Raw genomic sequence first — 144179 nt, 5'->3', positions numbered from 1 at the left:
ACCCTCTTTCTCTCATCCCTCTCTCTCTCTCACCCCTCTCTCTCACCCCTCTCTCTCAACACTCTCTCTCACCACTCTCTCTCCCACTCTCTCTATCAAACCCCCCGACACCCCTCTCTCCATCTCTCTCATCCCACGCTCTCTCACCCCTCTCTCTCACCCCCCTCTCTCACCACTATCTCTCACCATCCCCTCTCTCTCTCAACCCTCTCTCTCTCAACCCGTCGCATTCTCTCACCCCCTCTCTCTCCGCTCGCTTTCTCTCTCACCCCCCTCTTTCTCTCTCACCCCCCTCTTTCTCTCACCCCGCTCTCTCTTTTCCCGCTCTCTCCCCCCCTCTCTCACCATCCCTCTCCAACCCCTGTCTCTCAAACTGCTTTCTCTCTCATCCCACTCTCTCCCCTCTCTCTTAACTTCTCTCTTGACCCCGCTCTCTCTCATCACCCTTTCTCTCTCATTCCCTCTCTCTGTCTCACACCCAGTCACCCTCTCTCCCTGTCTCCCACTCTCTTTCTCTCGCTTACCCCTCTGTCCCTCACAACTCTCTTTCTCTTTTATCTTCTCTCTCTCACCCCCCCTCTCTCACACCCTCTCTCTCTCAGCCCCCTTTCTCTCCCACCCTTCTCTCACTCACACACCTCTCTCTCTCTCACCCTCTCTCTCTCTCGGGCTCTCTCTTTCTCTCAGCCACTCACTCTCTTGCCCCTCTCTCTCTCTCTGACACCTCTCTCTCTCTCTCTCTCACCCATTCTCCCATCCCCTCTCTCAGGCTCTCTCTCTCACTCCCCTCTCTCTCACACCCTCTCTATCTCACACACTCTCACTCTCACACCCACCTCTTTCTCTCACCCCTCCCACTCTCAGCCCCGTTCGCTCTCACCCACACTCTCTCTGACAACTCTCTCTCTCACCCCTTCTCTCTCTCACACACACACACCCCTCTCTCACACACCTCTCTGTCTAACCCTCTCTCTCTCTCACTCACCCCCTCTCTCTCACCCCCTCTCTCTCACCCCCTCTCTCTCAGACACTCTCTCTCAGAGCCTTTCTCTCTCACCCCCCACTCTCTCTGACCCCTCTCTCTCTTATCCCGCTCTCTCTGCCCTCGAGTTCACCCTCTCTTTCACAGCCCTCTTTTTCTCTCAGCCCCCCTCTCTCTCAGCCCCCTCTATCTCACCCCACAGCTCTCACGCACTCTCTCTCTCCCCCACACATCCCACTCTCTCACCCCATCTCATACCACCCTCTCTCACGCCCCCCTCTCACGTCCCCACTGTCTCACATCCCCTCTGTCTCACCCCTCTCTCTCTCACCCCTTGAACACTCTCACCCCTCTAAATCTCTCTTCCCCTTTCCCCTCTCCCAACTCTCCCCCTCTCTTTCTCCCTCTCTCTTTCCCCCTCTCTCACCCTCTCTCTCACCCCCCTCTCTCTCCCCCCTCAGCCCCTCTCTCTCACCCCCTCTCTCAGCCCCCTCTCTCTTACACAAACCATCACTCCCTCACCCCTCTCTCTCTCAGCCCCCTTTCTCTCTCAGCCCCCTCTCGATCTCACCCTGCTCTCTCATCTCTCCCCCTCTCTCACACTCTATCTCACTCACCCTCTCACCCTCTCACTCTCTCTCTCCCACCCCCCTTTCTCTCTCAGCTGCTCTCTCTCACCCCGCTCTATCTTTCATCCCCTCTCTCTCTGCACCCTCTCCCGCACGCCCTTTCGCTCACACCCCTTTCTATCTCACCCACACTCTCTCTCACCACCTCTCTCTCACCCCTCTCTCTCTCCCCCTCTCCCTCTCACCCCCTCTCTGTCTTACCCCTCTCTCTCTCACCCCTCTCTCTCTCCCCCTCTCCCTCTCACCCCCTCTCTGTCTTACCCCTCTCTCTCACACACCCCCTCTCTCTCACCAGCCTCTCTCTCACCCCGCTCTATCTGTCATTCCCTCTCTCTCACCCCCGTCTCTCACCACTCTAACTCTCTCATCCCCTCCCTCTGACACCTCTCCGCCCTCTCCCCAATCCCCCCTCTCCCCCTCTCTCTCCCCTCTCTCATTCCCCTCACTTACCCCCGCTCTCTCTCTCACCTCCTTCTCTCAGACTCCCTCTCACACCCTCTCTCTCTCATCCCCTCTCTCTCACCCCCTCTCTCTCAGCCTTTCTGTTCTCAACCCCTTCCTCTCTTACCCGTCTCTCTCTCTCACACCTCTCTCTCTCTTGTCCCTCTCCTCAAACCATCTCTCCCATCCCCGCTCTCTTATCCCCCGCACCCCTCTCTCCATCTCTCTCATCCCTCTCTCTCTCTCACCCCTCTCTCTCTTACCCCACTCTCTCACCCCCTCTGGCTCATACCCTATTTCTCACCCCCTCTCTCACCCTCTCTCTCTCTCAACCTGTCTCTCTCTCGCTCTCTCACCCCCTGTCTCTTTCTCACCCGCGCTCACTTCCACCCCGATCTCTCTCACACCCCCTCTTACCCTTACCCCTCTCTCCCTCAACCCTCTCTCCCTCACCCCCTCTTTCTCAACCCTCTCTCTCTCTTATCCCTCTCTCTCACACACAACTCTCTCTCCCATCCTCTCTCACACCTTCTCTCGCGCCGTCTTTCCCTCACGCCTCTCTCAGCCCCCTCTCTCTCTCACCCCACCTCACACACATCTCTCACCCTCTCTCTCTCACCCCTTCTCTCTCACCCCCTCTCTCTCTGGCCCTCTCTTTCTCTCAGCTCCTCTCTCACACACCTCTCTCTCTCACACACCTCTCTCACTCACCCTCTCTTTCTCTCCCCCCTACTCTCTCACACCCTCTCTCTCAGGCCTTCTCTTTCTCTCAGCTCCTCTCTCTCGCCCCTCTCTCTTTTACCTGTTTCCCTCATCAGCTATCTTTCACCCTCTCTCTCACCCATTCTTTCGATCACACACCCTCTCTGTCACCTCTCTCTCTCAGCCCCTTCCTCTCTCACCCATCTATCTCTGTCTACCCCTCTCTCTTACCAATCTCTCTCTCAACACCCCACTCACACACCTCTCTCACTCACCCTCTCTGTCTCACCCCTTCTCTCGCACCCCGTCTCTCTCAGACCTTCTCTTTTTCTCAGCAGCTCACTCACCCCTCTCTCTCGCACACACCTCTCTCACAATCCCCCATCACCCACCCCCCTCTCTCACCCCTCTCTCTCTTACCCCCCTCTCTTCCGCTATCATTCACCCCCTCTCTCTCCCCCACTCTCTCTCTCTCTCAGCCCCTTCCTTTCTCACCCCTCTCTCTCTTTCTCATCCCTCTCTCTTACCCGTCTCTGTCTCTCTCTCACCCTCTCTCTCTCACCCCTCTCTCTCACTCCCTCTCAATATCCCCTCTATCTCATTCCCTCACTCTCACACCCTCTCTCTCTCCCTCTCTCTCTCAACCCCTCTCTCTCTCGCCCCCTCTCTCACGCCTCACTCTTACCCCTCTTTCTCTCTTACCCTCACTCTCAGACAACTCTCTCTCTCACCCTTTCTCTCTCACCCCTGTCTCTCTCACACCCCTCTCTCTCACCCCTCTCTCTCACCACTCTCTCTCTTAACCCTCTCTCTGTCTCAACCCCCGTCTCTCTCACACTCCTCTCTCTCTGTCACCCTCTGTCTCTCTCACCCCGCCCTCTCACACCCTCTCTCTCTACCTCACCCCCCTTTCTCACCCTCTTTCGCTCGTCCTGCTGTCCCTCAATCCCTCTCTCTCTCTCAAACTAGCACTCTCTCTCCCTCTCTCATCCCCTCTCTATCACGCCATTTCTCTCTCACATCCTCTCTCTCCCTCACCTCTCTCTCACCACTGTCTTTCTCAACCCTCTCTCTCTCACACACCCGCTCTCTCTCACCCCCACTCTCTCTCTCACCCTCTTTTTACCTCACTCCCCCTTTCTCGCCCTCTCTCTTGCCCCGCTGTCCTTCTTCCCCTCTCTCTCTCTCAAACCCGTACTCTCTCTCTCCCTCTCTCAGCCCCCTCTCTCTCACTACCCACCCCTCTCTCTGTCTCTCTTACCACACTCTCTCGCCCCCCTCCTCCCTCTCTACCCATCTCTCCCCACCTCCCCTTCTCTCCCTTTCTCTCCCCCTCTTCACCTCTCCCTCTCTCACTCACTCTCACCCCTCTCTCCACCCTGTATCTCCCCCTCTACACCACTCTGTCTCACCCACTCTCTCTCTCACCCCTCTCTCTCACCCCCTCTCTCCGATCTTCTGTCTCACACCCCTTTCTCTCTCACACCCCTCTCTCTCTCAACCCACTCTCTCTCCCCTCTAATTCACCCTCTCGCTCACAGCCCCCTTTCTCTCTCTGCCCCCCCTCTCTCAGCCCCCTCTCTCTCACCCCACCTCTCTCACCCACCCTCTCTCTCCCACACACATCCCACTCCCTCACACCCTCTCACACCACCCTCCCTCATGCCCCCCTCACTTCCCCACTCTCTCACATCCCCCTGTCTCACCCCCTCTCTCTCTCTCACCCCTCTAACACTCTCACCCCTCTAACACTCTCACCCCTATAACTCTCTCACACTCCCCCCTCTCTCTCCCCTCCCCAGTCTCTCTGTCCCCCAACTCTCCCCCTCTCCCCCTCTCTCTTTCCCCTTCTCTCTCACCCTCTCTCTCTCTGACCCCCTCTCTATCTTCCTCTCAGCCCCATCTCCCTCATCCCCGTCTTTCTCAGCCCCCTCTCTCTCACACACACCCTCACTCTCTCACCCCTCTCTCTCACCCCCTCTCTCTCAGCCCCTCTCTCTAAGCCTCCTTTCACTCTCATCACTTCTCTCTCAGTCCCCTTTCTCTCTCAGTCCCCTCTCGATCTCACCCGGCTCTGTCTCATCACTCTCTTCTCTCACACCCTCTCTTTCTCACCCTCTCACCTTCTCACTTTGTCTCTCCCACCCCCCTTTCTCTCTCAGCCCCTCTCTCTCTCACCCCGCTCTATCTTTCATCCCCTGTCTCTCTGCCCCCCTCTCTCACGCCCTTTCGCTCTCACCCCCTTTCTCTCTGACCCACTGTCTCTCTCACTCCTCTGTCTCTAACCGCATCTCTCTCCCACTCCCTCTCTCACCCCCTCTCTCTTTCACTCCGCTCTGTCTCTTATTCCTTCTCTCTCCCCCTCTCCCCCACGCTCTCTCATCTCTCTCTCTCACCCCTCTCTCTCTTACCCCTCTCTCACCCCCTCTGCCTCATCCCCTCTCTTTCACACCTTCTCTCACCCTCTCGCTCTCTTTCAGCCTGTTCTCTCTCAGCCCCCTGTCTCATAACCCCCCACACCCTCTCTCACCCCAACTCTCTCACAACCCCCTCTCTCACCCCCCTCACTCTCACCGCTCTCACTCAATGCCTTCTCTCTAAACACTCTCTGACTCTCACCACCCTCTCTCACACACCCCTCACCACACCCTCTCTCACCCGCTCTGTCTCACACCTCTCTCTCACACACCCCTCTCTCATACACCACCCCCTCTCCCCTCACACCCCCTCTCACCCTCTCTCTCACACCCGCTCTCTCACTCAACCCCTCTCTCACACACCCCACTCTCTCAACTCCTCCCTCTCACTCTCCTGCACCCCTCTCCCCATCTCTCTCACCCCTCTCTCTATCTCCCCCTCTCTCCCCGACATTCCCCCTCTCTCTCCCACTCTCTCTCATCCCATTTTCTCTCTCAACCCCTCTCTCTCTTACCCCTCTCTCTCACCCCCTCTCTCTCTTACCCCTCTCTCTCACCCCCTCTGTCTCATCCCTTCTCTCTCACCCCTCTCTCACCCTCTTGCTCTCTTTCAGCCTGTCTCTCTCTCAGCCCCTTCTCATAATCCCCCACACCCCCTCTCTCAATCCCCCTCACTCTCACCGCCCTCACTCAATGCCTTCTCGCTAAACACTCTCTGTCTCTCACCACCCTCTCTCACACACCCATCACCACACCCTCTCTCACCCGTTCTGTCTCACACCTCTCTCTCACACACCCCTCTCTCACGCACCCCTCTCTCATACACCCCCCTCTCTCCCCCTCACACCCCTCTCCCTCTCACCCTCTCTCTCACACCCGCGCTCTCACTCACCCCCTCTCTCTCACACCCCACTCTCTCAACTCTCCCCTCTCACTCTCCCGCACCCCTCTCCCCATCTCTCTCACCCCTCTCTCTATCTCCCCCTCTCCCCCACTTTCCCCCACTCTCCCCAACTCTGTCTCATCCCATTTTCTCTCTCACCCCCTCTCTCTCTCTTACCCCTCTCTCTCACCCCCTCTGTCTCATCCCTTCTCTCTCACCCCCTCTCTCACCCTCTCTCTCAGCCTGTCTCTCTCTCTCACCCCCGTCTCCCTCACGCGTCTCTCTCCCTCACCACTCTCTCTCACTCACGCCTCTCTCTCACCACCCTCTCTCTCTCACTTCCGTCTCTCTGACTCACGCCTCTCTCTCACAACCCCTCTCTCTCTCACTCCCCACTCACGCACCCCCCGCACCCCTCTCTCTCCATCTCTCTCACCCTCTCTCTCTATCTCCCCATCTCCTCCTCTCTCCTCTCTCTATCCCCTCTCTCTGCCTCTCTCCCCCTCTCTCCCCCATTCTCTCATCCCTCTTTCTCTCTCTCCCCTCTCTCTCTTACCCCTCTCTCTCACCCTCTCTCTCTCAGCCTCTCTCTCTCTCTCTCAGCCCCCGTCTCTCACCACCCCAACACCCTCTCTCTCACCCCTCTCTCTCTAATACACCCATTCTCTCACCCCCCACTCTCACACACCAACTCTCTCACAACCCCTCTCTCTCATCCCCTCTCTCTCTAACACACCCTCGCTCTCACCCCCTCTCTCATACCCAACTCTCTCACCCCCTCTCACTCTCAACCCCACTCTGACCCCCCCTCTCTCAAACACCCCTCTCATCCCCGTCTCACACACCCCACTCTCTCACCCCGTCTGTCTCAACCCCTCTCTCTCTCGCCCCCTCACTAACTTTCCCACACCCTCACTCTCACCCCCCCCCCCCCCGCACCCCTCTCTCCATCTCTCTCACCCCCTGTCTCTCTCATCCCTCTCTCTCTCACCCCTCTCTCTCTCAGGCCCTCTCGTTCTCTCAGCCCCTCTCTCTATCGCCCCCCTCTCTCTCTGACACCTCTCTCTCACCCATTCTCTCTTCCCCTCTCTCAGGCTTTCTCTCTCTCACCCCTCTCCCTCTTATCCCCTCTCTATCTCCCACCCTCTCTCTCTCACCCCCCTCTCTCTTACCCGTCTCTCTCAGCCCCACTCTCTCTCACCCACACACTCTCTGACACCTGTCTCTCACCCATTCTCTCTCATCCCTTCTCTCAGACCCTCTCTCTCTCACACACCTCTCTCTCCAACGCGCTCTCTTTCCCCTTTATCTCTCAGCCGCTTTCTCTCACCACATCTCTCTCTCATCCCACTCTACTTGTCATCCCCTCTCTCTCCAGTCTCTCTCCCCCTCTCACTCTCACCCCATCTCTCACCCCCTTTCTCATTCCCCTCTCTCACTCCCCTCTCTGTCTCACACGCGCTCTCACACCCACTCTCTCTCAACACCCCTCTCTCTCTCACCACCCTCTCTCTCAACCCTCTCTCTCTCTCCCACCCCACTCTCTCTCACCACCATCTCTCTCTCACCCCTCTCTCTCTCACCGCCACTCTCTCTCACCCCACTCTTTCTCAACCCCCACCCCTCTCTCCATTTCTCTCATTCATCTCTTTCTCACCCTCCCTCTTCCCACTTCTCTACCCACTCTACCCCATCACCCCCTCGCTCTCACCCCTCTGTTCTCACCACCTCCCTCTCTCATCACATCCCTCTCTCACCACATCCCTCTCTCACCACATCCCACTCTCACCACCTCCCTCTCTCACTCCTCCTCTCTCCCCTCCCCTCTCTCATTCCCCTTCTCTCTCTGACCTCTAAATCACGCACCCCCTCTCTCTGACACCTCTCTGCCCTCTCTCCACTCCCCCTCTCTCTCCGCCCTCTCTCAACACCCTCTCTTACCCCTGCTCTCTCACCCCCTTCTCTCTACCCCTCTCTCCCCTTTCCCATCCTCTTTCTCCCCCTCAGTCTCCCCCTCTCCCGCCTCTCTTTCCCCCTCTCTCTTTCCCCGTATATCTCTCACTCCTCTCTCACTCACCCCCTCTCTCACTCACCCCCTCTCACTCTCTCAGCCCTCTCTCTCACAATCCCCTCTCTCTCTCTCCTCTCTCTTTCTCTCTCAGCCCCGTCTCTCTCTCTCTCTCACGCCCCTCTCTCACATCCCTGTCACTCTCAACCTCTATCTCTCTCAACCCCCTTTCTGTCACACCCCCTCTCCCTCAGCCCGCTTTCACTCTCAGCCCCCTCTCGATCTCACCCTGCTCTCTCATCTCTCCCCTCTCTCACGCCCTCTCTCTCTCAACACCTCACCTTCTCACGCTCTCTCTCTCCCACAACCCCTTTCTCTTTCACCCTCTCTCTCTCCCTCTCTCTCTCATCCTCCTTTCTCCCTCACACTGTCCCTCTCTCTCTCCCTCACCTCCTCTCGCTCTCACCCCGCTCTGTCTGTCATCCCCTTTCTCTCATCTCCTCTCTCACTCTTTTTCTCTCTCACACACCCCTCTCTCACACCTCCTCTCTCTCAACCCCCCTCTCACCCCCAAACACCTCTCTCTCACACCCCATCTCTCACATCACCCCTCACACTCCCTCTCCCACCCCCCCTCAACCCCCTCACGCCCCTCTCTCACAGCCCATCACTCCCACACTCTCACCTCTCTCACCTCTCTCACCCTTCCCTCGCTCACCCCCATTCTCTCACTCTCCTCTACCACCCCCTCTCTCACAAACCCTCTCCCCCTCTCTGTCACCCCTCTCTATCTCTCACTCACACACTCTCTCATCCCTCTCTCTCATTCTCCTATTCCTCTCTCTCCACTCTAACTCTCTCACCCTTTCTCCCCCTCCCCAAATCTTTCTCTCTCTCACCCCTCCCTCTCTCACTCCTCTGTCTCTCACCACCCCTCTCTCTTACCCTGCTCCATCTCCTCTCTCTTTCATCCCCTCTCTCTTACCCTCTCTCTCTCACCACTCTCTCACCCCCACAGTCTCATACCCCCCTCTCTCACCCCTCTCTCTCACACCGTCTCACTCACCCCCTCTCTCTCACACCTCCTCTCTCTCACACCCACTCTCTCTCTCACCCCTCTCTCTCATATCACCTCTCTCTCTCACCCACCCTCTCACCTCGATCCCTCTCTCTTGCCTCACCCTCTCTCACACCCTCTCTCTCTCACCCCCTCTCTCTCACCCTCTCTCTCAGCCAGTCTCTCTCTCACCACTGTTTCTTTCTCACCCGCTCTGTCTTCCAACCCGCTCACTCTCACACACACCCTCTCCCTCAACCATCTCTCCCTCACCCCTCAATTCTCTCTCTCTCATCCCTCTCTCTCACCTCCTCTCTCTCTCACCCCCTCTCTTACCCTCTCTCTCTCTCAGCCTGTCTCTCTCACCCCCTTTATCTTTCTCACCCGCGCTCTCCCTCACCCCTCTCTCTCACACCTCTCTCTCAACCTCTCTCTCTCACCACTTCTCTCTAACCCTCTCTTTCTCAGCCCCTCTCTCTCTCCCCAGTCTGTCCCACCCTGATCTCTCACACTGTTCCTCTCTCTCTCAACCCTCTCTGTCTCACCCCATCTTTCTCTTAGCCCTCTCTGTTGCCCTCTCTCACCCTCTCTCTTACCCCGTCTCTCTCACCTCCTCTCTCTCACCCCTCTCTCTCTCTCACCCCCTCTCTCGATCACCCTCTCTCTTTCTTACATCTCACTCTCACACCCCCTCTCTCACTCACCCTCTCACTCACACACACACCCTTCTTGTCACCCCGCTCTCTCACCCCCACTCTCTCTCTCACCCTCGCTCTCTCTCACCCTCTCTCTACCTCACTCCCCCTTTCTCACCCTCACTCTCGCCCTGCTGTCCCTCATCCCCCCTTTCTCTCTCAACACCGCACTCTCTATCCCTCTCTGAGCCCCCTCTCTCTCACTCCCCTCCCCTCTCTCTGTCTCTCTCACCACACTCTCAGTCCCCCTCCTCCCTCTCTCCCCCTCTCTCCCCACCTCCCCTTCTCTCCCCTTCTCTCCCCCTCGCCCCTCTCCCTCTCGCACTCTTTCTCATCCCTCTCTCCACCTTGTATCTCCCCCTCTACACCCCTCTGTCTCATCCACTCTCTCTCACCCCTCTCACCCCCTCTCTCTCCAACCCTCTGTCTCACACCCCTTTCTCTCTCATCCCGCTCTCTCTCCCCTCTCACTCACCCTCTCTCTCTCACAGCCCCCTTTCTCTCTCTGTCCCCCTCTCTCTCAGCCCCTCTCTCTCGCCCCACCTCTCTCACCCACCCTCTCTCTCCCACACACATCCCACTCCCTCACAACCTCTCACACCACCCTCCCTCATGCCCCCCTCACTTCCCCACTCTCTCACATATCCCCTGTCTCACCCCCTCTCTCTCACCCCTCTAACACTCTCACCCCTCTAACTCTCTCTCTCTCCCCCTCTCTACCCCTCCCCATTCTCTATGTCCCCCAACTCTCCCCCTCTCCCCCTCTCTCTTTCCCCTTCTCTCTCACCCTCTCTCTCTCTGACCCCGTCTCTCTCTCCCTCTCAGCCCCATCTCTCTCATCCCCGTCTTTCTCAGCCCCCTCTCTCACACACCCCCTCACTCTCTCACCCCTCTCTCTCACCCCCTCTCTCTCAGCCCCTCTCTCTCTAAGCCCCCTTTCTCTCTCAACACTTCTCTCTCAGCCCCCTTTCTCTCTCAGCCCCCTCTCGACCTCATCCTGCTCTGTCTCATCACTCTCTTCTCTCACACCCTCTCTTTCTCACCCTCTCACCTTCTCACTCAGTCTCTCCCACCCCCTCTCTCTCCCACTCCCTCTCTGACCCCCTCTCTCTTTCACTCCGTTCTGTCTCTTATCCCTTCTCTCACACACCCCTCTCTCATACACCTGCCTCTCCCCCTCACACCCCCCTCCCTCTCACCCTCTCTCTCACACCCGCTCTCTCACTCTCCCCCTCTATCTCACACCGCACTCTCTCAACTCCTCCTCTCTCACTCTCCCGCACCCCTCTCCCCATCTCTCTCCCCCTCTCTCTATCTCCCCCTCTCTCCCCGACATTCCCCCTCTCTCCCTCACTCTCTCTCATCCCATTTCTCTCTCACCCCCTTTCTCTCTTACCCCTCTCTCTCACCCCCTCTGTCTCATCCCTTCTCTCTCACCCCCCTCTCACCCTCTTGCTCTCTTTCAGCCTGTCTCTCTCTCAGCCCCCTGTCTCATAACCCCCACACCCTCTCTCTCACCCCAACTCTTTCACAACCCCCTCTCTCACCCCCCTCACTCTCACCGCCCTCACTCAATGCCTTCTCTCTAAACACTCTCTGATTCTCACCACCCTCTCTCACCCCCCCCACCACACCCTCTCTCACCAACTCTGTCTCACACCTCTCTCTCACACTCCCCTCTCTCATGCACCCCTCTCTCATACACCCCCCTCTCTCCCCCCTCACCTCCCCTCCCTCTCACCCTCTCTCTCACACCCCACTCTCTCAACTCCCCCTCTCTCACTCTCCCGCACCCCTCTCCCCATCTCTCTCACCCCTCTCTCTATCTCTCCCTCTCTCCCCACTTTCCCCCACTCTCCCCCACTCTCTCTCATCCCATTTTCTCTCTCACCCCCCTCTCTCTCTTACCCCTCTCTCTCACCCCCTCTGTCTCATCCCTTCTCTCTCACGCGCTCTCTCACCCTCTCTCTCAGCCTGTCTCTCCCTCCCTCCGTCTCTCTCACGCGTCTCTCTTCCTCACCCCTCTCTCTCACTCACGCCCCTCTCTCACCCCCTCTCTCTCACTTCCCTCTTTCTCACACACCCCTCTCTCTCTCACTCCTCGCTCTCTCACCACCTCTCTCTGTCTCACCCCCTTTCTCTCTCACAACCCCTCTCTCTCACTCCCCACTCACGCACCCCCCGCACCCCTCTCTCTCCATCGCTCTCACCCTCTCTCGCTATCTCCCCCTCTCCTCCTCTCTCCTCCCTCTCTCCCCCTCTCTTCCCCTCTCTCCCACTCTCTCCCCACTCTCTCATCCCTCTTTCTCTCTCACCCCTCTCTCACCCTCTCTCTCTCAGCCTCTCTCTCTCTCAGCCCCAATCTCTCACCACCCCAACACCCCCTCTCTCACCCCTCTCTCTAACACACCCTCGCTCTCACCCCCTCTCTCACACCCAACTCTCTCACCCCTCTCACTCTCAACCCCACTCTGACCCCCTCTCTCTCAAACCCCCCTCTCATCCACCTCTCACACACCCCACTCTCTCACCACGTCTGTCTCACCCCCTCTCTCTCTCGCCCCCTCTCTAATTTTACCACACCCTCTCTCTCACCCCCCGCACCCCTCTCTCCATCTCTCTCACCCCCTCTCTCTCTCATCCCTCTCTCTCTCACCTCTCTCTCTCAGGCCCTCTCTTTCTCTCAGCCCCTCTCTCTCGCCCCCCTCTCTCGCTGACACCTCTCTCTCTCACCCATTCTCTCATCCCCTCTCTCAGGCTCTCTCTCTCTCATATCACCTCTCTCTCTCACCCACCCTCTCACCTCGATCCCTCTCTCTTGCCTCACCCTCTCTCACACCCTCTCTCTCTCACCCCCTCTCTCTCACACCATGTCTCTCTCACACACCCCACTCTCTCCCACCCCCCTCTCTATTACCCATCTCTCTGCGCCCCATTCTCTCTCACCCACACACTCTCTGACACCTCTCTCCCACCCAATCACTCTCATCCCTTCTCTCAGACCCCCTCTCTCTCACCCCTCTCTCGCTCTCTCACACCCCTCTCTCTCTCACACACCTCTCTCTCCTACCCTCTCTCTCTTACCCCTTTATCTCTCAGCCGCTTTCTCTCACCCCATCTCTCTCTCATCCCACTCTACCTGTCATCCCCTCTCTCTCCCGTCTCTCTCCCCCTCTCACTCTCGCCCCATCTCTCACCCCCTTTCTCATTCCCCTCACTCACTCCCCTCTCTGTCTCACACGCGCTCTCACACCCACTCTCTCTCAGCACCCATCTCTCTCTTACCACACTCTCTCTCACCCCTCTCTCTCTCCCACCCCCACTCTCTCTCACCACTCTCTCTCACTCCACCCTCTCTCACTCTCCGCACCCTTCTCTCCATCTCTCTCACCCTCTCCCTCTATCTTTCCCCACTCTCTCCTCCCTCTCTCTACCCTCCTCTCTCCACCCTCTCTCTCATTCCTCTCTCTCTCTCTCACCCGTCTCTCTCTCACTGCTCTTCACTCTCACCCCTCTCTCCCCCATCTGTCACCTCTCTCCCCCCTTTCTCCCCCTCTCTCTCACCCTCTCTCACCACCCCTGTCTCTCATCCCCTCTCTCTCTCACCGCCTCTCTCTCACCCATCTCTCTCACCACCTCTCTCTCACCCTTCTCTCTCTCACCGCCTCTCTCTCACCCATCTCTCTCTCACCCCTCTCTCTCTCACCCCCTCTCTCTCAGCCCCCTTGCTCTCTCACCCTCATCTCCCTCTCACCCCGCTCTCTCTCATCCCGCTTTCTCTGTCATCCCGCTTTCTCTCCCCTCCCTCTCTCTCACCCTCTCTCTCTCGCCCCGTTCTCTAATCCCCTCTCTCTGTCACCCCGCTCTCTCTCATCCCGCTCTCTCCCTTCTCTCGCTCTAACCCTCTCCCCTCGCTCTCTCTCTCATCCCCTGCTCTCACCCTGCTCTCCCTCATCTCTCTCTCTCTCAACCCCACACTCTCCATCCCTCTCTCACCCCCACTCTCTCTCACCCCGCTCTCTCTCAACCCCCACCCCTCTCTCCATTTCTCTCATTCATCTCTTTCTCACCCTCCCTCTTCCCACCTCTCTCAACACTCTACCCCATCACCCCCTCGCTCTCACCCCTCTGTTCTCACCACCTCCCTCTCTCATCACATCCCTCTCTCACCACATCCCACTCTCACCACCTCCCTCTCTCAGTTCTCCTCTCTCCCCTCCCCTCTCTCATTCCCCTTCTCTCTCTGACCTCTAGATCACACACCCCCTCTCTCTGACACCTCTCTGCCCTCTCTCCACTCCCCCTCTCTCTCCGCCCTCTCTCAACACCCTCTCTTACCCCTGCTATCTCACCCCCTTCTCTCTCCCCCTCTCTCCCCTTTCCCATCCTCTCTCTACCCCTCAGTCTCCCCCTCTCACCTCTCTCTTTCCCCCTCTCTCTTCCCCCTCTCTCTTCCCCGTATATCTGTCACCCCTCTCTCACTCACCCCCCTCACTCTCTCAGCCCTCTCTCTCTCAATCCCCTCTCTCTCACCCCTCTCTCTTTCTCTCCCAGCCCCGTCTCTCTCTCTCTCACGCCCCTCTCTCACATCCCTGTCTCTCTCAACCTCTATCTCTCTCAACCCCCTTTCTCTCACACCCCCTCTCCCTCAGCCCGCTTTCTCTCTCTCAGCCCCCTCTCGATCTCACCCTGCTCTCTCGTCTCTCCCCAATCTCATGCCCTCTCTCTCTCAACACCTCACCTTCTCACGCTCTCTCTCTCCCACAACCCCTTTCTCTTTCACCCCCCCTCTCTCACCCTCTCTCTCTCACCCCTCTCTCACCCCCACAGTCTCATACCCCCCACCTCCTCTTTCTCACACCCACTCTCTCTTTCAACCCTCTCTCTCATATCACCTCTCTTTCTCTCACCCTCCCTCTCACCTCTATCTCTCTCTCTTGCCTCACCCTCTCTCACACCCTCTCTCTCTCACCCCCTCTCTCTCACCCTCTCTCTCTCAGCCAGTCTCTGTCTCACCACTGTCTCTTTCTCACCCGCTCTCTCTTCCAACCCGCTCATTCTCACACCCCCCTATCCCTCAACCCTCTCACTCTCACCCCTCAATTCTCTCTCTCACCCCTCTCTCTCACCCCCTCTCTCTCTCACCCCCTCCCTCACTCTCTCTCTCTCTCTCGGCCTGTCTCTCTCACCCCCTTTATCTTTCTCACCCGCGCTCTCCCTCACCCCTCTCTCTCACACCTCTCTCTCAACCTCTCTATCTCACCACCTGTCTCTCACCACTACTCTCTAACCCTCTCGTTCTCAGCCCCTCTCTTTCACCCCAGTCTGTCCCACCCTGATCTCTCTCACTGTTCCTCTCTCTCTCAACGCTCTCTGTCTCACCCCCTCTTTCTCTTTCCCCTCTCTCTCGCACACCTCTCTCTCACCCTCTCTCTTACCCCATCTCTCTCACCTGCTCTCTCTCACCCCTCTCTCTCACCCTCTCTCGATCACCCTCTCTCTCTCTTACATCTCTCTCTCACACCCCCTCTCCCACTCACCCTCTCTTACACACACAGACCCTTCTTGTCACCCCTCTCTCTCAGCCCCCTTTCTCTCTCACGACCCCTTACCCCACTCTCTGTCATCTCTCCCCTCTCTCTCACACCCTTATCACTCTCACCCTCTCTATCACTGTCACCACCCTCTCGAAGCTCTCTCTCTCACCCTCTCTCTCTCACCCCTTCTCTCTCAGAGCCTCTCTCACCCCCTCTCTCTCCGTCCCGCTCTTTCTCTCAGCCCCTCTTTCTCTCATTCCTCTCTCTCTTTGAAACCTCTCTCGCACACCCCCTCACTCTCACACCTCTCTCTCACCCCCTCTCTCTACCCTCTCTCTCACACCCCTCTCTCACCCCTCACCACTCTCCCCCTCTCTCCCGCCCTCTTCCTGTCTCTCCCCCCTCTCTACCCCCTCTCTGTTTCACCCCCTCTCTCTCGCTCACCCTCTCTCTCACCCCTCTCACCCCCCTCTATCCCCTCTCTGTCTCATCCCCTCTCTCTCTCACCATCCCTCTCTCCCACTCCCTCTCTCAATGTCACCCCTCTCTGTCTCTCACCCCCTCTCTCTCTCACTCTCTCTCGCTCTCCTCCCCTCTCTCTCAGCCCCTCTCTCTGTCATCCCCGCTCTCTCTCACCGCCTCTCTCTCTCACCCCACTCTCTCTCAACCCGTCTCTCTCAGACCCCCTCTCTCTCACCCCCCGTACTCACTCACCTCCTCTCTCTCATTCCACACTCTCTCCCTCCTATCTCTCTCACCCTGTCTCTCAGCCCCCTTTCTCTCTCAGCCCCCTCTATTTCACCCCCCACCCACCCTCTCTCACACCGCTCTCTCACCCCTTTCTCTCTCCCACCCCCTTTTCTCTCAGCACCCTTTCTCTCTCAGCCCACTCTCGATCTCACCCTGCTCTCTCTCTCTCATCTCCCCTCTCTCTCTTACCTTCTCTCTCTATCACCCTATCACCCTCTCTCTCTTCCTCCCCTTTCTCTCTCACCACCTCTCTCTCACCTTGCTCTATCTCTCATTATCTCTCTCTCTCCCCCCTCTCTCTCTAACCCCCTTTCTCTCTCTAACCCCCCTCTCTCAACCCCTCTCTCAACCCCTCTCTCTCACCCCGCTCTATCTCTCATCCCCTCTTCCTCTCACCTCTCTCTCTCCCACATTTCTCACCCTTCTCTCTCACTCCCTTTCTCTCACACCTCTCTCTCACCCCACAAGCCCCTCTCTCCCGCCCCCATCTCTCACATCACCCCTCGCACCCCTTCTCTCAGACCCCCTCTCCCCCCACATCCCTCTCTCACACGCCCAATTGACCCCACTCTCTCACCCCCTCACCCCTCTCTCACCCCCACTCTCCTACCACTTCTCTCTCATACCCCTCTCCCTCGCTCAATACTCTAACTCTCTCACCCTATGTCCCCACATCTCTCTCGCCCCCTCTTTCCCCCCACTCTCTCCCCCTCTCCCCTCTCTCTCAGCCTCTCTCTCAGCCCCTCTGTTTCGCACAACCTCCTTCTCTCAACACCTCCCTCTCTCACATCCTCCCTCTCTCACCTCCCCTCTCGCTCTCACGTCCCCTCTCTCTCATCCCTCTCACTCTCCATCATCCCTCTCACTCTCTCACCCCTCTCTCTCACACTGACCTCTAACTCTCTTACTCCCCCTCTCTGATTCCTCTCTTCCGTCGCCCAACTCCCCCCTCTCATCCCCCTCTCTTTCCCCGCTCTCCCTCACCCCCCTTTCTTACCCTCCTCTCTCACCACCTCTCTGTCAACCCTCTCTCTCATCCCCTCTTTCCCCCCTCTCTCTCACTCCCTCTCTCTCACCCCACCTCATTCACCCATGTCTCTCTCAGCGCCTCTCACAACCCCTCTTTCTCAGCCCCCTTTCTCTCTCAACCCCTCTCTTTCTCACCCTCCCTCTCTCTCTCAAACCCTGTCTCTCACCACGCTGTCTTTCACCCCATCCCTCTCTCAACCTCTCCCTCTCTCACTTCCTCCCTCTGTCACCCCTCCTGTCTCACTTCCTCTCTCACACCCTCTCTCACCCCCTTTCTCTCACCCCTCTATCTCTATTTCGCCTGTGTCTCACACGCTCTCTCTCACCCTCTCACTGTCTCTCTCTCTCACACCCCTCTGTCTCAGTCCCCTTTCTCTCGCACAACCCTCTCTCTCTCACCCCGCTCTCTCTCTCATCTCTCCCCTCTCGGTCTCAACCTCTCTCTCTGACACTCTCTCTCTCACCCCTCACTCTCTCTCGCTCTCACACCACCCTCACTCTCTCACCCCCCTCTCTCTCACCCCCTTTCTCTCAACCCTCTTTCCCTCACCCCTCTCTGTCACCCTCTCTCTCACGCCTCAGTCTCTCACCCCTTCCTCTCTCACCCGCTCCCTCTCTCACCTCCTCCTTCTCTCACCCCGTCCATCTCTCACCTCCCCTCTCTCTCATCCCCTCTCTTCCACCCTCCTCTCTCTCACCCCTCTTTCTCTCACACCCCCTCTCTGTCACCCTTCTCTCTCTCTCAGCCCCCCTCTCTCAACCCCTCTGTCTCTTAGCCGCCATTCTCTCACCCCCTCTCTCTCTCATCCTCTCAGTGTCTCTCTCTTTCACACCCATCTCTCTCACCACGCTCTCTGTCTCTCATCTCTCCCCTCTCTATCTCACCCACCCTCTCTCTCTCGCATTCTCTCCCTTTCACAAACACCCTTACTCTCTCTCTCTCAACCCCCTCTCTCTCAATCCTCTCTCTCTCTCAGTCCCCTTTCTCTCCCCCTCTCACTCACCCCTCTCTCTCTCAACCCTCTCTCTCTCACCCCTCTGTCTCTCACCACCTCCTCTCTCACCCTCTCCCTCTCCCATCTCCTCCCTCACTCACCACTCCTCTCTCACCTCCCCTCTCTCACCCCTCTAACTCTCTCATCCCTCTACCTCTCTCACCCCTCTCTGAAACCTCTCTGCCCTCTCCCCACTCCCCCACCTCTCCCTTCTCTCATCCCTTTCTCTCTCACACCCTCTCTCTCACCCCTTCTCTCTCTCACCCCTTCTCTCTCTCATCCTCTCTCTTTCACCATCTCTCTCTCACAATCTTCCTCTCTCACCCCGTCACTCTCTCTCTCACCCCCCGCCCTTTCACCCTTCTCTCTCTCTCCCCTCTTACACCCTCTCTCTCTTAAACCCCCCTCTCTCTCAACCCCCACTCCCTCAACCCCCTCTCTCTCAGTCCTCTCTCTCTAAACCCCCTGTCTTTCTCACCCCTCTCACACACACCTCTCTTTCTCACACACCACTCTCTCTCACTCCCCTCTCTCTCACACCCCTCCCTCTCACACCCCTCTCTCTCACCAGCTTTCTCTCACCACTTCTCTCTCTCACCGCACCTATCTCTCACCCCCACTCTCCTTCCCCCTCACACCCCTCTCTCGCACCTCTCTCTCTCACTCCCTCTGTCACTACGCACTCTCCCTCACCCCTCTCTATTGCTCTCACACACACCTCTCTCTCAACCCCCCACACATCCATCTCCCTCTCTAACCACTCTAACTCTCTCACCCTCTCTCCCCACTTCTCACCCGCTCTCTCCCTCCCACTCTCCCCCACTCTCTCTACCCCTCACCCCTCTCTCTCACAACTCACTCTCTCACCCCTCTATCTCTCACCACATCCTTCTCTCACCACATCCTTCTCTAACTTCCTCCCTCTCTCACCCCTCCTCTCTCAGCTCCTCTCTCTCACCCATCTCTCTCTCACCCCTCTCACTCTACCCCATCCCTCTAACTCTATCACCCCTCTCTCTCTGACCTCTAACTCTCTCACCCCCTCTCTCTGACACCTCTCCACCCTCTCCCCACTCCCCCTCTCTCCCCCTCTCTCCCCATCTCAATACCCTCATTTACCCCCGCTCTCCCTCAACCCCCTTCTCTCATCCTCCTGTCTCACCCCTCTCTCTCACTCCCTGTCTCTCTCATCCCCTCTCTTTCACCTCCTCTCTCTCACCCCTCTCTCTCACACGCCCGCTCTTGCACCCTCTCTCTCTCAGAACCTCTCTCTCAACCTCTCTCTCTCAGCCTGCTTTCTCTCTCACACACCCCCTCTCTTTCACGTCTCTCTCTCTTTCAGCCACTTTCTCTCCACCCTCGCTCTCAGCCATCTTTCTCTCTCACCCCTCTCTCACACGCCCGCTCTTTCACCCTCTCTCTCTCAGAAACTCTCTCTCAACCTCTCTCTTTCAGCCTGCTTTCTCTCTCACACACCCCCTCTCTTTCACCCCTCTCTCTCTTTCAGCCTCTCTCTCTCCACCCTCGCTCTCAGCCATCTTTCTCTCTCACCTTCTCTCTCTCACAAACCCTATCTCTCACCCCTCTGTCTCTCACCCCCTGCTTCTATCAGCCTCTCCCTCTCCCACCTCCTCCCTCTCTCAGCCCTCATCTCTCACCCCCCTCTCTCTCTCACCCCCTCGCTCTCACCCCTCTGTTTCTCACACCCTCTCTCTGTCACCCCTCTCTCTCTCTGCCCCTCTCTCTCTCACCCCTTCTCTCTCACCCCACTCTCTGTCTCTCATCTCTCCCCTCTCTCTCACCCGCCTTCACTCTCTCTCACTCTCTCTCACACGCACACCCTCACACTCTCTCTCTCTCACACCCCTCTCTCTCACCCCCGTTTCTCTCATCCCCTCTCTTTCACCTCCTCTCTCTCACCCCTCTCTCTCACACGCCCGCTCTTTCATCCTCTCTCTCTCAGAACCTCTCTCTCAACCTCTCTCTCTCAGTCTGCTTTCTCTCTCTCACGCCATCTCTTTCACCCCTCTCTCTCTTTCAGCCTCTCTCTCTCTACCCTCGCTCTCAGCCATCTTTCTCTCTCACCCTCTCTCTCACAAACCCTATCTCTTAGCCCTCTGTCTCCCACCCCCTGCCTCTATCAGCCTCTCCCTCTCCCACCTCCTCCCTCCCTCAGCCCTCATCTCTTACCTCCCCTCTCTCTCACCCTCTCTCTCTCACCCCCTCGCTCTCACCCCTCTGTTTCTCAATCCCTCTCTCTCTCACCCATCTGTCTCTCACAACCTCTCTCTGTCACCCTTTCTCTGTCAGCCCCTCTCTCTCAGCCCCTCTCTCTCACCCCTCTCTCTCACCCCTCTGTCTCTCAATCCCCCTCTCTCTCACCCATCTGTCTCTCACAACCTCTCTCTGTCACCCTCTCTCTCAGGCCCCATCTCTCAACCCCTCTGTCTCTCAGTCCCCTTTCTCTCTCAACCCCTCTGTCTCACCCCACTTTCTGTCTCTCATCTCTCCCCTCTCTCTCACCCGCCATCACTCTCACATACTCTCTCTCACACACGCGCACCCTCACTCTCTCTCTATCTCACACCCCTCTCTCTCACCCCCTGTATCTCACCTCCCTTTCTCTCACTTCCCTCGCCGTCCCTCTCCACTTTCTCACACACTCTGTCTCTCTCACTCTCTCACTATCTCTCTCTCAGCCTACTTTCTCTCAGTAACCTTTCTCTCTCACACCCCCCTCACCCCGCTCTCTCATCTCTCCCCTCTCTCTCACTCCCTCTCTCACCCCCTTCTCTCTCAATCCTCTCTCTCAGCCCCCCTCTCTCACCTCACTCTCCCACCCCTCTCTCTCACCCCTCTCTCTCACCCCTCTCTCACCACCTCCCTCTCTCACCCCTGCTCTCTCACATCCCCTCTCTCTCTCACCCCTCTAACTCTCTCATTCCTCTACTTCTCTCACCCCTCTCTCTAACACCTCTCTGCCCTCTCCCCACTCCCCCATACCTCTCCCATTCTCAACCCCCCTCTCACTCCCTCTCTCTCTCACCCCTCTCGCTCTCATTCCTTCTCTTTCAACTCCTCTCTCTCACCCTCTCTCTCATACCCCTTCTCTGCCACCCCTCTCTCTCTCCCTCTCTCTCTGCTGCTCTCTCAACCCCTTTCTCTTAGCCCCCTTTCTCTCTCACCCCCCTCTCTCACACCCCTCTCTCTCTCTTTCAGCCTCTCTCACAGCCCCCTTTCTCTCTCACCCCCTCTCTCTCACCCCACTCTGTCTCTCACCACTCTCTGTCCATCCTCTGTCACCCCTCTCCCCCTGCTCTCTACCCACTCTCTGACTCACCTTCTCTCTCTCTCTCACCCCTCTCTCTCACCACCCCTCTATCTCTCAACCCCTCTCTCTCACCCTCTCTCTCGCCCCTCCCTCTCACCCTCTCTCTCTCTCTCACACCCCCCTCTCTCTCAGGCCCCTCTCCCGCACAACCCTCTCTCTCCCCCTCTCTCAACCCCTCTCTCTCACTCTTCTCTCTCTCACCCCTCTCTCTCATTCCCTTCCCTCTCTTACCACTCTAATTCTCTCACCCTGTCTCCCCAATTCTCTCTCCCCCTCTCTTCCCCCTCTCTACCCCCTCATCTCTCTCTCTCTCTCACCCCACTCTCTCTCTCACCCCTCTCTCTCTCTCACCCCTTGTCTCTCACCACCTCCCTCTCTCACCTCATCCCTCTCTCACCTCCACCCTCTCTCAACTCCACTCTCTCTCACCTCCCCTCTCTCACCTCTCCCTCTCTCTCAACCCTCTAACTCTCCCTCATCCCTCTAACTTTCTCAACTTCTCTCTCTCTGACCTCTAACGCTCTCACGCCCTCGCTCTGACACCTCTCTGCCCTGTCCCCACTCCCCAAACTCTCTCCCCCTCTCTCCCCCTCTCTCACCTCCCTTTCACCCCTCTCTCTCTCACACACACCCTCTCTGTCACCCTCTCTCTCTCTCAGACCCTCTCTCTTAACCCCTCTCTCAGCCCCTTCTCTCTCATCCCTCTCTCTCATCTCTCCCCCTCTCTCTCACCCTCCCTCTCTCTCACTCCCTTTCTCTCTCACCTGCTCTCTCTTTCATCTCTCCCTTCTCTCTCACACCCTCTCTCACACTCTCTCGCATCCCCTCACTTTTTCTTCCTCAACCCCTTCACCCTCACCCCCTCTCACTCTCACCCCCATTTTCTCAACCCTTTCTCTCTATATCCCCTCTCTCTCTCACACACACATACCAGCTCTCTTTCTCACCCCTCTCTCTCACACCAGTCTCTCTCTCACCCCCTCTCTCTCAGCCCCTCTCTATCAGCCCTCCTTCTTTCTCAGCCCCTCTCTCTCAGCCCCCTTTCTCTCTCAGCCCCTCTCTCAGCCCCTTTTCTCTGTCACTTCCCTCTCTCTCAGCCCCCTTTCTCTCTCAGCACCCTCTCGATTATACCCTCTCACTGTCTCTCTCTCATCCCCTCTGTCTCATACCCGCTCCTTCTCACTCCACCATCCCCTCTCTCACCTCTCTCTCTCACCCCGCTCTTTCTCATCTCTTCCCTCTCTCATCCCCTCTCTCTCACCGCCTCTCTCTCACCCCCCTCTCTCTCAGCCCCTTTCTCTCTCACCCACCCCCACCCCGCTCTCTCTCATCTCTCCCCTCTCTCACACACCCTCTCTCTCTCACTCTCGCTCGCCCCATCACTCTCTCCCTCATACCCACCCTCTCTCTCCCCCCTCTCTCATACACTCTCTCTCACCCACCTCTCTCACACCCTCCTCTGTCTCACCCCCGCGCTCTCTCAGCCCCTCTCTCTCTCACCCCACTCTATCTCTCATCCCCTCCCTCTCCTCACTCTCTCATTTTCTCTCATCCCCCCTCACACGGCTGTCTCATCCCCAAACCCCCTGCTCTTAACCCCTCTCAACCCCTTCACGCCCCTCGCTCACCAAACCTCACCCCTCCCTCTCTCAACCCAATCTCCCACACCCCTCTCTCAGCCCCATCTCTCTCACCCCCATCTGTCACACCCCCTGTCTCTCACCACTCTCTCTCTCTCCCCTCTCTCTCTCACCCCTCTATCACCCCTCTCTCCCTCTCTCTAATCACTCTCCGTCTCACTCCCTCTCTCTCGCGCACCACCTCTCTCTCTCACCCCCTCAGACCCTCTCTCTCTGAGCCCCCTTTCTCTCTCAGCCCCCCCTCTCTCAGCCCTCTCTCTCTCCCCCCTCCCACATCCCACTCTCTCACTCCCTCTCACACCACCCTCTCTCACGCCCCCCTCTCTCACCTCCCCACTCTCTCACCTCCCCTCTCTCTTACCCCTTCTCTGTCTCTCTACTCTAACTCTGTCTCCCATATCAACCTCTTTCCCCCACTCTCTACCCCCTCTCTCCACTTTCTCTTCCCCCTCTGACTTCCCCCTCTCTTTCTCCAATCTCTCTCACGCCCTCTCTCTCACCCTCTCTCTCATCCCGCGCTCTCTCAGCCCCCTCTCTCTCAGCACCTTCTGTCTCTCTCCCTAATCTCTCTCTCACCCCCCTCTCTCTCACCCCTCTCTCTCTCACCCACCATCTCTCTCACCCCCCTCTCACATCCCTCTCTCTCCCTCACACCCTCTCTCTCACACTCCACACTCTCTGAACCCCTCTCTCTCAGCCCTGTTTCTCTCTCAACCCCCTCTCGCTCAGTCCCCTTTCTCTCTCACTCCCCTCTCTCTCAGCCCTCATTCTCTCTCAGTACCCTTTCGATCTCACCCTGCTCTCTCTCATCTCTCCCCTCCCTCACACTCTCTCTCTTTCTCACCCTCTCCTCCTCTGACTCTCTCTCTCCCCACCCCTATTTCTCTCACACCCCAACTCTCTCACCTCCCCTCTCTCTTACCCCTCTCTGTCTCACTACTCTAACTCTTTCTCCCCTCTAAATCTATTTCCCCCACTCTCTACCCCCTCTCTCCCCTTCTCTCTCCACCCTTTCTCTCCCCACTCTCTCCACCGTCTCTCACCCCATCTCTCTTTCCCCTCTCTCTTCCCCCTCTCACACCCCCTTTCTCTCACCCTCTCTCACCACATACTGTCTCTCACCACTCTCTCTCCCCTCTTTCATTCCTCTCTCCCCCCGCTCTCTCCCCACACTCTGTCTCGCCCCTTCTCTCCCACTCCCTCTCTCTCTCACCGCCCCTCTCTCACACACTCTGTCTCATCCCTTCTCTCCCTTTCACCCCCTCACTCACACAACCCCTCTCTCTCACCCCCACTCTCTCTCACACACTCTCTCTCAGCCCCTCTCTCTCACACCGTCCCTCTCTCTCAAACCCTCTCTCTCACCCTTTCTCTCTTCCCCCACACTATTAGCCCCTCTGTTTTCACGCCTCTCTCTCACCCCCTCTCTCTCCCACCTCTCTCTCAGCCCTCTCTTTCTCTCTTTCACATTCCCCTCCCTCTCACACTACTCTGACACACCCTCGCTCTCTCACCCCCTCCATCTCTCCCACCCTCTCTATTTCTCTTTCTCATCCCCTCTCTCTCTTTCTCTCTGCCTCTCCCTCACACCCTCTCTCTCACACACCCCACTCTCTCTGAAAACCTCTCTCTCAGCCCTGTTTCTCTCTCAGCCCCCTCTCTCTCAGCCCCTTCTGTCTCTCACCCCAATCTCTCTCTCACCCCCTCTATCTCACCCCTCTCTCTCTCACCCACCGTCTCTCTCTCAGCCCCCTCTCACATCCCCCTCTCTCCCTCACCCCCTCTCTCACCCCCACTCTCTCTCAGCCCCGTTTCTCTCTCAGCCCCCCCTCTCTCAGCCCCGTTTCTCTCTCACTCCCCTCTCTCAGTACGCTTTCGATCTCACCCTGCTCTCTCTCATCTCTCCCCTCCCTCACACTCTCTCTCTTTCTCACCCTCTCATCCTCTGACTCTCTCTCTCTCCCCCACCCCTATTTCTCTCTCACCCCAACTCTCTCACCTCCCCTCTCTCTTACCCTCTCTGTGTCACTACTCTAACTCTTTCTCCCCTCTAAATCTCTTTCTCCCACTCTCTACCCCCTCTCTCCCCTTCTCTCTCCACCGTTTCTCTCCCCCTCTCTCTTCCCCCTCGCTCACCCCCTCTCTCTCACCCCCCTCACCACACACTGTCTCTCACCACTCTCTCTCCCCTCTCTCACTCCTCTCTCCCCACTCTCTCTCCCCGCTCTCTCCCCACACTCTGTCTCGCCACTTCTCTCTCACTCCCTCTCTCTCTCACCACCCCTCTCTCACACACTCTATCTCATCCCTTTTCTCCCTTTCACCCCCTCACTAACACACCCCCTCTCTCTCACCCCCACTCTCTCTCACACACTCTCTCTCAGCCCCTCTCTTTCACACCCCGTCTCTCTCAACCCCTCTCTCTCACCCTCTCTCTCTCAACCCACCCTCTCTGCCCCTCTCACCCTCTTTTAACGCCTCTCTCTCACCCTCTCTCTCTCACACCCCTCTCTCTCACCCCCCTCTCTCAACCCTTCCATCTCACACCCACTCTCTCTGCCCCTCTCTCTCATCCCCTCACTCTCACACCACCCTCTCTCACCTATCTCTCTCACCCCCTCTCTCACCCCTCTCTCTCTCAAAACCTCTCTCTCACTCACGCCACTCTCTCACTCCCTCTCTCAGCCCCTCTCTCCCTCTTTCAACGGTTCTCTCACACCCCTCTCTCTCATCCCCTCTCTCTCACACACTCTCTCTCTCACACCCCCTTTCTCTCAGCCCGCGCTCTCTCAGGCCCCTCTCTCAGCCCCTTCTGTCTCTTTCCCCACTCTCTCTCACCCCTCTCTCTCACATCCCCCTCTCTCTCTCACCACCTCTCTCCCTGAACCCCCCTCTCACACCCACTCTCTCTAAGCCTCTCTCTCTCAGCCCCGTTTCTCTCTCAACCCCCTCTCAAGCAGCCCCTTCTCTCTCAGGACCCTCTCGATCTCACCCTGCTCTCTCATCTCTCCCCTCCCTCACACTCTCTCTTTCTCAACCTCTCATCCTCCCATTCTCTCTTCCTCCCCCACCCCTATTTATCTCTCACCCCCTCTCTCTCCCACCCCTCTCTCTCTCAGCCCTCTCTCTCTCCCACCCCAATCTCTTTCACATCCCCCTCTCTCTCACACTACTCTCACACACCCTCGCTCTCTCACCCCCTCCATCTCTCCCACCCTCTCTATTTCTCTTTCTCATCCCCTCTCTCTCTCTTTCTCACTCCCTCTCTCTCACCCTCTCTCATCTCTCAAACCCCTCAACCCTCTCTCTCCCACCCCCTTCTCTCTTTACCCCATCTCTCTCTCACCCCTCTCCCTCAATCCCCCCTCTCTAAAACACCCTCTCTCACCCCTCGCTCTCACCCCTCTCTCTCACCCTCTCTCTCTCACTACCTCACTCGCTCACTCCCTCTTTCACTCACCACCCACCTCTCAAACCCGTCTCTCTCATAAACTCACTCTCTCACACCCTCAATCTCTCACCCTCCTGTCTCTCACCCTCCTCACTCTCACCCTCTCTCTCTCACTCTATCTCTCGCTCACTGACTTTCTCTCTCACACCCCCTCTCTCTTACCAACCTCTCTCTTAACACCCCTCACTCTCTCATCCCCTCTCTTTGTCACACCCTCTCTCTCTCCCAATCCAATCTCTTTCTCATCCCCCCTCTCTCACAGTCTCACACACCCTCGCTCTCTCACCCTCTCCCTCTCTCCCACCATGTCTGTGTCTCTTTCTCATCCGCGCTCTCCTTCTCACTTCCCCGTCTCACCCTCTCTCTCATCTCTCACCCCCACTCTCTCCCACACCTTCTCTGTCTCTCACTCCCACCTCCCTCTCACCTCCTTCTCACCTAGCTCTCTCTCTCACCCACCTCTCTCTCCCACCCCACTCTCTCTCTCTTCACCTCTCTCTCTCACCCCCTCTCTCTCACCCCCTCTCTCTCCCACCCCTCTCTCTCTCAACCCCTCTCTCACACCCTCTCCCTCTCTCATCACCCTCTCTCTCTCAACCCTGCTCTCTCACCCCTCTCTCACCCCTCTCTTTCTCACCCTCTCTCTCTCATTCCTTCTCTCTCACTTCCTCTCTCTCGCACCCCGCTCTGTCTCACTCCCCCTCTCTCTCATCCCTCTCTCTCTGTCACACCCTCTCTCTCCCACCATCTCTCTGTCACTTTCTCATCTCCCCTCTCTTTCTCACTCCCTCTCTCACCCTCTCTCTCACCTCTCATCCCCCTCTTTGCACCCTCTCTCTATCAACCCTCTCTCTCTCTCTCCCCTCTCTCTCCCAACCCTCTCTCTCTCAACCCCTTTCTCTCACACCCTATCTCTCTCATCCCCCTCTCAAAACCCTCACTCTCTCATCCCCTCACTCTCTCACACACTCAGTCTCTCACCCCCCTTTCTCACAACCTCCTGTCTCTCACCCTCTCTCTCTCACCCACTCTCTCACTCCTTCTCTCTCTCACTCCCCTCTCTCTCTTGCCACCCCCGCTCTCAATGCCCCTTATTCTATTATCCCCTCTCCCTCTCACACCCATCTCTCTGTCACACCCTCTCTCTCTCCCACGCCAATCTCTTTCACATCCCCTCTCTCTCTCACACACACACACTTTCACACACTCTCGTTCTCTCACCCTCGCCCTCTTCCCACCATCTCTGTGTCTTTTTCTCATCCCCTCTCTCTCCTTCTCACTTCCCCTCTCTCACCCTCTCTCTCATCTCTCACCCCCACTCTCTCCCACCCCTTCTCTGTCTCTCACTTCAACTTCCCTCTAACCTCTCTCACCTCGCTCTCTCTCTCTCACCCGCCTCTCTCTCTCCCACCCCGCACTCTTTTCACCCCCTCTCTCTCACACCTCCCTCTCACCCTCTCTCTGACCCACCCCTCGCACTCTCAACCCCTCTCTCACAACCACTCCCTCTCTCATCACCCTCTCTTTCTCAACCCCTCTCTCTCACCCCCTCTCTCACCCTCTCTCACTCTCATTCCCTCTCTCTCACGCCCTCTCTCTCTCACCCCCCTCTCACCACCCCCTCTCTCAACCCCCCTCACTCGCTCATCCCCTCAATCTCTCACACCCCCTTTCTATCTCAACACCTCTCACCCTTTCTCTCAACCCCTCTCTCTCACCCTCTCTTTCTCAACCCCTCTCTCTCACTCCTTCTCTCTCTTACCATCCCCTCTCTCAACCTCCCTCATATTCTCAACCCCTCTCTCTCACCCTCTCTCTCTCAACCCCTCTCTCTTACCCCTCTCTCATACCCCTCTCTCTCTTATCCCTCTCTCTCACCCTCTCTCTCATTCCCTCTCTCTCTCACTTCCTCTCTCTCTCCCCCCTCTCTCTCACTCCCTCTCTCTCTCATCCCCCACTCACCACCCCCTCTCTCAACCCCCCTCATTCGCTTATCCCCTCATTCTCTCACTCCCTCTCTCTTTCACCCCCTTCTCTCTCTTACCATCCCCTCTCTCAACTTCCGTCACTCTCTCATCCTCTCTCTCTCACCACCCTCTCTCTCTCACCCCTCTCTCTCACCCCCGCTCTCTCACCCCCTCTCTTTCACACCACCGTTTCTCTAACTCCTCTCTCTCACCCCCTCTCTCTCACACCTCTCTCTCTCACACCCCCTCTCTCTCTCAGCCCCTCTCTCCCTCTTTCAAACGCCTCTCTCTCACCCTTCTCTCTCATCCCCCCTCTCTCTCTCACACAAACTCTCTCTATCTCACTCCACTTTCAGCCCGCTCTCTCTTGGCCCCCACTCTCTCAGCCCATTCTGTCTCTCTCCCCACTCTTCTCACCCCTTTCTCTCACCCCTCTCTCTCACCCTCTCTCTCATTCCCTCGCTCTCTCACTTCCTAACTATCTCACCCCCTCTCTTTCATGCCCTCTCTCACTCATCACTCCCCTCACCACCCACCTCTCAAATCCCTCTCTCTCTTAGCCTCACTCTCTCACACACTCAATCTCTCACCCTCCTCTCTCTCACCCACGTCTCTCACTCTCACACCCCACATCCCCCTCTCTCTCTCACCCCCTCTCTCCCTCACCCCCTCTCTCTCACCCCCACTATTTCTGAACCCCTCTCTCAGCCCCGTTTCTCTGTCAGTCCCCTCTCTCTCAGCCCCTTCTCTCTCACTCCCCTCTCTCTCAGCCCCCTTTCTCTCTCAGCACACTCTCTATCTCACCCTGCTCTCTCTCATCTCTCCCCTCCCTCAGACTCTTTCTTTCTCACCTTCTCATCCTCTCATTCTCTCTCTCCCCCACCCCTATTTCTCTCTCACCCCCTCTCTCTCCCACTCCCTCTCTCTCAGCCCTCTCTCTCTCCCACCCCAATCTCTTTCGCATCCCCCTCTCTTTCACACTATTCTCACACACCCTCGCTCTCTCACAGCCTCCATCCCTCCCACCCTCTCTCTTTTTCTTTCTCATCCCCTCTCTCTCTTTCTCACTCCCTTCTCTCTCACCCTCTCTCTCATCTCTCACACCCCTCACCCCGTCTCTCTCCCAATGCCTTCTCTCTTCACCCCATCTCTCTCCCACCTCTCTCTCTCTCTCTCAATCCCTCTCTTTTACACACCTCTCTCTCTCACCCCCTCTCTATTTTACCCGCTCTCTCACTCCCTCTCTCTCAGCCCCTCTCTCTCACTCGCTCTCTCACTCACCACCCTTCTCACCACCCCACTCACAAACCCTCTCTCTTATAACCTCACTCTCTCACACCCTCAATCTCTCACCCTCCTCTCTCTCATCCACCATCTCTCTCACCCCTCCACATCCCCCTTTCTCTCACTCCCTCTCTCTCTAACCCCTCTCTCTGACTCCCACTCTTTCTGAGCCCCTCTCTCTCACCCCCTCCATCTCCCCCACCCTCTCTCTTTCTCTTTCTCATTCCCTCTCTCTCTTTCTCACTCCCTCTCTCTCACCCTCTCTCTCTCTCTCATCTCTCACACCCCTCACCACCTCTTCTCCCACCCCCTTCTCTCTTCACCCCATCTCTCCCTCACCCCTCACTCTCTCACCCCCCCTCTCTCTCAACCCCTCTCTCTCCCCCCTCTCACATCCCCTCTCCCGCAACCCCTCACCCCCTCACTTTCTCACCCCCTCACCCCTCTCCATCTCTCACATCCTTCGTCTCTTGCCCCTCGCTCTCTCTCTCTCTCTGACCCTACCCCTCACTCCTCCCACTCACCCGTCTCTCACCCACTCTCACACTTTCTCCTTCTCACTCCACTCTCTCTTACCCCCTCTCCACTTTCTCTCTCACCCCCAACCCCCCCTCTCTCTCATCACGATCTCTTTTTCACTCCCTCTCTCTCTTTCTCACGCCCTCTCTCTCACCCCTCTCTCTATCATCATTATCCCTCAACCCTTCTCTCTCACAGACCCTCTCTCTCACTCCCATCTCACCCCACTCTCTCTCACCAATCTGTCTCTCTCTCTCTATCTCTGTCCCACCCCCTCTTTCTCATACCCATTCTCTCATGCCCCTTCTCTTTCACACACCACGTCTCTCTAACACCCATTCTCTCTCACACACATCCTCTCTCACAACCCCTCTATCTCTCCCCCTCTCTCCCCTCTCTGTCCCGCTCTGTCCCCTCTCTCTCTCCCCCTCTCTCCCCCTCTCTTTTCCCTCTCTCTCTGCGCAGTCTCTCTCTCTCCCCACTCCCCCTCTCTCTCCCCCCTCTCTCCCCCTCTCTTTGGCCCCTCACTCTGCGCACTCTCTCTGCCATCTCTCTTGCCCTGTCACGCAATCCCTCCCTCTCCATCCCCCTCTCTCACGCCCCCATCGCCCCTCTCTCTCACTCGGTCTCTCTGCCTCTCTGTCTCTGCCTCTCTATCTCTCTGTCTCCCTGTGTCTCTTGTTCTCTTAGCCTTTCCCTCCCTCTCTCGCTGCCTCTGTCTCTCTTGTGCCCCCCGTCTCTCTCTCTTATCCTTCTGTCTCTCTCTTGCCCCCTCTATCTCTCTCAAACTGTCTGTCTCTCTGTCACTCTCAGGTCTCCCTCTCTGTCTCGCTGCCTCTGTCTCTCTCGTGTGAACTTATCCCTCTCTCTCATTCTTCTGTCTCTCACTCGCCTCCTCTCTCTTCTCTCTCCCGATCTCTTGCTACCCCTCTCTCCCCCCGCCCCCCCCTCTCTCTCTCACACCCTGTCTTTCTCACTCTTTCTCTCGGTCTCTCTTTCTCAAACTCTCACCCTCCCTCGCGCTCTCATGCTCTCTCTCTATTTCACTCCCTCTCTCCCTCTCTCTTGCCTCCCTCTCTCTCATCTCACTGTCTCTCTCGCTCTCTCTCTCACTGATGCTCTGTCTGTCTCTCTCCATCTCTCACCTCTTCTCTCTCATTCTTGCTCTATGTCTCTCTCTGTCTGTGTGTTGCTCTCTCTCACCGTCTCTCTTTCTCAGTCCTCCCCTCTCACCTTCTCTCTCTCGCACCCCTCTCTCTCATCCCTCTGTCTCTCACTTGCCCCGATCTCTCGCTCTGCCCTCCTCTCTCTCGCCCTCCCTATCTCTCTGCCTCTCGCTCACTCTCCCTCGGCCGCTTATGCTCTCTCTGTCCCTCTCTTTATCCCCCAGCACTTTCTATCCCTCTCTCTCCCCGTGTCTCTCCCCTTTCTCTTTCTGTCACACCACTCTCGCCCCTCTCTTGCTCTCTCTAGCTCGGTCTCTCCCTCTCTCCCTCACCCTCTCTCCCACACACATCTCACTCTTTCCCACACTTGCTCTCATCTCACTCTTGCTCTCTCATTCTCACTTGCACCTCTCTTTGCACCTCTCTCCCTCTCTCTCTCTTTCTCTCTCTTTCACCCCGTCTCGCCCCACTCTCGCTCACTCTCGCCCACTCTCTCTCTATCACCCCCGCTCTCTCCTCTCTCGCTCTGTCTCGCTCCTCTCTTTCCCATTTGCTTCGCTCTCTCTCTCCCTTCTCTCTCGCCCTCCCCTCTCATTCTCCCTCCCTTCCCTCTCCCTCTCCTCTCACTCTCCCTTCCCTCTCTCGCCATCCCCTCTCTTGCCCTCCCCTCTCTCGCCCTGTTCTCTCTCGCCCTCCCCTCTCTCCCTCCCGTCTCTCACCCTCCTGTCTCTCGCCCTCTCCTCTCACTCTCCCTCCCCTCTCAATCTCCCTTCCCTCTCTCGGCCTCCCCTCTCTCTCTCTCTCTCTCTCTCACCGCCCCTCTCTCTACGTCTCTCTCTCTCGCCCTCTGTCTTCTCCCCTCTCTACCCCCTCTCTCTACCCCTTCTCTCCTCACCGTCTCTCTAACCCCCTCTTTCTACGCCCCTCTCTCTACACCCTTTCCCCTCCCATCTCTCACGCCCTCCTCTCCCCTCCACTCTCCCTCTCCTCTCTCCTTCTCCTCTCTCCCCCTCCTCGCTCCTCCCTCCACTCTCCCTTCCACTCTCTTGCTTCCTCTCCCCCCCCTCTCCTATCGATTCTCTCCCTTCCTCTCTCTTCCCTTCTCTCTCTCCCCTACTCCATCTCCCCTCCTCTCTCCCATCCTCTCTCTCTCGCCTATCCTCTCTCTCCCACCTTCTCTTTTCCCTCACTCTCTATCTGCTCTCTCTTCCCCCCTCTCTCCGCGCTCTCTGTTCCCCTTCTCTCGGTCCCCCCTCTCGCCCCCGTCTCTCACCCCTCTCTCTCATTGTCTCCTCCCCTGTCGTTCTTTCTCTCCCTCTCACTCTATCTCCCTCTCCTCCTTCTCTCACTCTCGATCCCCCTCCCTCGGTGTCTCTCTCCCTCCCCACCTCCCATCGTTTCTCTTTGCCTGCATCTCTATCCCGCCCTCCCCCCCTCTCTCTGACACACTCTGTCCCCTGATTCTTCCCTCTCCCTCTGAACCAGAGTCTGGGGAGTTCGTGGTGGTGCGGCTGCGTGTGGGGGTTGGGGGTGGGATGTGGGAGGTGGGAGGAGGGAAAATTGGGTCGAAACAGAATTGTGGGAGGGAGACAGAGTCGGCAGGAGAGACAAGGGGAAGGGGGACAGGGAGGTGTGAAGGCATGTGGAGAAACCGGGCTTGGGGGTGTGTGTGAGAGAGAGGGGGAAGAGGAAGAGTGAAAGGGAGAGGTGATGAGAACGAGAGAGTGTGCTGAAAGAGCGAGAGAGTGGGAGAGAATTGAGGAGGAAAAGTGGGGGAGAGGAAATGGGAGGCCAGATTGGAGTGGGGGGTCAGAGGGATTTAAACCCAGCTCCTGAGCTCAGGGCGCTGCCCTCCCCTTCCCTGAGGACCAGGACTTGGGGCTGAGTCTGTCTCTCTCCAGCTCAGTTTCTCCAACACAAAGACACACAACAACATCGGTCACTCTGCTGCTCGGCACGCTTTAATCAACATTTTTGTTGTTTACAAATGGAAGTGATGGATACAGTCAGTGGGATTGTGCCTTTTCTCACTGGCCCCTGAGTTGTGAGAAACATTGAAATGTTTCCCTGTAACCCCCCTGTGGGATAAGGATGGACAAACCAGCTCTACCCTCAGTCTGTTACCATAGCGACAGGCTGCTCCATCGCTGAAACACTGAACTGAAATGAGAAAATCCCGGATGGATAGATTAATGAGGGAATTTGATGGATGGATGGATTTGGGTGAAGGGATATTTCGGCACATTCTTCAGCTGCTGCCTGAACTTAGTCTGGGTCACGGCATAAATCGCGGTATTTGTGCAGCAACTGAGGACCTGCAGCATGAAGCCCAATTCCCCCACAAAGGGATCAAGATATACAGACCCAGACCCAATATGAGACAACCTGTTCCATAGAGAATAAAGCATTAACGTTGACCATAACATGATGAAATTGGCCGAGATCACAAACAGTAAAATGATGGATTTTTTTCGGTTTCTCATTTCAGTGTCAGACTGAGCGTCCCCATTGGTGTGAGCGCGGAGTCTCCTCCGGGCTCTGCTGGTCACTAAAATGTGTCTGACGGTGAGAACATTGAGCAGCAGAATCAGAAGAAATGGGACACACGGGGTTAGAATGTGATGGAGGAACTCGATTGTACCCCAGACACTGGAGGTTCGAACAGAGTCTGTTACATAACAAAACCAGGGATTGTTCCCCAGCCAATACCAAGCCGTGAGCATAAAATACCAGGAAATGTTCTTTAAACAGCTCAGCACAGTCACTGCTCCCAGAACCACAGCCGCCGTTTTCTCACTGCAATATTTACTTTTCAGCTTCTGGCAACAAATGGCCACAAACCGATCAAAGGTGAAAGTGACGGTGAACCAGACAGAGCAGTCAGTGGCTGCATAAAGCAGGACGGCGTGGATATTACACACGGGAATGGAGTCCATCAGGAAATAAAACTGTTCCAGATAAACAATGGGAATGTGTCTCAGAATCAGGTCGAGGATAATGACCAGGAGATCCGCCGCTGCCATGGCCCCCAGGTAACGTCTGACACATGGAGACAATCCACAATCTTTATAAAGCAGGACATAGATGGTCACTACGTTAACTGTGAGGAAGGAAAACAAACCCATTATCCGTCAGCCTGGAGGCAAAGGGACCCGTTTGATTGGGGGCCCAGTTAGATTTCCAAATGTGTCCCTGCATTCAGGGACTTGTTAAAATAATTGGAGCTGGAATAACAAATGGGAAGGTCTGAATTACTGACTAAAATGTGACATAAACCACAAGAAACCCTCCCTCCCCAAACACACAGAGACACATCCATAAGGACAGATAGTTTTAGAACATTCCCACACACTCGATCACTCGAGAGCAGACACAGGTCAGTCCTTCCCAGTTCCTAATACGGAGGGTGGAAATGTTGCTGTCCTGAAGGACTCTCTCCCAGTTTCCTGAAGACAAACGGAGTTTGGGAATTCCTGTATTTTGGTCTAAATTGTGGATGATTCTGTGTCGTGAAGAAATGTAAACGCAGGGAAAACGTATTCACCCCTTTAACTGACTGAGTGGCCTTCGGAGCAGTGTCCCCTTCTCCCTGGAACGGGATCTCTTCCCTCGGGATATTATCGTTTGTTCAATTCACTGACGTCCGGCCGTTCACAAACAATGTCAGGGACAGAACGTTCCGGGGAATGACATTATAGAATGTTGGGGACAGAACCTTTCAAGGAACATCACTTATACGATGTTGGGGACATAAAGTTCAGGGGAACACCTTGACCTGTCCATCACCTTTTCCCCCATCCACCCCACCCTCCTCTCTGACCTATCGCTTCTCCCCCACCTCCATCTTCTGATCACATTCCCAGCTTCCTTCCCCCCAGCCAAAGCCCCAGTCCCCTCCCATTTATCTCTCAGCTCCCCGGTCCACAAGTCTCATTCCTGATTAAAAGATTATGCCTGAAACGTTCATTCCCCTGCTCCACGGACGCTGCCGGACCTGCTGTGCTTTTCCAGCACCACACTCCCGTCAGGAAACAGTGCAACATCGTCATACTCACGGGACCAGGCCTGATGGTTCATGTTTCATGAAGCCCCATCACCATCTTTGGGTAATCCTGTCCCACCGCCAGGATAGACACACCAGTGATGGGGACTCCCTGGGATACAGTCAGGGAAGGAGTTACCCTGCAATTCCCCAACATTAATTCCAGAACACTGGAAATCTCATGGTAACAGATCATGGTCAAGGAAATCGCCTGAGGATGGATATCTCCTGCCCCCCACCCCTCCTCTCGGTGATAACTCAGTTCCCCTCGATGTTAGAAACAAATCAGAGGAAGCACTGAGGGTGACAAGGACACAGCTGAAACTTTATTGCTGGAACAGCACAGCAGGTCAGGCAGCATCTAGGGAACAGAAGATTCGACGTTTCGGGCACATGCACTTCTTCAGGAATGACAAGGACACAGAACGTCCTCTGGGTGTGGGACTTCAATGTTCATCACCAAGAGTGTATCCACAGGCCCACCACTGACTGAGCATTGAGGGGCCTCACATACACAGCAGTCAGACTGGGGGAAGTGATAGGGGAACCAACAAGAGGGAAACATTCTCACCAAACCCCTTGTCCCAGATGGATCTGTCCCTGACAGTATCTGTCGGAGCCGCCAGCACACAGTCCTGGTGGACGGAAAGTCTCAGCTCATATTGAAGACCCTGCCCACTGTGTGATGTAGCACTCCCTCCTGTGAAGTAGGGACATACTTCTAAAGGACCAAGCACATGGAAACTAGCCATCCATGAGACACTGTGGGCTCGCAGCAGCTGCAGCATCAATCGCCTTTCCTCCATCATAAAGTCAGAAGTGGCCTATTCACTGATGGTTCCAAAATGTTGTGCATTAATCCCAACTTCACCTGTACTGAAGCAGGTTATTCAGCCCATCAAGAGTTTTATTCAAGACAACATCCACCTGGTCCGGGACCTAATCCATTTCTGTCGACGGGCTGGTCTGCCGAGCGCCTTCCTGCTCTCGACCAGGAGAAGGTGTTCAACAGGGTCGATCACGAATACCTGCTCGGGACTCTGCGGGCATTTGGGTTCGGGATGCTGTTCCTCGCCCCGATCCAACTTTTGCATACCACTGCAGAGTGTCTGGTTAAAGTTAACGGTTCCCTGTCGGCGCCCCTTCACTTCGGGAGAGGAGTACATCAAGGCTGCCACCGTCCAGCCAGCTGTATTCCCTGTGCGTGGAGCCTTTCCTGCGCCTCTTGTGGGGTAGGTTGTAGGGGCTGGTTCTGCATGGTGTGGGCAGTGGTTTGGTCCTCTCGGCTTACGCCGCCGATGTGCTCTTCTCTTTCATCGACCCGGCTGACCTGGGGAGGATGCGCGTGTGCCAGGTCATGTACTCGGCAGCGTCTTCCACCAGGATAAACTGGGCCAAATGTTCCAGACCACTGGTCGATCCGTGGCAGGTGGACTCTGCCGGAGGAGTTGCGGGGGTTCAGCTGGAGTACCACCCATCTCCTCTACCTGGGGGTCTACCTCAGCCCGGCTGAGGAATCCTGGCCGGCCAACTGGCAGGAGCTGGAGGCCAAAGTCTCGGCTCGCCTAGGCCGCTGGACAGGACTGCTCTGAGTGCTATCTTACAGGAGACGATTGCTGGTCATAAACCAGCTGGTGGCCGCCATGCTGTGGTACCGGCTGGTCACTTTGGTCCCTCCTCCTGGCTTTGTCGCTGCCTTCCGGAGAACGTTGGTCGACTTCTTCTGGAACAAAAAATGCACTGGGTCACCGCGCAGGTTCTGAGTCTCCCTATTGAGGAGGGCGGTCAGTCGCTGGTGTGCGTCTGCACCCAGGTCACGACGTTCTGCCTTCAGACCTTGCAGCAATACATTTACGTCGAGCCTCCTTCTCGGTGGGGCGTACTGGCTACGTATTTTTTCCGCCAGGTGTGTAACCTCAACTACGACACGCAGCTCCTGTTTGTTGACTGTGACGGTTTGGAGGTTGCCCTCAAGACCATGCCTGTCTTCTACCAGGACCTGATCACTGTCTGGAACATGGTCGAATCGCGTCGCCGCTACCCTCCGGCTGGAGAAGCAGCTGTCGTCAGGGAGCCGTTGCTCAGGAATCCGCACCTCCGTACTCGCGGGTTCGAGTGGCTGTCGGAGGGGAGGGCCGCGGCGGCGAGGGTGACCAGGGTCGGGGATGTGCTGGGTGCCGGGGGCCTGGGCTGGACGCTGCCGCAGGACGTAGCGATCAGGGCAGCGGTAGACGTCCAGTACGTGGCCACCGCCATCCGACGCCTTAAAACGGCGGTGCTCGGACCCGACGTAGTGCACCAGTTGGAGGACGCTCAGGTGTGCGGTGGGATCCCGTCCGCGCTCACCCCAGCCCAGACGGAATTTCACATTGGCCCTAGGGTCCCGTACTTCCCGCGGGAGCCTGTGCCCCACAACCTGAGCTGCCTCTGGAATATTAATTTTGTCCCTTTTAAGGACGTAAAAAGGCGGGTCCTGTATCGACTGCTGCTGCACACCGTCCATCTCTTCTCTCTCATCCACCGTCCGCTCGCGCCTTGGCGTGCCCATTTGCGACTGGGCGGTGGGGATCACCAATGGAGGGCTCTCTAGGCGGGAGTCCTCCCCTTTCTCTCGGGGAGCTGTCGTGGATGGTCCCCCGCAACCGCAGATTGCGTTGGTTCATAGACTCCCAGCCCAACTGCTTGTTCTGTGGCGCTGTGGAGTCCGTGGACCATGTATATATTGGGTGTGGGCGTTTGCACTCCATTTTTGATTTTCTGAAAAACCTGCTCCTCTGCTTTTGGCTGCACTTCAGTCCCACGCTCCTGATCTTCGGGCACCCGGTACGGAGGAGGGAGAACAGGTCTGAAGACCTCCTCATGGGTCTGCTCCTGGGCCTGGTTGAACTGGCCATAAACAGGACCAGGCAGCGGGCCGTGGAGGGGGTTCTTAGGGACTACTGCCTGCCCCTATTCTGCTATGTTAGAGCCCGTGTGTCCTTGGAGAAGGAGTACGCGGTGTACACCAACATCCTGGAGTTGTTCACGGAGAGGTGGGCGCCGCAGGGAGTGGAGTGCATTATTTCCCCCTCCAACTCTATTTTGATTTAATCCCTGCCCTCCCCTTCACTGTTTGATCATACAGCATTGCCCTTTGATGTGAAGCGCACTGCTTGTCACTGGCCACTCGCGTGTTTCCTTTCTTCCTGGTGGTGGAAATTTGAATAAAGATTCATGCACTTTGCGTCTCTCACTGTGTCTCACACCTGTACACACACAACATGGATGCTGGGGAAAAATAAGCACTAAAAATAAACTGAAGTGTCAGACATCATGTTCACTAAAAAAAAAACAAGAGATTTAAACAGGAACAGAATGAGGCCATTCGGCCATTAGATGCTGTTACTCAGCTATTGGAGCAGATCTTTTAATCTTTGCAACCTGTTACACAGGAAATGCAGGGAAGATACAGCCTTTCAAAGCTGCTACATAGGAATACGGGGAGGGAGGGGGGATACTGAGCCAGGAGCAAGAATGAATTAGGGAGAAATCAGTCTCTATCAGTTTAACTCAAATTATTGACTGCAGTGACCAGTTCTGGGACCTCAACTATTTGCAAATTACATCAATGGTTTCCAGAAATGGAACAAACATGTTCTACCTAAATTTTAACTGACAGTAAGATTGAGATAAACTGAAGTTCTCAAGGGGAGGTAGAGACTCTGTAAATGGATAAGTAACAGACAACAACTTGGTAGATCGAATATAATGTGGGTAACTGTGAACCTGTGATCTTTTTTCAGGAAGAATAACAGGCTGTGTATTACATAGATGGAGAGGGATTACAGGACTTAGTGATACCATGTGTACTGGAGGGTTCACTCTGATCTGTCCAGACTTGGGAAGTGTGGCCCCATCACTCTGATGGTCTGCTCTCTGATGTTCTCAGTGGCCCCATTACTCTCAGTACATACCGGGTATTTTGATGTGGTTGGTTGGTGGTGGGACTTGGTGAGGGGGAGGATGTTTTGAGCCCTGTACAACTGGGACAGCCTTTATCTAAAAGGCTATCATTCCTTTCTGCGTGGAGACGCGAGGACAATGGGAATGGCTGCCTGCTTCTGAATGAAGAGGCTTTGCCTGCTCCCAGGACAGCGGGTATTCAACAACATGATGAACTGTACCTGGGCACACTGTAACGTTAAGGGGGTGAGAGACGGAGAGTCCAATCACAGGAATGGAAACTAAAGGTATTACCAGATCAGCTGAAATGGTTAGATATTCCACACTCTCAATCCACCTCACAGAACCAACCCAGACACCATAAACCCAGAGGAGATGTCTGTTCACCGTGGAACACTGTGCAGACCAGGACAGTGTACTGCTCAGTGCAAGCCAGCAATCTGTCCAGATTCATCCATTGCACTGGTCAGTACAATCCAGCAATCTGTCCAGAGTGAAACACTGCACAGACCATGTCAGAGCATTTACCTTTAAACCATCTGTCGAGTATGGGAAGCTGGGATAGAGACAAAAAAACCCCTTCTGATGCTGGAATCCAAAGTAGACAGGCAGGAGGCTGGAAGAACACAGCAAGCCAGGCAGCATCAGGAGGTGGAGAAATCGACGTTTTGGGAGTAACACTCTGAAGGTGTCCTGAAGAAGGTTTACACGGGAAATGTCAAATTCCACACCTCCCAATGCTGCCTGGCTTGCTGTGTTCATCCAGCCTCCTGCCTGTTAAGTGTGAGAAGCAGTGGAGACCACACCCATGAATTGATCGATAAACCCGGATTAAACATCTGTTCATCACCAGGAGCTGCGCAGTGATCACTAATTTGTAACCTGGAGCAGTTACCCTCCAAGCATGTAGGACTGTGTACCCCAACCCAGTGCATTGATCTGTAAACCAGGAGCAGTTACCCTCCCAGCATGTAGGACACTGTACTGCACCCCAGCGCATTGATCTGTAAACCAGGAGCAGTTACCCTCCCAGCATCTAGGACTCTGTACTCCACCCCAGTGTATTGATCTGTAACGCAGGAGCAGTTACCTCCCCAGTGCATTGATCTGTAACCCAGGAGCAGTTACCCTCCCAGCATGTAGGACTGTGTACACGACCCCAGTGCATTGCTCAGTAGCATTGTGTTAGATCCCTGCCCAGCGTGGGGAAACTTGCAGCCCATGCTGGAAGTGACAGGATGTGCAGCTCCCACCCATTTCCAGCTCCATCTCTCCATTGTGTCCTGACAAGGGGATGCTGTGGGTGTGAACAAGACTGCCACAGAGATACAGAGATGGAGGGGGAATCAAGTTAAACAATAACAAATGGGAGGGCTGTGGGAAATAGACACAGAGGGGGAGACAGAGAGACAGTGTTATGGAAGGATGTGCTCCCAGGTTTCAGAATGCAGAAATGAAAACATTTTAACAGCATCGTGTAACGTAAGTGTTTCCAAGAATGGTAGGTGAACAGGATATTGGTGGGAGTTCAGATGATGCGGAGTTTTGGATGAGTATTTGTCCTGCAGCTTTGTATCTGGGTGTAGGGTCAGCAGAGTCTTTGACTCATTGAGCTAAATATAGCAATAATTTGTCTCAGTGCCATTTCCATTGAGTGTGACAGAGGGATCATCCACACGGGGCCGAGCTACTTTCCTCGTGCTATCCTATCGAACTCACCTCATTAACTACCCACCACATCCCATGGTGTCCCTCTCATTCAATACCAGCCCAACACTCCCACCCATCATGGCTGGAGGTACTCACCATCGCCTGGTTGCCCCTGGATATTCCATGACCACTGACACTGGGGCCATCTTTAAAAGGCCAAGGGGCATACAGTTGAGCTTTCTCAGTCCGGAGCTGCCCTGCAGTTTACCCCGAGGATGGCAGATAAGGTGTAATTACACCGCGGTTTGTCGACAGGGGCACGGAGAGCCTGGTGATTGCTCTAGTACAGAAGGGGACCGTTCTCTTCCCAGAGGGGGCCACACCATCAGACCCACCGAGCATGATCTGAGCTCACCACCCAGCTCAGTGCAGTAACTGTGGTCTGAGGAAATGTCCAGCAATTCAGGATAAGCATCAATAACCTTCCCCAGTCTGTCAGAATAAGGGTCACCGTATTCTCTCTGCTCCCTCACACTCTGTATATCTGTTATAGCACTGACCCCCGAACAAGGCTCATGCTCCACCGGTCTCACTGCTGCATGCAGCACCTTCTCTCTCTCTCTGTCTCTGTCTGTCTCTCCTTCTCTCTCTCTCTCCCCCTCCACTTTACCCACCCCCCCACCCACCACATTAATAACACTGCATGGATACAACACTGTGGACTGACTCCCTCCGGACACCTCACCATTACCACGTCCCCTACCTATACCAGCTAAAAGCAGGGCCACCCACTCCCACCCTCACTCCCTCCCCTTCTACCATTCCAGGATAAACAGCCTGGAATAGGACAGAAAGGGCCAAGCCCGGTGGTGAAGTCCCCGATGTCCGTTCCCTCACCCCCGCCCCCCGCCATGTTGGGAGAACCCCGGTACGAGCCGGAGAGGACCAGGACGCCTCGTGTGGAGATTCTGAAACATCCATGTCCCACCGACCGAGTAAGGAGCAATGTTCAATGAAGGGTGATTCTAACTTTAAACACACGGGCAGCTCCGTTGCCCCCCGACACAAATTAGAAACGTGGCCCTGATGCCATCTCCCTTTTGTGTCGAGCTGGTAGAAATGGAATCCCCACGGTCTCGGTGGGCAGGAGGGTGGGCTCACAACACATCGTCACCACCACCTCCCAGGAAGGGAGCACCACGATTCCCTCCTACACCTCCCCCTGTAAACAGCTCAGATACTGAAACTAATCTGTGACAGTAACTGCTCCCCACCCCCTTGTCCCGACATCTTCAATAATCTGTGCTCATATACACGCAGTGGCCTCTGTACCTGCAGCCCCTTTTTAATGCAACAGCCTGCTTTAGACTCTCTTTATTTATCTTTCGTACCAATCTGCATCACCTCACATTGCTCTGCATTGATCCCCATCTGCTATATACCTGGACACGACACCAATGTGTGATTTTACTGTTAAAGTTCCACACTGCCCTCCATAGATTTTACAATTCGTCCAGGTTCGATGCCATCTACAAACATTGAGATTGTCCTAGCGTCACAGTCCCCATGAAACATCTGAAATCCTGCCGCACTCACGAGTGTGAGGAAGTGAAATATTGCTCCATGGACGGTGTCGAATAATGACATGCTGTCAACGGAGCAACAAAAATCCAGACGGTTTGAAAGAAATATTAACAAACCACAGAGCAAGAGAGATCTGGATAGGTTCCACTTATCTATATTAATCAGGGTATGATGTGATGAAGTTGAAAGCGTGTACTGTACCTTTAGGAGGAGGTGAATGCTGTTCTGAACTGAGAGCTTACAAGCACTTGAGATATGAGAGAATGGCAGACCCAGAAACACATATTGCAAGAGAACTGGAGTTGGGTAACAAGCAGTTAAGAGATTGGGGGTCTCAGAGTTTTGAATAGTTGATGCAAAATGTTCACTTTCAGAGGTAAAAAAATAAATTGATGTTTTTTATTTAAACTGTGGAATTTGGGAGTTCTCTGCCATTCATATTTGACCAGTTTACAAGATGAATTGAACGTTTCTTTATGTTTAATTGAAATTACCAGATGAGCTTCAATTCCTAACAATTCTTGTCAGTGTATCTGTGTGTCTCTGTGTGGGGCAGGTCTGGCAGTCTCTGTGGTGTTTAAAGTGATGCAATGCCACCCTCTGCTGGCCTCCACACGCTACTGCACAGGCATTGGCAGAGGGTGAAAACCAACAGGGATTCATTCAGAGACGGGGAGGGAGAGGGCAGCTGCTCCCAGCACCATGCAAACTGATGTCTTATCCTTATACTGATCTAAATGTCCTTAAAACATTGTAAACTGTCACTGCTTTCACCGCTTCCTCTGGAAGTTCATTCCACACACAAGCCAGACTCTGTCTGAAATAATTACCTCTCATGACATTTGTGAATCATTTTTCCTCGCATCTTAAAATATCCCTCAGTTTTGAATTCCCAACTCTAGGGAAAAGACATCAACCCTTCTGCTTATCTGTACCCTCACGACTTTGTAAATTTCTGTGAAGTTACCCCTTAATCTCATACTCTCCAGTAAAAAAAGTCCCAGCCTATCCAGCCTCTCCTTTTCGCTCACTCCCTCCATTCCCAACAACATCCAGGTTAATCTCTTCTGAACCCTCTCCAGTTTAATAATATCAAGGTCAGTAATATCAAAGTGAATAGTCAAGGTGTTTTCTAAGGATACGGGAAGTCCAAAACTAGAGGACATGGGCTTAATGTGAGAGGGGAAACATTTAAAAGTGACCTAAGGGGCATCTTTTTCACCCAGAGGGTGGTGCGCCTATGGAATGATCGGGCAGGATGACCAGACTGGACACACAAATCCAGAAGGGGTCTCACCAATGTCCTGTACAAACACAACATGACGTCCCAATTCTGATACTCAAAGGTCTGACCGATGAAGGCAAGTGTGTTCAACACTTTCTTAACCACACGATCAAAATGAGGTGCAAATTTTAAAGAATTATACCTGACGGCCTAGGTCTCTGTCCGACAACACTGCCAAAGGCCCTACTTTTAACTGTATAGGTCCTCCTCTTGTTTGATTTACCAAACCCAATACATCGCAGTAATCCAAACTAAACTCCATCTGCCACCCCTCAGCTCAGTGTGTGATATTACTGCAATCTCACCCTCCCCCTTCAATGTTAAAATGCCCATCCCTCTCCAGGATGCCTGCACACTCCGGCCTTGAGTTTCACAAAGACCCTGAGCTTGGGTAGCCTTGTGTGGTTCGTGGGAGGAGGTACAGATTGCAGATACAGTCAGTGAGGAGGAGAGGCTGGACAGTAATCACCGGCCTGGCATCATTTCATGGCTTTAGGAAGTGGGCAGTCGCACGTTAGAAGTGGGTAATACCGCTCAGTGCTTTGGGGCTAGAAAGTAAGCTCTTCTCCGTCTCTGGTGTTCAGTAATAAATATCCATTTGAGACCCTTCATTGGGCAGAGTGTGTCTGCAGGATTTCTTTCCCTAATATTGCAGACAACAGATAATAGCAATTAAAGCCGTTCATAGTTAATTTCGATGGCACAGAATGTACACTCAATATCCTACAGTTGAGACAAATATCTTGCATTTGTTTAACAATACAAAGTGTTTTTATTTGTAATTGAGTAATGATAACCTGATTATAATGAATCGGAGAAAGTGAGGATGGCAGATGCTAGAGATCAGAGCTGAAAAATGTGTTTCTGGAAAATCGCAGCAGGTCAGGCAGCATCCAAGGAGCAGGAAAATCGACGTTTCGAGCATAAGCTCTTCTTCAGGAATGAGGCTGGTGTGCCAAGCAGGCTAATATAAAAGGTAGGGAGGAGGGACTTGGGGGAGGGGCATTGGGAATGTGATAGGTGGAAGGAGGTGAGGGTGACCGTGATAGGCCGGACACTGGCCTACCGCAGCTACACTGGCATCACCCCCCACCTTTTCCTCCGCTACATCAATGACTGTATCAGCGCTATCTCGTGCTCCCACGAGGCGGTTGAACATTTCATCCACTTTACTAACACCTTCCACCCCGACCTCAAATTCACCTGGACCGTTTCAGAATCCTCCCTCCCCTTCCGAGACCTCTCCATTTCTATCTTGGGCGACCGACTCAACACAGACATTTTCTATAAACCGACTGACTCCCACAGCTGCCTAGATTACACTTCCTCCCACCTTGCCCCCTGTAAAAACGCCATTTCCAATTCCTTCGCCTGGACTGCAACTGCTCCCAGGAGGGTCAATTACAATACCGAACAACCCAGATGGTGTCCTTCTTCAAAGACAGCAACTTCCCCTCAGACGTGGTCGATGATGCCCTCCACCACATCTCCTCCACTTCCCGCTCCTCCGCCCTTGAGCCCCGCCCCACCAATCACCACAAGGACAGAACCCCATTGGTCCTCACCTATCACCCCACCAACCTCCGGATACATCGTATCATCCTTCGTCATTTCCGCCACCTCCAAACAGACCTCACCACCAGGGATATCTTTCCCTCCCCTCCACTATCAGTGTTCCAGAAAAACCACTCCTTCCACCACTTCCTCGTCAGGTCCACAACCTCCACCAACCCAACCTCCACTCCTGGCAGCTTCCCCTGCAACCGAAAGAAATGCAAAACTTCGCCCACACCTCCCCCCTCACTTCCCTCCAAGGCCTCAAGGGATCCTTCGATATCTGCCACAAATTCACCTGCACCTCCAAACACATCATTTACTGCATCCGCTGCACCTGATGTGGTCTCCTCAACATTGGGGAGACAGGCCGCCTACTTGTGGAACATTTCAGAGAACACCTCTGGGACACCCGCACCAACCAACCCAACCACCCCATTGCTCAACACTTTAACTCCCCCTCCCACTCCGCCAAGGACATGCAGGTCCTTGGCCTCCTCCATCGCCAGACCATGGCAACAAGACGCCTGGAGGAAGAGCGCCTCATCTTCTGCCTAGGAACCCTCCAACCACAAGGGATGAATGTGGATTTCTCCAGCTTCCTCATTTCCCCTTCACCCACCTTATCTCAGTCCCAACCCTCAGATTCAGCACTACCTTCTTGACCTGCAATGTTCTTCCCGACCTCTCGACCCCCACCCCCTCTTCGGCCTATCACCGTCACCCTCACCTCCTTCCACGTATCACATTCCCAGCGCCCCTCCCGCAAGTCCCTCCTCCCTACCTTTTATCTTAGCCTCCTTGGCACACCAGCCTCATTCCTGAAGAAGGGCTTATGCCTGAAACATCGATTGTCCTGCTCCTTGGATGCTGTCTGACCTGCAGTGCTTTTCCAGCAACACATTTTTCAGCTCTGATTATAATAAACCCACACTGAGCTGAAAGCGGGCACTAAAATATGTCCCAAAATCTGGGTATGGTAGTGTAGTGCGTAGTGTCCCTGTCTCTCAGTCAGTGCTCTGAATTTGATTCCAATTCCTGAACTTGTGTGGTAGTCTTCCTTGCTCTGGACTAGAAGGCCTGGATTCAAGTCCTGCCTGTTTCAGAGATATGTCACAGCATGTCAGAACAGGTTGATGAGCAAACACACAGGAGAATACTGTTACAGCTTTATGGGTATTGCTGAGTGGTGCTAGTGTCCGTCCAGGCACAAAGGTCTCGGTGTGAAGCTCACAGATGTGTCTCCTGTACATCTGAACAAACTAATTAAAATGGATTTCGAATTGTGACCTGATGGAGAAGGAAGAGGTGTCAGTATTGTATTTCAGAATTTAGGCCCAGGATGACTGAGAGTACAGCTATTCATGTTGATTAAAGTCACATTTTGCAGCAGTAAACGTTTATAAAATCAGAATGGTCATGGATAGGGTGAGTAGTCAGGGTTTTCCCCCAGGTTAAGCGTGCCAAGAACTATAGAGTATTGGTGGAAAGTGAGAGAGGAAAAGTTTTGATGAGGCCTAAAGGGGCACCATTTCACACAGAGGGTGGTGCGTATATGGAATGAGCTGCCAGAGGAAGTCCTAACCACCGTGCTACCCTTTGGGTGATCACTGACCAGAATTCATTGGAATCTCCTCACTGCCTAAAGCAAAGGGAATTAAGCCAAATCCAACTGTCCCAGGATGGAATCCCATTGCTCGCAGTTGTGTACAATATCTTCAGATACAGAATAGCGTTTTGGACAATCTCACAATTTTCCCTTTTTCATGAGTTCCAATAATATCTGGACAGAGTTCTTTCAAGTTAAAAGTGTGTGTGTGTGTGTGTGTGTGTGTGTGTGTGTGTGTGTGTGTGTGTGTGTGTGTGTGTGTGTGTGTGTGTGTGTGTGTGTGTGTGTGTGTGTGTGTGTGTGTGTGTGTGTGTGTGTCAGTGTTTTTAGAAAGGGAAATATTGATTATATTCTTGCAATACCCAAACAGTTTGCCATTCATCTTTCCACCATAGTTTGAGTAACATTGCTCTGGATCATAAACGTGCTATTTGAGCAGCTTAAATAAACTAGTCTGACTTGTTCTGAAAACTGATCCTGACCCAGTCTGAGACAGATATCATCGGCCATCTCACCAACCTGGTTACTTTTAACATTTGTTGGGAGCAGTGGGACTAGGAAAGGAAACAGTGACCCAAAAAGCCGGGGAATTATACACCGGTGAGCCTGATGTCGGTGGTGGGTAAGTTGTTGGAGGGGATTCTGAGGGATAGCATTTACATACATTTGAGAAGGCAAGGGCTGATCGGAGTAGACAACGTGGCTTTCTGCATGGGAAATCATGGGTCATTAATTCGGTTGAGTTTTTTGAAAAGCTGACAAAGAAGATTGGTGAAGACAGTTTGGTTGACATTGTCTATATGGACTTCAGCAAGGTGTTCATTTAAAGAACAAAGAGCAAAGAAAATTTACAGCCCATGAACAGGCCCTTCGCCCTCCAAGCCTGAGCCGATCCAAATGTACTGTCTAAATCTGTCGGTCAATTCCTAAGCATCTGTATTCCTCTGCCCCCCACCTACTCATGCATCTGTCCAGACGCATCTTAAATGAATCTACCGTGCCTGCCTCTACCACCTCTGCTACCAACGCCCACCAAACGCCCACCACCCTCTGTGTGAAGTACTTACCGCGTGTATCCACCTTAAACATTCCACCTCTCACCTTGAAAGCACGATCCCTCATTACTGAATCCTTCACCCTGGGAAAAGTCCCCTCTCTATCCACCCTGTCTCAACACATCATGATTTTGTAAACCTCAATCAAGTCCCCCCTCAATCTCCTTTTTTCCAGTGAAAATAAACCTAACCTACTCAGCCCCACTTCACAGCAAGTATTTCATTCTGATTGGTAGACAAATGGGTAAGTTTCAGTCACATGGGATACAGGGGAAGCTAGTCACAATTGGCTTGAAGGAAGAAGTATATTTTTCAGACTGGAGGCTTGTGAGCAGCAGTGTGCTGTAAGAATCAGTACTGAGTTCACTGCATTTCATCATTTATGTAAAGGATTTAGATGCGAATATTGGGGCCATAGTTAGTAAGGTTACAGATGATACCAGAAAGGTGGTGTAGTCGATTATCTCAGAGTACAACGAGACCACAATTAGATGGGACAAAGGGGCAAGGAGTGAGAGATGAAGTTTAATTTAGATAAATACAAGGCTTTGCATTTTGTGAACGCAAACCAGGGCAGGAATTATACACTTGATGGTAAGGTCCTGGGGCGTGTTGTCAAACAAAGGCTGCAGGTACATTGTTCCTTGAAAGTGGAGTCGAGGTAGACAGAGTGGGACAGAACACATTTGGCACATTTCCCTTAATCAATCGGAACATTGAGTACAGGGGTTGTTGTGGCATGTTACATCTGCACAGGATGTTGGTGAGACGACTTTAAGAATACTGCGTACAACTCGGTTTTCTGCAGAAATGATTTAGACACAGATGTTCCAGGACTGGAAGTTTGAGCTTTAGGGAGAGGTTTCCCCCTGGAGTGTCAGAAATTGAGGGGTGACATTATAGAGGTTTATAAAATCATCAGGGGCATTGATATTCTGAACAACCACGTTCTGCTCCCCAGGATAGGGGAGTCCAGAAAAAGAGGGCATAGGTTGAAGGGGAGAGGGCGAATGATTTAGAAGGGACCTTAAGGTAAATGTTTCACACAGAGAATGGTGTGTGTACGGAAAGTGCTGTCAGATGAAGTGCTGAAGGCGGTTACAATCGCACATTTAAAAAGTGTCTGAAAGAGGAGGGATATTGGCCAAGTGCTGGCAATGGGACTGGATCAGATTTGATATCTGAGCGGAGTGAACAGATTGGACTAACGGGTCTGTTTCCGTTCTGCATGACTCTCGGATTCTATAAAAAAGGATGACGAATGATTCTGAAAGGACTTTTCAAGTGGGAATTCTCTTCACTGGAAGTTTATCATGCCTCTATGCTAACATTGATTGAAAGCTGCATGAGGTAAATATTTGACAGAGAAGTGAGTCATGCATAATGGTATATCGACAGGAAAGTGGGGCTGAGACCACAACCTGATCAGTCACAATCTTAGTGCCTGGTGGAGAAGGCTCAAAGTATGTAATGACCCACTTCTGCTCCTCAGTCCCATGCTTCTGTGTTCCATTCAGCCCCTCAAACATGCTAGACAGGAGCAGTTGGAGGCTACTTACTGCTATAAACTGGTGCACAGAAACAGAGGAGTCTATTCAGCCCTTCATAACTGTCCCACACGCTTTGAGGTGATTTGGGAAATGTAATTGGAAAACCCAGGCACGGGTATAAACGAGGACGCTCATCTCTCTTTACAGACCTTCCCCTATCTGCAACATGTGCTTCATTTGTTGGCCATGTTGTAGACCTAAATTCACTGTGAATACAGCCCCTATACCTCACCCAGAGATAGCTCACAGAATCCTCTGGTCTCCCTGACTGCAATATTCAATAACAGAGCATTCATGAAAATAACACCCACTAACTTTTCAATAACAGAATGTGAGCACATCTGAAACAGGGGCAGGTCGTTCACTCCCCAAACCTGCTTTGCCTTTCACAAAAATCATGGCTGATCTGCTCTCGGTCTGAAATCCTCTTTAATAAGCAATTCGTCCATAGCCCTCACCTCTCTGACAGATCAATATCCATCTACCTCCTCTTCAAATAATTTCAGTCATCTCCCTCCCAGAACACTCTTGAGAAGAGAAATCCTGACATTCAATCCCATCTGTTTGAAGAAAACACTTGATGCTCCTATATCATGGTTAATTGATGTGAACAAAAGAGGTTGACACAAGGGTTCAGGTAAAATGACTGGCCCCAATATCAAGGCTGTGGTTGACTTCTGTTGACACCAAGGAGCTTAACAAAACTGGACATAATGGGAATCACAGTAAACTGTCCAGTGTTTGGAGTCAAACATGGCACAAAGGAAGATGTTCATCATCTCAGTCCTGGATCACCTCTGTGCGAGATCCTCATGGTAGCTTCCCCTTCACAAACATCTTCAGCTGTTTCATCAATATCTCCCCGCCCCCACCCTCCCCACCATAAGATCAGAAGTGGAGATGGTCACTGGAGATTCCACAATGTACAGAACATTTTGTCCCCCGTCAGCTCCTGAACTGATCTGTGTCCATGTGCAGCAAGACACGGACACCACTCAGGCTTGTGCTGTTAAAGTGTCTGTAACATTCATGTAACAGCACTGCCTGACACTGCACATTGCCACAGTAAAACAAGAGTTCATTCAGCACCTCACGCTGCTTTCACAGGAATATGAGGAAGCCATTCAACCCATTGACACTATTGGAGAAGAAAAGGACAGCCCATTCAGTGCCTCTAGCCTATTACTCAGGAAGAGAAGAGTACAGTGTGATGGACCACACCAGAGCCCTTCGAAAAAAATTGAAGGCGATAGCCTAGACTCTAATATTTTCTTATTTTACAGGGAATGTAAAGTGTCTGTTTAAGATGAAATGTGACAGCATCAAGAGAAATTTCAGAGAGGGTAGCAGTCAGGAGATATGCACTCAAGCTTCCAACTCTGTGGAGACGCCAATAGTTTCTGATGTTACTGAGAAACCAAAACCCAGAGATCCTAATCTGTGAGAGCTGGCCACACCCATTCAGCCTGCATTAAAATAAACACAAGGCCTCCGTAGCTGTTACTCAAGCGGTCTTAACTAACCAGCTTGGTAACGATCGTTCAATCTCTCTCTTAAAAGAAACCAGGACAAAATAACCTCTTAAAGCTACAGCATCATCACACTTGTCAGTACAATGAGCTGTCAAACAGGAACCAGGGGTAACCAGTCAGGCCCTTGGCCCTGTCCAATCGGACGAGGAAGAAGCCAATCAGCCCCTTGAGTCACTTATACAGGAACAGTAGGAGGCCATTCCCAACTCAATGCACTTACACGGGGGTGCAGAATGTGGTAATTGATGCTGATTCCTGATGAATGCGTTATTCCCAAAACGTCAATTCTCCTGCTTCTCGGATGCTGCCTGACCTGCTGTGCTTTTCCAGCAATCGACGCTCTACTCTGGTCACCAGCATCGGCAGACTTATGTGTCTCCAGATTGATGCTCCAACATGATGAACAAGTGGAGCAGAGGATGCACAGACAGACTGCTCCACGTTGTTCCTCCTGGCTCCGTTACTCATAATACACACGTGGGACTTTACCATGGTGAGGAGGGAAGCCATATGTCCTGTGTGAAGTCTCAAGAAGGCACCTTCCATCTCCGACAAGCCAGCTTGGTGTTCTCTATGTAGGGTGAAAGCTAGTGGGAATGGCTACCTGTTTCAGAATGAAGGTATTGTGGCTGCTGTTGGGGATTGTGAAAACATGGCGTTCAGTACAGGGGCACACACCAACTGCACAATAACATGGCGAGAGTTAGTAAAGGCATATAAATTATTCGGAAAGCCATGTTAGACTGAAGAATGGACTCTCTAAGTTCAAATAATGGCGATCTTGCTCATGTTCATCTTGTCACATGCTTGTCCTGTGCAGTGTATCCTGTATGCCTTACTCTGTCCAAGTCTATTTCCACCCTATGATCTGCCTGGCCATGCTTACTGTGACCTGCCCCCACTGCTCATAAATAAAGTGTTCCCCTGTACTGAGATACACGTGGCAATAAATCAAACCAATCAATCCTGGGCAAAGTATGGAATTTCTCACCCTATCAATATGTCTTGTGGATATCAGTGTTCGCTGCCACTCCTCGTGTTTCTGCGTCACCATTTCTGCGTCTCTCACAGCTCTACACGTTAAACACTTCGTTTCTTCACTCTATCCTCATGTTGCCATCACCCGTGTCTGTGGTCAGGAGATCATTCCTTACAAAGGAGATCAAATCTGTACAGAGTGCTCCAAATACTCTCTCAGCAAGGCTCTACAACAGCAGGAAGATGGCTTTACTTATGCACTCGAATCATCTTACAATGAAGGAAAGCACACAATTGACTGCACCAATTACTTACACAGGGATTGATTCGGAGCAGTCAGCATAGACTTGTGAGTAGGAGATAATGCTTCCCAAATTTGTTAGAGTTCTTTGATGAAGAGACCAGGAAGGTTGCTAAAGACAGAGCGGTAGACATAGTCTCTGTAGATTTCAGTGAGGCCTTTGATAAGGTCCCACACGGCAGGCTGCTCTGGAAGTCTCCATCACGTGGAATGCTGGGGGAACTGGCCAATTGGATACACAGTTGGTTTTATGGTAGAAAGCAGAGGGTTTAGTGGAAGGATGCTTGTCAGACTGGAGGCTGGGTCCATTGTTGTTTGTTATCTATGAATTGGTTGAGAATGTACAAGTTATGATTAGTAAGCTTGCAGATGACACTAAAGTTAATGGGAGCATGGTCAGTGAGCAAGTTTATCAGAAATTGCAGCAGGACCTTAATCAGGTGGGGAAGTGGGCCGAGAAATGGCAAATCGAATTTAATATAGATGCGTGATGTCTTATATTTTGGGAACTCAAAGCAAGGTAGGAGTTTCATGGTGAATGGGAGGATCTTCAAGGGTGTAGTGGGCAGAGAGACCTTGGAGTTCAGCTGCACGGTTCTCTGAGAGTGAAGTCACAGGTAGACAGGGCAGTGAAGAAAGCTTTTGGCACATTGGCCTTCATCACGTGGGACATTGTGGATAGAAGTTGGGAATTTATGTTGCAGTTACACAGGACTTTGGTAAGGCCGCATTTGGAGTATTGCGTTCAGTTTTGTCACGTTGTTATAGGGAGGATGCTATTAAACTGGAAAGAGTGCAGAAGAAATTTTCAAGGACGTTGCCAGGACCCAATGGTCTGAGTTATAGGGAGAGTTTGGACAAGCTCGGACCTTTTCTTTAGCATGTAGGAGACTGAGGGAGTCTTTATAGAGCTGAATAAGATCACAGTGGTAGGGTTAATGCTCTCAGTCTTTTTCCAAGGTTTAGAGAATCGAGAACGAGAGACGATCAGTTTAAGGTTAAAGGGGAAGGATTAAAATGGAATCTGAGGGACCACTTATTTACATAAATGGCTGGTGTACGGATGAGATGCCAGCAGATGTGGTTGGGGGGTACATTAACAACATTTCAAACGCATTTGGATAAATATGTGAATAGGAATGGACTGGAAGGATATGGGCCAACTGCAGGGAATTGGGGTTAGCGTGAATGGACATTTACAAGGTGGAGTCGAACCCTTCTTTTAATTAAAAACAAACATCCAGAAAAGCTCGCCTCACCTTGTAATCTGTTAAAATATGCGTGACACAGATCTCCTACATTTCACGATTTATACAAAAATTAACAAGTTAGTTTCTTAACTTTAATAGTGAACACTAAACAACAACTATTCACAAATACAAACTACTTACTATCTGACTCCGACTCTGTAAAAAATATTCTGTTCCAACAGCCCACATATTAAACATTACAATCTCAAGACCACACCGTCTCTATCTTCCCCGCTGTGTTCACTCTTCCAGCTGCTGATCTCCCTGGGTCATTTTTTATTGCAAGTAGGTTTGACATGCACATGTATCTTTGAAAGAGAGTGTTTGAGATGGCCAGTTAGCACTCGTGCTCTATAGCAGTTACTCTGTTGTTGGATGGCAGTGGCTCTCCCTCTAGTGTTCAAATGCTCGGTTTATATACTCTCCATGATACAACAATTCTCATAATTTGATTGCTTTCCAGGTGTCTAAACAATAATATTCAAATTCCGTTGGCTTCTGGTATCCTGACCATTATTTAAGCGCTTTGGTTGTATTTGAATTGTTGTCAAAACAGCAACCAAAACTCAGGTATCCATTTCACAGCTAACTGTGACATATGGAACAATCTGACATTTAGCTGGCATCTGTGCTGTACTTTCTATTCAACAAAATCCGTTCTGTCTTAAAGTGAGCTGACATGCTTTCTGCTTCATAAGACCTCCCTCCTTTAGAAAAACAAACATCAGAATGAAAAGATGGCTTCGTTTCTTTTCTTCTAATTCTTAATCCCATTATTATGAAATACAAAAGTATTAATCTCAGTTATATCATTCATATTAATCTCACACACCTATATAAACTGGAATAAGTCAAATCTTATCTAAACTTTTTCCTTTAAATCCACGATAACACATCTGCTGTCACATTTTAGGACCCAAGTTTGGACAATTTGTAAGTTTAAAGTCGGTGTGATAAGACTCCAATGAAATGCTCTCATATTCTGATCTTTAAATATTCCAAAAAACGCGAGAGGTTTGTCGTTGTCCACAACCATCTCCGACAATTTATTTGTCACATAAACATTAAAATATTGTCAGGTCAGTGCGAAACGTAATCATCCTTTTCCAATAATGGAGAATGTTGTATTTTTCTTTCTGGTGGATATTGCGTTTTTTCGACAAGTAGCCAATTAGCCATTCAATTCCATCATCATCTTACTGTATCAATACAACTACAACCCCTAGATCCCTAGAAGCAAATAGAATTTTGAAAGGGTTTCAAAATAATTGGTATAGCTAAAACTGATGCGGTGATTAATCCTGCTTTAAAATTCTCAAATGGCTCCTGGCATTGTTCTGTCCACCACAATTCTGTTTCCTTCTTTACTAAGTCCATCAGTGGTGTCAATACGTTGCTGAAGTTTGGAACAAACTTCCGATAGAATCCACTCAGTTCCAAAAATCCTCTTTCTTCGAGGATGGTCTTGGAAATTCCTCAAAGCTCTTTGTCTTTGTGTTCCATGGGGTCAACCTTCCATGTCCAATGTAATGTCCCACGAACGTCACCTCTGCCTTCGCGAATTCTGTTTTCTTTAAGTTTATTACAAAGTTTGCTTCTTGGAGCAAACTCCTTTTGTTTGGAGAAAGTGGGAGGATTGGAAAGAAAAGTTGTTCAGGGTGAGGACCAGTTCGGTCAGTCGAAGGAGGGTGTCGGTGGAAGGGTACTGGGTGGTACGGCGGGAAAGGAAGAAGCGGAGTGCTTTGAGTCCTTCGTGATGGGGGATGGAGGTGTACAGGGACTGGATGTCCATGGTGAAGATGAGGCGTTGGGGACCGGGGAAGCGGAAATCCTGGAGGAGGTGGAGGGCGTGGGTGGTGTCACGAACGTAGGTGGGGAGTTCTTGGACTAATGGGGACAGGACCGTGTCGAGGTATGCCGAGATGAGTTCGGTTGGGCAGGAGCTGGCTGAGACGATGGGTCGTCCGGGGCAGTCAGGTTTGTGGATTTTGGGCAGGAGGTAGAAACGGGCGGTGCGGGGTTGTGGGACTATGAGGTTGGAGGCGGTGGATGGGAGGTCCCCTGAGGTGATGAGGTTATGGATGGTCTGGGAGATGATGGTTTAGTGGTGGGGGTGGGGTCATGGTCAAGGGGACGGTAGGAGGAGGTATCTGCGAGCTGGAGTTTGGCCTCAGCGGTGTAAAGGTCAGTGCGCCAAACTACAACTGCGCCTCCCTTGTCAGCTGGTTTGATGGTGAGGTTGGGGTTGGAACGGAGGGAGTGGAGGGCTGCGCGTTCCGAGGGTGAGAGGTTGGAGTGGGTGGGAGGGGTGTGGAAGTTCAGGTAGCGGTTAATATCGCGGTGGCAGTTTGCTATGAAGAGGTCGAGGGCAGGTAGGAGGCCAGCACGGGGTGTCCAGGTGGACGGGGTGTGTTGGAGGTGGGAGAAGGGGTCGTCAGAGGGTGGGCGAGAGTCTTGATTGAAGAAGAAGGCGCGGAGGCGAAGGCGGCGGAAGAATTGTTCAATGTCACTCCGTGTCTTCTTCTTCAATCAAGACTCTTGAATTCATTGACCCGAGAACGTGTGGGAACGAAGGCGAGACCTCTGCTGAGGACTGATCTACAACAACGCGACGGTCGGAGGAGGAGAGTCTTATCTTCCGACTGGGAACCCTCCAACCACAGGGGATGAACTTGGACTTCACCAGTTTCTTCATCCCCCCTCCCCCCACCTTGTCTCAGCCGAATCCCTCCAGCCCGGCACCGCCTTCCTGACCTGCAGTCTTCTTCTTGACCTCTCCGCCTCCATCCTACTCCGACCTATCACCCTCACCTTGACCTCTTTCCACCTATCACATTTCCAACGCCCCTCCTCCAAGTCCCTCCTCCCTACCTTTTATCTTCTCCTGCTGAACACTCTCTGCTCATTCCTGAAGAAGGGCCTGTGCCCGAAACGTCGAATCTCCTGTTCCCTGGATGCTGCCTGACCTGCTGTGCTGGTCCAGCAATAAAGTTTCAACTTTGATCTCCAGCATCTGCAGACCTCACTTTCTCCTCATTAGCCTTTCAGGACTAAACACCCCTGCCTGATCCTCTGCCTGATCCTCTGCCTGTTCAGGTTTTTTTCTGCACTGTGACATCAAGCAGGGTGTCAGTTCACTGAGCCTTTGGCTTTTTATTTTGGTTTTCCATCCTGCTCTAACTCATGACAGTGGAATTACGGATTAGATTACAGATTACATTACAATGTGGAAACAGGCCCTTCGGCCCAATAAATCCACACCGACCCGCCGAAGCGCAACCCACCCATACCCCTACATTTACCCCTTACCTAACACTAAGGGCAATTTAGCATGGCCAATTCACCTGACCTGCACATCTTTGGACAGTGGGAGGAAACCGGAGCACCCGGAGGAAACCCACGCAGACACGGGGAGAACGTGCAAACTCCACACAGTCAGTTGCCTGAGGCGGGAATTGAACCCGGGACTCTGGCGCTGTGAGGCAGCAGTGCTAACCACTGTGCCACCGTGCCACCCACAATCTTGTTAGAATACAGTCTGAAAAAATCATGGGTATTTTTCTTTTAACTCCCCAGTTCCCTAGTTTTCCTTTTGCCTTCTCCAACACAAGGGGTGCCACGCCCACCTTGGATCCTGTTAAATCGTTCACAATGACAAATTGTATTCCTGGAAATGACACTCTGTTACTCACTGTCACTGTTACTTCCCCAACCTTGATTTGGCATTCCAACCTGATGTTACACAAGGGAATGCTTAATTTCAAACCCCATTCCACAAATTGTCACGATCTTGATTAATATGTCAAAAAGAGTGAAAATACTTTCATCTCTCACTATTAGAGGCCGAGAGAAAGTGAGGGCTGCAGATGCTGGAGATGAGAGTTGAAAAGTGTGGCGCTGGAAAAGCAGAGCCAACCAGGCAGCATCCGAGGGGCAGAAGAGTTGACTTTTCAGGCATAAATCCTTCATCAGGAAAGTGGGGGTGGGGGGGGGGGGGTGGTAAGGGAGGGGGAAGGGGGCCGAGAAATAAATAGGAGGGTGGCGGTGGAGCTGGGTGTAAGATAGCTTGGAAGACGATAGGTAGACGCAGGTGGAGTGTGATGGTGATAGGTCGGAGAAGAGGGTGTTGTGAATAGGTGGTAGGACAACTAGAACCCTCAAACTGGAACCATCATCAACGTTGACTTCACCAAATTACAAATCTCCCCTCCACCAACCTCTCCCAGATCCAACCGTTCAACCTAGCACTGCCCTCTTGAAGAGCCCTAACTGGTCAGCTTCCTTCCCACCTACCGACTCCACCCTCCCAACCGACATATCATTATTACTCCCACCTACATCTTCTTATCGCCTTCCCAGTGACCCTCCCACCAGCACAGCTACTACCCTTGTATTTATCTTTTAGCCCCATTGTCCCCCCACCACATTCCTGACGAAGGGTTTCTGCCTGATATTCGATTGTCCTGCTGTTCGGATGTTGCCTGATCTGTTGTGCTTTTCCGGCATCTCACTTCTCAACTATTAGAGACTGAGCAGATCCCATATCTCACAAAATTATAACTTCTTGTTCTTCTCCCCCTGATCTTTCTGAGTAAACTTTATCTACAGAGGCGAATTCTTTATAGCGTTCAGGTACTGACTCCATACCCAGCCCCTGCCTTGGCTGTATACTCTCCTGCAGCTCCTCGGCTCTACTTGGGGGTCTCCTTTACCAGTTTCCCTAATGCCACTGGCTTAGCCTCTTCTGCCACATCTTTCCCCAAAGTGCCTTCCTTCAACGACCATCACAGTGTGTCCCAGCTTACTTCAATGAAAACACCTTTTCCCAGTGCCCTTCTTAAACCATCGGCACTGTCATTTTATGTGTTCCACGCCCTTATAGTGAGAACACCTGAGGCCTTTCACCTCCTTTCATCCCCTTTGGGCTTCTTTTTTCACTTGTGGTAAACTATTGTGAGCTACTGTTCGCTTTGTAATGGGTGAACTTCCCTTCTCCCAATTTCTATCCCTCACACGATGAAAATTCTCCCAGAAGCTAAATTTCATCTCATGCACCAATGCATATTTACCTGCCATTTCTGCCGCGCTTCTCACTTCTTGAACTTTCTGTTCGTGCACATGAATTTTTACCATCTCTGGAAGTGAGTCTTTAAACTTCTCCAGCAGAATAATCTCCCTTCGAGCCTCACATGTCTTATCTATTTTAAGTCCAGCATCCATCTATCAAAATGACTAGTTAATTCTTTCAAACTTAACATAAGTCTGACCTGGTTCCGTCTCTATTTTTATGAACCTCTGTCTATATGCTTCTGGTACCAATTCATAGCCAATCAAAATAGCCAATTTGACATCTGTATAATCTCTTGACCCCTCATCTGGTAGTGCTGCACATACCTCACCAGCTGTGCCCACCAGCTTATTCTGAACTAGCATTGCCCGCATGTTCACTGGACACATAATCTGCAGAGTCATTTTTTTTAGATGAAATAAAAAAGGTTTTGACATTTTTCTAACCGAAATATGGCAAGGTACTAACATAGTTGTATACATCCCGACGTTCTCCCTTCATCTCCATCCAGTTAATTTAACTTTCTTGTCTAATTCCCAACTTCTGAATTTCAAATTCTCTCTCTCTTTCTTTTTCCTCTCCTCTTTCTTCTCTCCCTATTTCCATCTCTTTCTTTATCTTCTAACTTCAGTTGCCATATTTGCAATTTAAGTTTTTTCTAACTCGACTGCACTTGTCTGTTTCTTTGATACATCAAAGTGCTTGACCAACTCTATTATAATGTCAGGTTTCCTTTTGTCTCTGGTTAAACCCAATTCCAACTTATTTGCTAATTATAAAAAATGTCCTGTTTCTGTCTTTCTAAACTTTCTTGGCAAATTTGGGAACCTCTTTAGTAATGTTAAAAGCCATTTCCCTCACTTTTAATTTAAACAACCACAAGTAAACAAAGTTAAACAGATTTTCCGACCGGTTTTATTTGAAGATCGAGGTCACTAATTGCAACGTGTTGGAATTTGCTGGAACATTTTGTACCCGAAATCGGTTCAAATCTACCCAAGCCCCTTATGGCAGGGCCCCAAACTCTGAAGACATCTATGTTGAGCACTTCTGTTAATTAAAACCAAAAACCCCAAAAAGCTCACCTCTCCTCGTAATCTGTTAATACATGAATGACAAAGAACTCACAAATTCCACTAATAAAAGAAAAATAACAGTTTGTATGTATGCAAGTTATCTAGCTGTGCTTGAAGGTTTGTTTTCTGATGATTCGACACCATGACTAGGTAACATCATCAGTGAGAGGTTCTGCTGAAGCGCTGGTGGTATGTCGCGCCCTCTATTTATAGGTCTTGGGTTCTTAGGATGGGTGATGTCATTTCCAGTTCTTTTGTTTTACAAGAGAAGGTAGATAGGATCTAAATTGGTGTGCTTATTGACGGACTTCTGGTGAGAATGCCATTCCTCTAAGAACGTCCTTGCATGTCTTAGTATGTGTGTGTGTTGTCCCAATCAAAGTGGTGCCCTTCCTTGCCTGTATGTATGGAACATAGTGATAGTGGGTCATGTCTTTTGGTGGCCAGTTGGTGTTCATGTGTCCTGGTAACACGACAACACGACCATTTCAATGGCGGAAAAATGATTTTATATACACTGTTTAATTAATGTGTGTGTGCATATATGTAACATTTTTCATATGTGCACAACATATTCTAAATGAACAACGGAGACACAGTTAACGAAAAGTGATACATATGATGTATAAAATTTATAAAACATTAAAACATCATTTGATTCTCATCTAAAATGATATGTTCCACTTCTCTGAACGTTCCATCTTTTTCTGGAATTCTCCACTCCAATCTCTCATTCTTATCGGGATGTGTTATAAATTCTTGCTTCTGGTGTCCCAACTTATTTCAGTTGATCCCCTTTCAACCAGAATTCAATATATTGGCCTGTTGGGTACTTTCCAAAGCTAGTGTCTGTCATATTATTGGACATAAAAATTCCGGCATCAGAGCCAGCATTTGACCATATTGCTCTGTTGTATGTGCATTGTACAAAGGACCACTGCACACAGGAGTTGCCAAAACATTGAGGGATGTACATCTACTTCTTTCGATGATCTAGTTTTCTCATTTTTCACATTTTCTCATCTATGTTGTCTCGCTCTTTCTCTCTTGTATATAGTTAAGAAATTTACCAATTATTCTTTGCATCCCTTTTCTCAAAGCTCCTTCTTTCGGTTTATATCTATTGCTCTCGTCTTGATGTAATGTGATTATAATTGAGCAATGTAACTACAAAGACATTCGGGAGGAGCTGGCCAGAGTTAATTGGAAGGGGAGCCGAGCAGGGCAGACCATGGAACAGCAAAAGCAGGAATTTCTGGAGATATTTCAGAGGATATCAGACATTCTCCCAAAGGAGATGAAACATACTCATGGCAGGACAGGGCAACCATGAGTAAAAAGGCATCATATCAAAAGAGGAAACATACAATGTGTGAAGATGATTGTGAATCCAGAGAATTCATTAGCTCTGAAACTACATAAGGCTGACATCACTGATATTACACAACTCTTAATCATGGTCAGGGAGAGAAACAGAGGAAACATACTCACTTTAAACACTGAAGATGGTATTACTCAAGGAAAAAGATTCAGATGAATTAAACAATTGAATTAAAATCAGTTAATTGGTTTTGCAGAATGTGTCAGATTGAAAGCATGACCCGGGGAGAGACCCTCAGCAGAATGAGAATAAGAAAATGAAAGTGTCACCACATCAGAAACCAGAGTAGGTCACTGAGTACATGACTGATGGGTGAATGGGTCTCGATGTGAACTAAGGGACGGAGAGCAGAATTGCATTGCAGATATTGCAGCTCAAAACTGCAATTTATTTAGTGCTGCAGACTACAGCAGCAGGAGAAGCAGAACAGCATTCAACCACAACCTGTAAGTTTTAGCCTCGAATAATTTCCTCAGTCTGCCATTGCCATCAATACAATCTATGTTTCAGTAATGACTGTGGGTGAACATGACTGGGTCAGAACCACGTGAACCGAAACCTGACGCGAACCCATTAAAGCTACCACACTTGACAAACAGATCTGATCGAAGCTCCACAATCCTGTCACATTCTGTCATAAATGATCTTGAATGATTAAACAAATGACTGGAGCAAAGGGCTCCACAAATATCCCCATCCTCAGTAATCAAACAGCTCTGCACATCAGTGTAAAAGACCAGGATGTGGTAGCTGCACCACCCTCAGCTAGAAGTGTTGAGTTGATGATCCACCTCACCCTCGCTATGATGCCCACAGAATCACAGATGCCAGTCTTCAACCAATTCATTTTGCTGTACGTGACATGAAGAAACAGCTGAACACAATACGTACGAAAAAGTCAATGGGCCCTGACAGCATACCTGTAAAAGGACTGAAGACTTGTGCTGCATAACAAGCTGTGTCCCTGAGGAAGCTCTTTCATTGCAGCTCCAACTCTGACATCTCCCTGGTAATGTCGAAAATTACTCAACTATGTCCAGTTCCTAAGAGGATTATAATTACAATCTGACCAGTTACCTCCACCTCAGTCCCACAACGACAGTCAAATTGGTGTGAGTTCTTTTTGACAGAGTTATCAAATAGCACAGAAATAACCTGCTGAGTTTGATTTCAGATAGGTCCCCATGTAGAGATGGTGCTGTTGTGGAAATGTCACTGGATTACTAATCCAGACCAGGCTAATGCTCTGGCAGCTGGTGGAAGTTAAACACAATTGACAAAATATTAAGATGCAAAATCTGGTGTCCGTAAATCGTGACCTTCAAGCCAATGTCGATTGTACACACCAATTTGCTTCACAAATGTACTTTCAGAAAGTGAATCTCCCGTGCTTTCCTGGTCTGGCCTAAACGTGACTACAGACACACAGACATGTGATAACCTTTTCAATGTCCCTGAATCCGCCAAACAACACATTCTATTGCATCAAACTGTTCCGAGGTCTAAAGGATAAATCAGACAGAAAACCCGGCCCCAGGCTCAGTATCGGAAAAGGGAGTGAGAAACACAGTCCTGTTGACCCTGCAGAGACCTCCTTCCTAACATCTGAGAGCTTGTGACAACATTTACACACTGCATAGAAACATCGGGAATGGAGTAGTCCATACAACACATTGAGCCTTCCCCATTCCAGTTCATGTTCGAACATCTCCTCAATGCACTTTTCCCACACACTGTACACATCCCTTAATGTGTTTAACCGTGGGAAGCTATAAAGTAGGAAGTGCAGTAGTCCATTTGGTCTGTTGAGTTTGCTACCAATTCAATATAATGATACCTGGCCCTTTATTTCCATATCGTTCTCCTTCTCTCTCACCATTCCTTTACTGTCTCTAAGTCCTTATTTATATTCAGTGTCTTGGGTTCCAGGTTCGAGCGCATTCCCCAGGTTCACCAGTCTCTGAGGGCAGACATTTATTGTCATCTCATTTCAGAATGGTCTGTCTGTACCTAATACTGTGAAGCCTTGTTTTAGACAGATCAGCAGGTCAGGCAGCATCCAGGGAACAGAGAATCGACATTCCGGGCATAAGACCTTCTTCAGGAATGAGGAAAGTGTGTCAAGCAGGCTAAGATAAAAGGTAGGGAGGAGGGACTTGGGGGATGGGCGTTGGAAATGCGATAGGTGGAAAGAGGTCAAGGTGAGGGTGATAAGTCGGAGTGGGGTGGGGGCAGAGAGGTCAGGAAGAAAATTGCAGGTTAGGAAGGCGGTGCTGAGTTCGAGGGATTTGACTGAGGCAAGGTGGGGGGAGGGGAAATGAGGAAACTGGTGAAATCCGAGTTCATCCCTTGTGGTTGGAGGGTTCCTAGGCGGAAGATGAGGCGATCTTCCCCCAACCGTCGTGTTGTTGTGGTCTGGCGATAGAGGAGTCCAAAGACCTGCATATCCTTGGTGGAGTGGGAGGGGGAGTTGAAGTGTTGAGCCACAGGGTGGTTGGGTTGGTTGGTCCGGGTGTCCCAGAGGTGTACTCTGAAACGCTCCGCAAGTAGGCGGCCTGTTTCCCCAATATAGAGGAGGCCACAACGGGTGCAGCTGATTCTCCTGTTCCCTGGATGCTGCCTGACCTGCTACGCTGTCTAAAACAAGGCTCCACATTTTCAGCTCTGATCGCCAGCATTTGCAGCCTTCACTTTCTCCTTGTTTTCGACACCAGAGTTTGGGGAATTATTATCCCTGCTTCCAATCCATCTCACCCTGTCAAAGCTTTATATATCTCACTGAGATCTCCACTCATTTTCCTAAACCCCATGGAATACAGGCCCAGTAGCTCCAAAGTCTGCTCCCGCAACAAGCCTGTCATCCCAGAGATCAGTCTTGTCATCCTTTGCTGCACTCCCTCAATGTCAGGTTTGTCCTTTATTAGGTATGGAGACCAAACCTGCACACAATTTTGCAGTGTTTGAGATGGGGTCTCACCAACCTTCTGTACAGCTGCAGTAAGACACCCTTACTCCTGGATTCAAATCCCCCTGAAATGAAGGTCAGCACAACATTGAACTTCCTAACTGCTTTCCGCTCCTGCAATATTACTTTCGGTAACTGGTCTACAGGGAGATCCAGATCATTTGCAACGTTACAGCTCCCCATTGGTAGGCCTATGTACACTGGGCAGCATGGGAATGCCATTCCCAGTATTGACTTCCGCGTTCAGACCTCACTGCGCTGCACGGACCTCGGAGGGCTGCGCAGAAGGAAACAACAAAAAGGCGCACACGTCGCTTTTTAGATCAACATGTTTCAAACAATCTCTTTTCAAATGAAAAGCTGCCAATCTCTTGTTCCCACCAAAGGGCATACCGTCACCTCTACCCACATTACTCGCCATCTGCCACATATTTTCCCATTCACTCCACTTGCCTTAGTCACCTTGAAGCTTTTTTACAACCTCGTCACCCACTTGCAATCCAACATCGTGTTCTGTCAGCAGGTTGGGATATATTGTATTTGATTCTCGCAACCAAATGTTTAATGGATATTGTGAACAGCTGGGGCCTGATCACCGATCCCTGTGATACCTCAACAACCTTCCTCTGTTAAAAAAAATCAGGTTTTCAATTTATTTATTTCGTGAATCTGGGTGTGACTGGCTGGGGCAGCATTTATTGCGTGTCCCTGGTTGCCCCTTGAGAAGGTGGTCGTGAGCTGCCTGTTGAACTGCTGCAGCCCACTGTGGATTCAGTGATGGTCGCACCATTGAATGCCAAGGGCAGTGGTTAGATTGTATATTAATGGTGATGGTCACAGTCTGGCATTTGTGTGACCTGAATATTACTTGTCACTTGTCAGCCTGGATACTGTCCAGATCTTGTTGCATTTGGACATGGACTGCTTCAGTATCTGAAGAGCCACAAATATTGTTGAATATTGCGCAATCATTGGCGAACATCCCCACTTCTGACATTATTATAGAGGGAAGGTCATTGATCAAACAGCCCTGAAGATGTTTGGGCCTAGGCCACTGCCCGAGGGACTCCTACAGACTTGTCCTGGAGCTGAGTTGACTGGCCTTTATCAACCATGACCATCTTCCTACGTGTCAGGTATGATTCTAACCAGCGGGGAGTTTTCCCCTGATACCCATTGATTCCAGTTTTGTTTACGCCCCTTGATGCCAGTCTTGAGAGAAGACAGCTTTGTTGTAAAGACTGTCACTCTCACCCCACCTCTGGAATTCAGCTCTTTTGTCCATATTTAACCAAGGTAATGAGTTCAGGTCCTGAGTGGCCCTGGTGGGGCCCAAACTGGGCGTCATTGACCAGGGTATTGCTGAGCAGGTGCAGCTTGAAAGCACTGACACCTTCCCCCACTTTACTGATGATCGAGAGTAGACTGATGGAGTGGTAATTGGCCGGATTGGATTTGTTCTGCTTTTTATATACAGGAGATACTTGGGGTAATTTCCCACGTAATCGGGGAAATGTAATTGTAACGGTATTGGAACAGCTTGGTGAGGGCAGTGACAAGGTCTGGAGAACAACTTTTCAGTACTATTGACAGAATGTTGTCAGAGTATGTATCCTCTGGGGTATCCAGTATCTTCAACTGAATCTGGATATTGCGTGGACTGAATCAAATTGGCTGATGGCTGGTAACTGAATTGCTGAGGACCACATCGAGGAGGCCAAGATGGATCGTCCACTCAGCACTTCTGACTGAAGATTGTTGCGAATGCATCAGCCTTATCTTATACACTGAAGTGCTGGACTTTTCCATCATTAAGGATGGGGATACTCATGGAATCTCCTCCTCCAATGACTTGTTTAATTGTCCATAACTATTCTCAACTAGAAGTAGAAGGACTGCAGAGCTTCGATCTGATCCGTTACTTGTGGGATCACTGAGCTCTGTCTATCACTTACTGCTTATGCTGTTTGGCTTACAAGTAGTCCTGGTTGGTGACTTCACCAGGGTGACACCTCATTGTCAGCTATGCCCAGTGCTGCTCCTGCCCCGCCTGCACACTCCAAGGTTGATCGTCTGGTTTGATGGTAATTGTTGTGAGGAGGATATGCCAGGCCATGAGGTTTTGCAGGAGTACAATTCTGCTGCTATTGATGACCCACAACACGTTATGGAAACCCAGATAGATCTGTTCGAAGTCTGTCCTAGTTAGCACGGTGATAGTGCCACCTAAAATGATGGAGGTTATTCTCAATGTTGAGATTTGACTTTATTTCCACAATGACTATGCAGTGGTCACTCTTACCGATAATGTCATATGGACAGATACTTCTGCAAATGCTAGATTAGTAAGGCTGTGGTCAAATATGGCTTTTCCCTCTTGTGGGTTCCTTCACCACCTGCCGTAGACCCAGTCTATCAGTTATATCCTTTAGGACACGGCCAGCTCAATCAGTAATGCTGCTGCTGAACTACTCTTTTTGTGGACGTTGACATCCCCAACCCAGAGTACATTTTGTGCCTTTGCCACCCTCAGTGCTTCCTCCAAGTGTTCGTCAGCATGGAGGAGAACTGTCTCATCAGTTGGGAGAAGTTGGTACATGGTAATCAGCAGGAGGTTTCCTTTCCCATGTGTAAACTAACGCCAGGAGACTTCATGGGATACAGAGTCACTGTTGAGGACTCCCAGAGCAATTCCCTTCCAACTGTATCCCACTGTGCCACCACTTCTGCTTTGTTTGTCCTGCTGGTGAAACAGGAGATATCCGGGGATGGTGATGGGGTGTCTGGGACATAGTCATACTCACAGAATCATACCTTACAGACAATGTCAGGCTGTTGCTTCATGTGTCTGTTTATTTCTATTCACTGTTTGCTGCCAACTGTCCCATTCTAGAAACATGGCCATATATTCGCCCCAATCCACTCAGATTTGATTTTTAAAACTAGGCTGGGAGCTTTATCAACATTTTTCTGAAAACCCACGTGTTTTGCATCCATTGTTTTTCTTTCATTTGTCTCCCAGTCAGTTTCTCAAACATAATTCCCATTTCCTAAATTAATTTTAGTGTTGTCTATGACCATTACATTCAGTCCCAATAATTTCTCCCAAACCATTTACTTACTATGTTCTGTGTTCCATGTACTATTACGATTTCCAACACAAGACTTGGTTTTCCTGGTATTGTCAGAAAGTTCTGTGAAGACAGAAGTGAAGTTATGGATTCATGGTTTTGCCATTTCCCTGTTTCCCATTCTCCATTCTCTGGTTTCAAACTGGAAAAAACCTGCACTGTTTTTTCATACTTCTCACATTGATATAATTTGACAAGCTATTATAGTTCACTCTTATAACCTTTGTGAACATTATCTTCAGAAACCCATCAATTCCTGTCTTAAGATGCTCAGCTCTACATCATACACTCACAGGAGCATAGTTTCTGTAACAACAGAAATACAGCACGATCTGTATTAGTCGCACTTTCCAACACCAGGCCCATAGCCTGGAATGTTATGAAACTTCCAAGGTCTTGTCCAAGTACTTTTAACGGTTGAGAGGTTAGCCGTGATAACTCCCCTCTCAGGAAGTACATTCCAGTCCTCAACACGCTCTGGGTGAAAAAAAAAGTAATCTTTAAATCCTCTCTGAACCTCAAACCCTTCACTTTAAAAGTGTGCTCCCTTGTTCTTGACCCTCTGTCTCAAAGGAGCAACTGCTGTCTATTCACCCTGTCCATGTCCCTTGTTAACTTATCCTTCTGAATCACATCCCCTCAGCCTCTCTGTCCAAAGTAAACAACCCGAGCTTATCCAGCCTCTCTCCATAGCTGATATGATCCATGCCAGGAAACCTCCCGGTGAATCTCCACTGCAACCACTCCAGTACAATCACATCCTTCCTGTAATGAGGCCCACAGAACGACGGACAGTACTCCATCATGGACTAAACCAAGCCCAGTATAGCACTTATAATCTACTCCCTGATTAATAAACGCTACACCCAAGGTTCAATTCTTAACTAGTCCATTACCCTGTTCAGTCACATTCAGGGATGTGTGGAGAAACACCCTGTGAGCTCCCTAGTGTGCTACCAATCATTGTGTACACCCCATGTCTGGTTCCTCTTTCCAAAGTACATCACCTCATATTTATCAGGATCACATTCCATCAGCCATTGATCTGCCCATCCGATCATTCCACTTGTATCTTCCTGTAAAATCAGAACTCCCTCCTCACTGCCAACCACCCGGCCAATCTTTGTGTCAAACACAAACTTACTTATCACAACTCCCACCCCTCCACCCACTCCCCCTCCAGATTCACATCTATACCATTTATGAATGCTACAAAACAATAAGGGACACAGCACTGATCCCTATGGTGAATCAGGGGACACTGGTCTCTAGTCACACAAACAGACTTCTCCCACCACCCTCTGCCTCCTGACACTAAGACAATTTTTGTTGTAACCTTTCAAGTTATCCTTGATACTCTGAGATTTTATTTTATTTTTTTCAATTTCCCATGTGGAACTTTGTCAAAGGCCTTGCTGCAAAACTAAATAAGCGACCTCCTCAAACTAATTCAATCAAATTCATTAGGTGTCACTTCACTCTGATAAAATCATGATGATTACCTCTGATCAAACCTTGCGACTCTGATTGGAGTTCGATTTTCTCCTTCTCTATTTTCTCCAGTAGTTTCCCGAACAGTGATCGAATACTCGCTCGTCCGCAGTTACCTTGGCAAATCTCTACCACCCTTACTGTGAAGTGGAATCGTATTAGCTGCTCTCCAGTCCTCTGGCACCTCCCCTATGGTCAGACTCCAATTAAAGTTTCCTTCCTTGACTCCAACAGTATCCACACCTGCGGATTGGTCCAATTTTATACCATACAAAGCCTCAAACCCCCGCTCGTATTTTACATCAATCTCTTCAAGAGCTTTCCAGTCCATCTTCACGAATTCTGTACCTGCATCCTCCTTCTCCCAAGTAAAACAGCTGTGATGTTTACATGTACCAATCTATCCATGTTCTCCGGGTTGACGCACTGATTGCCCCTTTGGTTTCTAATGGACACTAACTGGTTGCTAATTATTCTGTTCTACTTGCCCGTGTAGAATACCGTGGGATTCTCAATAATCTCGCCTGCTTGCACTTCTGCATGTCCCGCTGTTATTCAGTCCCCTCTATGTTTCTAAGTATCTAAGTTTCACTACCATCACTTCTCATCTTTTGAAACTCGAGATCATAGGCTGAGTTTCCCCATCAGACAATCTTGCCATTTTATGGATTATTCTGGAAAATACCTTTTGCAGTTCCTCTGTAGTCAGTATATTCTATCTTAGATTGGGACTCTAAACGGTACACAATACTCTAAGTTTAGTCTCAGCAACACTATATGCAGCTGGTGCACGACATCTTCTATATTGCAATTACATTCACATGAATGTAAACCTAATTTTTCGTTTCCTATTTGCATGCGTTCTTCCCAATTCGTTTCACTTTAACTTTTCTTATGATGTTAGTGGGAGTGTTCTTAAAAAAAGTTCCTCCTGATTATCCAACGATATGTTATCCATTAGCTCCTTGTTGCCTATGTCCACAAGAATCATCTTCAAACCATTCCAAAACATGTTTTCCACGTATGGCGTTCGTTTCATCGATGTGTTGTCATCGTCCCCAGATTGGTCATTAACTTCTATATATCCAGTAGCACGTTCTTTGTAATTTAGCCCAAGAGACGCCCGACCGCAGATTACAAGTTAACTGATCTGTAGTACACCAGTCTCCATCTTCATCCTTTCTTAAACTGTTGGATAATATTTATAACTTTTGCCATATCCAGATTGGCTAAATATCGTTCGGGAATGTATTGGAAAATAACTTGAAAATCCGCAATGCAATCAATACGTCTATTGCTGCTTCCTCTGATATTCTTGTTTGAAGTACATCTGATCTGTTAGATTTATAAATACTCAATCCAGTTTTCTTTTCAAAGATGACCTCAACACTGGTAAGAATGATCTTAGGCTTGACTTACACAAGTCCCATGGTCACTTGGTATTTCTGGGAGAATTATGGATATTCTGCCTTGAAGATAGACACAAAGAAACTGTTTCTTTCCGCTGTGATTTCTCTGTTCTCTTCAATAAATTATCCAGTCCACACACATACTATTCCATATTTGCCCTTGTTTTTACTTTAGTTTCATACACTGATGTACTTTTTTTAGCAGTCTTTATGTTTTTCTTTAGCAGTCTTTATGTTTTTCTTTTGTTTCCATGCTGTATCGCTTTTTGATTTCCTTCTCAGTTTCTTGGTCATCCGTTGCTGGGTCCTACATTTCTCCGAATCCACTAGCTTACTCCAACACTTGGCATTTTTCTAAGCTGCTTCCTTTGGTTTAATAGATAGTTGAAGGTGAGGCTGAAAGGGTTCGGTCGGAGAGGAGGGTGGAGCAGATTGATGGGAAGGAAGATGAACACACAGAAACGTTCAAAAGTGGGGAGGTTGCTGAGTTGGAAGATTGGATTGGGAGAAGGTGGAGTTAGCGGAAATGGGGAAACTGGTGAAGTCTTCATTAATCTCCTGTGGTTGGAGGGTCCGAAGGCAGAAGAGGAACCTTTCTCCATCCATGCTTCAGGTGGTAAGGGTTTGGCGATGGAGGATGCCCAGGAATCTTATGTCCTTGGCAGAGTGGAAAGGAGAGGTAAAGTGTTCAACCACAAGGTGGGGAGTTGGTCAATGTGGCTGTTCCAGCGATGTTCTCTGAAATAATCCACGTGTGTCTCGCCAATGTAGAGAAGACCACACTGAGTTTAAAGTATGCAATTGATGAGGCGTTCTGTCTCCCTTCATCACGTATCACTTTCAACCCACCTTCCTCTACCTATCGCATTCCTAGCTACCTGCCTCCTGCCACACCCCCTTCTCATTTATCTCTCAGGCTCCTTGACCCATAAGTCTCATTCCTGATGAAAGGTTGTGCCCGAAACGACAATGCTCCTGTGCTTTTCCAGCGCCACTGATCTCCAGCATCTGTGGTGCCCACGTTCTCCTCACACCTTCAGGGCTTGCTTGATTCAGATTTATAACAGTTCCTTCAAATAAAACAAAAACAACACTGTGTACTCAAACAGCATAAAAGAAAACCAATACATTGTGGTCACTGTTCGCAAAAGTTCCTCGACAGCAAAGTTTTCAATTAGCTTTTCTGATCATCCAACACCAATTCCTAAATAACCTGATCTCCAGCTCAGTGCTCGACAAAATGTTCATGCCAGCTAACTAACACATGCTCATGAAAACCATTTTTCCCAGCATTAGCATTCAGTTGTGTCAACACAGTTTAGATATAATGTAAACAGTACATTATTACTGCAGTAGCCACAAATGTGTATATCTAATTTTCCTGTTTTATAACGTGCCCAACATTTGTATTGCAGCTTTCACTTTGATATATAACTCCCATCCATGTTTCCTTCTCCTTGCTGTTTTTACGTTCCACCTTACAAGATTATGTAGAATCTGAGTCACGTGGGCCTTGGGGAGGTTTATGGTAGAGATCATCTCACCACATCATTTATGTTCTTCTTAAGCATCATTGTGACATTTTCTCCAGATCTCCCGTTGTGCTAGTGGAGTAGAGAAGGACAATGATCGTTCAACAATGCTCTGTATTTACCCCAGAGAGCTGAGACTGCTCTAACCTGGGTGGGAACCTTACAACAGGGTGGTAAAGCATTACTGCTGCTGTACAGGATCTTAGTGAGATCACATCTGGACTAGTGTGTACAGATTTAGTCTCTTCAATGAAGAAAGGATGTTGTTGTATTGGAAGCAGCTCAGAGGTGGTTCCCTCAACTGATTCCTGCAATAAAGGTGCTAGCTTATAACGAAAGGATGATCAGGTTGATCCAATAGCCATTGGAGTTTACAAAAATGAAAGAAGATCTTATTTCAACCGAGATGACAGGAAGGAGTCAACAACTGAAGCGAATTGCACAGATAATGGATGAATCAATTCCGTTCTCCAGCCTGTTACACAGGAACAACAGAAGGATATTCCGGCCTTTGACCCTGTTACACCAGAATAGGACGAGTCTGGTCAGCCCCTGGAGCATGATGTATATTTACAAGAGGAGGGCAATCAGAACCTCGAATCTATAACACTGGACCCAGAGTAGGCCATGCGACACCAGTATCCTACTACACAGCAACAGGATCAGCCCATTCAGCCTACTCAAGTTTGTAACAGAGGAACTGGAAGCGGTCACACAGTGACTGGAGATTTGTTACACTGGGATAACAGGAGGCCATTCAGACCCACCGAGTCTGTTACAAGAGAATTGGATAAGGATAAAAACTATCTGTGACTTATGTCATGAGAAAGGAGGTAATAATTTAGACACGTGTCTGTTGTATGGGAACAAGAGAAGACCAATCGCTCCCTTGGTCCCCTCACCAGGATACATGAGGAGACCGTTCAGTATCTCCACCTATTATGAATGAATATGAGAAGACCCATCAGCCCCTCAATATGTTACATGGCAACCGGGAAGATTCCATAATCCCCCACCCCTCTATCGCCTGAACAGGAAGAGGTCATTCTGGCCTTGGAGATGACAACATGGGAATACCAGCAAGACTTCATCCCATCGATTTTGTACACCAGCAGGATGATGAGTCCATTCAGCCACACATGCTTCTTACACAGCAGTTGCAACAGATCTCTTAAAACCTTTTGCCCATGAGACAGGAATTCAAAGAAAACCTAAAGGTTTTCGAAAGGGAAGAACTTACAATAGATGTATACATTAATGATTAAAATGTAACAATAAACTATTGTAATATGAGGCAAATTATTAGAATCCACTGTTGAGGACATTTGCAAAGTTAAACCACAACCCATCGGGGTCAACAAGGTTTTACAAAGATTAAATCAAGTTTGAAGTGTTTGCTTGAGTTACTTAAATATGTGATATCTTGTCTTCCAGAAGGCACTGGATGTGTCGCTTCTCCAAAGAGTAAGTGGTAAGATCAGACAACATGGGTTTAGGAGTAATTTATTAACTTGAATGGAGGATTGGTTAAGCAACAAAATGGAGTCAGATGGAATAAATGTGTCATTTTCTTTTGGAAAATGCAATTTGTTGAGGGCCATTGATTTCAGTTCTCATGCCTCAAACATTTGCGATCGATATTATTACTCGTATGACGGGATAGAAAATACTTTAGCTACATTTTCAGTTGTACTTCGGAATGGTGATTCAAGAGATTTAAAGCAACATGGACAGGTTGGGTGAATGAGCAAACATTTAGCAATAAAAATTGAAGTGGATAAATATAGGGTTATTCAAGTTGGCCAGCGTAACAGAAAGGCAAATTATTATCTAAATGGAGAGAAACTTCAAAGTGCTCAGGTACAGAGTGATCAGGATATCAGCTTGTATATCACAAAACACCTGCCTACGAGTACTGCAAGTATTGAGAAATGCAAGCATAATTTCAGCATTTATTTGTAAAAGGATAGAGTAGAAATGTAGGGAGTGTTGCTGTGGCTATCCAACGCATTCGTGAGGCTGTACTGGAGTACAGTTTCTGTGTCCTGCGGAATGAGGTATTTGCATTAGAGACAAATCAGAAGAGGTTCATTATATTGATTTCAAATTTGAAGTGTTTGTCTTATGAAGAGAAATTGAGCAGTTCAGGCCTATACTCTTGAGTTTATAAGAATGAAAGGAGATCTCATTGAGGTCTGCAAATGCTAAATGTAATTGGAAGTGTAGAGGTGGAGTGATTCTTTTTTTCATGTGGCGCAATCTACAACCAGAGACAAGAGATTGAGGATGGAGAGATGGCAGGAAAGTGGAACAGAGGACGCGATGACATCAGCCATGATTGTATTCAATGGCGGAGCAGGTTCGAGGGGTTGGATTCCTGACTGATGGTCCTTGTTTATATTCAGCCTTTCCACTGTGTTACACAGTAATTGGAAAGTACTGTGTATCAAACAGGAAGCAGGCACTCCGGATAAATCAGTCTTAATCAGTTTGACAGAACGTCACCAGTGGAGTCACACAATGACCAGTGCTGGGTCCTCAACTATTTACAATCTATATCAATGGTCAGGAGGATGGAATAGATATACAGATACTGAGTTTTGTCATGTCGCTGTGATAAGCAAAAGATTACATTAGCAAGAGAGGGTAGAGGGTCTACAGATAATTACAGAGAGGTAAAGGCAATGGATAATAATTTGGCAGGTGCAATATAACATGATATAACCTGTCATTTCATATTCTGGGATAATGGAAGGCAGTATGTTCCTGAAATGGAGAGGGATTACAGGACTTAATGACACTGTGTGCTGGGGGTTCACTCAGACACGTTCAGACATGGGAGGTTTTGCACTATCCCTGATCGTCTGCTCCCAGACTATCCAAGTGAACCCATTGCTCTCCGTGCACATGGAATATTTTGATGTAGTTAGTTGGCGGTGGGGATGGTGATTTGAAACGTGTATCAAGGGGACGGCCTTTATCCAAGATACATTTATTCCTTTCTACATGGAGAGACGCAGACGATGGGACTGGCTGCCTGCTTCTGAATGAAGGAACTGTGGCTGCTGCCAGGACAGGGGTATTCACCAACATGATGTACTGTGCATGGACACACTGTAACATTCATCGAGTGAGAGCTCCTTCAGTTCCTCTACCTCTCCCCATTGACATGGCTAACCGCAGATGCCATGTACACCAACGGGAATCCCACTATCCTGGGAAAATAAGGATACACCCAGCATCTTCCCACTGAGGGAGAAACGATGTATTTTACTCATCCATCATATATATCCTCCGTGACCGAATGGTGACATTGATGTTAAGGTACTGGGAGATGATGGATATGTCACCCAGTCCTGCCTGGAAAGTTCCGGATCATAGAAGCTGAATGAAACAGTGACCCTAACAGGCACTGACAGCACCGTCCTCCGCCTCGTGTGCAGCTGCGGGTTGAAGGAGGTAACACTGCTCTGTGACCAGTTCCTTGGTCAGTCAGGATCCCTTCACACTCTGCTCCTGGGTTAAATGGAGCTTGAGAAGCTGTTCCTGGAAAATCCGCGGTGGATACAGCAGATCCCTTTCACCACATGCACTCACTGCGCGGTTTCAGAACTTCCCCTCTCTGCAGCCTCTGCTCCACTTGTTGTTCATGTTGCAGACCAAGATGCTGTAACTAACGTTCTCATGCTCCATTCCGAGTTGGGTCACCAAATCCTCAGGTCTCCCTGAATGTCTGAGGCAGCTCACAGCACAAAATCCAGCAAACCATCCCCAGCCCCTCCACTAACTTTTCAATAAAAGGAATCAGTCAGAAACTCCTCGGTTGCAAATGTTGTGGACCAGACCAGATCCCCACAAAATATTTTAAGAAGGCCCTTAGACTCAAACCTTTCCTTATTTTAAACATAGATGGGAAGTGTGCTTTCCAGATATGTTGTGACTGGTCAACCAACTCGACATTAAGCAAAATATAATCTATTCAAATGCTTTAGTTAAAATACTATCAAAGAAAACAACATTTTGAGTTAGCTTACACATACAATAGGTACCTTACCTTATTGGTATACACTGCTTGGCACAAAGATATATTCAAATACAGATTCTTACATGCAGTTTTCTGATCCAGGAGAAATCAACATCTAAAGAGATCTCAGCGAGAAAGGCAGCTAGGGATCATGCATTGAAACTTCCAACCCTTCTGAGATCTCCAGCAGTTTCTGAATGCTGTAGCTAAAAACAAAACAAGAAAACCTGGTCTGGCAGAGCTGGTCACTGCCCTTCCATTGTTATCACCGTTTTAATGAAACCTAAAGGCTTTCTCAGTTATTGAGTTAAACTGTTTTCAGACAGCAGTTCAGTACCTCTGCCTTTAAAACCTCTCTTAAAAAAAACTAAGAGAAAATAACCTTTTTACAATGATAGTATCCTCACAACTCCACCTTTAATAAAATGATCCATCAATATACAAAGATGGATTCATTTTTGACCTCCTAATCTTCCTCTATTAGTAGACTGAAATGCATATATATTACATTGACTCTGAACATACAAATGTTCACAACTGGATTCCATTTCAGTCATTTCATCCTGCCACAGAATGCCTTTTGTCTTTCTTCATCGAAGTCTCCACAATGTGTCAAAACTTAAGTTTTCTCGCCCTGTCAACTGTAAAATTTCAAATTGAATGGCAGTAAGAATAAGCTCAATCGAAACAGACTGGCATTTTTCTCCCTAAACTTCTCCAAAAACTTTAAGGGGTCACGATCAATGATAAAAAATTTGTCTCATGTATGTTATTCGCAATTTAAATGCTGAAATGTTGTGACGCCAACACCAAGCTCAAGGCCTCCTTCCCCATTGTGGAATAAATCTGTTGATGTTTCCACTGGACACTCCAACCACACGTTACATAATGGAGTACTTTTCACCTCTCCAATACTCCCTCTGAATAACATAACTCCTCATGTCTCAGCATAAAAGAGTTACATACTTCTGTACCTCTTAATGCTGTAACCTCTTGACCTGCTACCCTTGGCCTATGCTAATAAACCTTACTTTCACAGGGATAGGTTTTGAGAAGATCTCGCACATACTTCTCAATCTCTCACAGAAACCAAGATTTGATTTCTGAACCAGATCATCACCATCAGCCATTTCAGCTTCTAATCTTGTCATTGTATCTCCCTGCCCTTCCACACAAGTTCGCACGACTGCAGGAAGTGAATTGTTGAAATTCTCCAAAATAAGAAACTCTCTAAGAGTGCCATAACTTTTCTCTGTTTTTAATACCCCTCCCCACCTTTCAAAATTACTTTGTTAGATTCTTTCAAACTCAATGTGCATTTAACCATGGACGCTATTTTAGATTCCTGAAACACTGTCTGTCAGCTTCCAGCACAAGCTCATATGCACTTCAGAAGGCTTTCTTCACCTCCTCCTCCTCCCCAGACACCGCCTCCGATAGGGATGCAAATACCTATCAGCTTTGCTTGAATCAACTAAATCCACATGTTCACTGAGCACTGCATTTGTTTAGCCACTTTCTGAAATGAAATTTAAAAGGCTCCCCCATCCTTCTTCTCAAATGTAGATAATACCTGGATGTATTTAAACAGATCCCCATCAAACCTTTGGCTACTATGGGGTTGCTCATCCTCACTATCCTCCCCAACCAGCCGACTGCGTACCTTCATCATCGCCTTCTATGTCAACTTTCCTCTCTAATTGCTAACCTTTGAAGTTGGAACTCTCTGCTTTTCTTCTCTCTTTTTCTCTCTTTCTTCTTCATTTTCTGTTCTTTTATTTCTACTTTTCATCATAATTAAAAAAGTTTCAATTACTTCTCATGTTCAAGGTGCCTTATTTGAAATTGAATTCTCGCCTTTTCCGAAGACTCCGATGGCATTTCCACTAAATGTAATTGCCGAGCTATAGCTGTAATTATCTCTCATTTTCTCACAGACAAACCCAACCCCAACTCCAGCTTGTCTGCCAATTCCTACAGCTTTGCCTTCATTACCTTATGTAAAACCCCCAACTTCACTTCTGTCACACCCAGAGAACTCTCAGTGACTGAAAGAATCTTTACAAACAAAACACTGGTTAAACCAACCGAATTCAACATCCGGAACAAAAGACACTAACAGCAACAATACGCGGCCTTTGAACCCAATAGGCTCCTGGTGCATACTCTCCAGTGTCTGCATGAGCTTATTCTGGATTATCTGGTTTCCTCCAACATCCCAAAGATGTGCATGTCAGGTGAATTAGCCATGCTAAATTGTTTATAGTTTTCAAGGATGTGTGGGTTAAGAGTTTTCGTCGGGGTAAATGTGTAATAATAGGGTAGAGGAATGGGTCTGGGTAAGTTACTCCTCGGAGGATCAGTGTGGACTTGCCTGTTTGCACACTGTAGGGATTGTAATTCTAAACCCAATTTGGTGTTACCGATTTAGAACCAGACGAGAGTCCCCAGTTTGCTATAGACGAACCAGACTGCCTCAAACTATTTTAAGGAGGTAGCTTGGATTCCAACCTTTCCTTCTTTTAAAGGTCGATGTGAGTTGGGTGTTCCAGATGTGATGCTACTCGTCAAACCACTCACCATTAAGCAAAAGACAATATATTTAAACACTCTAATGAAAATCCATACAAAATGAAGAGGAATTTAGAATAACTAAACTATTGGAAACCTTAATCGAATAATGGATACAGTACCTTCTACAAATCAACTGTTCCAATAACTAAAATAATCTAAACACACCCTTTGGCAAAAAAAAAGGAAACTTCAGACATGCATTCTTGCATACAGTTCTCCAATCCAGGAGGAAACAGCATCAAGTGAAGTTACAGAGAGAACAGCAGCTAGGGATAATTTACTAAAACTTCCAACCCTTCTGGGACTACAAGCACCTGGTAACTGTTACAGCTACAAGGAAATATCTAGAAAGTCTATGCGAGCTGGCCATTGTTACTACTATTTATTAAAAACCGTAAAAGCCCCGTAAGTTATTTACTTGAGCCGTTTTAAGTAGGCAGTTTGGCCTTTATGACCTCTTACTAAAAATAAGGAGAAAATAATCTTTTATTAAAAAAGTGACAGCATTGTCACACAATTTAGATGCCTGGTCCTTTACTCAGTGGGATTTCTCGTGTTACTGATCAGAAGGTCACCTGAGAGGGACAACCACAGATACAGACCAAGTTACAAGGATGTGTCTCATAATTTCTGAAACACGCCTGTCCACGGGCCATACATGGGACATACCAGGAAGTGAACAACAGCTTGACACACACCATTTCATTATTTCTGAGCTACACAATGCCAGCACTCGATACACTAGGGAGACAAAACCCAAAGCCAGGCAAAGATACAGACGGACCAGAGAGATTCACATTAAAGACAAAAGCAACAGTTAATTAACTGAAAAGATGTGGAAAATGGGGAAAAAGACAGGGCAGTGGGACTAACTGGAGAAGTGAGATCTTCATGAGTAAAATTACAAGAATGAGAACATTGAATAAAGGCATTTTCAAATCAGTTGAAATGATTTGTTTCATCAAATTCTGAATCTGCTTTTCAGAACACCCCAACAACATAAACTGGGACAAGATGACAGCCCAGCATGGAGAGCTGTGCAGACCATGCTAGTGTGTTGCTCAGTAAACTGCACTATCTGGAGAGTATTGCAAACTTTACTAACATATGCTAACTACTCGCATCAGATTACTGCCTGCAATGGGAAGTTTTGCTCTCTCCGTGTGTTCATCAGAGACTGAGTGTGTGTGTGTGTGTGTGGGGGGGGGGGGGGGGGGGGGGCGTGTTTGAAGGCGAAACTCATTGTTTGAGAAGAAAAGCTCATGGAGGCAACTATTTTAATTACGAACAACTGGCAGGCTCTTTGTTAATCAACAGAGAGAACGAGAGAAGTTTCATGGTCAGATGAGGTAAAGTGTTTGAGAATGTCAAAATAAAGGTATTGCCAGACACAATAGCAACATACATCGGCGTGCACATGAATGATAGATGGATGGGAGTTTGGCGTGAGTTCAAATCAGATTTGCTTCGGCAGGTTTGAAACCGGGAGCGTCAGCAGCAGATTATTGGCTTTTTTAAGACTGTAATACATAGCTCAAGATTCAAACAGCAGACGGAATAAGCCAGTGAGATATATTCTGGAATGGTGAGTATTTCAAGTTAGAAATGGTCAGAGTATGGTGTCAGGAATTAGCTCATAGTCAAAGCGTACTCCACGGTTGTGACTTGTCTGCTTCAGCTGCAGATATTGGCCAGGGATGGGAGGGAAACAGTGGAAGGAAGTGGAGTTTGTAACCAGAGCAGTAGACAGTGACCTCCATGAGGTTAATATTTAAATAACAAAGGCAATGATACAATTAATTGTAGTTCTCCGCTGAAACTGAGTAAGTCAACATAGAGACCCGTGAGTAACAATGTCAGAGCAGAGAGTGAGACAGTAATTGAACACATTCATTGATGTAGTTAGTAGTGGTCTGTAGAGTGAATATCTGGATTGAGAGTTTCAACAGGAACAATAATACTGGCAAGAAGTGTAGATTATATGAAAGAACAGTAATGCAGTCATAACTGGTTTATAGAGAAAAACAATCTGGACAGTGACACTTACCAGGAACACCAAAGATAGCCAGGAAAAGATAATAAAAATATTGAATAATGAGAAGAGTGTAATAGATCTGTGATGATAATGGCCACCAAGAAAATGCAGAAAGATACCAAACATAATTGGATAAACTCCGGTCTATTATTGGAACATGCCAGTCCAATGTTCCCAGATGCTGATCCATGTTTGGAACATTCGAGTCCAATGTTCTCAGATTCTGATCTCTCCTCCCCCTCTCTCTGAATCTGCTGATCCCTGTCATTGATGTCGGTGATGCTCCTGTTCATGTTATGGAATAACACATTGAACGGAGCCCATTTATCATTAAAAGATGGAAACCCTCCACTGGGATAATTAGAATCCATGGAGATTGGCTTTAATGCCAGTCACTGAACAAACACTGGGAAACCGAGCAAAGGCTACCACAACAGATGAATGGGCACCGCACAACAATCAACAGACAGGAGTGTTCCATCCCAGTAGGGGAACACTCCAGTGGTGCAGGACATTCAACCTCCAACCTCCATGTGACCACCCTCCAAGGCGGACTTCCGGACAGGCAGCAGAGAAAAGTGGCCGAGCAGAGTCTGATAGCTAATTTCGGTACCCATAGGGAGGGCCTCAACTGGGACCTTGGGTTCATGTCATGTTACAGGTGACCACCATTGCACTATACACACACACACACACACACACACGCTCACACACACGCACTCCTATACCCACACATACACACGGACACACATGTACACAGACACACACACAGACATTCCCACACACGCTTACAGACATCCACACTCCACTCACACAGACTTAGACCACTCTACAATCATGTACACACATATACACTCTCTCTTACAGACATTCACAGCCCCCCAACACAGACACGCACACACACTCCCACACTCACACATGCATCCCCTCACAGACTTAAGACTACATCACATCACACACATATACACTCCCTCACACTCACAACCCTCAAACCAGACAAACACAGAAACACACAAACAGACGACCTAAATGCACACATATGTTTTGTGGGGTGGATTTGTACTTGTAGAGTTACATTGTACTTTGCTCAAAAGCTATGAATTCATGTAAAACTCTGAGCTCAAAAATTGCATGAATTCATGTAAAACTCTGTTATCTCACTTTTCAGATCAGAATCAATTTAAACATCATGGCGTAGACAGAGAACACAAGGGGCCAACACCTTCAACATATTGTCTATCTAACAGTCAATGTTACAGCTAACCTGAGAATGCAACTTATTTTTTTTAAAAAGGGTTTTGTGATCGACACATGAAATAAGTGAAACTATCATGGTATTTGAACAGACGAAAGACTCAACAGACAATCAAGCTATTTTTCAATGTATAATTTCAGTTACATCACACTGTAAATTTCTGCTATAATTTCTGTCCTTTAGAATTGTGTCCTCCATTATTATCTGATTAAGGATCGGCGCTCCAAAACCTAGTGTTGCTTCCAATTAAACCAGTTGGACTATAACCTGGTGTTGTGTGATTTTTAACTTTGTACATCCCCAGTCCAACACCGGCATCTCTAAATCATGACTGAATAAACAGGCTCCGTTAACGAGTTCCACACATCACTTTTCATATCAGTATAAAAAGGGACATTTACTGGGTTTGGATGGAATGGATGAGGGTTGCTGAGGGAAGGACCACAAACCTTTATAATCTTGTTTTAACTTGTATATGAGTGCATTCACAGAACACTGCAGAGATCTATAAGTGTTCCACTCTGCTTATGAAAGGAGGTAGTTATAAAATAACAGATCGGCTACATAAAGAAAAGTCGGGTGGGCAAGTTTCTTGACACCTTAACCCAAAGTATGATGCTTCTTGACCAGTGTGAGGCTACTCCTGGTTTTAAGTGCCCTGCTACCAAATCCTTTCAAAACCTTGAGACAGAGCATTGAGACTGCTGATCAGGAACAGGCGGAAGCAATTCTGTCCCAATGGGCCTCTTACAGAGGGATAAGAGAAGGCCATTCAGCCCATATTAGGCTGGTTCAACTTGAAAAGGTGGAAAGCTGGAATATTGGCACATTTTGTCAACAGAATCATTGAAAACAAAGAGACGTGTCGCTGCAGCATTACTGAGAGGGTACCTGGAGTACATTGTGTTGTTTGTGTCTCTGTAACTGAGAAGGGATGGACCTCCATCAGATACAGTTTACCGGCTGCTCATAATCCACGGGTTGCTGTGTCATTTGATGTCTCGGGTCTGCTACACAGGTACAGGAGGAGGCCATTCAGCCTTTCCAGTCTATTACAGAAGGCCAGGAGGAGCCCATTCAGCCTCTCAAGCCTGTTGCAGAGGGGCAGGAAGTGTGTGTTTAACTTTCAAGTCTGTTCCGCATAAATATTAGTTTTAAATTAGTTTTGGAATAGGAAAGACCTGATGGAAACATTAAAGTTCTAACTTTGACTAAGGCCAATTTTGAAAGTGTTAGGCGAGCCCTGTGAAAGGATGATTGGAATTCCCTATTCACAGGTAAAGGGATGGTTGGAAAATGCAAGGCCATCAAAACTTGGTTTCAGAGAGTCCAGAGCCAACGTGTTTCTATTAGTGAGAGGGGAAAGGCTGGTGGGTGCAGGGAGTGCTGGATGGCTAGATATATTGATCCTCTGGTCAAGGTAAGGAAGGAGGCATATTTCAGGTAAACAGAGCTGAGATCAAGTGAATCCCGAGAGGTGTATAAGGGCAGTACGTGTATAGTCAACGAGGAAATCGGGCCAGAAAAATGTGGCCATGAGATGGCTTTCGAAATAGGGTTAACAAGGCATTGAAGACATTCTACACATCCTTTAATGGTAAAAGATTAACTAGGGAGAGAATAGGGCCCCTTAAAGATCAGTAAGGCTACCTATGTGTGGAACCACAGGAGATGGGAGGGATACGAAACAAGTATTTCTTCTCAGTATTTAATGTGGAGGAGATTACAAGAGCGAGAGAATGAATAAATATATAGTGAAACATTGAAAGATGTCTATATTACAAGGAGGTGTTTGACATTTTAAAACATTTAAAGGTGAACAAATCCCTGGGACCTGATCAGTTGTATCCCAGATGTTTGTGGGAAGCTAGGAAAGAGATTGGTCAGCATTTTGCTGAAATATTTGTATCATTGATTTCCACAGGTGAGGTGTCAAAAGACTGGAGGGCTGCTAACATAGTGTCATTATTTAAAAGGTAAGGAAGAAAAACAGGTAACTATAGATCAGTGAGCCTGACGTCAATGGTGACTAAATTGTTGGAGGGGGTTTTGTTGGAAAGGATGTATAAGCATTTGAAAAGACAAGGACTGAAGAGGGCTTTGTACATTAGAGATCACGTCTCAATGACTCGGTGTAATCTTTTGAGGAAGTGATGAAGATGATTGATGAAGGCAGGACAGTGGATGTTGTCTTTATGGAATTCAGTAAGAAAACCAAAATGTTCTGCATGGTAGACTGGTTAGCAAGGTTAGACTGCCTGGGATCGAGGGAGAGCTCATCATTGAGATCCAAAATGCTCTTGAACATTGGAGAGAGGGCGTGACAGTGGACATTTGTTCATTAAACTTGGAGACCTGTGACCAGTGGCGTGCCGCAAAGATCAATAGTGGGTCCACTGCCTTTTGTCACTTATACAAACATTTGCATTTGAGTATATGAAGTATGGTCAGTAAGTTTGTAGATAATACCAAATTTGGTGGTGTAGTCGACAGTGAAGAATGATCTCTCAGACTGCAATGGGACTTTGCTTAGGTGAGCCGAGGAGTGGCAGATAGAGTATATTTTACTTACATATGAGATGTTGCATTTTGGCAGACAAATCAAGGCAAGACCTATAGGTAGTGCCCTGTCGAAAGCTGCCAATGAAGGAGAATTCCATCGAAATTATAGAATCCCTACAGTTAGGAAACAGGCTTTTCGGCCCATCGAGGCCACACCGACCCTCTAAACAGTATCCCACTGGAAAAACACCTACCCTATCCCTCGAAGCCTGCATTTCCCATGGCTCATCCACCTCCCCTACACATCCCTGAGTACAGTGCGCAATTTAGCATGGCCAATCTACCCTTACCTGTATATCCTTATACTGTCAGAGTAAAACATAGCTCCCGGAGGAAACTCACGCAGACACGGGGAGAATGTAGAAACTCCACACAGCCAGTCATTCAAGGATGGAATTAAACCCAGGTAGCTGCCCTATGAGGCAGCAAAGCGAGCCTCGTGGTGCAGATTCTCTGTTCCTTGAAAGTGCTGTCACAGGTAGATAGCGCAGTGAAGAAGGAACTTGGTGATCTTCCCTTTATTGGTGCGTGCTTTGAGTCGAAGCATTTGCATGACATATTAAATTTGTACAGGACATTGGTTAGGCCACTTATATAATATTGCCTTTAATTCTGGTCACCCTGCTGTCGGAAAGGCTTTGTCAAACTTGAAAGGGTGCAGAAGAGATTTAAAAAAACGTTGCAGGTGTTGGAGGGTCAGAGCTACAGTGAGAGTTTGAATAGGCTGGGGCTATTTGCAAGTGTTAAGGCTGAGGGGGCACCTTAAAGGGGTTTATAAAATCATGAGGGGCAGAGATAAGATAAACAGTCAATGTCTTTTCCCAGGATATACGAGTCCAAAATTAGAAGACAAAGGTTTAAGGTGAGAGGAGAAAGATTTAAAAAGGGACATGAGGGACAACATTTTCACACAGAGACTGCTCTGTGTATGGATTGAACAGCCAAAAGACGTGGTGGAGGCAGGTACGGTTACACCATTTAAAAAGCATTTGTATGGATATATATCTGAGAAGTGTGTAGAGGGAGATGGGCCAATTGCTGGCAAGGGGGACGAAATTAATTTAGGATATTTGGCGGTATGGATGACCAGACCGAACGATGTTTTCCATGCTGTACATCTCTGAGAGTCTATTGACTCTTCAGTGTATAACATTGGAACAGGAGGAGGCTATTCAGCATCTGAATTCCGTCAGTCAGCTTGTTTGTTCAATTACTGAGAGTCAAATACAAAAATACATCATTCAGATTTTGATGGTGTTTTACAGAAACAGGACAAAGGCCTTTCGTCAAGAAAAAGCTGTAAAGAATGTGAAGAGGTCATTCACTCCCTCACCTCCATTCCACAGAAGCAGCAGGTGAGCACAGAGCTATTGGAGCCTGTTACTCAGGAGCAGGAGGAGGACATGTATTTTCACAAACTTGGGATCAGGAGAGAATCATTCAACTGCTTGAATCTGGGACACAGGAACAGGGGACTGAACCGTTTGAGACTGGGACACAGGAACAGGAGGGAGTCATTCAACTGATTAAAACTGGGGCACAGGGAAATCTGGAGGCTATTGAGGCCCGAGGATCCTGTTACGCAGGAACAGGAGGAGGTGACTCACTCCCCACCAGCATGGGACACTGGGAGAGAAGGAGAGTATTCTTGAAACAAACAGAAATATATGATAAGTTGTATTCGTGGTTCTTTCAATCCTGCCCCACCATTCACTAAGACCACGGCTGATTTGATGGTGATTCCCTCATTCCATTATACGGAGACTGTCCCTCTCTGGAGCCTCTGCTCCATTTTTTGGTCATGTTGCAGACCCAGATGCTGTAACAACAGTCACCATGACTCATCCAGAGGGTCGGGTCTAACCGAATGATTCAAGATTTGAAGGGTCCAATCACAAGAATTAAAACACAAAATAAAGGCATAGCCAGATGTTTAGTTCTCTCACATTCGCAATCCAACTCACATAACCAGCCCATCCATCACATATTCAGGATGGAGCCCTGTGTAGATCCGGCTAGTGTACAGCTGAATGCAACCCAGCTATGCCCAGAGTGAAACTACGTGCAGCCCCACACCAATGCTAGATCTATAATCCTGGACTAAATGTCCAGCGTGGGGAGCTGTGCAGTCCGCACTGGTTCATTCATATATAAACTCAGGCTGTTGCATTGTTTGGTAAAACTGTGTTAGATCACTGCCCAGTGTGGGAAAACTTGCAACCAATGTTGGATCTGACAGAATATGCAGCTCCCAAGCATTTACAGCTCCATATCTGCAATGTGCCTTGACAAGGGGTGCTGCAAATGTGAAATCACTGCGAGGAAGAGGTGTAAATGGAAGCAATTTAAATACCAATAGATCTGATTAAGGCGAGTATCACTCTAGTATTTGAAGATGAAATAACTGAGATAATGTCCAATGAGATTTTGTAAATGATGCAAACAAGTAAGAGGGGGTGGTTATGTTATAATGGTTGCATTATAAGCCTTCAAATAATCAATGGGAATTAGAAGAACAAATATGCAGGGAGACTGGCGAGACTTGCAGGAGCAATAGGATTGTCATAATATGTGATTTTAATTATCCCAACATGGACGGGGACTTCCAGAGGGTTAAGAACTTAGATGGAACGTAATTTGTTAAGTGTGTTCAGGAAAGCTTCCATAAGCAGCATGTAGAGGGTCCTACTCAAGAACTGACAAATTCGACCTCCTGTTGGGAAATAGTGTAGGATAGGTGACGGAGGTAAAGTGGGCAAGCGTTTTGGGAAAAGTGACCAGAGCAGTATTAATGTTAAAATAGGTTTGGTAAGGGCAAAATTGGTCCACAGATTCAAATTATAAATTGGAGCAAGGCGAATTTTGTTGCAATTAGACAGGGGATTGCACGGCTTGATTGGAGTAGTGTGTTTCCAGGTAAATGGATCCCGGGCAAGTAGGAGGGCTTCAAAAGTCAGATATCTCGAGTTCCAGGTCTGCATGTTCCTGTGAGGGTGAAGGGAAAGTGAGGCTGGAACCCTGGCTGACAAGAGATATTGAGTCCCTGACCAGAAAAAAAAGGAGCTGGAAATGCGTTGCTGGAAAAGCGTAGCAGGTCAGGCAGCATCCAGGGAACAGGAGAATCGACGTTTCGGGCATAAGCCCTTCTTCAGGAAAAAAAGGAGCCATCACTCAAGTACAGGCAGCTGGGACCAAGTGAATCTCTGGAGGTACACAGATGTTACAGGAGTTTACTGAAGAAGGAAATCAGCAGGGCTAAAGTGGGGCATGAGATAGCCTTGGCTGAGCAGAATAGGGTGAATACAAATTCAGTATAGTAAAGAAAAAGAACAACTAGACAGAGATAGGAAGCCTTAAAATCCAAAATGGGCATGCATGTGTAAAACCTCAAGAGATGGGTAAGGTCCTTAATTTCCCCTCTGTGTTTATCATGAAGAAAGACATGAAGACATGTGACCTTTGTGAGGTTAGTTGTGATATCATGGTACAGTCCATATCACAGTAGAGGTGCTGTTGGACATATTAGAATGCACAAAGTCAGATAAATCTCTTGGTCCTGACCAGATATATCTAAGGGCACTTCACGAGTCGAGAGAAGATATTTCAGGGGTAAGGTACCGGAAGACTGGGCAGTAACAAATGTAGTGCCCTTATTCAGAAGGGCTGCAAAGAAAAGCCTGGGAAATATAGACGAGTAAGCTTCACATCTGTTTTCGGTAAACCACTTGAGAAGTTTCGGAGATATAAGATATGCATGCATTTGGAAAGACAAAGTTTGACTTAGAGCCGTCAGCATAGCTCTGTGCGTGGCCGATCATGCCTTACAAATTTTGTTCGAGTTTTTTCAGGAAGTGAGCAGGAAGGTTGACGAGGGCAGGGTGGTGGACATAGTCGATATGGATTTCAGTAAGGCCTTTGATAAGGTTCCACATGGTAGGCCGCTCTGGAAGGTTGGAACGAATGGACTCCAATGTATACTGGCAAATTGGCGACACAATTGGCTTGACGTTATGAAGCAAATGGCTATGGTGGAGGTATGCTTGTCGGACCGGAGTCCTGTGACTAGTGGAGTGCCTCAGTGGTCGGTCCTGGGCCCATTGCTGTTTGTTATCTATATCAATGATTGGGCCAGAGTGCACAACGCAAGGTTAGTAGGTTTGCATATGACACTAAATTAGGAGACATCATTTACAGTGAGGAACGTTATCAGAAATTGCAGCAGTATCTTGATCAGCTGGGGAAGTGGGCTGAGAAATACCAAATGGAGTTTAATATAGATAAGTGTGACCTCTTGCATTTTGGAAAGTCATATCCAGTTAGGAGCTTAGTGATGAATGAGAGGGCCTTAAGGAGTGTAGTGGAATAAAAGGACGTTGGAGATCAGGGGAACGGTTATCTGAAATTTGAGTCACAGATACACAGATACATATTGCTGTGAGTTCAGGCGATGGAGAGTTTTGGATGAGCATTTGTTCTGCAGTTTTGTAACTGGGAATGAGGACAGCAGAATCCTCACTGGGCTGAATCTAACAAAAAACTGTCGCAGTGACATTTTCATTAAGTATGACGGGGGGTTGTCCTGGTGGATGGGCCAGAACAAAAGGGGACCATTCTCTTCCCAGAGGGGGCCACACTACCAGACCCACCGAGCCTGGCCTGCTCTCACCACCCAGTTCCGTGCAGTATCTTCGATCTGAAGAAATGTCCAACAATACAGGACAAGCATCATTAAGCTTCCCCACTCTGTAGGGATAAGGGTCACCGTATTCTCTCTGCTCCCTCCCACTCATTGTATATCTGTTATAACACCGATCCCCGAATAAGGCTCATGCTCCACCACTCTCACTACTGCATGCAGCACCTTTCCTCTCTTTCTCTCTTGCCTTTCTAATGCCCCCCACAGAGTTATAGAATATTCTGGGGAATGCCAATTATGGAATGTTCCAGGTATTGTTCCAACTTACTCCCAGTTTCAGGAAAATGGCTGTGCCCCAGTGTGTAATACGTAAGAGGATGGAGTAGCGATGTTTTCAAATCATACACAATTAAAATCCACCATGAGGCCATTCAGTACTTCAAATATCCTGCAACATTCAATACGTTTGGGGGTATTCTGATGGTTTTCTCAGCTCCATGTTACAGGAATTTTCAGTCATTCAACCCCCAGGTTCCTGTTACCGAGCAGACGATTCTCAGACACTTCATACCCCGGGTCTCTTCTAGCATGTGTTCCGAAGGCATTTCCCATGGGCACGGACTTTCCTTACAACATATTTCATCTGATTTATAAATTCATGCAACAGTTAGCATGCTTTCCACAGACCATTCAAAAACATGCACTTATTTTATGGTTATCGGTATCCAATCAGAATTAGTCATTCTGGTTATTTCACTTGTCTCAACTTATTGTATTCAGCCAAAGACAGCTTCCAAACACTTTTCTCATTATAAAATACAATTTCTAGCAGAGAACACTTTTGTCTCTAATACACCTTGTTCCTTGTCATTAAAATTTCTCTTGCCCTTTTCCGCGGCTGATTCTATGTGTAATAGTTACACAGTCTCCCACTCAGTTGGCTGGATGGTTGGTTTGTGATGCAGAGGGAGGCCACCAGCGCAGGTTCCAGGCCCAACACTGACAGAGGTTACCATGAAGGCGATGCTCTCTCAACCTCACTCCATCACCTGTGGGGTGACCTTCAACGTAAACCACCATGAGTGGTATCTCTAATGAGAGTTATTTGGGTCTCGAATCTATCAATGTTAGCATTTCAAATTTTTAGCAAATTATTTTATTGTTAAATATATTTTCATTATTATATTAAACTAATAACAAAACAACTCAAATAAATGAGCAAAATTACACCCATGTGCATGTATATACAAAATAAGTTAAAGTCTCTAAACGGAAAGAAGAAAAACAAAAATAAACAATAAATAATAAATAAATAATATGGCTCAGCATAACAAAGTGTTAGCTCTCGTTCTTGGAGAGCATTAACTGATGCCCATTCATATGTTCATAATTTCTAATATGTGATTCATTAGACAATATCGTCATGGCGATATAAAAGCCCTTTTTAGAGCGGCAGGTAAGCCTGTATCGCGGTAATCCAAAAAGGTTTGCCATACCTATATAAATCTCTGCTTTTCAGGGCACCATACTGATGAGAACGCCCAAAGGGATATTCTCCATGACGAGCTTGCAACCACCCAACAGACCCGGGGGTTTTTCAGACATCCAAAACAAAATAATATTTTTCCTAGCACAGGAAGTGTGGGGGAGATACTAAAGAAGTATTGTGCATCAGTATGTACTGTGGAAAATGATATGGAAGATATAAAATGTAGGGAAATAGATGGTGACATCTTGCAAAATGCAATATTACAGAGGAAGAAGTGCTGGATGTCTTGAAGCGGGTAAAGGCGGATAAATCCCCAGGACCTGATCAGGTGTACCCTAGAACTCCGGGGGAAGCGAGAGAAGTGATTGCTGGGCATTTTGCTGAGATATTTGTTATATGGATAGTCACAGGTGAAGTGCCAGAAGACTGGAGGTTCGCTAACCCTGTGCCATTGAATAAGGAGGGTGTTAAGTACAAGCCAGGAAACTATAGACCGGTGCGCCTGACGTTGGTGATGGGCAAGTTGTTGGAGGGAATCGTGAGGGACAGGATGTGCATGTATTTGGAAAGGCAAGGATTGATTAGGGATAGTCAACATGGCTTTGTGCGTGAGAAATCATGTCTCACAAACTTGATTTAGTTTTTTGAGGAGGTAACAAAGAGGATTGATGAGGGCAGAGGGATAGATGTGATCTATATGGACTTCAGTAAGGGTTTTGATGAGGTTCCCATGGGAGACTGAATGGCATGGTTAGATCTCATGGAATAAATGGGGAACTAGCCTTTTGGATACAGGACTGGCTCAAAGGTAGAAGACAGAGGGTGGTGGTGGAGGGTTGTTTTTCAGACTGGAGGCCTGTGACAAGTGCAGTGCCACAAGTATCGGTGCAGGATTCACTACTTTTTGTCATTGATATAAATGATTTGGATGCAAGCATAAGAGATACAATTAGTAAGTTTGCACATGACACCAAAATTGGAGGTGTAGTGGAGAGCGAAGAGGGTCACCTCAGATTGACCAAATGGCCAATGGGCTGAGAAGTGGCAGATAAAGTTTAATTCAGATAAATGCGAGGTGCTGCATTTTGGGAAAGAAAATCTTAGCAGGACTTATACACTGAATGGTAAGGTCGCAGAGAGTGTTGCTGAACAAAGAGACTTTGGAGTGCAGGTTCATCGCTTCTTGAAAGGGGAGTTGCAGGTAGATAGGATAGTGATGAAGGCGTTTACTTTATTGTCAGAGCATAGAGTACAGGAGTTGTAAGATCATGTTGCGGCTGAACAGGACACTAGTTAGGCCAGTGTTGGAATAGTGTGTGCAATTTTGGTCTCCTTCGTATCGGCAAGATGTTGTGAAACTTGAAAGGGTTCAGAAAAGATTTCAAGGATGTTGCCAGTGTTGGAAGATTTGAGCTATAGAGAGAGGCTGAACAGACTGGGACTGTTTTCCCTGGAGCATCGGAGGATGAGTGCTGAAATTATAGAGTTTTACAAAATTATGAGGGGCATGGATAGGGTAAATAGGTAAAGTCTTTTCCCTCGGGTCGGGGAGTCAGAACGAGAGGGTATAAGTTTAGGGTGAGAGGGGAAGATATAATAGAGAACTACGGGGCAATTATTTCACACAGAGAATGGTACGTGTATGGAATGTACTGCCGGGTGGTGTTGGGGAGGCTGATACAAGTACAACATTTAAGAGGCATTTGGATGGTACCTTCCACTAATGAACTGTTCCAAAGTACAATCATCCCATAAGCTCGTCCCTTAGCAAAAAGATACACCCAAGGCCAGTCAGTAATTCATGCAGTTCTCCAATCCAGGGGTAAACAGCATCAAGACAGATTTCAGAGAGAATAGCAACTTGGGATCATTTACTGAAGCATCCAACCATTCTCCCACCCCAGGCACCTGGTGGTTGGTACAGCTCAGAAAAACTGGAAAGCCTGGTCTGTGCGGGCTGACCATTGTTATCATTATTTATAAAAAAAAACTAAAAGCCTCCTAAGTTATTTAATTCAGCGGTTTGCAATAGGCAGTTCGGCCTTTAAGATCTCTCTTTAAAGAAAATGAGCAAATAACCCTTTTGAAAGTGACAGCATTGTCAGAGATGTTAGGTACCTATTCCTTTCCAATAATACACCAGGGGCTTCCTCCTGTTACTGACCACACGATCAGCTCAAAGGCACAAACACAAAAGTCAGACGTTCAGTGGACAGGCGCAGATCAAGTTTTAAAAAATGTGTCAAAGCTGCTGAAAACCCTATCCAATACGGAGCAGCACATGACACATACCGGGAAGTGAACAACAGGCCGACACACGACCCCCTCCTCCCGCTCCCCATCCATGGAGCACCACATAGGACACACCGGGAAGGGAACAAAATCCCAACACAACCACCCACTCCCGAACATGGAGCCCCACATGGGACACACCGGGAATTGAACAACAGCCCGACACACACTCTCCTGAACATGGAACACCACATGGATCACAACGGGAAGTGAACAACTGCCCGATACACACCACGCTCCCCCATCCATGGAGCACCACATGGGACATATCGGGAAGAGGACAGAAGCCTGACACACACCATTTCATTGTTTCTGAGCTACACAATACCAGCACACAATACTAGGAAGTCAAAAACCAAGGCCAGGGAAAGATACAGAGGGACAGAGAGATTTACATTAAAGTCAGAAACAGACAGTTAATTAATCGAGAAAATGTTGTGAAAGTATATAGAAAAAGACTGGGTGGTGGGACGAACGGTAGGATTGAACTCCAAGAGACCAAAATTCCAAGAATGATAACATTAAATAAAGTTTTTTTTTCAGATCAGCTGAAATATTTTGTTTCATCAAATTCTGAATCGGTTTCACAGAACACTACAAGCAGCATAAGCTAGGACAAGATGACAGACCAACATGGCGAGTTGTGCAGACGATGCTCGTGCATTGTTCAGAGAACGGGATTATCTGCCCAGCATGAGGAGCATTGCTAACCATACTATCATATGGGAACGATACACACATCAAATACACACAGGGGAAGGTTTCTATCTCCATTGGACCAGTATAAGGGGTGTGTGTGTGGGAGGGGGGAGTGGTGGGGGGTGTGTGGTGTGCATTTGGGATGGTTGAATGTGAAAATCACTGCTTAAGAGAAATGCACTTGAAGGAAACCAGGTTAAATATGAACAACTGGCCGGGATTTGGATAAACGACACAAAGCGAATGAGGGAAGTTTCATGGACACATGAGTTATGCTCCCATTCATATTAGATCAGATTAGATTAGATTACAGTGTGGAAATAGGCCCTTCAGCCCAACAAGTCCACACCGACCCGCCGAAGCGAAACCCACCCATACCCCTACATTTACCCCTTATCTAACACTACGGGCAATTTAGTACGGCCAATTCACCTGACCCTGCACATCTTTTGGATTGTGGGAGGAAACCGGAGCACCCGGAGGAAACCCACGCAGACACGGGGAGAACGTGCAAATTCCACACAGTCAGTTGCCTGAGGCGGGAATTGAACCCGGGACTCTGGCGCTGTGAGGCAGCAGTGCTAACCACTGTGCCACCGTGCCGCCCACATATTGTGGAATAATACATTGACAGAGCCCATTTGTCAGTAAAATATGGAAATGCTCCACTGGAATAAATACAATCTATGGAGACTGACAATAATCACAGTCACTGAACGAAGTTGGTTGGCTGATAGGAAACAAAGAGTAGTGATAAACGGCTCCATTTCGGAATGGCAGGCAATGACCAGTGGGGTACCACGGGGATCAGTGCTGGGACCGCAGCTTTTTACAATATATGTTAAAGATATAGAATATGGTATTAGTAATGCCAGTAGCAAATTTGCTGATGATACTAAGCTGGGTGGCAGGGTGAAATGTGAAGAGGATGTTTGGAGATTATAGGGTGACCTGGACAGGTTAGGTGAGCGGTCAGATGAATGGCAGATGCAGGTTAATGTGGATAAATGTATGCACTTTGGTGGCAAGAACAGGAAGGCAGATTACTACCTAAATGGAATCAATTTAGGTAAAGGGGCAATACAAAGAGATCTGGGTGCTTTATACACCAGTCAATAGAGGTAAGCATGCAGGTACAGCAGGTAGTGAAGAAGGAATGTTGGCCTTCATAGCAAGATGGATTGAGTATAGAAGCAAAGAGGTGCTTCTGCAGCTGTACAGGGCCCTGGTGAGAACACAACTGGAGTACTGTGTACAGTTCTGCTCTCCAAATATGAGGAAAGACATTCTGGCTATTGAGGGAGTGCAGCGTAGGTTCACGAGGTCACTTCCTGGAATGGCGGGACTTCCTTGTGCTGAAAGACTGGAGCGACTGGGCTTGTATACCTTTGATTTTAGAAGACTGAGAGGAGATCTGATTGAGACATATAAGATTATTAAAGAATTGGACACTCTGGAGGCAGGAAACATGTTTCTGCTGATGGGTGAGTGCCGAATCAGAGGACACAGCTTAAAAATACGGGGTAGACCATTTAGGACAGAGATGAGGAAACTTCTTCACCCAGAGAGTGGTGGTTGTGTGGAATGCTCTGCCCCAGAGAGCAGTGGAGGGCTAATCTCTGGATTCGTTTAAGAAAGAGTTGGATAGAGCTCTCAAGGATATTGGAATCAAGGGTTATGGAGATAAGGCAGGAACAAGATACTGATTAAGGATGATCAGTCATGATCATATTAAATGGTGGTTCAGTCTCGAAGGCAGAATGGCCTACTCCTGCACCTATTGTCTATTGTGTATTGACTCCCTCCGGACACCTCACCATGTCCAACCTCCCCACCTGCACCAGCACTAACAGCAAGGCGACTCACTCCCACACTCGCTCCCTCCCTCCCTTCCTCCCATTCCAGGCAGAAACAGCCTGAAATAGGACAGAAAGGGCCAAGCCGGGTGGTGAAGTGCCCAATATCCGTTCCCTCACACTCCCTTCACTCCTGCCTTGTGGGGTGTGGTGGTGGTGGTGGTGGTGGTGGGGGGGGGGGGGCGGGCGGGGGTGGGGGGGTGGGGGAGGGATACCTGGTACGAGCCGAAGAGGACCAGGACGTTTTGTGTGGAGATTCTGAAACATCCACGTCCCACCAACCGAGTAAGGAGCAATGTTCAGTTAAGGGCAATTCTCACTTTCAATCCATTGGCAGCTCCGTTTCCCCCCGGCGCAAATTAGAAGCCGTGGCCCTGATGCCATCTCCCTTTTGTGTCGAGCTGGTACAAATGGAATCCAGAAGGTCTCGGTGGGCAGCAGGGTGGGCTCACAACACATCATCACCACCACCTCCCAAGAAAGGAGCATGGAGGAGCATTCACATCCTTCTGTAAACAGCTCAGATACTGAAACTTATCTGTGATAGTTACTGCTCTCCCCACTTGTCCCGTCATCTTCAATAATCTTTGATCATTTACACTCAGGTCTTCTGTTCCTGCACTCCTTTTATAACGGTACAGCCTGTTTTATATTGTATTTCAATGTTCTTCCTACCGAAGTGTATCATCTCACACTGCCCTGCATTGATCCTCATCTGCCATAAAACTGAAAACCAGCGTGTCACTGTCCTGTTGGCGTATCACACTGCCCATCACAAACTTTATAATTCTTCCAGGTTTGTTACCTGCAAACATTGAAATTGTCCTACAGTCACACGCCACACGGACATACCGACTCACTCACTATTGTGATCAAGTGCAATACTAACAAACTCCCTGAGTACAGAATTAAATACTGACACACACTAGATAGGGCAAGTGACATATTGACAAGAAAATCATGGAGCAAGAGAATTACTGACAGACTCTCCATATCTGTATTAATTTCTGTGTATTAGTGAGTGTCTCTATGTCTCTGTATTAGTGATTGTGTGTATCTGTGTGGGGCGAGTCTGGCAGTTACTATGGTTCTTAAAGTGATGTAATATCCCCCTGTCATGAGTTCTGAGGAAAGGTCACTTTACCTGAAACTTTAACTATCATTTCTGTCCACAGATGCTGTCGGACTTGCTGAGCTTTCTGTTGCTGTCAGTCTATGCTTCACTCTCCACACCACTGAACAGGGATTTAGTATAGGAGGGACCAAGAGATGGCAACAGTTCACAGCACCATCAACACACACACACACACACACACACACAGAGGCAGATATATATATACACACACACAAACACAGAGAGAGAGAGAGAGAGAAACAGACACATAACATACACAGAGAGATAGATACACTCGGGGGCACACAGAGACACATATAGACACACAAACATAGACAAGCGCAGAAAGAAATATGCAGATACATGCTTGGACATACAAACACACATGGAGTCATAGAGTTACACTGGGTGTTTGTAAACAGTCCTATTGGCTCATACAGTCCATGCTGATGATAATCTCAAACTAAACCAGTCCCACCTGCATGCGCTTGGACCATATTTTCCCAAACGTTCTCTTATACTTGTACTTAATCAAGTGTCTTTTAAATGTTGTAACTTTACCCACATCCATCACTTCTTAGGAGTTCATTCCATACACGAACCAAATGGTGTATAATCAAAATGCACTTCATGGGTCCTGATTAGGTATACATGAGAAATCTGTGGGAAGCTCGGCGAAATGAGTGCTGGGAACCTTAATGGCATGTTCTTATCATCAATAGCCAAAGATGAGGTGCTGGAAGACATGAGGCCGACTAACGTGATGCCACCATTAAACAAACTGGGAAGGAAAAGCCAGAGAACTATAGACCAATGATCCTGACATCGGTGGTGGGCAAGTTATTGGAGAGAATTATGAGGGACAGGACGTACATGTATTTGGAAAGGCAAGGACCAATTGGGGATAGTCAACATGGTTTTGTGCATGGGAAATCATGTCTCACAACCACGATTATTTTTGCTTGAAGAAGTAATGAAAAAGATTGATGAGGGCAGACCAGTGCAAGTGATCTATATGGACTTCAGTGAGGAGTTCAAAAAAGTTCCTCCTGGTAGACTGGTTAGCAAGGTTAGAGCGCATGGAATACAGGGAGAACTAACCATTTGGATACAGAACTGGCTAAAGGTATAAGGCAGTGGGTGGTGGTGGTGAGTTGCTTTTCATACTGGAGGCCATAGATCAGTGGAGTGCCACAAAGATCAGTTCTGGGTCCACTGCTATGTGTCATTCATATAAATGATTTGGATATGAATATAGGAGGCATGATTATTACGTTTATAGATGACACCAAAGTTGGAAGTGCAGTGGACAGAGAGAAAATGTTATCTCAGAGTATAACGGGACCTTAACCAGAAAACCAATGGGCTGAGGAGTGGCAGATGGAGATTAAGTTAGATAAATGTGTTGTACTGCATTTTGGAAAGGAAAATCAAGGCTTGGCTGTTACGTTTAAAGTTAAGTTCCTGGGGAGTGTTGCTCAACAAAGAAACATTGTACAGAACATTGGTTAGGCCACTTTTGAATACTTACTGCAATTACGGTTCCCATCATAGAGGAAGGATGTATGAAACTTGAAAGGATTCAGAAAAAGGTTTACAAAGGCACTGCCAGGGTTGCGGGTTCTGAGATTTATGGAGAAGCTGAGTAGGCCAGGATTATTTTACCCGGAGCACCAACGGTTGAGAGGTTCCAAAGTCATAAGTGGAATGAATAGCGTGAATAGCTAAGGTCTTTTTTCCCCAAGTTTGCACGTTCCAAAGCTGGAGGGCATAGGTTGAAGGTGAGAGGGGAAAGACTTAAAATCTATCTAAGGAGCAGCGGTCTCAATTAGAGCATGCTGTGTATGTAACGAGCTGCGAGAGGAAGTTGTGGAGGCTGATACAATTATAACATTTAAAAGGCATCTCATGGGCACATAAAAAGGAAGCGTTTCGTGAATATGGGCCAAATGCTAGCAAATGGAACTACATTAATTAAGGACGTCGGAACAGTAGGGACGAGTTGGATAGGAAGGTATGTTGCCATGCTGGACAGTTCTATGACACTATGTCTTCTGTTAAGCTTCCTCCTGTCATCTTAAAATTACCCCAGTCTTGAAATCCACCACCCTAATGTAGGACACCTGCCATTCAACATTATCTATACCCGTCATTGATTTATAAACCTCTATAAGTTTAATAAGTTCGCAAACTTCTACGTTGCAGTGGAAAAGGTCCCAGTCTATCGAGGCTCTCCTCATAACTTAAACACTCCATTCCCAGCAATATCTTGGTAAATCTTTTCTGAAATGTCTCCTGTTCAATAATATCCTCAATGTGACTGGGCGACCAGAACTGCACACAGAACTTCAGGAAAGACGTCACGAATGTCCAGCACAACCTGAAGATAATGTTCCAGTTCCTGTACTCAAAGGTCTGAGCAATGAAAGCCAGCAAGTAAAACGCCTTCATACCCACCCTGCCCACGCATGATGCAAACTTCAAAGAAATATACCAGAACCCCGAGATCTATCTTTTCTACAACACTACCAATGGCCTGACCTTGAATTGTATATGTCCTCTCGTTGTTTGTTTTACCAAATACTGATACCTTGTAATTAACGAAACTAAACTCCATCTGCCACACCTCAGCTCAGTGAGTGATAGTACTGGGGTAGAAAGGCTGGCAAATAGTTCGCTGCCTTGGATCATTTCGTGGTTTTCAGAACAGGGCCGTCATACGTTACTGGCGGGAAATTGTGATCCAGAAAGTATGCTCTTTCTAACTCTCTGGTGTTCACTGATAAGTATCTGTTCCAGATCCTTTATAGTGCAAAGTGTGTCTGCAGGATGTCTTTCCCTCATATTGCAGATGTCAGATAATAGCCACTTAAGGTGAAAATCATAGCCAAACAATTAAAGATCTTCATAATTTATCTCGAAGGCAGAGCACATAAACTCAACATCCTATTTTTGAGGTGAGTACCTTTCATCTGTTAAACAATATAATTCTTTTAACTGGGTAATTCAGTAAAAGTGAACCAAATTTTAATGAACCCACAACGAGCTGAAAGCTGACATTTAAAATGTGACCCAAAATCTGGCCATGTTTTAAGTATTGTGTAGTCGGTAACGCCCATGCCTCTGAGCCAGAGCTCTGGGTTAGATTCCAAAACCTGAACTTGCGTGGTAGTGCCTCTCACTCTGGACCAGAACATCTAGATTCAAGTCCTGCCTGTCAAGGAGGTATGTCACAGTATTTAACAACAGTCTGTTGAACAAACATACAGGAGACTAATGTTGCAGCTTAAGGGATTGCTGTCAAGTGGTTGTGGTGTTCCAACCTCTGAGCCCAAAAGTCTAGATTCAAATCCCACAGAGGTGTTTTAAAAAGTGGCTGAACAAGTTGATTAAAATGGTTTTAGAACAGTGACTTTATGCAGAAGAAAGACTTGTCAGTATTGAATTTTAAAACTTAGGCCCGGGATGACTGAAAACACAGACATTCGTGTTGATTGGAGTCACATTTACCATTCTAGTGGTTTGTAAAATCATGAAGACCATGGATAGTGTGAATAGTCAGGGCCTTTATCCCAATGTAGCGAATTCCACAACTAGAGGACGTAGATTTAAGGTGAGATGGACAGAGGGTGGCGCATGTATGCAATGAGATGCCAGAAGAAGTGGTGGAGGCTGGTGCAATTACAACATTTAAAAGGCATCTGGATAGGGACATGAATTAGAAGGGTTTAAAAAGATATGCAACGACTGCTGGAAAATGAAACAAAGTTAATTTACGACATCTGGTTGGCAAGAATGAGTTGGACCAAACGGTGTGCTGTACAACTCTATGATTCATTGATGCAATTAGTTATGATCTTTTTATAATCTTTTGTGACCTTCTTCACCTTCCACGATAGAGCTAATCTTGATGTCAACCATAAACGTGCTCACGATAACTTCTATTATTTACATCTAAATTACTGATATACATGACAACCTAAAGTGGATCCAGCACCAATCCCTGTGGAACGCCGCTGGTCACAAGCCTCCAGTCCAAAAGAGAACCCTCCTCCACTACCCTCTGTCACCTGCCAATAGGGAGAAACACACACACAGACATACGAAGACATAGACACATTTTTGTCTTTAAGGCAGAGATAGATATGTTTCGATTGTTCAGGGGATCAAGCATTACAGTGCGAAGGCGAGAGAATTTTGTTGTGAAACATGTCAGCCGTGATCAAACATCTGATTAGACTTGATGGACCAATCACTGTAGTTCTGCACCAATTTGGTACGCTTTGTGTTTACACTATCTGAAATGTCTGCCTAAGAGAGCAGTGAGGCTGAGTTTGATAAATACTTTACTGAACAGAGTCAGTGGAATGTGGGATACGTTTGAGGGGCTAAATGGTCCATTTCTTTCCTATTCGTCGTGCCCTCATATCTAAAATTGCGGTGACTTGCTGTAAAGATCATACACTTTTAAATTTAGAGGTTGTCCCATTGAAGATTGAGATAAGGATGTTCTTACCTCCTTAGGATTGTGCTGCCTGTGATATTCTCATCCCCAGCGAACAGTGAAGACTGGGTCATTGAAGATATTCAAGGCTGACATTGACTGACTTTTGCTGGACAGGAGAATCAGTGTTTATTGGGAATAGACACGAAAAGAATTTTCAGCCGCAAAAAGAACAGCCATGATCTTCATAAACTGAGCAGCCGGCTGGAGCTCGTATGTCATATGTTGTTCGCTCACTGCACCCCTTGAGCCTGTTACCGAGTGAGAGGAATACCCCATTCAGCCAGTCAGTATCACTGCAATGAGGTGGGGTGGGGGGGGGGGGGAGCGGAGCATTCTGCCCCTCTAAGGAGATACATAGGAATAGAATGAAGGATTCAGTCATTGTGTATTAGAGATATACATCTGGGAAATAGACTCTTTGGTCAAACTCGTCCGTGCCAACCAGATGTCCTACAGTAATTTAGTATCATTTGCCAGCATTTCGCCCATATCCCTCTGAATCATTCCTTTCCATGTATGCAACTGGATGACGTTAAATATTGTAATCACACCAACCTCCATCACTCTCTCTGGCAGCTCATTCCATACACACACCATACTCTGTGTGAACAAGTTGCCCATTAGGTCCCTTTGACATCTTTCCCCTCTCACCTTAAACCAATGCCTCCTAGTTCTGCACTCCCTTACCCCAGGAAATATACCTTGCTTATTTACCCTTTCCATACCCATCATGATTCTAAAAACATGTATAAGGTCACCTCTCAAACACAATACTTTATTTTAATGTGCAGTGACTGCGACAATTTTTCAGCACATCACCAACAGCCACAAATGAAGATTATTGGTTGTGTTGTTAAGGGGATGCATGTTAATCAGACTAATAGGAAATATCCCCTCTTCCTCAGTGTCTGCCTGGTGAAAATTGAGCACATGATTGATATTGCAGAATGGTTCGATTGCTGCATCTGAAAGACCACATTTCTGACCGGGTAGCGACCACCCCTCCCCGCAAATCTTAGTCTATATTCTGTGCTCATATTTTAAACTCTCAGGGATCAGGATCAATGACGGTACGAACTACACCTGATCATCTGGCAACAAATGGCCGGAAGGAGGATCACTGGGATCAGAAACAAGTCGACACTTAGCTACATAGCAGGAGGCCATGCAACCTTTCTGGGCAGGTACACAGGAACAGGGGAGCCCTAGTCAGCTACCAGGAAATACAGGGTAGAAATAATTATTATTTTCATGTTGGAAAGCTGTCATTATTGGAATTTGTCAGGGATCAGTGTGGGGTTATCAACAGATTGAAATCTAGATTATTGATTTGGATGAAGGGGCTGATTGGACTGGAGTTCAATTTGCTCAGATACCAGAATAGTCATTCAATGAGATGTCAAGTGGTGACACAGTGTCTGCAATGGGATACAGACACGGGAGGGTTGTGAGCAAACCTTCAGCAAAAAACAAAATGCACAAAGTCGGTGACGGGAAGTTTGTGTTTGAGAGGAAGCATAAACCCACCAACACTCTCAAACAAAAAAACTCACAAACTTAAAAGACCATGTACAAAACCAACGTCGCTTCCAAACTCCATGCAAGGACTGCCGGAAACACTACGTAGGAAGAAAGTAAGCCAACAGGACACACGAACATCAGCTAGCCACAAAATGGCACGACACTCTTATCCTCGTAGCCCCACACATGGAGAAAAAAATCACCATTTTGTCTGGGACAACACATCTATCCTGGGACAGGCTAAGCAAAGACAACCCAGAGAACTCCTAGAGGCCTGACACTTCAACTCCAACGCCATAAACAAACAGATAGATCGAGATACCATCTATCAATCCCTCAGAAAGCGAACAGAAAATGATATCACCACAAACCCCAGGAACCCCATCCAGGACAAACATATAAATAGAAAGCAGGAGACAACAGCTTCGTTTCACTTGGAGGTCGCCACTGATGATGTTACCTCACCAGGTAATGAAATGTCTGCATATCAAACCTACAGCTCAACGAGCAAACCTACACCCCATAAAACAACAATACACTATGTAACTGGAGGCAGAATGCAGAACTCGCTGGTACAAAGGGATTCCTGTGTCCTGGTACGTAAATCATATCATGTTAGTCTGTAGATTCAGCACGTGATTTGAAAATAAATACAATGGTATTTTTTTCTTGCAAAGAGTATTGGGTCTGATCTAAAGGATGTTTTACTGCAACTGTACAGGCCGTTGCTGAGACGACATCTGAAGTACTGTGTGTGGTTGTAATTCCACTGAAGTGAAAAACAAAGTGTTTTTGAAACTTTTCAAAGACGTTTCTCTTTACTCATTCTTGGGATGAAGGCATTATGTTCTGTACGATTAGATGTTTAGACCTGAGAATCAGCCATGTTCTTATTGACCACATAAGATTTTAAGCTGGTGTATATCTGATGAATATTTCATCTTGTATGGGAGAACAGACTGGGAAAGTACTTTAAGACGAATATGTGTTCATTTAAATACAGATATTATGAAGATATTAAAAGTTGTATTTTAAAAGTATACCGGAATATGTAAACACATCTACAAATCTAATGGGGCTATTTGTTACGAAGGTATTGGCTCTGCATACGACAGCAGCAATGATGTAGCTACATGGAGAAGGGAATGCAATGGAGTCGTACAGGTGAAACACTGTCCAAAGAGACCTCATTTGGTCCAGTTTGGGGCTAGATAATGGTATTGTGTGATTCAACTCAGAGCGGCAGGAAATGTATCCTTCCTGGGAAGGAACAACTTGTTGCTCCCTCCCTCTACGCGTTCCTCTTCCCAGCAATGTGTGTGAGCTGGAAACCCCTTTGCCACACATGGAGGATTCCTGTTGAGGATTCACTAAAATAGCCCCACTGCCTGAAGTAAAGGGAATTCAGCAAAATCACCTGTTCCAGGAAGTGATCCCATTACCAGTACCTTGTGAGAACAGAATAGCTCCATAAGTTGAATGATATTTGGAACAACCACTGATGTTCCCTTTCATCATGAGTTCAATTAATATTTCGGCCAAATTCTTCCAAATTAACGCTCTGCCGAGATTTTTTTGTTCTGTTGGTCATTAAACGTGTGCATGTGTCAGTACTTTTCGAAAGAGAAACATTGGTGCTCAGATTTGTAATATCCAAACTGTTTGTCATGTATCTTTCCAAAGTAATTTGAGTAACTTTGTTTGGGTGATAAATTTGTTAATTTTAGCTGATTAAAGAATCCTGCCTAATTTGTTCCTAACCCTGACCCAGTCTGCAACCTATATTGTTGGTCAAATAATCAACCGTTTGCATTAGCATTTGCAGTGAGCAGTGGAAAATGGGACGAGGAAAGGGAATAATGACCTGAACTATAGATCAGTAAGCCTGATGTCATTAGTGGGCACGTTTTTGGTGAGGATTATGGGGGATAGGATTTACTTGCAATTGCAGATGCAACTACAGATTAGCGATAGTCAACATGATGTTTTGCACGGGAAATCATTTCTAACAAAATTGATTGAGTTTTTTGAAGAGATGACAAAAAAGTTTAATTAAGGCTGTGTGGTAGACGCTGTCCATACAATCTTCAGCAAGGCATTCGACAGGATTCCACACAACAGACAAGTTAGTAAGTTTGGATCATAAATGGATCCAAGATATGCTCGCCAATCCACTACAAAATTAGAGTGAATGTAGGAGGCAGAGGGTAGTAGACGACTGATTTTCAGACTGGAACCCTGTGACCAATGATGTAACACAAAGTGCTGAGTCCACTGCTTTTGTCATTTATATAAAGGAAATTGGATGTGAATATTTGCCTGTTTATTATGTTTACAGATCACATCAAAATTGGAGGTGCAGTGGCCAGCAATTGGAGTACAATGGGACCTTGATCAGAAGGAGTGACAGATGGAGTTAAATTTTGATACATGTGAAGTGCTGCATTTTGGAAAGGTAAAATACGGCAGGACATATACAATTAATGGTGTGGTCCTGGGGAGTGTTGTTGAACAAAAGGGTGCAGGATCATTGTTCCTTAAAAGTGGAGTCGCTGGTCAACAGCGTGGTGAAGAAGGGGTTTGGTATGCTTGCCTTTATTGGTCAGTACGTTGAGTATGTGAGTTAGGGGATCATATTGCAACTGGGCTGGATGTTGGTAAGGTGACGTTTAGAATATTGTGTCTAATTAGGAAAGATGTTGTTAATCCTGAGAGGGTGCAGAAAAGATTTACAAAGGTAGTGCTGGGCATGGAGGGATTGAGCTACAGGGAGGGTCTAGACAGACTGGGGATTGTTTACTCTGGAGCATCGGAGGCTGAGGTGTAACATGATAGAGCTTTATCAAATCATGAGGAACATGGATAAACTGAATATCGATGGTCCTTTTCCCAGGATTGGTGAGACCAAAACTATCGGACAAACGCTTAAGGTGAGAGGAGAAAGACTTTAATGGGATAACATTTTCATGCAGATTGTGGTGTGTGTATGGATTGAGCTGTCAGAGAAAGTGATGCAAGCTGCTAAAGTTACAAAATTTCAAATGTTTCTGGATGTGCATATTAATAGGAATGATAAGAATGATCTAGGGCTAATGTTGGTAAATGAGTTGAGATAAGGTTGGGATGTCTGATTTATGTGGACATGGTTCCCTGCTGTACGACACAGTAAGAGAGATGACACGGAATTCTACAAGATCCATTTGAGTGGGAATTCTCTTCCTGAGAGGTATGTGTTGCCTCTCTGTTCACATTTATTCAAACTGAGTTCATTACGCATTTTACAAAGATTGATTTATGAATAATAGGATAGAGACAGGAAGGTGGGGCTGAGACCAAAACCTGATCAGCCACAATCTTCGTGCCTGGTGGAGAAGGTTCATAATGTCAAACGACCTAACCCTGCTCCTGAGTGCGATGCTCCATTGTTCCTTTCAACCCCTCTAATCTGCTAGACAGGAGCAGTTGGAGGCCACCTACTGCTATAACCTGATGCACAGAAACAGGGAAGACCATTCAGAGAGCTTTCAGTGATCTAGCTCCCCTGACTCTCCTGAATAGAGAATTCCTGACGTTCACTACACTCTGTTTGAAGAAACCATTGTCTGCTCTTACACCAAGATATATTGATACGAACGATAGAGGTGAATACAAGGGCTTAGCTAAGAGTGACTGGTCATCATATCAAGGCAGTATTTATGTGAGGAAGATATCAAGGAGCCTGAGCAAAGTCGCACTTCATAAGAATCCATTGCAAACTCTCCGCTGTTGGAGTCATTCACAGCACAAGGGAATATGTTTATCATCAGTGGGCATTAATAATCTCAGCTGTGGGGCATCACTCAGTGGAGCTCCCCCAATTCAGGCATTTCTAGTTGGACAGCGGGGAATCCATGCATTGTGGAAGCAGGCCATTCAGTCCATTGAGGTCTCACTAAACAGAAGTGGGGATATTCACTGTCGGTTACAGAATGTTCAGAACACTTTCCTCGGGTCCTAAAGTAGTCTGTGTCCATGCGCAACAAAGACCTGGACAGCATTCAAGTTAACGTGTCGGCAGCATTCTTGGAAAAGCGCTGCCAGACACTGCGCATTTCCACAGTAAACAAAGGAGTTCATTCTGTACCTCAATCTGGCTTCACAAGAATTTGGAAAAGTCATTCAGCCCCTCAAAACTATTGTATAAAGGAGGGACAGCCCATTCAGTCCCTCCTGCCTTTCGCACAGGAAGACAAGCAGTCTGTCCAACAGCACATGTCACTTACACAGGATCAGAAAGTGACCATTTCACACCTCCTGAGACCGCACAAGCCTTCCAACATTTTCCAACATTAGCCCTGTATCATTCTTATCATTCCAGAGACAAAATAAGCTACTCTGTTCATTTTGCCCATTATCCAACTTTTAATCCATTCGGTGTATTCCACCCTTACCTACCCATGGGCGCTAGCATTCTCCACCCACCTGCATTTAAAATATCAAACTTCTTCTGTAAATTCAAATACGTCAGTCCCACTGGTTCTCAGTTGTCAATGATACAATGGACAGAGTCCACAAACTCCAGCAGGTTTAGCAAAGATCATTTGCCTTTACTGAACCTCGGCCAAGTCCATCAAATTATATCATTGTTCTCCAGGTTTCTTGTTGTCACATTTATTATAAAAGACTACAAAGTTGTTTTTTTTTTCTCACAGCTGACATCAAGGTATTTAGTTTTATGTTTTCACTCTCTGTCCTGATTTCAATATTTATGTTTACAATATTTATGTTTTCCAGGCTACAGGATCCTTTCCAGACTCAAAGCAGCTCTGAAGAATAATTAGTAATTCTTTCACTGGTTCTGTTGCCACTTCCTCAATACTCAGTGATGGAACTCATCAGATGCAGCACCTTACCAACCTTTAATTCGAATGGATTTTCAAAAACATTAATTCTAGTTGCACTCAGTTCCGCATGTTCACCACTCCCCCTGTTCCCTTGTACATCTGGAAGTTTGCTTCTGTACCTTACTCAAGGAGAGGGACTCAATGTCTTCCTCTCAGCTGGCAGATGGCTTCTGACGCCAGTGAATATTTCGGAGGACTGCACTTCGGAGATGATGAATATGTTAACAACTCCTGCCTGGAAAGTTCCAGAATTAATCCAGTTCACTTCATGTTGAGTCCTGTTTCTGGTGTGAGTTTATAGGTTATACTGATGGAGGGGACACAGCTCAGTGACCACCTCATTTTTGAAATGTTCACATTATACGTTTGGAATTGGTTCAGCTAAGAAAAATATTCCTGGAAATCCCAGGGAGGATAGTACAGTACCCAGCCCTTACCCGTGTACAGAGCTTACCTTCTGTATAATCACGGCTCTATTTGTTTCCCAAACACTCTATGAATGCAGTGTCCAGAGTAGGGTCACTCTGAATACGTGCAGCAGCTGATAATACTCAAACCCGAGGATAGCACCCACTGAACCTCCCCTTACTGTCTAATGACAGGCACTAGTCAAAATCTCTCACACACATACTGCACCCATTCCGTGTTGAAAATGCTTTTCTTCCTGGCTGAAAAAGCCGTTAAATCTCTGCACAGTCCTACAGTAATAGTCCCTTTTTCTGAAGAAGCAGTTGACAATGTCACATTACGTTTCTCTGTATCCAACCAACTATAAGAACAGCATCAATATTGCCAATGGAGTTGATCTTCACACTCAGAGAAGAGCGATGGAGGGAATATAACTCACTTTAAACAGGAGCATATCTAAGTTGACGTGATATTCAGGAACAAGTGAAAAACAAGTTATGTTAGAAGAAGTTCTCTTTTTATTTTCCTTCTACTTCCTCATCAGCAGTCCTTTTTTTTTGCATTTCATTTCTTTCCCTGTCTTTCTCTTCTCTTGTTCTCTCTCTTGCTGGACAATTCTCCATCCATTCAACTAACTTTCCCTTCACTCATCCAGCCATCCCTGATAGAAATAATATTACTTCTCAGTTGCTTTCAGTGTTGATGCAGGCTCACTATACTTGCAACTGTATCTGATTTTCTCCTGACAGAGGCTGCCATACTTGCTGAGATTCTTCAATATTTTCAGACGCTGGAGAATTTTATTTCAAATCTCCAACATCCATAGTTCCGTGGTTTATGTCACCTTTAATGTTGTTGTTTCACAGGATGTCAGCATCACCAGCAATGGCAGCATTTGTTGTTCATCACTAACTGCTCTTGACTGTGAGACCATTTGTCAAGGCAATATGGAGCCACCATGTGGTCATTGGTCTGAAGTCACACTGAGTTTCTTTAAGAAAGGCTATAAGTGAAATAATGAAATAAATCCTGAAGGTTTATGGTTGCCATTAGTAAAATGAGATTTCATTCCAATTTTTGTCATTCGAATTTAAGTTCTGTCATTGGCTGTGATAGGATTTGAAACAATACCTTTAAGGTTATAACCTGTGCCTCTCAATTACCCATGCAGTGACATTGTTACTCTGATATGGTCTCTATTATTAAATAGCTGGAGAAGCAAGAACAAGATTGTATTCAAAATATTTGCAATTGGAGGAGAGGTCATAAGAGAACTGGAGCCGTAAATCTGAAGTTAACAAGGGGACAGTTGATAGCTAATTCAACAACAGCACTGAGGCAGAGCTGGAGACTGGGGATACTACAGAGCTGGGTGTGGGCAGGTTTGATGGCGGAGAAAATACAGAGAAACAGTTGAGGGTGAAACGAAGACAAAACGGTCTAAACAATTTCGTTCCTTCTTAGATATTTATGAGAGAGGAGTCTGAGATTGGTGGAAATGAAGTGGAGCTTGTGACTGAACAGAAGATAACAGTTTATGCATTTGTTAAATTTTATTAACTGAAATAGCAATAACCATCACCACAGTTTATAGAAATGACAAAGGTAGGCTTACCAGGAACACCAATCATAGCAAGCATGGGATAGTAACCTGCTTGAACAATCATCAGTACGGCTTGTATCCTCAACTCTAACCATGCCCAATCCTGTGAAAGAAAGTAAAGACCATCGGATAAACTTCTGTCCATTGTTGGAACATTACAGTCTATTGTTCTAAGACTCTCTTCCTCGCCGTCTCTCTGTAGCTGCCGATCCCAATCATCTTCAGGATGACAGTGCCGCTGATACTGTGAGATTAAACGTTGAAGGAATCCCCTTATTAATAGAATAGGAAACCCTCCAGTGACCCAGTTAAGATCCATGGAGACTGATATCAATCACAGTCACTGTACAAACAGCTCCAGTTAACCCCTTTCGCAACAACCCTGACATATGACAATAATACTTGGTCTTCCTGAGATGTTGACATCGCTGACTATTGGGCTAATGGCACATCTCGAATTGTAATGTTAGAGGTGAGGCAGAGAGATGATGCTTTCTCTTCACAAGCTCGATGATTCTCCTCCGTTTTGGCAGGGTCGGAATTGCTGTGCTCCAAAGGCCGTCTGTGTCTGCTCACCAGGCCTGCTGCATCCTTTGGCTTTATTTATTTATAATTAACTTTGACATTTATCTTATCAACATTGCACGGCTCAGCTGGGGTTAGGCATCTTTGAGAGGCTCCTACAGTGGCATAAGCAGTGAAGATACATTCCATTCCTTGTGGTCCTTCCAGCCGCAGCCTGGTCCAGTGGAGTGATGGACAAACTCTCCCAGAACCAGGGTTTTCAGGTTTCCCATTCGCCAGTTTTTGCTGGGGTCTCAGCAGAGTTGGAAGGCAGTAAATCTCTCCCGGCTGCTACACACTCTGAGATTTCTCTCAGAATTGGCTTCTGATGTTCATTCTTCCTGGATTGGAGAGCTTCATGCGAAACAATATGTTTCCTGAATTTCTTTTGTGACAAGTGTGTGTTTTAAGGATGTCACCATGTTGGAGCAGTTATTGTTTAGCAATTAAATAACCATTACATTTTCCAATGCATCAAGTTATTCCAAGTTCCTCTTATTTTTATTGTATTTTGTCTACAATGCCGTAATAAATTGTATTTTGCTTAATATTTTGTCCAAACGAATTGCATCTGAAACACAGCACCTACCTGGCAATTACCTTTAAAATAACAAAATGTTCGGGTTGAGACTACCTTCTGCATTAATTTGGAGGAGCGTTTGCTCGCCTCCATAACAAGAAGGACAGGTATTCATGTTGTAATTGGATAATTACTTAATGGGCAATAAGTTGCAAAAACACGGGGTTTAACAACTGAATGCGCTGAGCTGGACCAGTGATAATTCTGTCAGGAATTATATCAGATACACAATCCACCTCACAGATCCAGCCCAGACAATTATGAGACCACATGAAACTGTGCAGACAAGGCTCAGTACAACTCAGCAATCTGTCCAGGGTGGAATACTATGCAGCTCTCACCAATCCATCTGTCCAACATGGGGAACAGTACACACAACACCAGTGCATTGATTCAGAAACCTGGACGAAACGGTCTGTCCAGCATGGGGTGATATGCATCCCACACCATAAACGTTGACAAGGTATCTGTTCAGTACGGGGAGCTGTACAGTGAATAGCATTGCATTGATCTGTAAACCAGGAGCAGTTACCCTCCCAGCATGTAGAGCTGTATACACCAGCCCAGTACATTGCTCAGTAAGATGGTGTTAGATCGCAGCCGAGCTTGGGAAAACTTGCAGCCCATGCTAGAAGTGACAGAATGTGCCGCCCCCATCCATTTACTGTTCCATATCTCCGTTGAAACATGACAAGGGGTGCTGTGGGAGTGAAACGCACTGCTAGAGAGAGATGTCAGGGAAATCAGTTTAAATACCAAAAATCAAGACTTTTGGGAAAAGGAGAAAAGGAGATTGAGAGACAATTTCATGGAAGACCACAGGTTTCAGAATGCTGAAGTGAAGATATTTCAATGGCATTTTGCAACGTTAGCCAGTATTCCCAGGAATGATGGGTGAACGAGATATCGGTGTGAGTCCAGATGACGGAGAGTTTTGCATGATGATTTGTTCTGCAGCTTTGTAACTGGGAGTGGGGTCAGAAGAGTCTTCGATTCATTGTGCTCAATGTAATAATAATTTCTCTCAGTGCCATTTTCATTGAGTGTGACAGAGGGATTGTCTGCATGAGTCCGAACTAATTTCCTGGTGCTATCTTATCGAACGCACCTCATTAACTACCCACCCCACCCCATGGTGTCCCTCTCATTCACTGCCAGCCCGATTCTCCCACACATCATGGCTTGTGGTACTCACCATCGCCCGGATGCCCCTGGATATTCCATGATCCCTGGCACTGGTGTCATCTTTAAAAGGCCATGTGCAAACGTTTGAGCTTTCTCACTTCGGAGCTGCCCTGCATAGTTTACTCATAGCATGGCAGATAAGGGGCAATTACACCACGGTGTGTCGACAGGAGCACGGAGGGCCTGGTGGATGGGCTAATACAGACCAGGATCATTCTCTTCCAAGAGGGGGCCACACTGCAAGACCCACCAAGCATGATCTGAGCTCGCCACCCAGCTCAGTGCATCTATGGTCTGAAGAAATATCCAGCAAGACAGGACAAGCATCAATAACATTCCCCGCTCTGTCAGGATAAGGGTCACCATGTTCTCTCTGCTCCCTCACACTCACTGTATATCTGTTATAGAACCTACCCTCAAACAAGGCTCATGCTCCACCACTGTCACTGCCGCATGCAGCAGCTTCCCTTTCTGCCTCTCCCCCTCTCTCAATACCACCAAAAGGTAAAAGAATGTTCTGGAGAATGGGGATTATGGAATGTTCCAGATAATGCTCTAAATAATTCCAATTTTCAGGAAAATGTCAGTGCCCCAGTATGAAACTCATAAGTGGAGGGAGGAGAGATGTAAGCTTTTGGAAATCAGATATTATGCAATTCCATCATGAGGCTATTCACTCCTTCAAATGTGCTCTCGTATTTAATAAGATCGCGATTGATCTGATGCTTTTCGCAATTCAATGTCACAGGAACTTTCAGTCATTCAACCCCCTGGGTTCCAGTCACTGACCAGACGACACTCAGGCACTTTTACCCCGGTTTTCTTCAAGCACCTGTTCGAGGGCATTTCCCATGAAGATGGACTCTGCAAACAATATATTCCATCAGCTTCATACGTTTGTGCAATGGTAAGCACTTTTTACATAGACCAATCAAAAGTATACACTTATTTGTGGAGATCGATATCAAATTTCAATTAATAATTCTGATAATTTCACTTGTCTCACCGTATTTTATTCAGCCTAAGACGGCTGCTAATCACTTGTCTCGTTATAAAATACTATTTATAGCAGAGAACGATTTAATCCTCAGCTGTTATCTTGACCGTTATCTACATTGTACCTTTTTCCTTGTTATGATTGTTTCTCTTGCCCTTTGTCTGTGCCTGTTTCTGTCTGCAACAGTTACGCAGTCTCCCACTCAGTTGGCTGGATGGCTGGTTTGTGATGCACAGGTAGGTCAACAGCGCTGGTTTAAGTCCCCACACTGACAGAGGTTACCATGAAGAGGATGTTCTCTCACTCTCACCCCATCACCCGAGATGTGGTGACCCTCAGGTTAAACCTGCTTGAGTGGTCTCTCTCTCTAATGACAGAGCAGTCCCATGGCCTTTTCGAACTATATTCTATCACTGCTACATTTTATTTTTTTTCCTATTTTATAATTTTGTTTTGCATTATATTCCTGTATGTTTTGAATCTGTGTCATTTGGTACCACTGTCAGCATATCTCCCACACTGCATATTCCTGCTTAATAATCCTTAACTCTATTGTTATTTATGAACTTTCCGTCTGTACCTCAAAAAAGAATTCAATATCTCTGTCTCCAATACTCTGCGGGGAAGAGAGTTACAAAGACTCACAACACTGAGAAAACAAACATACAAAACATCTGAGATTATGTTCTGTATCCTTACCGAGTAATGATGTAATGACATTGGAAGCAGATCAGATATGTTACGCTTCACATATTCCAACGATGAAGGGCTTATATTATGAAGGCTTTAATAGGTTACTCTTGGAATGAGAGCTGATCTTATTTATACATACAAAACCTTGCGGAGAGCAGATCAGGAAGATGCTGACTGAGTATTTGTATAGTCCAAACTTGTTGTCATTGTCATAGAATCTCTACAGTGTGGATGCAGGACAGTCTGCCCATCGAATCCACATGAACTCACGAAGCAGCATCGCACACAAACCTGCCTCCATGTAACCCTATATTTCTCATGACTAACCCACCTAATCGACACATCCCTGGACACTATGGGCAACCTAATATAACCAATCCACTCTAAGCAGCATATCTTTGCTCTGTGGGAGGAAACTGGGGCACTGGGAGGAAACCACCATAGACACGTAGAGAATCTCAAACTCTACATAGAAGTTCGCTCGAGGTTGCAATTTGAACCCTTCCATTCCTGATGGAGAGCTTTTGTTCGAAATGACGATTTTACTGCACCTCGGATGCTGCATGACAAGCGGTACTTTTCCAGCACCACTCTCATCTAGACGTTGGAGTTGAAACCAGCCGTGCTATCCACATATCCACCATGCCCCTCTGTTAGATATATACGTTACTTGTGTCTGACTAAAGAAATCTGCATGACTTCTTCTTATCACTGATCCTGACACTGTTTGAGACCTTTACTATCAGCCATTTCAAGAATCTGGTTACATTTAAAATTTGTTGTGAGCAGTGGAGGAGTGGGACTAGAAAAGGAAACAGTGACACCCTCCAACCTCAGTCTGAACTGGAGTGAAGAGAAACTCACAAAGTGAGGACTCGTTCAAGTGCGAATTCTTGTTCTCATAAGTTTGGGATGGCTGAATCGTTATATTATATCGAGGCTCGCTTCGTCTGACTTTCTAGTGACAGGTAAACCAGGGATAATGGTGCATGGAGAGGTAAGTGCAGCTGGGACCACAATAAGATGAGTCATAATCGTTTTTAATTGTGGAGTAGTGTCAAAGGGCCGAATGCCGTCGTTGTGTCCCTCATCTCTGTGTTCTGATGTCCCATTCAGCCCTTCAGGCCTGCTACACAGGAGCAGATCGAGGCTACTCCAATGGTTAGGTGTAATTTCGGAAATGTTCTTGAAAAATCCAAGCCGGGTCAGGAAGTGACCATCAGGAACCCCTCCAATCCCTCTTTCCAGGCTTCTCCTCTCTGTAACTTCTGTTGGAAATGTGGGTCATGTTGCAGATCCAGATTACTGTGAATGCAGCCCCCTGCCGAGCCCAGTGTTAACAAAAACAAATCCTCTGTTCTCCCTGAATGCAACATTCTACAGCACGACTTCTAGGAAAATTACCACTTTCCAACAGCATAACTTTAGTACGTAAGAAATGGGAACATGCCTGGGCCAATAGGCCCCTCAAGACTGGACTGTCGGTCAATAAGAGCATGGCTGATCTACTCCAGGGCTCAACTCCACTTTCCATCTAACCCCTAGTATCCCTCAACTCGCTGATGTGTCAAAACCGAATCCACCCCGTCGGTAAATACATTCAGTGACTCACTGAGTTAGGGAATTCTGGATATTCACTGTCTTCTAAGTGGAGACATTTATTTACATCTCATTTTGAAATCGATATCCCTAATGCTGTACCTGTATCCCCGAGTTCGAGACTCTGCCCAGGAATGGAACCACAACTTAACACCTACCTTGTCAATACCCCTCTGTATCTTATACGTTTCAGTAACATCACCCTCATTAATTTCAAACACAATGAACAAACACCTCACCATTTTAGATGTACTCAATAATTGAACCCTTTTATCCCAGAAATTCGCCTAATGAATTAAACTAGTTACTTGCTGCATCAGCATATTGATTTTATGGTTCTTTCACAGAAAAGCGCCCATCCCTTTGTACTGTTCTTTAGTTTGGGAGTCTTCTTCATTAAGTAAAAACCTACGTTTTGGTTCTCAGTGTCATCCCCAAACTCGGATGTATGTTGCACTCAGCTCCCGCCAACAGGCTATCAATGTGGATTGTAAATAACTGAAGCTACCGGACTGATATTTGTGTTACTCCAGTAGATACGTCTTTGTCAGAAAGATTGATTAATCCTGACTCTGCGATTTCTATGTGTTAACCAACCCGTCGTCCAATGCTAATACATTATCCAGCTTCTGGATGTGAGCTTCTCTGAGCTTCTGTCTTGTGTAGGAGCCTTAATTTTGTGATAACATGTGGAAAAACTCTGAAAAAGCCTCGTGTCTACAAGTGCCCCTTCATCACGAACACATTGAAGGTTCTCCAGTTTCACTGGAACACTCCTGTAATCCAGAGAGTTATGGAATATTTCACACAGCGCCACTATTCACTCTGTAACTACTTCTATTAAAGCCAGCTATGAATTACTGGTGACCTGCCTACCTTTAGTTTTATCTGTTGAAAAAAAACTTGGTCTTATTGGTTAGAGACTGTTCAAGAACGCCTCTCTTATTACCATTTTGTTTATATCATTGAAATGCTTACAGTGCCTTCCCCTGTCAGGAATGAATGTATAATACCGGTGTAAGTTATCTGCCTGTTCTCAGTAGCCAGGTCCCCAGTCACACCCTCCAAATGTTCTCAATATACTTTCCTGACTTTATTTCTACCAAAGGTCACACACTCACCTTGAACATGTTTTCATACACACAGAAAAGCTCAAAATGCTTGCTTTTATATTTCTTGCCAATTTAATTACATCATGTCTATTCTTTCTTTTCTCTCGCTTTCTAGATTCACACAGTAATATCGCACACAAACAGACCCTTTGATCTATCTTTTTCATGCTGTCCAGGTTTTCCAAAACAGACGAGTCCCATCTGCTTGCACGGGTCCCAAATGCCTCTAAACATTTCCTATTCATATGTTTGTCCAAATGTCTTTGAAATGTTGTAACTATACTTGCATCTACCACGTTTCCTCTGGCATCTCATTCCAGACACACACCATTCTCTGTGTGAAAACGTTGCCCCTTTGTCACTTTTAAATCTTCCCCCTTACACCTTAAACCTATGTACTCTATGTTGATCTCCCCTGCCCTGTGGAATAGACCTTGACTATTCACCCTATCCATGCCACTCATGATATTATATACTTCTAGAATTTCACCCCTCAACCTCCTACACTCCATCTGACACTAACTTCAAGAACAATCATTTCGAGCTAAGCACTGCAAAGTTGAAGCAATATCGAAAATGACAGGTAAACAAACATCATGTTGTGATTTGGTTTTCTCTGTTAAAATACTAAGGCAGCATGAAACGCTTACTCATGCCAAGAAGAAGAAAAACACCTGAAATCCTTTGTCTAAAAGGGATGATGATGTCGACAGTGAAAACGTTTCTCTGGATAGATCTTTGTGAGAGACGAAATTATTATACCAGACGGACAGCATGCAGTTGCCTTTAGCAGAGTGAAATGAAGGCTGAGTATACTTTTGGAAATTTGGATTAACTGTAAATTCAGTGCAAAGGTGGAGAGGTGATTTCAATTAGATTTATTCCAAGAAGAAAAATTTCCTGAATGAGCAAGAATGGAGAGGCCGAGCCACATTGAGACCCGAGGCAAAGTGGCGTCACAAAACACAGCTTGATGCAAGTGCAGCGAAGGAAGACTTGATCAAAGAGTTTAAGGTGAAGTGCGGAGGGTCCATAATGTGAGAGAATGTACTCTGTAATTTGAGAGGGAGAACCTGGGATCAGAAAGGGGAGACGAGCAGGGAAGAAGATAGAGCATTAATGGCAGTGGTTTCTTGGGGGGAGGGGGGGGGGGGAGAGAATTCAGGAAGCGCAGCTGAAATGCATGCCCACCATCTGCTTTTTGTCTTTAAACTAAACATCCTAAACCCGATCCTACACAAACACTCATCACATTGTGATTGAATAGTATCCTTTACAGCTTTTGTCAACCATGGGTGGTTCATCTTCTTATCGAGTCGTTCTTTTTGAACAAAAACAATAATCTCTGAATATCATGGAATATCTGCTTGAATGTGTGCCCATGTACACCCACTGACCTTCCTCTGGGTCTACTTCCACATCTCGCTTCAGAGCAGGTGTGAGAGAGAAATCCTCAATTTAGATGTCTGGTTATTTTCAATTATTCAGTGGGAACTTGTGCATGTGGCTGAGCACATGATCAGCGGAGGCTGACTCCATTCTCCCAGTTTCTCCATCTTTGTTGTTTCTGGTTGATGATGCCACATTCCAATGAACTGCATGTGACGTGACCTCCTTTTCCTTCAAACCAGAACCCCAAACTCCGGTGCCCAGGGCCTTCAGCAGTCACTGTCCCGTCTCCCTCACTCCACCCCCTCCTTCCCAGAACAATGATAGATCTCCCCTTGTCCTCACTTCCTAATGCACTAAATTCCACATTCACGGAATCATCCTCCCACCACCTCCAGCAGGACACCACCATTAACCACATTTTCCCCTCCCGTCCACTGTCAGCATTTCACAGGGACTATTCCTCTGTGACACCTTCCTTCACCCCGAACACTTCACCACTCCCTCCATGGCACCTTCCTATGCAATTGCAGAAGCTGCAACACATGCTCATTCACCTCTTCCCTACTCAATGTCCAAGGCCCCAATCACACTTCTCAGGTGAAGCAAGGTTTCACTTGTAATCATTAAATCCATTCTCCTGTCATTGCTGCTCATAATACAGTCTCCTTTACACTGGGGAGACCAAACAGAGACTGGATTGAGGAACACTCTCACTCTGTCAGTAGGAATAACCATGACACTCTCATTGCTTCCCATTTCAATAACCTACATTGCTCTAATGATAACGTATTGATCCTGGGCTGCTTCAATGTTCCAATGAAGCACAACCCCAGCTCGAGTAACACCTCATTTTACACTTTGGTACTTTTCCACCGAGAGGAGTTAATATTAAATTGCATAACTTCACAGCCTGGAGCAATTATGGCTGTTCTCCATTGTTCATGCATTCTGCTTCCTGGTTTCCCTATTTTCCTTGTCTCCCAATGAGCTTGTCTTTGTCTTGTTTATCTTACGCACAATACAAACAACGCATTTTTCCGATTCACAATTTAATTTACACCTATTTTACGTCAGTTTCTCTTACACCACAATCAAAAGCCCCTCCTCTGTGGCATTGCACCTCCACATGCTCTGTTTCCCCTCATCCTTTGTCCACTTTTGTTCGAAAATGTGGCCATGCTGGACTTGAAACATTATCGCTGGTTCCCTGTATCCACAGATGCAGCCAGACCTGCTAGGTTTCTCCAGCAATTTCTAATTTTAATAACGTGTCAAAGCTGCTCAAACGCCCTATGCAACATGTAGCGCCATAAACCAGGAAGTGAACAATAATGCAAGATGCACAAATTCAGTACTAGACTGAGGAAGAGACCAAGGATCCTGACCAAAATCGCACTTAATGATAATTGATTGTGATCGCTCCACTACTGGAGTCATTCACAGCACAAGGGAAGATGTTTATTATCAGAGGGCATCAATCATCCCTGGTGTGGGACATCACTGCAGGGGATCCTCATGGTAGCTCCTTTAGAACAGGTATCTCCAATTTATCATCAAACAATCCCTGCAGTGTGGAATGAGGCCATTCAGCCCATTGAGTCCAAACTGCGCAGAAGTGGGGATATTGTTGAAGTTTGAATAATGTTCAGAACAAATTGTCCCCCTTCAGCTCCAGAAGCAATCTGTGTTCATATCTAAAAAAAAACCTGGACAACATTAAATATCGTGCTGTTCAAGTCTGGGTAACATTCATAAAACAGCACTGTAAGTAAAAGGAGGAGCTCATTCAGCACCTCAATCTGGGTTCACAGGAATATGGGGAAGTCTTTCAGCCAAACAAAACTACTTGGCAAGACATATGATAGCTCATTCAATCCCTCCTGCCGTTACACAGGAAGAGAAGTAGTCTGCTCACTCCCACACGTCACTTACACGTGATCAGAACGAGAGCATTTCACACTTGGAATCACTTACAAAGGAATAGGAAGAGGTCACTCAGTTTCACAAGCCACTAACACAGGAACAGTAAGAGCTGAAAGATGCTCCAACATCACAATCAAATAATGCAGGAACTGCACAGATAGACTGGTTCAAATTGAACCACGTGGCTTAATTACTCATTGTACTTAAATATTAATTTAATATGGTTTTCTGAGTAGGCATAAAGCCGACATTTTCAGCCATTCTCTAAGTTGTCTTCCATCTCCAATAGAGCAGAACCATGGTCTCCATGGAGGTCAGAATGGCTAACTGTTTCAGGATGAGGTTATTTTAGCTGCTGACAGGATTGCGTACAAATGACAATCAATGCAGTGTCACGCAGTAATTGTGGATTAAAGTGTTCAGAGTTAATTCAGAGCCTGCACCTCTGTCAATCGACATGTAGGGCTCTGCAGATGCATCTAAACTATCTGGAATCAAACATCCAATGAAAAGTATGGAATTTTCACATTATTCAGCTGCTTGAGACATAATGCGTGTCCGCCCATAACCATCAAGTTTCATTTTCTTATTCTCTCACAGCGCTACAGATTGAACACAGAGTTACTGCACTCTCTCCTGATGGTAAAATCATGCCAGGGTTTAGTCTGGTGAAGCTCCTTTGCATTGTCTCCGTGACAAAGAGATCATGATTTAAAAAGCAGAACAAATATGTACACAATGCACCAAATACTCCCTCAACAAAACACTACCATTGTGAAAGATATACTAACTCTGGTACTTCAATGATTTTGCATGAAGACCCACGTATCATCTACTTCCTGCCCCGTCAGAATTCTGTTTGTGACTTATGACCAAGGACATCCAGGTCCTTTTCAACAACAGCACTACCCATTGTCGCACCATTTAAGAAATATAAATATAGAATAATGATATTTGTTGTTCGCATCTGAATCATTTTATACCATGTGAACAGCTATTGTCCAAACAGTAATCCATCTGATAACCAACAAGACTTCAGTCCAGAGAAAAACACGACTCTTCTCGTATCTCCATTACCCAATTTTTAGCCAGATGGCATATATTCCACCCCTAGCTACCCATGGACACTAACATTCCCCCCACACCTGTATTCATTCATGTCAAGCGACTGCTGAAAATTCGAATACTCCACTCCCATTGGTTCTCAATTAGTGATGTCACAACGGACAATCTCCGCAAACCCCAGCACGTTTATCAAAGATTATTTCCCTTTCCTGAATATAGGCCAACTCTACCAAATCAAATAATTATTCTCCAAGTGTTAAGTAGTCCCATTCTTATGATGAAGGGCCTTTGCGCCAAACGTCGATTTTGCTTCTCCTTGGATGCTGCCTGAACTGTTGTGTTTTAGATTAGATTAGATTACATTACAGTGTGGAAACAGGCCCTTCGGCCCAACAAGTCCACACCGACCCGCCGAAGCGAAACCCACCCATACCCCCACATTTACCCCTTACCTAACACTACGGGCAATATAGTATGGCCAATTCACCTGACCCTGCACATCTTTGGACTGTGGGAGGAAACCGGAGCACCCGGAGGAAACCCACGCAGACACGGGGAGAACGTGCAAACTCCACACAGTCAGTCGCCTGAGGCGGGAATTGAACCCGGGTCTCAGGCGCTGTGAGGCAGCAGTGCTAACCACTGTGCCACCGTGCCACCGTGCTCTTCTAGCACCACTAATCTACATTCTTATAACAGGCTACAATTATATTTTTTTCCTCACAGCTGACATAAAGCTATCTAGTTTTCTGTTTGTTATGTTTTCACTCCGATCTGTTTCAAATATTTTGTTTCACTATAGCTGCTTTCCAGTCAGAGGATCATTTCAAGAATCGAAGCAGCTTTGAAAAGTAATCAATAATTATTTTACTAGCTCTGTTGGTACCTCCTCAATACTCTTGGAAGTAGCTCATCAGATGCATCAAATTACAAACCTTCAGTTCAATGAGACTTTCAAATACATTTTTTTTATAATTCTAATTTCCTGTTGGTCACCTTTTACACCAGCCACTCTGTTCCCTAGTTTGTTTCTGTAAGTTCCTCTGTGGAGACAAAGCCAACATATTCCTCTCAACGGAGCAGATGGCTTCTCTCAGCGAGTGATACATCAGAGGACTGCACTCCGGAGATAATGCATATGCCACCCACCCCTGCGCTGTAAAATTCCACAATTAATCCAGTTCACTTCATGGTGAGTGTCAGCACAGTAGTGTCCCTGGTTTGAGGCTACAGGTTATACTGAAGGAGGGTACACAGCTCAGTGACAACCTCATATCTGAAACAAATTGGTTTCACACTTTATACTTGGAATGAGACCAGCTTCGACAAATGTGCCTGGAAATCCCGGGGAGGATAGTGCAGTGCCTACTTCCTCCTATTTACAGAACTTCACTTCTGTGTGGTCTCAGCTCCATTTGTTTACCATGGACCCAGGCAGTCTGTAAATGTAGTGTCCACAGTGCCGTCGCCAGACCCTCGGGTGTCCCTGAATGAACCAAGCAGCTAACAAAACAAACCCGGGAACACCATCCACAGAAACTCCGCTGACTATCCAATGACAGGAGCAAGTCAAATCCCCACACCTATGATGCACCCATTTAGTGTTGAAAATGCCTCTCTTTCCTCAGTTTCTCTTCCTGGCTGAGAAAACGGTTTCATCTCTGCACAGTCCCGCAGTAACAGTTCCTCTGTTGAAAAGGATGGTGGGAGGTAGTCGTGACTCTGTGAGTGACTAACATGGTAATCATCGGCCCTGATAATAGGTTTATAAATTCCTCATAAGAATCACTTGAAAATCCGTCAGGACCCGGCGCCTTTCCGCGCTGAAGCTGCTTTATACCCTCCAGCACTGACAATGGTGCGTTAAAGCAAGATGCATGTTGGGGGTTATCCTTGGAAAATCCAAGTTCTTGAAGAAAGATTCCATCTTAATCTACCTATCCTCATAATGCTCAGTCTGATATAATTCGGGCTAAAATTTCCGAAATGCTTCTTTCATCTTTATGGGATCACAGGTAAAAGTTCCAGTATCTTCGCTAATTGAATTAATGGTTTGGGGATGCTCTTTGTCCTCGCAAGATAGGCTAAATACTTGCCTGGCTTATCACCATGCTCAAACAGCTTTTGTAAGTAAGTTCCTCTTTGGATGTCTGTTTGAGCATAGAATTCACTGCAGACTAAATCCTCTGCAGTCTAGCCACCGAGGGTTTATCACAGTATGCCCTCTTCGCTGCCTTCAACAGTGCCTGGAGCAAGCGTTCCTGTTCCAGCTTCCCGCATTCTAAGGAATAATTATTCCTTTGGCGTAAGCCTTAGCAATTTCCCATAGAATGGATGGGTTACTGGTTGAATCTGAATTAATGGCTAAGAAAGCTCCAAATTCATTACAAAAATACTCAATGAACTTACTCTCCTTAAGAATAAAGGGATCAATTCGCCGGTGTCTCGAACTTGCTATATTGCCCTTAATCTTAACCAATAAGTATACTGCTGCATGGTCAGAAATGGTAATATTCCCAATTTTACAGAACGCCATCGAATCAAAGATTGCTGCAAGGTGTGGAAGAGATCAACAATGTGGCATTTCTGCGGGTTAAAGAAGAAAGGAAAATCTCTATGTGTGAGGTGGATCTGCCTTCAAACATCCACCAGCCCTAGTTCCACACAAAAATCCACTAATTGCCTAGATTGTAAAGATGCTCACTTCGGAGCAGCGAGAGGCGGGAGCCGGGACGATGTGACATTGGTGCGAGGTAATTGTCAAGAAGGCCGGTAAGTATATTTAACCTTCTTATCTTCAGGCCAACTGTCCATTTCGGAGCAGCGAGAGGCGGGAGCCTGGAGGAGGTGGCGTTTGTACGAGGTGATTGTCAGGAAGGCCGGTAAGTAGATTTAAACTTCTTACCTTCAGGCCAGCGAGGAAGGAGCGAGCAAAGGACTTCTGGGAAGGGTAAGTAGAACAGTTTATATTTGCGTGGTTGAGAGCAGCCCCAAGTCGTGGTCCACATTGATGGGAACTTGAGGCAGAAATTCAGGGAGCTAGGATGGAAGTTTCGAGCTAGGACAAACAGACTTGTTTTCTCTGGTTTGCTGCCCGTGCCACGTGCTAGTGAGGTGAGGAATATGGAGAGAAAGGAGATGAACACGTGGCTACAGGGATAGCGCAGGAGGGAGGGTTTCGGGTTTTTGGATAATTGGAGTTTTTTCTGGGATAGGTGGGACCTCTACAAGCAGGATGGTCTTCATCTAAACCAGAGGCGTACCATTATCCTGGGTGGGAAATTCAAGAAAGCTATTATAAACTGGTATCTGCACCATCCTCAGCCAGATGTGTTGAATGGATGCTCCACCTCATCCTCGCCATGACATCCACAGAATCACAGATGGCAGTGTTTAACCAATTCGATTTGCTGCCCGTGACATGAAGAAACAGCTGAACACAGTAGATACGACAAAGGCAATGGGCCCTGACACAACTCCTGCAATAGGACTGAAGACTTATGCTGTACAACTGTTTCATTCCAGCTCCAAGTCTGACATCTCCCTGGCAATGTGGAAAATTACTCAATTATGTCCCGTACCCTAAGTGGGGATTAATTACAATCTGACCAATTGCCACCCCCCTTATGCCCATCACGACAGTCAAAGTGATGGGAGCTCTTTTAGACAGAGCTGTCAAGCAACACAGAAATAACTTGGTCAGTGTGATTTCTGAGAGGTCCCCATGTGGAGGTGGTGCTGTTTTGGAAATGTCACTGGATTACTACTCCAAACCAGGATAATGCTCTGGCAGCTGGTGGAAGTTAAAAACAATTCATAAAATATTAAGATGCAAAATCGAGTGTCAGTAACAGTGACCTTGAAGTCAAGTCGATTGTAGGCACTAATTTTCTTTTCCAATGTACTTGCATGAAGTGAATCTCCCGTGCTTTCCTGGTCTGGCCTAAAAGTGACTCCAGACTCACAGACATGTGATAAGCTCTTCAATGGTCCCTGAAACGGCCAAGCAAGACACTCAATTGTATCACACTGCTCCGAGGTCTTAAAGGATAAAACCTGACAGAATACCCAGCACCAGCCTCGATATCAGAAAAGAGAACGGGAATCACAGTACTGTTGACCCTGCAGAGACTTCCTTCCTAACATCTGAGAGCTTGTGACAACATTTACAGAGCTTTCCCACAAACTACACAGAAACATCGGGCAAGGAGTAGGCCATTCAACACATTGAGCCTTCCCCATTCTAGTTCTTGGAGAAAATCTCCTCAATGCAGTTTTTCCGACACAGTGTTCATATCGATTAATATGTTTAAACATTGTGAAATATAAAATAAGAACTGTTGTAATCCCTTCGGTCCATCCATCTTCATCCTCGATTCAATATACAGGCAGTTTTCTGATAACATGTGTTTATTAAACTGATTTGACTGCAATGCGATTTGCGAATTGCGCACCTTTTTGCTATGAAGTGAACTCCCGTTCACTGTCATGCGACTCCTTGCCAGGCACCAGCCAAACAATAAAACCCAGCCTCAGGATCTTCTGCCTGCAAAATGCACCCTCTGAATGTTCTGCTAAAACAGGAATGCAATCCGCTCTGCAAACCTTGACCTTGAGTTAGAAACAGGGAAGTGTTCTCTCCAACTAGAAGGAACTTTATTTCAAACCAGGGGGAGAATCTTGAGGAGAACTGGAATGCCGTGTTGGCATCAGGTTGTCAGTCAGCCGTGCACGCTTTCGGGTGAAGAGCTTGGTGAAAGGTACAGGGATGTAGCCAGTGACTGTATTGTGAAAGTGTTATATTTGCAGCACTATTTCATTACAATATATGATTTAAAGGTTTATTAGACTGTGCTAGTGTGTGTGTTAGACTCACTTTAATTTTTGAGTTTTACTGATGTTTTGCGGTTCGTCCATTATTCTCTTTTCCCCATAGAGCACATCATTAATGTTGCATGATTTTCTGCAACACAGTGATGCACAGGAACACAGCTACCACGTTATTGGAGAACAACCTGGAATAATATCTGATCCTCTATCTTTATACCATACCCTGCTCTCTCCCTATCACTTTAGTTTCCAGAAATCCTTATTTCTATTCAGTGCCAAGGTTTCCATAGCCTGATCTGGGAGATAATTCCCCAAGTTCACCAGTCTCTGAATGCAGACATTTATTCTCATCTCATTGCAGAGTGGCCTGCCTAACCTAATACTGTGGCCCCTAGTTTTGATGTCCCAGCCAGGGGAATTGCCACCCCTGCTTCCAATCTGCCTTGCCCTAGCAGAGTTTTATATATTTCATTGAGATCTCGACTCATTTTCCGAAAGCCCATGGAATACAAGCCCAGCCGCTACAGATTCTGCCCGCACAACAAGCCTATCATCCCAGAGATCAGTCTGGCCATCTTCGCTGCTCTCCATCAATGTCAGGTTTGTCCTTTATTAAGTAAGGAGACCCAAACTGCACATAATACTCTACAGTGTTCGAGACAATGTCTCACCAAGGTCCTATAGAGCTGCAATAAAACACCCGTACTCCTATATTCAAGTCCCCCTGAAATGAAGGTAGATACACGATTTATCTGTCTATCTGCTTTCTGATCCTGCAACATTGCTTTCATTGTCTGGTGTACAGGGAGATCCAGATCCTTTTCAATGTTACAGCTCCCCACTTGTTGGATCTGTGTACACTGGTCAGCGTCTCAAAGCCATTCCCAGTATTGATTTCTCGGTTCAGATCTCATTGCCCTGCACTGACTCCGATGGGTTGCACAGAAGGAAACAAAAATGCAGCTTAAGTTCCTGGATAGATCAACATTTTTAACCAATCCCTTATCAAATGATAGGCTCCCGTTCTGTTTTTCCCATCAAAGGTCACAATAGCAGATATCCCAAGCCCCCGCCCGCCATTGTTCTCCATATACCACGTATTTACCCAACACCCCACTTGTCTCAATCAACGTGGAGCATTCTGGCATCCTGCTCACCCACGCACAATCTGATATAGTTTAGTGCCATCAGCAAACTTGGAAATATTGTATTTAATCCACTCAGCCAAATATATGATGAGTGTTTGGAATAGCTGGGTCCCAAACCCTGATCCTTGCTATATCCTCCAAGCCGTCCATTCAAAACAAATGTTTTATTCCTACTCACTGCTTCCTGCCAGCTCTCCCATTCTAAAACCATATTAGTCCCAGTTCCAAGGGATTTGAATTTGCATAACAGGCTTGGGGCTTTATCAAAATTCTTCTGAAAATGTGATCGTATTGCATTGATTGTTTCTCCATAATTATGTGAAATGTCACTTTCTCAAATATGGTGCCCATTTGATAAACCTCTGTTGACTTTGTCTGTGCTCATTACTTTCAGTTTCAATACTTCCTCTAAAACTGTTCAGTTGCTAATTTCATTCTACTCCCTTTTTCTCAACAGTCTAATGTTGACTAGTAGTTGGGACGTTTTCTTTTTTATTTTGTTTTCTTCTGTGAAGACATAACCGAAGTATTTGCTCCATAGTTCTGCCTTTTCCCTGTGCTCAATTCTCTGGTATCAGACTGTAAGAAAGCTGCACCTTTTTCCACTTAATTTTGCCATTGACATATTTTCAGAAGATATTACAAGTTCAATCTTAAAACCCTTGTTAATATACTCTTCAGAAACCCATCAATTCCTTTCTTAAGCTTCTCAATGATTAACTTTCCACAAACATGCAAACACAGAAGCACAGACTTTGTACCATCAACAATACAGCACGGTCTACATTCGTCCCGCTTTCTGACACAAGACCCGTAGCCGTGAATCTTATGGCATTTCAAGTGCACAGCCGTGTGTTTTGTAATGGCTGTGAAGTTACCATGACAACTCCTCTCTCAGGAAGTGCATTCCAGACCCCAACACCCTCTGGGTGAAAAACAATCCTCAATTCCTCTCCAAATCTTAAACCCTTCACTATAAAATGTGCTCCATTGTTTTTGGCCCTTTGACTAGAAGGAACAGCTGCGGTCTATCCGTCCTGTCCATGCCCCTCGTAATGCTATCCTTCTGAATATCGGCCCACTCAGCCTTCTCTCCTCCAAACTGGACAACCGAGCTTATCCAACTTCTCTCCACAGCTGATATGCTCCATCCCAGGGAACATGCCAGTGAATCTCCTCTGAGCCCCCTCCACTAAAATCACATCCTTCCTGTAATAAACTACAATCAGTATTCCACCTTGATCAAACCTAAGTTCCGCCTAGCTCTTATAATCTATGCCTTGATGAATAAAGGTTATATCTACGGTCTCTATGCTTTCTGAAATTGTGCATCAACCTGTTTAGTCATATTCAAGGGTGTGTGAAGACGCACCCTCTGAGCTTCCTCGTGTGCTGCCTTTCATTGAGTATTCCCCTGTTCAGTTCCTTCTTCCAAAGTGTATCACCATATATTTATCAGGGTTACATTTCATCTGCCATTGACCTGCCCACCAGACCATACCATCTGTATCTTCCTGTAACATAAGGCCTTCCTCCTCACTACCAACCACCCGGACAATCTTTGTATCAAACACAAACTTAGTTGTCACACTCCCGCCAACTTCGTCTATATTCACAGCTGCACCATTTATGAATACCACAAATAATAAGGTTAAAGACGACACAATACCAGATTATTGTCCAACAGGTTTATTCGGAGGCACTGGCTTCGAAGCCCTGCTTCTTCATCAGGTGGTTGTGTGCTTTGAAAGCTAGTGCCTCTGAATAAACCTGCTGGACTATAACCTGGTGTTATGTGATTTTTAGATTTGTCCGGCACAGTCCAACACCAACACGTCCGAATCACAAATAATAAGGGACACAGCACTGATCCCTGTGATACACCATTGGACACCTGTCTCCAGTCACACTAACAGCCTTCAATCACTACCCTCTGTCTCCTAACACTAAATTGATTTGGATGCAACTTGCCAAATCACGAATGACTCCCACCTGTTCCCTTGTTATTCTTCTCCAGTTGACACACTTGAAGAATATCTGGGGACTCTTCCTAATCTTGCCCTACCAGCAGGTTTCTATGCCCCTGTTTTAGGCAGTTCACACCGAGTGAAGAATTTCCTCATTATTGTGGTCTTAAATGGTCTGTCACTTAACCTGCAGTTATTTGCCTTGAATGTGGATTTGTCAGCCAGGGAAACGTTTTGTGTATTTCCAACCTGTCATATATATTGTGAATTTCCTAAATTTTATTGTGACCCTCATCTCATTCTTTAAAACTCTAGAGAACACAGGCCGAGTTCCCTCATCAGGCAATCTCGCCATCTGAGGGATTAATCTGGACAATGTCCATTGCACTTTTTTTGTAGTCAGTATATTCTTTCTCAGATTGGGTCAGCAACATTGTACACAATGGATGCAGGTTTGCTCGCTGAGCTGGAGGGTTCATTTCCAGATGTTTCGATATCTTACTAGGTAACATCTTCAGTGGACCTCATGCGAAACAATGCTGAAAATTCCTGCTTTCTATTTATCTGTTTGGCTTTCTTTTGGTTGCTGATGTCGTTTCCTGTGGTGATGCTATTTCTTGCGGTGAAGTCACTTCCTGTTCCTTCTCTCAGAGGGTGGTTATGGGGTCTAAAATCTAATAGCACATCGAGTTAGATATCTATCAGAAATACATACGGATTTTCTGCATTGTTGCTGTTAATTCCTAAATATCCGATATCACATGCTGTCTCATAGATTCCAACAGTTTCCATGCAGATGTCAAGTTACTTGATCGGCATTTCTCCAAAGTATGTCTTCTTCCCTTGAAAGATGCTTGGATTCCTTCCATTAATCTATAGTGCTTGGACCACGTTTGCTAACTTTCATTTATCCACAATGGCTTCTAGCCTTTTCAGAATGCACAGGAAAATAAAACACAGTCATCGACAGTGCAATTAATACTTCTTTTGCCGATTTATGCCTGACATTTTAATATGAAGTACATCAGGTTTATCAGACTTAGCCATGCTCAATCCAGTTACATTCTCAAATACTTCCTTGCCACTGATATAAATTGACTTTTTGTCTTTAGTTTTACAAGCCCTACAGTATCACTTGGTATTACTGGGTGATTTTGTGGATCTACCTCCATGAAGACAGATGCAAATGAACTGGTTATTTTATGTGCCATTTCCCTGTTATTCACAATAAACTCTCCTCTCCCGATTACAAATTTCCATATTAGACCCTACTTTTATTTTGTTTCCTTTGAAATACGGATTGTAGATTTATGCAGTGTTCTTATTCCTGTTTGTTATCATTCATGTTCTGCTTTTGATTTCCTTATCAGTTTCATGGCCCTTGTGTCTGGATTGTGAATTTCTGAGAATTCTCAGTTTCCACAACGACTGAAATTCTTCTGAAGCAACTTCCTATGATTAATACATTTTCTAATTTGATATGTTAACCATCATTGTGTCACCTTCCCTTTCTTTGGTGTTTATACCTAAAATAAATAGACGTATTTTGCAGTATTTCTATAACTCTCCTGGTCGTGACCAGATGTATTCAGAAACACTGCAGGAGGACAGAGTAGGAATTTCGGGAGCCCTGACTGATATTTTTGCATCATTGCTGGCCAACGGGTGAGGTCCCAGAGGACTGGAGGGTGGCGAATGTTGTGCCCTTACTCAAGAAGGGCTACAAATAAAAACCTGGGAGCTATAGACCACTAAACCAAAAATCTGCATTAGGTACCTTACCTGAAAAGGTTCTGAGAGATAAGATATATATGCAGTTGGAAAGACAGAGTGTGATTAGGAGCAAGATTACTGATGATCTGAAGAAATGCTCAACAGTACAGGACAAGCGTCAATAACATTCCCCGCTCTGTCAGGATAAGGGTCACCATATTCTATCTGCTCCTTCACACTCCCCATATATCTGTTATGGCACCGCCCCCGAACAAGGCTCGCGCTCTATCTGCAAATAAGGCTCAGGCACTTCCAAACTCATTATTGAATTCAGCAACTTTGTTCCTCACTTTCTCTGTCACCTACGCAATACCCCCCATACTAATAATACTAAATGGATTTACAACAGTCAGCTGACTTATTCCGGACACTACACCATTACCCCCAGCCCCACCTCCACCAGCACTAACAGCATGGTCGCCCATTCCCACTCTCCCTCCCTCCCTTTCTCCTGTTCCAGGAGAAACTGCCTGGAATGGGACAGAAAGGGCCAAGCGGGTAGTGGAGTGCCTGAGATCTGTTCCCTCACACCTCCTACCCCCACCATCTGGGGAGGAGCCTGGCATGAGCCGGACAGGAACAAGATGGCTCATGTGGAGATTCTGAAACATCCACTTCCCATCAACCGAGTAAAGAGCAAATTTCAGTTCTCACTTTAAACCCACTGTCAGTTCCAACGTCAGTCCTTTCACTCCCAAACAAAAACAGATACCTAACTACACAGAGATGCAGACACAGAAATGCACAGATGCATTGGTAAACACCCCAACATGCTAATATGCACAACACATATAAGGAGATAGGCATATGCACATATTTCAACACAGAGAGATATATTCAGTTGCACACAAATAGACACAAACACAGATAGAAACACAGAGGCTGATGCACAGACACACAGATGTAGGCACACCAAATACACAGATAACAAGCACATGGACATGCACACATACATATACGTACATGCAGAGACAAAAGCACTAGTGTCATTAAGACACAAGTCGGTACGTTTTTGCTTTATAAAGGGATCAAGGATTCCAGGGAGAAGGCAGGAGAATGAGGTTGATGTACATACAAGAAATTATTGAACGGCATATCAGACTCGATGGGCCAAATGGCCGAATTCTGCTCTTTTTTTCCTGCTCATGTGGTGTTATGCTATCAGGTACTCACTTTCTGAGACAGCAGCAGAGGTTGGGTTTGATACATATTTGACTGGAAAGAGTCAGATGGAATGTGGGACAGGTTTGGAGGGCAGAATGGTTTATGATTATGAAAAGAGGTGGTGATTTGATGTGAGGTTAACGCAGTTTTAAAGTAATGGGTCCCACAATGAAATAAGGATGTCCCTTTCCCTTTAGCTGTGCTATCTGTGGTATCCTCATCCTCAGGGAATAGGGAAGACTTTCTTATTGAGGATTTTCTAGGCTGAGCTCGACTGATCTTTGTGGACAGGAGAGTAAATGTTTATCGGGACCATACAGGAGAAGGATGATCAGACACAATTGGATCAGCCATGAGCATTCTGAATGGTGCCGCCGAATGGCCAACTGCTGCCCCTACCACATGTGTTGTTCCCTCAATCCACCACTCGAGGCTGTTACAGAGATGTACTCCTGTCCCTACCTGTGGTGTTGTTCCCTCAATCCGTCCCACGGTGCTGTTACAGTGATATACTGCTGCCACTACCCCATGCGTTGTTCCCTCAATCTACCCTCGATACTTTTACAGAAATATACAGGTGCCCCTACCTCATGTGTTGTTCCCTCAATCCACCCTTGATGCTGTTATAAAGATGTAATGCTGCCCCTACCCAAGTTTTGTTCCCTCAATCCACCCTTCGATGCTGTTCCAGGAAAGGGGACCACACCATTTAGTCAGACAGGATGGTTACAATGAGACAGGAGGAGACCATTCTGCCCCTCTAAGTGATTACACAGGAATATAGAATGAAGTAATTCAGCTCGTTGAATACATTACACAGCCCAGAACGAGGCATTCAACCCGCCTGAACGGTTACACAGTAACAGAGAATCTGTCGCTAACAGGTAATGGAGAGTAAGAGAGAAATGTTTACTTTCAGCCTACAAAGCTCTATCTGATAGAGTGCCGAAGAGATCACTGTTGTGTCATCAACGTCCAATAATCTGTATCAAAGATCTGGAGGAAGGGGAGAGAATAGCTTGCAGCTCAATTAGCTCGTACACCAAGATGGTCATTGATTGTGTCATCAAATGGAGGTAGTCTGCAATATGATTATAGACAGGGAAGATTAGTGCGCAAACCTTCAGTAGAAATAACGTCAGGTAAGAAGTGTACTTTGACATGAAGGATAAAATAAAGGTAATCAATTTAAATGGAGACAGATTGCAGAACTCTGCGATACAGGCGGTTTCCATGTTCCTGGGACATGAATCATGTGAAGTCAGTATGCAGGTGCAGCATGTAATTTGGTAGGTAAGTGGAATGATGCTGTTTTTGACAAAAGGTATCAGGTTTAATCGCAGGAATGTTTTACTGCATCTGTACAGGGCATTGCTGAGACCACACCTCATGCACTGTGTGCAGTTTTGATCCTCTAACAATAAAATAAAAGGATATAACTGTTTTCGAAAATTTCAAAGAGGTTTCCCTTTACTCATTCCTGGAATGCTGGCCTTTGGTTATTGGGGATAATCAATTTCGATCTTAGCCTAGAAATAGTATTGAACGACCCATGACTTTCAGAAAAATGCATCCGCTGGATGCATTTTATCCCTTGTCAGGGAGACTAAAGCTAGAGAATAAATTTGAAGGAAAAGATGCATTGATATTAACACATATACTATGAAGACACCAACCAATATTTACAAATTACACAGACACATGTAAGCATGTCATCAAATTATAAAGTGGTGACATTTTTTGAGATTGAATGGAATTGTGTACAACAAGAGCAATGATGCCCCGGCATATAATCCATAATCAGATTTTCCAGAGAATGTTCCTGGAGAGCACACATAGTCCAATTTGGTGTTCAGTTGACATCATTTTATGTTCCAACACAGAGAGGGAGAAACTTGTTCCCTGCCTGAGAAGCAGCAGCCAATTGATCCCTCTCTCTTACTTTGTTCTACCAGATATCTGAGTGTCAGTTCAAAAAATCCTGCGTTATCTGTACCACTTGTGAAGGATTCCTGGTGAGGATTCATTGGAATCTCTCCACTGCCTGAATTCAGCCAAATCCAACTGTTCCAGAAAGAAATCCCACTACCAGCAGCTTATTTGAACAGAATAACTTCCAAAGCAGAATAACATTTGGGGCACTCTGTCATTTTACCATTTGATATGAGTTCAACTTTCTGTGTCTCACATTTTTTCTAGAAAATGACCTCCTCTGAGACCGATATCATTGGCCACATCACTAAACTGGTTGCATTTAAAATTGGTGTAACCAGTGGGGAGTGGGACTGGAAAAGGAAACAGTGACTCTCCAACATTGGCTGGAACACAAATGAGAACATTTGAAAGGGCTGTCCAAGTGGAAATTCCCTCCCCAGACGTTTGTGGTGCCTGTATGTTTGCATGTGTTCAAAGTTGTATTTGGTGACATTTGAAAGAAAAGTGACTGTCAGAAAATGGTATAAAGACAGACAAATGTGGGGAGACCACAGTCACATGACCCATAGTTTTTTTGCATGGTGGAGCAGTAACAAAGTGTCTAATGACCCACTCCTGCTGCTCAGTCCTATGTTCCTATGTTCCATTCAACCACTCACAGCTCCTGCAAGAAGCAGTTGGAGGCCACTTGCCCCAAATGCCTGGTCCACAGTAACACAGCATCTCATTCAGTCCCTTAAGACTTCACACACAAACGGCTTGGTGTGGTTTGGAAATGCGATTTGGAAATCCAGGCCGGGTTCGAAAGACGCCTCTGGTCTCTTTGCAGAGTGTCTCCTCTCTGTAACTTGTAAATTATTTGTTGGTCATATTATAGACCCAGACTCACTGTGAATACAACCCACATACCTCACTCAGAGATGACTCACAAAATACTTTGCTCTGACTGATTTCAACGTTCAATAACAGAACGTTCAGGAAAATTACAGTCATTAACTTTGTATTTACAGAGTATGAGGACATAAGGAACCGGATCAGGTAATTCGGCTGATCCACTATTGATATTAACTCTTCTTTAATGCCCCAGTTTTTCACACCCCTAAGCTGTCTGGCAGGTCAAAAATCCATCTATCTCCTTAAATACTTTCAGTGATGTAGCTCCCATAACTCCAGCCCAGATAATTCCTGGCAGTAATTATCCTCTGTGAGAGGAAATCACTCCCTACACATACATCTTCACCTAATTAATATGAACAAAATGTGAACTCAGGGGCTCAGCAAAGAGTGAATGGTTTTGATATCAAGGCAGTATTTGACTAAGGATGGCATCAGGACCACCCACTTATTTGAGCTGAATGGGAATCAACTGTAACTTCCCAGTCGTCTGGGTCTTTCAGAGCACAAAGAAAGATGTTTGTGGTCGGTGGTCAACAATCCTATCAGCCCCGGGATATCTCTGCAGGAGATCCTGAGGTGAGCCTCCTCAGCACAAACATCTTGATCTGCTCCATTAATGTCTTTCCCCATCATAAGATCTGAAGGAGGGACGATGACTGAAGATCACACAATATTCAGAACATTGTGTCCCCCCTCAGCTCCTGAGCTATTCTGTGTCCATGTGCAGCAAGACCCGGACAGCATTCCGGTTTGTGCTGTTAAAGTTTCGGTAACATTCATGTAACAGCGCTGCCAGACACTGCACATTTCCACAGTTGAAAGAGGAGCTCATTCAGCATTTCAAGCTGGTTACACACTAATTTGTGGAAGTCATTGAGCCCTGGAATCTACTGAAAATGAAGAGGGACAGCCCATTAAATCCTTCTGCCTGTTCCTCAGGATGAGAAAGGGTCTGGTCAGTACATCGAGATGTTAAACAGGAACAGGCAGAGCCCAATCAGACCCTTAAATATGTTCCATGAGATCTGGAGGAGGCTATTCAGCCTCATGGACAGTTATACAGGAGCAGGAGGGCGTCATTGATATTCCAACAAACAAACCAATGAAACCAAGACTGCAATGATAGAGGTCTCCATGATGTTAATCACGGTTCCAGTGTTTATAGAACGAGTGCTACTTTAACATGGTTTGCTGGCAGTGAGGAGGGAACCCAAATATTTTGTGTCAAGTCTCAAGGAGGCATCTTCCATCTCCGAGAAGACACATCCATGTTCTCCATGTAGGTCAGAAGCTGCTGAGAAGAATTAACTCTTTTATAATGAAGGTATTGTGGCTGCTGTCAGGATTATGGATAGCATGACGTTCATTGCAGGATCACGCACCAATTGAACTGTATTAATGTTGGCAGAGTTTATTCAAAAGCCTGAACCTCTCTGTCTCTCTTTCCCTCTCTGTCTCAAACGGAATAGGGAGCGGGGGTGATTGAGTGGAACGTTCTCTGATGCTCTTAAAATATCGAGAATCATGTGACCCGAGTGAAAAGAATGCCATGGAATTTATCACCATATAAGTGCCTGTTTAGAACATAATTCGTTATTGTCCATCCCCCTTTAGGTTCAATGCAATCACGTCGTATTCTCTCTCTGAGCTTCACTCACTGCTCATGTTGTCATCATCCCAGAGATTAGTCTGGTGAGACTTGAGAGAAAGTCTATCCACAGAACGCCAAATACTGCCTCAACAACATTCTCAGGGATGAGTGCAATAATCCTTTTCTCTCACTTAGACATCGCCGTTTCTTTCCGTATTATAAAACGCCATTATTTCTCTATACACTGCAACTGACATGGAATGTATAAGTTCCTTACATCTGTACGTCAGCATCAATAAAGCCAGCACCAGAGTTGCCTATGGAGACGTGCATCACACTCGGGGAGAATTTCAATGTGATCGAATACACCTAAAGGATGTAATGATCACCTACCTGAATAGAAATGGGCTGTACAAATACGGGAAACATGCAGAGGAAAGGAGCTATCTTTACTTTTGTTCTTCTCTCACAGGAGGTATGCAGCCCTCGTCAGGGCAGCATGTTACGCCAATTTTAAACTGAGTTGCAGTTTTAGTTGTTCCACCCGACAGTGAAGAGTAAAACACATTGCTGGGGGTTTGTAGTGTTACAACACCGGATAAATTTTCCTGCTTAATTAAAACCAGCAACAGAGAAAAGATTTATCCAATGCAGTAATGTGTGATAATTCTAGAATCTAAGAACTATTTAAAGTAAAAATTAACAACTTTATTTCTTAAAGTATTACAGAGAATAATAATTGAACGAATATTTACCGACGTCTTCCTCTAACCTATCTTTGACCTTTCCCCCTCCACAATACGAGTCCGATAAGACTCCTAATTAAGATTTACAAAATAAAACTTCTTATCTCAAAACCAGGAAGCTTTCAGTTCTTCTCCATAGTCCTGTCTTCTTTTCTTCTGGGGGTTTCTGCTTCACTAGTTACTAATCAATGAATATACTTTTAAGGGAGCTATTTTTCAGGCAGTCTTTGCATGCTCGTAGCTTGGCAGCTCTGCTCTCAACTGTTCAATTTTCCACGGCCTTGTACCTCGAAACTATTGGATTGTGTTATTGCCTTTTATGATTATCAATATATTACATTCAAACTTGATTGGAGGTGGGTCATTTGGGGTATAATTTAAACTGTTTGGCTGAATTTGTTTTTGTCTCAAGACAATGAGCTCATCGAGTTTTTCGACAAAATGTTAAATTATATCTATTTTTCAGAAGACTTAGTGCTGTCAGGTAGTTTAAAGGTGCAGTACACCCACATGTTCATCACTGAAGTCACACGGAAACCTGATTAGGGAAGGGTGACACATTGACTTACCTTAAGGACTTCAGGCAAGCAGATGGGCTTTTATAACAAATGATAATGGTTGCTTTTAAATTCCACCACTTTCCTTCATGAGATATCAACAGACTATTATTCTGTGGCTCTAGATTATGAGTCAATGACTTGACTATCATAAACTGTCTTCCTGTACGTGCAGGGAACACGTCAAACATCCTCAAGAGCAATTATTTAGTGACGGACATGTGATTATAAGGCACTTGAAACTGTTGCATCCAGATTGAACAAAGGCAAAAATTATGGTTCATTCAGAAGTTACACTGAGAATGCAGACGAGACTGAGATATCATGATGGTGGTTTTGGACAGGACTGGTGAGTGGGGAGGACATGGAGATGAAAAGCCGTGAAGGACAAAATGGATTATGGAGTTTGAGAACATTCTGTGTCCTTCTTGCATATCAGTGAGTAATTTATAAATAGTAGTTTGACAGTTATCATTTATAAGGAAAGAATTTTTTGATTGGAACTGAAGACATTGACTTGCATTTTCCAAAATTTATATATCATGAGCAGAAATTGAGTTCAACCCAGTTTAGTAGGCAAATATAATGACTTACCAGGAACACCAACTATCGCAAGGATGGGGTAGTAACCACCTTGAATAATCCAAAGGATATCCTGGATCCGTGATGCTAATGATATCCAAGGCCGAGAAAGCCAGTAAAGACCAGAGGATAAACTCCTGCCCATTGTTGGAACATTCCAGTGTAATGTTCTCAGATTCTCATCCATTGCTGGAATATTCCAGTCTAATGTTCTCAGATTCTGATCCACTGTTGGAACATTCCAGTCTAATGTTCTCAGATTCTGATCTCTCCTCCCGCTCTCTCTCTCTGTCTCTCTCTCTCTCGATCTGCTGATCCCTGTTAGTGCTGTCAGTGATGCTCCTACTCACACTATGTGATAGCACATTGAACAGAGCCCATTTATATTTCAACCTTGGAAACTCTCCACTGCCATAATTAGGATCCACTGAGATTGATATTTATCACAGTCACTGAACAAATAGCTCCAGTTAACCCCTTTGAATTCAATAATGATTTTATTAAAATTCAAAAGAACTTTTAAAGTTTACACATTTGGCATGGGAGATGTGTGGGGGGTGAACAGGAAGAAATATGTGAGATGGTAGATTTATTGAATGTATTCATTCAATCTGCCTTATATATGGCAGTAATGTCAAAGGATTGTCAGAACCTAAACAACTTTCTCGGCTTATAAATCGAAACATATAATCTGTAACTACTAATCAGTGATTATAATGTCAGTAAAATATGTAGAGAACTTTCCTAGTCCATAATCTGACAGAAAATTGCTTATGACAACATGAGTGATAACAGACAAATGGCATGGATATGTTAACAGAGAATATGATGTGACATACAATTCAGATGGTTATTCAAGGATCAGAGAGGGCAGGTAAGGGTCATGCTGTTAATGTTATCGATGTCAATCAACTGTATTGAAGTAAATTTCACTGGATTTTAATTGCATTGTGATTATGATATCGGGGCATGGCTGCTGAGACTGGAGGGAGGGAACATGATATTTCCCAACCATCAGTATTGGAATTTTATTCTTCATAAATCATATAAAGATCAAATTCAAGGATACATCTCCAATGAAGAACGAGGAGAGCCAATATTAACTATACAACCAGAAGACATTGGAACAGAAATTTGGCCATTCGGCCCATTGAGCCTGCTCCGCCATTCCATGATGGCTGTTATGCTTCTCAACCCCATTCTCACACTTTCTACCTGTAACCCTTGATCACCTTTACAGTCAAGAACCCATCCGTCTCACTCCTTTTCCTCCGCTACATCGATGACTGTATCGACGCTGCCTCGTGCTCGCACGAGGAGGTTGAACAGGTCATCCACTTTACCAACGCCTTCCACCCCGACCTCAAATTCACCTGGACCGTCTCAGACTCCTCCCTCCCCTTCCCAGACCTTTCCATTTCTATCTCGGGTGACCGAATCGAAACAGACATTTACTATAAACCGACCGACTCCCACAGCTACCTAGACTACACCTCCTCCCACCCTGCCCCCTGAAAAAACGCCATCCCATATTCCCAATTCCTTCGTCTCCGCCGCATCTGCTCCCAGGAGGATCAGTTCCAAAAACGTACAACACAGATGGCCTCCTTCTTCAAGGACCGCAATTTCCCGCCAGACGTAGTCGACGATGCCCTCCACCGCATCTCTTCCACTTCTCGCTCCTCCACCCTTGAGCCCCGCCCCTCCAACCACCACCAAGACAGAACCCCACTGATCCTCACCTACCACCCCACCAAACTCCATGTACACCGTATCATCCGCTGTCATTTCCGCCACCTCCAAACGGACACCACCACCAGGGATATATTTCCCTCCCCTCCCCTATCAGTGTTCCGAAAAGACCACTCCCTCCGTGACTCCCTCGTCAGGTCCACACCCCCCACCAGGTGCCACTCAGGTGGATAGACCTTGTAAGAAGGCCTATGGTGTATTAGCATTCATTGGTAGAGGGATTGAATTCAAGAGTCGTGAAGTGATGTTACAGCTGTACAGGACGTTGGTTCGGCCACATTTGGAGTACTGTGTGCAGTTCTGGTCGCCTCACTTTAGGAAAGATGTGGAAGCTTTGGACAGGGTGCAGAGAAGATTTACCAGGATATTGCCTGGAATGGAGAATAGGTCGTACGAGGATAGGTTGAGAGTGCTAGGCCTTTTCTCATTGAAACGGAGAAGGATGAGGGGTGTCTTGATAGAGGTTTAGAAGATGATCAGGGGAATAGATAGAGTTGACAGTCAGAAACTTTTTCCCCGGGTACAACAGAGTGTTACAAGGGGACATAAATTTAAGGTGAAGGGTGGAAGGTATAGGGGAGATGTCAGGGGTAGGTTCTTTACCCAGAGAGTGGTGGGCGCATGGAATGCGCTGCCTGTCGGAGTGGCAGAGTCAGAATCATTGGCGAACTTTAAGTGGCAATTGGATAGGTACATGGATGGGTGCTCAAGCTAGGACAAATGTTCGGCACAAAATCGTGGGCCGAAGGGCCTGTTCTGTGCTGTATTGTTCTATGTTCTAAGTTCTATGTTCTATGTTAACCCAACTTCCACTCCCGGCACCTTCCACTGCATCCGCAAGAAATGCAAAACTTGCGCCCACCCCCCACTCCCCCATACTTCCCTCCAAGGCCCCACGGGACACTTCCATATCCGCCACAAATTCACATGCACCTCCAAACACATCATCTATTGCATCCGCTGCACCCGATGTGGTCTCCTCTATATTGGGGAGACAGGCCGCCTACTTGCAGAACGTTTCAGAGAACACCTCTGGGACATCTGGACCAACCAACCCAACCACCTCGTAGCCCAACACTTTAACTCCCCCTCCCACTCCACCAAGGACATGCAGGTCCTTGGACTCCTTCATCGCCAGACCATGGCAACACGACGGATGGAGGAAGAGCGCCTCATCTTCTGCCTGGGAACCCTCCAACCACAGGGATGAACTCAGATTTCTCCAGCTTCCTCATTTCCCCTCCCCCCACCTTGTCTCAGTCAAATCCCTTGAACTCAGCACCGACTTCCTAACCTGCAATATTCTTCCAGATCTCTCCGCCCCCACCCCACTCCGGCCTATCACCCTCACCTTGACCTCCCTCCACCTATCGCATTTCCAACGCCCCTCCCCCAAGTTCCTCCACCCTACCTTTTATCTTAGCCTGCTGGACACACTTTCCTCATTCCTCAAGAAGGGCTTATGCCCGAAACGTCGATTCTCCTGTTACTTGGATGCTACCTGACCTGCTGCGCTTTTCCAGCAACACATTTTCAGCTCTGATCACTAGCATCTGGAGCCCTCACTTTCTCACTCCAAAATATACTCAATGAGCTGGACTCGACAGCCCTCTGTAGCAGTGAATTCCATAGATTCACGGCTGTCTGGCTGAAGAGGTTTTGCCTTATCTTTGTTCGAAAAGGTCTTCTCTATCCACTGTCCCCTCGGGTACTGGTCTCTCTCCTACATTGGATACATCTTCCCAAAATCTCCTCTCTCCCAGGTCATTTAGTATTCTGTAAATTTCAATTAGACCTCCTAACATCCTTCTGAATTCTACCAAATGCAAACACAGAGCCCTCAAATAGTTTTTATATCTTAAGCTTTTATTTCCTGGCACCATTCTCGTGAATCTCTTTGGAAAACGCTCCAGGACCAGTACATCCTTCTTGAGATTTGGGACGCAAAACTGCGCACAATAATCCAAATGTGGCATGACCAAAGCCTTGTAGAGTCTTAGAAGTACATCCCTGCTTTTATATTTAAGCCTTCTTGAAATAAATACCAGCATTGTATTTGCCTGTCTAACTACTGAGAAACTGCAAGTTTACTTTCAATACTCTGGGACTAAACTCCCTCGTCTTTTTGCCCATCAGACTTCTGAATTTGCTCGCTATTTCAAAAATAGTCCATGCCTCTCTTCATCCTGGCAAAATGCTTTCCCACACTTTCCCACATTGTACTGCCGCTTCTTTGCTCACTCTCCAAACCTGTGAAAGTCCTTCAGCAGGTGAATGTGAGGACCGCAGATGCTGGAGATCAGAGTCAAAAAGTGTGGTCATAGAAAAGCACAGCCTGTCAGGCAGCATCCGAGGAGCAGGAGATTCGACGTTTCAGGCATAAAGCCTTCATCAGGAATGTGGGGTGGACGGAAGTGGGCAGAGAGATAAATGGGGGTGTGCTGGCGCTGGGAGGAAGGTAGCATGGAAGGCGACAGCTAGATGAAGGTGGGTGATGATAGTGATAGGTCATAGTGGAAGATGGATTTGATACTTGGGAAGGTAGATGGACAGGTAGAACAGTACAACAGTGCGGTGCTGAGTTGGAGGGTTAGACCTGGGATAAGGTGGAGGGAGGGGAGATAATGAAACTGGCGAAATTGTCCTTGATACCGTGTGTTTGGAGGGTCCCAAGGCAGAAGATGATGCATTCTTCCTCGAGAAGTCAGGTGGCTAGAATTTGGCAGTGGAGGAGGCCCAAAGCTTGCAGGGCTTTGGCGGAGTGGGAGGGGGAGTTGAAGTATTCGGCCACAGGGAAGTGGGGTTGTTGGGTTTATGTGTCCAAGAGTGTTCCCTGAACCGTTCTGTAAGTTGACATCCTGTCTCGGCAATGTACAGGAGACAGGAGCAATAGACTGTCTAGAAGAGGTGTTTGAATACACAGGATGTTCTCTGCCTGATGTGGTAGGATCCTTTGGGGCCTTGGGTGGAGGTGAGGAGGGAGGTGTTGGCACAGGCTTCATATCTCTTGCAATGACAAAGGATGGTGTTGGAAGTGGAAGGTGGCTTGGTGGGGGCATGTGGACCTAACGAGGGAGTTGTGAGGGAATGATCTCATCAGTATGATGATAGGGGTGGGGAGCGAAGTATATCTCTGGTGTTGCGGTCTGACTGTTGGTGGCAGAAATGGCGGAGGATGATGCGTTGTATCCTGAGGTTGGTGGGATGGAAAGCGAACACCAGAGAGGTTCTAATTTGTTGTCGTTGGAAGGATGGAGTGCAAGGGCGGAGGTGTGGGAAGTTGAGGAGATGCACAAGAGCACCCTCCTGCAGCCGAACCACCTCTTCAATGCTACCTGTTCCTCTATCTATCTTTGCACTGTTTGAAAGCTTAGCCAGAATGCCCTCAGTTCCTTCATATAGATAATGAATGCACAAAGTGAAAAGTTGTGGTCCCAACACTGAGTTTTGTGGAACACCACTTGTCACTGGCTGCCATCCTGAGAAAAACACTTTTATCTCCACTCTATGCTTTCTCTCAGACAGCCAAACTTCTATCCATGCTAGCACCTTGCCTCTAATACCATGGGCCCATAACTTTCTCAATAACCTCATGCATGGCACTTTGTCAAAGGATTCTTGAGTGCAGATGGATAACATTTATTGGTTCTCCTTGATCTAATCTGCTTATTACTCCCTCATTGTTTTCTAGCCGGTTTGGCAGGACTGATCTCCCCTTGATGAAACCATGCTGACTCTGTCCTATTTTACCAAACACCTCCAAATATCAGTAATCCCATCCTTCACGTTGGATTCCAGGATGTTACCCACAACCAAGGTTAGGCTAATCAGTCTGCAGTTTTCCATCTTCTACCTAACTCCCTTATTAAATGTTAGCAATTATACAGCCACTTTGCCGTTTCCTGATTTTAGTCATTCCTGAAAGATTACCACTTACACTTGCAGTAACTCTTCAGTTATCTCCCTTACAAGGCTGGGGTGTAGTCCAACTGGTCCAGGTGAGCTATCCACATTCAGGCCATTCCGTTTTCTAACATGTTCTTCTTGGCGATGACCACCATATTCAGGACTGCCCTTTCACTCTCTTCAATTCTTGAGAAATTACTCGTGTCTTCCACTGTGAAGGCTGATGCAAAGTTCCTCAGCCATTTCTTTGTTTCCCACTACTGTCTCTCCAGCATCATTTTCCAGTGGTCCATATTCACTTTTACCTCTCTTTTGCACTTTATATATCTAAAGAATCTCTGAAAGTTTCCTTTATTTTACTGGTTAGCTTACCCCGATAGTTAATCTTCTCCCAACTTATTTATTTTTCCTTGCCTTCTGTTGGCCCCATTCTCCAGTTTCCCTTTGCCCTTCACATTGCTTGCACTTTTACTTATATGAAATCCCTGACTTCCCTCGTCAGCCCTGGTTGCCTCATTCTCCCTGTACCATGCCTTTATTGCTCAGCATGTATCTCTGCAGTGTCTCCTGAATTAATCTTGGAATTTCCTGCCATTACTGTTCCCGTGTCATTCCTGCTAGACCCCTGTCCCGGACAATTCTACCCAGCTTCTCCCTTGTGCCTCTCCAGTTGCCTTTATTCAGCTGAAATGCTGTTAACTTTGATTCTACTTTCTCTTTCTCAAATTGCAGAATCAATTCAACCATGTTCTAATCACTGCTTCTGAAGTTTTCTTTCACCTTAAGCTCCCTTATCTAGCCTGCGTCATTAAATCCAGTGTCATCTGTTCCTGAGTGGGCTCCCCCACATGATGCTCCAAAAAGCCATCCCATAGACATTCCTCAAATTCCTTTT

At 47.3% G+C, this 144179-nt stretch overlaps 1 protein-coding gene across 2 annotated transcripts; it reads right to left on the bottom strand.

Annotated features, from left to right (window-relative positions):
• Positions 1-33672: 33672 nt before the first annotated feature.
• Positions 33673-137771, bottom strand: LOC148137412 (putative G protein-coupled receptor 139). Of its 2 annotated transcripts, none has more exons than XM_087982734.1 (2): positions 137639-137771; positions 33673-34583 (listed from the first exon to the last, which is right to left on the bottom strand). In XM_087982734.1, exons 1-2 carry the CDS (start codon positions 137769-137771, stop codon positions 33673-33675), a joined length of 1044 nt encoding a protein of 347 aa, XP_087838860.1. The 2 variants fall into 2 exon arrangements, with proteins under 2 accessions (XP_087838860.1, XP_087838861.1); XM_087982735.1 differs by lacking the exon at positions 137639-137771 and adding an exon at positions 109339-109471.
• Positions 137772-144179: the final 6408 nt, after the last annotated feature.

Source organism: Chiloscyllium plagiosum, unplaced genomic scaffold (genome assembly GCF_037043375.1).
Source record: "Chiloscyllium plagiosum isolate Xiang-an unplaced genomic scaffold, Cpla_swu_hap1 HiC_scaffold_44, whole genome shotgun sequence".
In the NCBI taxonomy this organism is placed as follows: Eukaryota; Metazoa; Chordata; class Chondrichthyes; order Orectolobiformes; family Hemiscylliidae; genus Chiloscyllium; species Chiloscyllium plagiosum.
This window is presented reverse-complemented; position numbering and strand designations above follow the sequence as displayed.

What these genes read in the sequence shown, in the direction of transcription:
- LOC148137412 (XM_087982734.1), bottom strand. Translation starts at nt 137,771, where the DNA reads ATGGGCAGGAGTTTATCCTCTGGTCTTTACTGGCTTTCTCGGCCTTGG. An exon ending in TGCGATAGTTGGTGTTCCTG is followed by an intron (nt 34,584 to 137,638) that starts GTAAGTCATTAT and finishes CCTTCCTCACAG; the next exon opens with TTAACGTAGTGACCATCTAT.